The sequence below is a fragment of the Fistularia commersonii genome, chromosome 20, assembly GCF_037954325.1.
Source record: "Fistularia commersonii isolate RoL2024-O1a breed Wild chromosome 20, RoL_Fcom_v1.0, whole genome shotgun sequence".
NCBI classification, from domain to species: domain Eukaryota; kingdom Metazoa; phylum Chordata; class Actinopteri; order Syngnathiformes; family Fistulariidae; genus Fistularia; species Fistularia commersonii.
Window position 1 is genome coordinate 12501 of NC_141303.1, and position 115000 is coordinate 127500.

At 47.7% G+C, this 115000-nt stretch overlaps 6 protein-coding genes and 1 long non-coding RNA gene across 9 annotated transcripts; 4 read left to right on the top strand and 3 right to left on the bottom strand.

The window, feature by feature from the left end:
* Positions 1-9275: 9275 nt before the first annotated feature.
* fam89a (family with sequence similarity 89 member A) lies at positions 9276-15011 on the bottom strand. The gene is made up of 2 exons (XM_086167164.1): positions 14626-15011; positions 9276-11869 (listed from the first exon to the last, which is right to left on the bottom strand). The coding sequence occupies exons 1-2, from the start codon at positions 14869-14871 to the stop codon at positions 11591-11593; spliced, it is 525 nt and encodes a 174-aa protein (XP_086023290.1). The 5' UTR covers positions 14872-15011; the 3' UTR covers positions 9276-11590.
* A 2749-nt stretch (positions 15012-17760) lies between these two features.
* On the top strand, positions 17761-19737 carry LOC147222520 (uncharacterized). Its single transcript, XR_015107702.1, has 2 exons — positions 17761-17938; positions 19640-19737. It is a non-coding gene; the product is annotated as an uncharacterized LOC147222520 (long non-coding RNA).
* sprtn (SprT-like N-terminal domain) lies at positions 19222-23064 on the bottom strand. Its single transcript, XM_086167432.1, has 5 exons — positions 22505-23064; positions 21819-21918; positions 21594-21722; positions 21222-21501; positions 19222-21090 (listed from the first exon to the last, which is right to left on the bottom strand). The coding sequence occupies exons 1-5, from the start codon at positions 22816-22818 to the stop codon at positions 20345-20347; spliced, it is 1569 nt and encodes a 522-aa protein (XP_086023558.1). The 5' UTR covers positions 22819-23064; the 3' UTR covers positions 19222-20344.
* A 345-nt stretch (positions 23065-23409) lies between these two features.
* On the top strand, positions 23410-29533 carry exoc8 (exocyst complex component 8). Its single transcript, XM_086167564.1, has 4 exons — positions 23410-24779; positions 26004-26257; positions 27646-27894; positions 28191-29533. Exons 1-4 carry the CDS (start codon positions 23630-23632, stop codon positions 28596-28598), a joined length of 2061 nt encoding a protein of 686 aa, XP_086023690.1. The 5' UTR covers positions 23410-23629; the 3' UTR covers positions 28599-29533.
* A 2078-nt stretch (positions 29534-31611) lies between these two features.
* On the top strand, positions 31612-75804 carry trim67 (tripartite motif containing 67). Of its 3 annotated transcripts, XM_086167561.1 has the most exons (12): positions 31612-31677; positions 32080-32915; positions 52405-52500; positions 54051-54173; positions 56571-56681; positions 61098-61251; positions 65494-65657; positions 66982-67120; positions 67307-67431; positions 67513-67691; positions 70350-70512; positions 71735-75804. In XM_086167561.1, the coding sequence occupies exons 1-12, from the start codon at positions 31674-31676 to the stop codon at positions 71780-71782; spliced, it is 2142 nt and encodes a 713-aa protein (XP_086023687.1). In that variant the 5' UTR covers positions 31612-31673; the 3' UTR covers positions 71783-75804. The 3 variants fall into 3 exon arrangements, with proteins under 3 accessions (XP_086023687.1, XP_086023688.1, XP_086023689.1); XM_086167562.1 differs by lacking the exons at positions 70350-70512; positions 71735-75804 and adding an exon at positions 68604-69366; XM_086167563.1 differs by lacking the exons at positions 70350-70512; positions 71735-75804 and adding an exon at positions 68608-68731.
* A 185-nt stretch (positions 75805-75989) lies between these two features.
* On the bottom strand, positions 75990-79573 carry fsaf1 (40S small subunit processome assembly factor 1). Its single transcript, XM_086167567.1, has 8 exons — positions 79378-79573; positions 78325-78462; positions 77746-77858; positions 77588-77644; positions 77382-77477; positions 77210-77296; positions 77084-77121; positions 75990-76475 (listed from the first exon to the last, which is right to left on the bottom strand). The coding sequence occupies exons 1-8, from the start codon at positions 79445-79447 to the stop codon at positions 76352-76354; spliced, it is 723 nt and encodes a 240-aa protein (XP_086023693.1). The 5' UTR covers positions 79448-79573; the 3' UTR covers positions 75990-76351.
* Positions 79574-79623: 50 nt separating this feature from the next.
* gnpat (glyceronephosphate O-acyltransferase) lies at positions 79624-93925 on the top strand. Its single transcript, XM_086167566.1, has 17 exons — positions 79624-79778; positions 82482-82673; positions 85153-85329; positions 85399-85528; positions 86391-86518; positions 87720-87795; positions 87894-88045; positions 88225-88355; positions 88438-88682; positions 90154-90258; positions 91161-91325; positions 91399-91478; positions 91548-91688; positions 92384-92480; positions 92626-92719; positions 93273-93331; positions 93409-93925. The coding sequence occupies exons 1-17, from the start codon at positions 79755-79757 to the stop codon at positions 93450-93452; spliced, it is 2040 nt and encodes a 679-aa protein (XP_086023692.1). The 5' UTR covers positions 79624-79754; the 3' UTR covers positions 93453-93925.
* The last annotated feature ends 21075 nt before the right edge of the window (positions 93926-115000 follow it).

Consider the following 115000-nt stretch of genomic DNA (forward strand, 5'->3'; position numbering starts at 1 on the left):
TGTTCGCGGTGACGGCTCTTTTCTTCAGTACACAGGGTGTTTGCTATATATTTGAGTGTTTTCATCTATTAAACCTGGTACACATTAGAGGACTCAAGCCGTAATGACAGATTGAGTCTGTTTCTGTCCGATGAAAAGCAAGCACCAAATTCCACCGCACACTTGGATAATCCCATTTCTCGTGAGTTTATCTGGAGTGAAAACTAAATTTCAGTCAAAACCCCATTTCCAACACTGACTCAAACAGCCACAGAGAGGCAGTGTGTAAATTTCGCAGTGAACACCTGAACAGCAATTGCTGTTAAAGTTGCAGCTGAAACGACAGAAAAAGCATAATGTGCAAGGTTCACTGCAAAGACTGAAGTGAACCTTGCAGTTTTATTATCTTAGATGAGGCTGGTGTTGACTCCTTCCAGGAGATAAGTCCTCCACTTGGTAGTGCTATCATTCATTTTAATTTTCAAAATCAAAAATTCCCTTCACATCTTAAAATCTACTTTGTAAGTGTACAAAAAGTACAAATTCAGTTTCCCTTTTCAAAACAGGCTTGCTACGGTGAATACATTCTGAGTTTTAAGTTCATCATAAAACCTTACTTTGTGGCAGGAAGCGGTTTGCTGGACATCTGACTGCAGCATGGAACATTTGTCCCCTCCCTATTGCATCAAGTGTCATTTCAAAAACACTGTAGACATGATGCACGTCATTTGACAAAATATCTCCCCTCCGATCTGCCACCTCTCGGCAACCGTCCACCCCATCACTCTGAGCCCCCGGCTGCCGATCGAACTCTTCTCGGCTCTTCTTGGCCTTGGCTCCTCAGTGGTGGAATGAACTCCCAGAAAAGGTCAGAACAGCGGGGTCACTGCCCATCTTCTGCCGTGAGCTGAAAACGTACCTCTTCACCAAGCACTACCTCAATAATCGCACTTAGCCCCCCCCCCCAAAAAAACAAACAAAAAAAAAACAAAGAAATTAATGTATGTATCTATATGGTTTTGAGATGGCTCTTAGGTAGACTGCTGAATAACGACTACTGCTACTTTGGATCTTCGGTTGTTGAATTGCAAGTATTGTGAGTCGCTTTGGATAAAAGCGTTTGCTAAATGACTGTAATGTAATGTAATGTCGTAGGCTAGATTTTTCACCTAGATCACATATGTTAAAGTCAAGGCCCGCAGGCCGGATCTGGCCCGTGAACAAAGTATCTCTAGCCCCTGGGATGAAATTTAATTATTATTAGAACCGGCCCGCAGGCCGCAGCCACCTGCTGGTGTTTTGGCCACACCAATACTACATTCCCCACAATGCAACGGTACCGTGCAAACTCACAGCAGCACAGCTAGTGGGCTTTGGTTTCATTCTTCATCAGCAGTCAGAGCAGATGTCAAATTTCAGCTTCCTCCTCCCCAAAAAATGGTTTGAGGAAAGGTGGACACTGAAAACAGGGGTTTTCAAGGCAGGCGGGACGCAGAGTACATGTAAAAAGCAAACCTGTGTGTCTTTTATGTGGAGAAAGTTTGGCTGCAGATGCGGATAGAAAACTTGAGCCCCTTCCCAGCTGCCAGACCATAGAAGAGAAGCTCTCTCCCGCTGTGTTCCCGAGTGCACAGTTTGTCGATATAATCAACATACTTGCAGCCGACATCCAACGCCGATTTGCTAACTTTGAAGCCCAAAAAAGCAGGTTTGCACTGCTCTGTAATCCCATTGCAGTTGACGTGGAAAGCGCACCACCAAACCTACAAATGGAGTTGATTGAGCTCCAGTGCAATGGCACACAGAAGGAAAAACATGACAGTGGGTGCTGCTGAGTTTGCACATTTCAGCCCCGACACAAATGCTCCAGCTGCGCATCCAAGCTGCTGGGACGCTCTCTATGTTTTCCAGCACATACCTGTGTGAACAACTGTTCTCTTTGGTGAAGCTACACATAACATCGCACAGCAGCCGTCTTAATAATAGGCACCATCACGCAATCCTGAGGATTTCCTCATGTCGGAGCCAGACCCCGAACATTGATGAACTTGTACAAAAGATGAGACACCACCGAGTATCAGGCTTAGCCTCAGACAAGTGATCATCACAGAGCATGAACATATTTTTAGTTTTTTATTCAGTTGAATTTTTACATTTTTTTTCTACAAGACATGTGATTTTTCTATGAAGAAAGTATTGTTTGGTCTATGTGCCATAGATTTTTGTATTTTAATTTATGGTATTCTATTTATTGATATTTATTTTTCAGTGAATGGATATATTGTTCAGTTAATGGACTGATTGCAGATAGGAGCCATCAGAAAGAATACAACTGATTTGATTTATTTATTTTTATTTTCTCATTTTACTATTTGGAAGCAGTAATTGATATGATCATCATAGAGCAGATATTGCATTTTCAGTTTATATTGCATGCAATTTCATTTATGTAGGCAGGTCTTGGCTCGATAGGCTATGCTCAGTCAGTTCAATATGTTTTAATAAACACTGAATTAGTCCGGCCCTTGGCTTGTAACAAATTGTTTTTTTGGCCCTCAGTGTATTTGACTTTGACACCCCTGACCTAGATCTTAAAACTCTAGAATACATTGTTTTGGCACTGTCTGAGCCCGATCATATCTGTAACCTACAGGTTCCATATTGGAGACAAATCACTGTATATTTTACATACTAAATAAATAATTGATGCACTTAGATGGGAATAATATGCTAAACTGCACATTCTAAAAGACATGTTTTGACAAGAATTGTAACTTAGGCTACGGTGGGCAGAGGTAAGTTTCGTGCAGAAATGTAGTAGGAGAGTATGTTGACTTTCCTGTCCATTTACAGTCATGAGTCTTTCAACAAGTGTAACAACTTCACCTCAACATTTACTCTCAAGCTTCCACTCTACTGCCATATATTGCATACATCATTCTACACTCCGAAATTCACTTTCGAAGCAAAACTTCATTAGGGAATATTTTTGTCAAAACGGCATAAATCAACATCAGTTCTGAAACTCATGTTTAATAAAACTGTGAGATTGCAAAGACTAGACATCCCCCTCCCTTTTTTTGATATTTTATTTTTTTTTATTTCCTGAGTTAGCAACTTGCTCCTTTCCTCTCACTCACTGTTCGTAAGTATGTAGTACCAGATTCCACCACAGGATGGCGTGAAACCAACTATGATTGGTTTGCCGAGACGCAGTCACAGCATTAGTTCAGTGCTGTGTCGGCGGCAAAGAGGTTGGACGCCAGTAATGTGGCTAATGTCTGTGTTACAGGAAAAGATTTATAACGACACGTAAATAGGCATAAACGAGCGAAAGAGTCCCGTTGAAGTGAGTGAATGACCGTTTAACTTGTATGGTTGAGGTCAACAGTAGCTTGGGTAATGCTAATAGCATGCGATCGCTAGCCGCTAGCTAACTATAGCTTCGTGGTGGGACTACTGTGTATTTGTACACGTACATTTACACATATTCCAATCCGACATCGGGTCAGAGGGGAAATGGGAGCAATTGCTATACTGGTTTTGTAAATAAGAATAACTGATTAGTTTGCCGAGACGCGGTCACAGCACTAGTTCAGTGCTGTGTCCGCGGCAAAGAGGTTGGACGCCAGCAATGTGGCTAATGTCTGTGTTACAGCTGACAATAAAACCCGCAAAACCTACACACTGGATCATCATCATTCACGTGTGCAACAAATCATTAAGTTTGATCATTAGAATGTCAACATTCCACTTGAATTAAGGCTAACATCTACCCGTCAAATGAGTTAGCTTAACAGTTAGCATGATATTAACGTGAGCTAGCCCAAATTTTACTACTAAATCCAGCCAAAATGTGACATCAGCTTTTGCTCTACTGTTTGAAATCGAGCCGGAGTTTTTTGTCACTGACAATGAGCCGCTATTTTAACAGCGGTCATTAACTCGTAATCGTTTGCTCCAAATGCAATGAGTTTAGCTCACCTCCCGCTTCGGTGTCGGCCTGGTCTGACACGGTCCTTCCTCTGACTGGAGTTCTCTGTCAAGGTCATAGAAAGCCTCAGATAATTACAGAAATGATTAAGTGACATTGTTAGTTTGGATGACATGAATCGTATTGTGTTAGGGTTAGGGAAACATGGCAAACATCCATGTTTCACTTTGCAAATGAAACGTGTATTTCTCAAGGGTGTATGTTCAGTGGAAGCAGAGCCTTACCGATTACAAATGAACACTGTTAGCTAGCACGCCGCGGGTCCGCCATCAGTCCGAAACGTTCCCGGCAGCCAATCGTGGAGCCCGACAGTCGCTGACAGTCGCTATTTGTTCCCACAACATGACTCGTGCAGTAGGAATGTGTTTGAGAACCGCGTCGGATGATGCTGGTCCTTCGCCTGTCCTGCTTATCTGCTCTAATCGCTCCTCTCGCCAGGTTAGCGGGCGCCAGCTAGCGATAGCAAGCGAACGTCGCTTGGCCTCGCGCGCCCTACGTCATCATTCCCACCCAATGAGAAAGCCGGAGGGACGCGGCAGCGCCGAACAGCTGGAAAAACCCGGAAGACATTTGGCGCTACAAAGCAGGGAACGCGCTTGTTTGCTGTCCTGCGGAATCCTGCGGCAGATGAGCTAGCTGTTATTTGACTTGGTTTGATTTGTTGTTGTATTTTTTGACATTTTGAGTCGTAATTCAGCGGAATTTTCATGCCACACTTGCCAGAAAAGGAAATAAAAGAAAAGAGAAGTGGATACAGCTCTTGCTTCTGTATTTCTTACCTTATTATTATTCATGAATGAGTGAGTAATTGTATGTGTAATTAACAACAATAATAAAATAAATATCATTATTAATATTGTTATTAATACTATGACAAATTATTATTATATTGTTAATTACACGCACAATTATTCACGCATTCATTCACACGTCTGGGCAATTTTAGGGTCTCCAGTGAACCTTCTGCATCTGTTTGGACCCCACATAGACACGAGAGAGAACATGGAGACTCCACACAGAAAGGCCGGACCAGGAAATCCAACCAGGGACCTTATAGCTGTGAGGTGGAAGGGCTGACCACGGCACCACCATGCCGCCTCATTATTATTACAATAAGATATACTTTATTGATCCCTAAAGGGGAAATTCTTTTGCCACAGCAGCGCAACAATGACAGTATCAAGTAATACAAATAGAGGGACAATTAAAAGATAGCAAGAGACATCCACAAATAATGAGACAGCATTTTCAACAACAAGGAAAAGAATATATTACTATTAATAATATTATCAATGCAATTATCATCATTATTATAGATTCTTGTTGGAATTAGTTGTGATGATTGAGTTTCGTGTGTGTGTGTCCTTTGCCCACACAAGTATGGCTGCGTGTTCTCGCAGGCCTGTGAATAGCTGAGGAGACGACACACCAAGGTGGAATGTTGAGTTAAGGCGACCTCACCCTCATGGAGCTGGACCTAAACACAGTTGTCATTCTCGCTCTGGGTATTTACTGCACTGAAACATTTTAAGAGTAAATGTCCGGGAGAGAGAAATAATCGCGGTTGAAAACCAAAGATTCAAACACTCAGGTGTCTTGCTGTTGTCTTCTGTCATTTGTTGATAGGTTAGCATTAAACTAATAATAAGGAAGTCTCTCTTCTATTTAAAAATATGTTTCCATTCTTTTCCAACACAATCATTTTCAATGATTGCTTTCCCATGTAGGTTTTTCCATCTCCTGGGACGTGAGGACCTGCATCATGATTATGTCACAGTCTGACAAAACATTTGTGAACCTCGTTTCAAAATGTTGGATTCTGGAGAGCGTTGGTAAATCGCTGTGGCAGGCAGCAATTTAATCTGCGTCAGACTAATCAGATTACTGGAGCAGCGCTCCCCTCCCAGCCTCTTACCGGGTCTGAGCCAGAGAACTGGAGGGATCCGGGCACACTGGCTGCCTTTTACAACGTGGACGTCAGAGATGGTGGGCCAATATTTCTTCTTCTCCTCCTCTTGGCTGCTCCCTCCAAGGGAGCCTCCATCCAACCCAGGGCTGTTAGGAGTACTGCCATTCACCTGACGTGTCATATAGAGACCTACAATCTCTCACAAGACCTCCAGAGAAGAAGTTTATATTTTCCAAAATGCAACCCTACAGCCGTAGAGTAAGGCCCGGGCACAGCCGACTGTGTGTGTTTACGATAAACCGGCGAACTGTGTAGCTGCAGTCCGGGCCCTCCCCGCGGAGAGAGTGATGCGCACCTTGGATTTGCTCTCTCAATCAAGATTATGTTAATCTGCTCTAATCTTCCGACAGACTCTCGGAGTCTCGGCACGGGACCAGAGGGTTAGGGTTAGGGTCAGGGACGACACGGGTTGCAGGATTCCCTGAGAATGTAATATCAAGCCCACAAAGAAATTACCTTATGATACAAATTTAATTGATTCCAGAAGTGTTTTTTGTTTTTGTTTTTTTATCTTGAATTAATTTCCCCCATTTAAACAGACAATAAATACATTTGTTTCAACTGTCCCCCAAACACACATCACACATACACCATGTCATGCTTTGCAATCATTTTGTGTTTAATGTCCATTGAAAGCATCTTCTTTCTATGATCAACGCTTGCTTTCTTAAGGCCTGTTATGATTATAAAAAAAATACCAAAATAAACAGAGATATAAGATTATGCCACACGACACGAGATATTGTGGCAAGCTGGGGCTTAGCATGGTAACAATCAGTGTCAAGGATAACTTGCTCTCAGGATTATGCTCTTTAAACTTCCTCCTGTGCAAGCTTTCTGGTAGTATCCCCGGTGTTAACGGGTCGGTTTCGACCCGTGTCTTAAATCAGCTTTAAAATAAACTAAAAATAAAAACTTAAATCCTAATTCTTTTTCTCATCTCTTGGTTACCTTGTTAGGCTTCCTTATCCATGAAAATATTGGGTTTAAAAATTTTTGTTGTGGTTCTCTGGGCCTTTTTATTATTAGTATACCTCTCGATTTCAATAAAAAACAGAAAAATTAACCTCAAGAGAATAATATAAATACGTGTCTGATGTGTCTGGACATACTCATTTTTGTTTTTTTTGCAGCAATCCTGGACAAATGAGCATCCCAAATCAGCTCACATGAGTGGGGGAGGAGTTGGTTGTCGTTGTGTTCGCTGACAATGCATTTAAGATTTAAATTGTGGCTCTAATTATTGCTTTGTAATCTAATTTTTATACCCCGGTTGAAATTGACCCTAACACGACAAAGGACATAATTTCAACTGGAGCATTTTATAATGCTGTGAAAAAAAAATGTTTTTGTTGAATTTTGTTGAAATCAAGGTTCCTGACAAAGTCAAGAAGCCTTGATGCAATAAAAAAAATTAAGTGATTATTTTATGCATTTAAAAACTAAAACAGGTCGGTGGCGACCCTAACACAAGAGGAAGGTTAAGAGATGGTTTTAATTTGACAGTCCGCAAACAGTGGGAACCTAAGTGGGCGTGTTTTCTCTCTGCGCTAACAGTTAGACTGAGGATGCACGCCTATCGTCACAACTAACAGTGCAGGTTAGTGTCACACATCAACCACAACATTTTACAGCTATTCAACAATGGAGTTCTCTAAAACAGAATCACGAGACGCTCACTAGTCATCATCAATCGCAAAGGATTCTGGGGTTCCGCCGGCCGGTCTCCCCACAACACACTACAATATGCGAAATGTACCAACTACCTACACCAAGTGGCTCAGGGATGCTAGAAACTGCGAAGCCTTCTTCGAGGTCAGAGCAGAGAGCGGCGCCAATTCAGAAGATGCGGCGGCATCATGAAGCGTATTGGAGTTTGGCTACCCTAACCCTAACCCAGTGAGTTTTACTTGTAACTATACATGTTTATTGAAGGTTCAGGTGAATGGTTGCACCTCTTTGTGGCCCTGAGATGGATCCAGGGAGAACTTGCCTCTCGCCCACTGGCAGCTGGGATAGGCTCCAACCCTTTAATCTGACAGCAGGATAAGTGGCATAGATAATGAATAAATGAACATATGAATGAGTCTTGAATGCTGGACTGTCATGCATGCTAAAGATAAAAAACAGCACAAGACAGCGGAGAATGCAGCTGGTGACACAAACCAGCAGAAAGCAGCAGTCAAGATGGAGCAAATAAGTGACCCACTTCTGCGGGCTCTCCGGGAGATTCCCGAGATTTCAAACACACTTCCTTCCTGCAAGGGGAAAACATTAATCGGTGCCTTCACTGCGGATTCCTCTGAAGTTCCCAGCGTGAGGCGCCATCGTTCAGAGGCGTCACACTGAGCGGCACAGCAAACCATCAGAGTAGCGGCAGTGGCAGAACACAATGCAGAACGCCGCATTTGAATGCAGGTCAGACGGAGACGCATTCAGGAGGGGGAAAGAAGCAGGGCAGCTCCACAGAGAGGAGCTGCACCATCAGCTGAGGAATTGCTACACACAAGCTTGAAAACAAACTAAAATTTGCTGCTAATCACCGACAAAAGCAAGGAATGCTGTGACAGTTGGGCAAACATACCTGATTAACGATCACGAAAAGCTTTGTACGACACTTAACCAGCACACTTGCGTGACGCGAAGATAAAAATCAATGGCACGAGACACCCTAAATGTAACTATCAGGTGATTCAAAGTGGTCGAGCAGCAATGAACCTCCTGAGAACGTCCATGGGCTCTTCACATTCTCAACGACCACATTGAACTTTCTGAGCCCTGCACAATAATCAAAAAACTGGTATCCGGTCCTATCCACATTGTTCACATTTCCTTTAAATGCATCCATTCATTCTCTATATCGCTCATCTTGCAGTCAGGGTCCAACAAAACCAGCGAAGGAATGTCTGTGACATTGTGTCACATTTTAGAACCCATTTCAGCCCGTGGGTCAAAAAGTTTGCCTGCCAATGATTTGGATGTTACAAGATCGCCACAATCTTCAAATTTAAAATTACATTTTAATTAAATACTTCATTATTTTCAAAAGCCACAGGGAGTCGCATCAGAGGAGTCAAAAGAGCCGCAGGTTGCCAACCCCTGATCTAGACATACAACCATTTACTCATTCACGCGTCATATCGACAAAAAAAACTTTGCTTGTTAACTCATAACTCGCTTGTTATAAAACTGTTCACCCTCTCATTCACATGTTCATTCGCACTCACATGATGTATTGATACGACCATGTTCTCGCTCATTCCTTTCAATATAAACAGAGCACCATACTGTCCCCCTTTGCCTCTGCAAGAAAGAAAAGCGGCATCAGAGCTTCATGAGTAGATATGGAATCACTTTATTCAGTTGTGATCGGTTTAACTATGACAGCAGAAGGTGACGAGGAACGGCAGGTCGTCCACGAAGAGAGGAGTCCAGGCGGGGAATAAAACCACTTTCAGGAGACCTCCTCCTCCTCCGCCTCCTCCCAACTGCCGCTCCAAACATGATAACAATGGATGATATGCAGTATTTATACACAAAGTTAAGACTACTTGTTTTTTTGTTTTTAAAATGGTCCCAGTGGCGGTGGTGATAATAACCAGGAAAAGGGTTTTATCCCGCAGCACACTGGGTTTCGCTTCCGGATCGCATTTTCTCCGAGGAAACGCAGGATTCCTGTTTCCGGGAGCAAGGATCCGACGGGGTTGGACGTGCGTTTCATTCATGAAAGAATACATGGGACCGACATTCTGGAGTTGAATCGTTATTTCACACATGGGATGCAGTGACGTTGGACTGACGCTTCTGTGCAAAACACCCGGAGCGCTACCTCCATCAATCGTACCGATATTAAGATATCGATGAAGCCAGGAGAGCTGGGACTGGCGGAGGTTCAGGCACCGTCCCGGATTTGCTGCCACTTTGCAGACTGAAATACCCTGAGACCCGGAAGCAGAAGGTACAAGACCTTCTTCCCCTGATGGCCGTCCAGAACAAGATGTTCTCTGGAGCTGATTAGAGAAGACGGGGAGATGGCCGTGTTTCGAGTGTTTTTGTGATTCTAATTCAAACTAATTTCCTGCTTCACATTCCCCTGGCAGCTTCTGGGCCCGGGGGTTCAAGAAGGCACTAACTGCGAAACATCTCGTAAGTTTCCGCGAGGTGTGTCCGAGCACCGCCGTCGGCGTGCCAACTTTTAAAACGCAAATTTGGGGAAACACCAGCAGAGGACCTCCGGCAGTCCCCAGCAGAAATGAACAGGGTGGCACAAGAAGCAGAGATGGTACAGTCCAACCCCCCCACATCGCATGCTTTTTTAAGAGAAATTCTCCAGAAACATTGAGTGAAAAGCACGGGAACGGATACATTACACGTGGAGAGCGGCGAGATCTTTGGCTTGCGTGGCGGCGGCGGCGGTGTTCGAGCGACAGGATGTTTTTGCAGAGCTACAAAAGAGGGAGCGGTTTCAAAGCCGAGGTCTCGACCTGATTGGCTGCTGCTGGCATTGTTGACTAATGGGGTCATAGAAAGAAAACCTGGTGTTCGGAGTGACAGGCGAAACCCACACCTGTCACCTCCCTGCACTTTCAAATTCATGCTAATGTCCATGCTAAAGGTCAGCTGTAACCTACGATCTGTGAAACCCCTGGTTCTGCAAGGATTCTCTCCAAACATAAGGCTGCAGAGTCTCCAGCTTTCAAAAAGCTGTCTGGTTGGTGGGATTTTTTTTTTTTTTAAATAAGGCAAGGTTTTCAGTTTTCGAATGAAAACCCGGCCGCTGCTACAATCGCGTTCGTAGCCGGAGGTTCTACGAGCTTCTACGATGGCGTCACAGAACCCCGACGTGACTGGAACATCCATTCCTTGGAGAGGACATGCGGGTTTCTGTGAAAATAGAATAGAAAATACCCTGTTGATAGCCGACAGCTGCTGCCAGCGTTTACATTCAAGAGTTTGGAGCTCCTTTTCAGGACAGTCCAGTCCCTCCTCAATGATCTCCACCGTGTGTGTGTGTGTGTGTTTAGAAGAATGGAAGTCCTAATACTGATGGAGGCCGAGAAACCAGCTATCCGTTTGAGGGTGTTGCTACTGAGCTGCTGCTGATGTGTGGAGAGATCTTCATCACACACAAAGAAAAGACTGGAAATCATCAACACCGCCGTCCAGTATTCCCATCGTTTTCCAAGTTTCCATGACAACAAAATTCCTGGCCTTCCCCTCTGCTTCTGGTGGCCGGTAAAGGTTGACATACAAAAACCAGCAACTATCAGATTATTTTAAAGAGAATAAATAATAAAATTTTTCATATATTTCATGTCTTAGAAAAAAGAAGAAAAAAAAGCCCAGTCTGAAGTGTGAATGGCTGCAAAAAACACTTGATATAGAAGCAGCAACAGGGCAGTTTATAAAAACAGCTATATATATTTATATATATTTATATTGCTAAATCTGGAGTATATGAAGTCTTTGCTGACAGTCCGTCTCCACTGACGGTCTGATGAAGCTCCTGGTCGTGCTGCTAAAAGTAACGATGAAAACAAAAACCCAGGTTCTGCAGCCCGAGCAGGCGTGGGTGCAGGCAGGAAAAAAAAATCCCCTACCCTCCAAGAAAATCTGTAAATATCCGCACGTGGAGGAGCGCAGAGGGCTCAGATGGTGACGTGGAAGGAGTCCCAGCTGTCCTCTTTGCCCACGCCGCCATTCTTGGCCGCCGCGCCGTCCCCGACCTCGTCATCGGGCCGCTCGCCGGTGGGGGTGGCGCCGGGCTCCGGGTAGAACTCGTCATCCTCATCAAAGTAGCCGTTCTCCATCATGCTGAGGCTGGAGGCGGCACTCAGGTCCTGGCAGCTGTCCTTGTACTCCTGGATGGACTCGCGCAGCGACCACAGCTGGCACAGCAGGGACATGTCCTGCTGCCGCAGCCCCACCTGCAGGGGGCGGCATGGAGCGCAATGTCAACACAAAACCCACATAGAATCGACAGACACATTAACAGAAATGCAATTATCACAAGCACCGCCTCGAGGTCGGGACGTATCGGCACACGAGGAAGTACTTCTCGGACTAGCGTTCTGAGTTAGCCTGGTTTGCGTTCCCATGGAAACAAGCACCCAAGCAGATCTGAGCTTGATCTACCGCAGCGTTTCACCAGGCGTCCGTTTTAGCTTTTATGATATAAAAAAAAAAAGCTGTTAGTCCAATTTCAACACAAAATCCTCAGAGAATAAACGGCCACATTTACAAAAATACAATATTCAAATCTGAAATCCATTCTTCTGTAACTTGCACAAGACAAGCGCCACCTGGTGGCCGAGAGGTACCGCCACACGAAGCAGTGCTTTCATTTCAGGACTAGCATTAAGAATTAGCCTGGTTGGGTTCCCGCGGAAACGAACACCCAAGCAGATCTACTGCAGCATCTCATCAGGCATCCACCGTTGTTCTAGATTTGATGGATGCCAAGGCTATCGGTGCATCGTTTCAGCTGTCAGCACATAACTGTTAGCACTACAGGTATTAACATCAATAGATCATCTCCATCCTTCCTCGCCCCATATCTTTCTTCTCAGCCAGTCGAGGCAGAAGGCCAACCGCTTTGAGGTTTCTTCACCAGGAAAAGGCAGCGCTTCCTCCAGGGGGTACGTTGGGGTTGTGTAGATCATCTGCAAGCATTAGGTCCAGACCTGCTCAACACGGAACGTGTCATCAGATGAGTGCGTTGGGATTAGCTGCCATAAAATAAAACCCGACTTGAGGTTCCCGAAAGGCCACACGTGCAGCATAAAATATGTCCAAAATTACTCCCAGCAGTTAATCTCCGGATAAGAAAACCCCGACAGTATCCAGAAAGTACTTTCAAAATGGAGCTTGTGATTCTTTCATCTGGAAATTCCACACCATCATATGATACTCAACAGCTGCTTTCCAGCAGAGGAGTTCTAAGAAGTGTCCAGCTCGAGTTTGGTTCCAGGAAGTAGCCTCCTACAGGGGAACCTTTTAGTTTAGCATTCCCAAAGACAGTGAGGGACCGGTGTGACATCAAAAACAAACCTCCCAAGAAGAAGACAACATGGAAGCTGCCATCATAACCATGGATTATCAGATGGTCAAAGTGTTTTTGTCTTCTACCTGTACTGCTTTGCCGTGTGAAGAACCCTGTTAGCCGTTAGCTAACTCCGCGATTACTCTGGTCCAAAGTGCGAGCCCTGGAAACCCCTTTGAGGTGTATCTGAGCAGTGACCAAGGCAGGTTTCAAAATCACTGCGAAAAAGTATCTGGTATGTGCGGCAGACCCTGCCGTGGAGAAGAACATGAGAAGGTCCAGGGTTCCTCGTTCCAGTGCACCAGGAGACGGCCTTGCTCCTGGAAAGGTTCTCGGCGCTGCCAAAAGTTCCTCCGGTGCGAATGGGGCCCCAAAGCAAACCCCGGTCCGTCGATCGCATTGCTAACAGAAGCGCTTGCAGCTCCGCTGGCTCCTTTCCGCCCCCCACGCCACATTTTTTGCTGTTTTTATGGATCCGAGGGGCGACCCTGAGCGCTTCCTGCCGCCTTGCCTAACACAACGGTCTGGACAATTCAGGGCCAGGAACAGACCCCGGGGAGGGCTTTTCTCCTGCATACCACTCAGCTGACAATGCAGTATGAATGAAGTTGGGGGGGGGGGTCGTTGCATTGTCTGCCAGACAAACAACAGCGGGCCGACACGCAGACCAGTCCAAACAGCTGGGACCGAGAGCGAAAAAAAACCAAAACAAAAACGGGTGGGGGCCCTCAAATATAGGACACATCGGTGCGATCTGAAAAGGAGAGTCATAGTAACATATTAACAGCAGGGAGAGAAAGAAGCCTGGGCGCGGAAGCAGAAATAGGATTTAGAAAAGCCTGGAACAAAAAAAAGGGGGGGGATTGTGTTTCAGCAACAGCCTTGACGTTTTCATGTAAAAACACTGGGCCCTTGTGGAAACTACATTGCTATGCATTGACAAAGAATCACTGAGTGTGACTTCCCATGAAATCTGCCCTTTATCTTAAAAGAACTGGGAGTAATGAGAGGAGCAGTGTGTTTGTTCTGTGAACTGATCTGGAAAATCACTGCTGTTTATTTAATTCAATGCAAAGACAAGCTTCTTTCCCCCACCCCTCGCATATGGTGGATTTCAGTGCAGATTCCCGTTCGGGTTTCTACTTTTCAGTCATTTCCATTCGCGAAATTCCACGTTATACACCAGAGAGGTGGTGAGGCGCTTCTGCTCTGACAAAATGGAAGTCTTGGGAGAAAATCGGCAGCGGATATACTCAGATAAGACCTCGATTACGGATTGACTTTGAGTACTTGGTCATGCAGTTTCTTCTAGTTTACGTTCTTCCCTTGCTTGCAGTGGGCTGTTGAGGTTGAGAGAAAAACGCCAGAAAGTTGGCGTTTCCTTTATATAAAATCAATTCGAGACCCGCCGAATTGAACGCAAGACGCCAATTTGGCAGAAAAAGTTGCAAAAAGTTCTCCAGCGGCAGGACAATTCGCCCGAAAAGCAAGGTGGAGCACACCCTCGGCGATTTGCAATGGGAGTCTGGCCGCGGAGGGTCGGGGCTTCTCACCGCGCCGCCTCGAAACCCTCCGCGGTGTTTCTCTTCGGGATACAAGAAAAACTCGAAAATCAATAGAAAACGGGGGGCGAAACGTTACCATCTCTTTGCGCAGGAGAGCCAAGCGGGCGTCGAGGTTGGCCGGCTTGCTGGTCAGCAGGCTGTCGGTGTTTCTTCCGCGGCTCAGGTCGTCCTGGATCATGGTCTTCTTCACGTACATCCGCTCCATTTCCCTCCAGGAGCCGCCGCTCGAGTTCAGCAAACCGCTCAGGCTCTTCGGCAGCGGCGGCAGACCCTCGATGCACGCCATCCCCCCCGCCGTGCCGTTCGCGGATTTACCGTTCATCCTCGCACCCCGGACGATTCGGTCCTGTTTTCTTCCCCCGGGTGCGCACAAAGACCGGAGCCGCCGAGGGCACAACCGAGCAACAGCCGCCGCGCTCCTCCGTGCAGACAGGCGACCGGCGACGCCGCGTCAAGTCAGCCGAATTGCACCGGCTTCACTTCCGGGAGCCCCTTCACAATAAGATTCAAGCGTCAACGTGAAATTGTCACATAGACATGCGGGCTACGATGAAATTCCTGCTTTGCTGCCCACGGTGTATTTGGAATTGTAATGACAATGAACAGGTATTGTAAACATTATTATAAATATGAACGGTGTTGGCAGTGCCAGTAAAACATCGAGTGCTGTTTAGTGTGCAACTCACACAGTGCAGGTGCAACGGTGAGTTGTAGAGCCCCTTATAATGAATAAAATCAATAAAAATGAACACGTTCTTACACCTGACTGAGTTTTAGACAATTTTCAATAAAATGCTGGCTTGTTTTCACCCGGTTTAATCTCTTTTCAGGAATACGCAATGAAAACCTCATCACAAATGCATTGAATAGAAGTGAATATTAATAGTGGGGAAATTTCAGTCCACACAGCAGAAAGTGCAGAAGATGTGGTTAATATTGTGCAGGTAGTGAGAAAAAAAAAATCAAACATAAATAAGAACAAACAATATAAACATGTGCAAAACCAGAAACGAACAGCGTAAAACAGGTGCGTGTAATGTCGCGATGACTCAACACCATGGCATTTGTGTCAAAAGACGGCGTGACTTTCCTCTCCTTTTCTAATGTTAGGATGCAGTGATAAAGCAAACACGGACGTTTACTAGCAAAGAGAGAATGGAGAAAATGCTACTCAACAAGTTCTCCGGGATCAGTCGTTCACAGGGGACACGACAAATATCCACCTTCTCATATCTACAGAAAATTAAGAGTGTACTAAAGTACCGCATGGTTGCAAACTACCAAAAAATAAGCCAGGGAACCCGCAAGAGCCAAAATAGAGATTGGGAGAAGAGCAAAGCATGGTCGGCCTCTGGAGCCTCCACGCTGTGACGGATAACCCTGCATTATCTTTGCAACCCTGACTGTAATCATATAGAATTAAATAAAAGCTGTTTTTATTCTCTTTGTCACGACGACCTTCAAGGTATTGGTAATCTTAATCTCATCCTTTTAAATCCAGTCATAGTAGCCGAATTGTTTTTTTGTTTTTTTTTAACGACTGGTTTTACTTTGATTTTCACTTCCGGTTTAGCACCGATCGAATCCCCTTCCTGTCCTTTTAACGCGGAGGCTGCTGGGCGTCTCCCCGCGCCGGAGAGCCGACCTGACCTCCGCGCTCCACAAACGTCTTAAAATTTTGTGGGAAAAAAAAAAAAAAAACGAAAACAATTTTCAAATACAAAAAGCATTTGGTTTGTCTTTTTTGTTTTAATCAGGAAAATCCCCATATTTACAGTGGCACAAAATGGGATTATATGTTCACAGAGACTACGTTTTAATGAATTGAAAATAAAATAAAATAATTAAGAAACAGTTTTATTTATTTTTATAAATGAAAGCAAAGTGTGTTCCCTTGAACTCTGACAAATGATTTCTCCTGATGATGACAGCGTGTCTGTTTGACAGATGTGTGTGTGTGTGTGTGTGTGTGTGTGTGTGTGTGTGTGTGTGTGTGTGTGTGTGTGTGTGTGTGTGTGTGTGTCTGCATACAGGACAAAAGTGCGACTACCACGGACAGATGGTGAGCTTCACTTCCCACCAAGCCTGCAGGTCCATCTCAACAATGACACTACATTAATATTGAAGGCAGTGAACAAAGCATCACACACACACACACACACACACACACACACACACACACACACACGCACATACACACACGCACACACACACACACACACACACACACGCCCACACGCTGTCAGACGGATAGAGGACGCCTGAAGCCATGACTTCCTCATTGCTGTAGAAGTTAATTCCCTCTGACAGCTTGGACATAAAGACTTCTTAAAACATTAAAAGTTCAAAACCATTTGTCGAATTTGGCTCTTCGTCCAAACGACAGCTTTCTCACATGACAATATTTTATTATCTTTACAATTTTCACCCTGGACGTTCCCTGGCAGGATTCCTTTCTGTGTGGCGTCTCCATGTTCTCCCCCGTGCCTGTGTGGGGTTATTCAGCGTCCTCTATGTTCCTCCTGCAGTCCAAACTCGTGCAGGAGGTTCATGGAGACCCCTACATTGTGCAGATGAGTGAATGAATGAGTGAATGGTGGTATGTCAAATAGGACCTCAAGATTCTGAAACATTTGCATTATTGGTTGATTAATGTTAGTTACAGACACTCTGGTTCCATTTTGACTTTATGTAGTTATTACTGAAAAGAGAGGATAAAAAATGCATGACCATCAGAATACCTAAGATTAATAAAAGGAAATGGGCCAAAAGTCAGCAAAGAATGATTCAGGGAATTAAGAGGGAGCTGTCTGATTTGCAATAAATATCAATTAATAAATAAATAAAGTCTCTCACTATTTTCTAATTGTCTTCTAATGGTCTCTCTATTTATATTCATATTCATATTTACTGGCACTTATAACTGTTACGCTGTTGTGACAAAAGAATTTCTTCTTTGAAGGATCAATAAAGCTTTTGTTAAGATGGCAAGACATCCACAAATAAATAGACAGCAAAGTGAACAACTCTGGATTGTCATCCAGCCCCCTGAACAATGACCCTCCAGCTGGGCGTCCACAGCTGGACGCTCTAAAGGGACCATCAGGGACAATCTGTCGTCCTGGGGTGGGGACAGGAAGACCCCCTTCATATACTTTCATCACCACCATTGCTGTCTGGGATTCTCACGACAGCTGCAGGATAAGGACGTTTTCTTTCCTATGAAGACGGCACCAAGGAAAAGGACTTCATTTGTACAATTCACTTTGCTTTGAAAATTTCACATTCATAAAATGAAATGGACTAACAGCAAACTGAACTTCACGGTCTTTCTACAGGAAATGGATCAATACAGCAGCGCTATAGATGGACTTCAAAACTCCAAGGCAGTAAGAAAGAACTTTATTTTGGAAAAGTGTATTTAATATTTTTGTGTACGTGTATATATACGTGGAAAGCAAGTATTTTAGTTGCACTCTTTATACGGCCTTTTGATTGTTGGATATATGTTTATTTTTGTGTTTCCCCTGGCGAAACACATTTATTGTGTATATATATTTGTTGATAAAAACCCCAATGCTGTCTGGTTGTAAGGGGGTTGTCGTGCCGGGGACCCCCCGGCGCGGGGCTGTAAATCCGTCTGCGTGAAAAGCACAGCCAGTTAGCATTGGGGGCTAATAATGAGGAGAATACCAGCTTAGGCCCCAGCTGGAGGCCGTGTCTGCTTAAAGGCCTGGACGTAAACACACCGGGAGGGGGGTGGGATTCTCATTTATCTTTGTATAAGAACCAGAATAGTTAAAGGCACTCTTCTGCAGCCTGTTTCCACAGAATGTCCCCATTTGCCGCCCAGACGACCCCCTGAATGTCTCGCCGTCACGCAGTCAAAAGGCCAGAGAGGAAGTGGGGAAGTGTGTGTGTGTGTGAACTGAGGAGGTGGGGTTCCCGTGCTGGACAGAAACTTCCTACCAAAGCTAAACAACGGAGAGGAACTTTGTTAAAAACCAGCCAAGTGGGAGCTGACGGATGGGGAAATATAAAAGCCTGACCTGAATTTTTATGTCAGGGTCCACATTTTTACCGTGTTGTTCGTATTTCTTGTGATTTATGGCGTCTCTCAACGGGACGGTCCAGGGTTCAAGTCCGTTGGGGCTTCTCGGCGTGGGGCTCCTCACTCCGCCGGCTCAAATTGGCAGGAATGTAACCCCCCCCCCCCCCCCCCCGGCGAGTCAAAAAAAAAAGAATCTTGTCATGTTCTTGCGGGTGGGCTGATCAACAGCCGCTGCCGCCGCCGTGATCCGACCCCTGACCCCTGACCCCACCACCACCATCCCGCTGCTCTGACAGGAGCGGCCCTGAATCAACACGGCAGCTTTCGACCACGAAAGGCATGAAATGTATCAATCCGGTGAAGAGCCCTCTTTTGCTGTGTGATTAAGTCTGATAACATTTTTAATTAAGTGTCAGGAGTTTGGCGTTAACCTAATTTCTAATTGTTTTCGAGACAGTGATCCAGCCATACTTTTAAACCAAGGAAAAACAATCCACCGCATTTTCCGGACTATTGAGCGCACCTGAATATAAACCACACCAGCTAAAATAAGTTAACACATATATTGGCCGCACTTGTCTGTAAGCCGCAGGTGTCCGCGCGATAACATATTCACATAAACAGTTTTCGTAACTTTTAATTAAATACAGACCAGTATCATCCACAAATACGTACCGAAAATGTTTTTTTCCGAGCAGTGTCTGTCACAAGGCTGACGAAAAAGATGAATAATAAATAAGACAGGGAAAAGGCCATCCGTGCATCCACTTTCTCTGTCCTCCTCCAGCTGGTGGCTATCTCGGTTTTCTTCCACCGTGAAATTCTTCTTCTTCGCTGTCGGAAGGGAACTGCCTCAGAATATCACTCATGTCAGGGGTCCAATGTGACGAGGATAAATGTTTTGGCGTTGTGAAGCCCGTTGGCCCAAAAAATCATTTAAAAATTTTCTGTTATCACTGTGTATAAAAGAAAAAAAACCTTTCATGTTATTCTTTCCTGTGACACATTTTGACATATGTCTTCTGTACCTTCCTGTTAGAGAGTGAACGGTTGCCTGTCTCTATATGAGGCCCTGTGATTGGCCCATGCTGAGCCCGCCTGTCATCCAACGACAGCCGGGATAGGCTCCCCACCCCCTGCGACCCTGACGGTAGGATAAGCAGCAGATAATGAATGATTGTTTATCTTTCAGCAAACCTTTAAACTGGGTCAATGTGACCTGAACGTAGAGATTAGAGATTATTATCTCACTCACCACTTCAATGAACGTTTAATAGAAAACCTTTTATTTGGCGATAAGATCTGAATATTTATCTGTTTAAAACAAAGAGCATCCAAAAAAGTCCTATTTTAGCAATTCTTCTGTTTTTTGTTTCACCAGTAAAAGCTTATAAAAGTCCAATAAAAACATAAATGTGTGAGTGTGGCGGTGACGTTGGGCTGCACTGCCTCACCTCTACGCTGCCGCAGGGTGAACCTGCAGGAATGAAACCGCCGGCGGAGCGGAAACCTGACCCCTGCACTCGGACAGGGTCTCCCTCGGGACACGTCGGTGCACCCAAACCTGCAGCGATGGAAAGAATCTGAAGAAACCTGATCGGCTTCATCTGTTGAACCTCGTCTTAGGTTTTTAACCCTGAGCGTGGGGATTATTAAGGCAGGAAAAGTAGGTTGCAGCCCTTCCTTTTTCCAGGTGAGCCGGAGGGTTCAGATTTGGAACAAAGTCAAACGACCCGCTTCTCCTTCAGGAGAGGCAGGAGTCAAGATGTTCATTGATCTTTGACTCCTGCACCTTTGCTTGGCAAACGGGACAGCTGACTGTTATCGGAAAGGAGGAGGTAGTCGTGCTGGGAAGCTGTGCAGAGGTTGCAGAGGAGGAGGCCGCAGGTGATTTGGTCTTTGCGGCTGGGTCACCGCGCAAGGTGTTTTGGAAGAAGTCGAAGACGTTGGCCGAGTTGCGGTTGTCCCACGGCCTCTTCCTGGATGGAGCTGTCGTGCTGCTGCTGCTGGGGACCGGGAAGTCGTTGGGTTGCGTCGGATTGGGCCGGGTGTCTCCACCACACGTGTTTGGGACAAAGGTGGACGACGGCCTTTTGAGCGGGCCGGCCGTCTGTGCTCTGGCGTCCGAGCCCAGGACAGAGGACTGACGCGGACCGAAAAGGTCCTCGATGGACGTCTGCTTTACTTTATTCGCTCCCTGGCTCCCGCTGCCAAGTCTGAAGATGCTCACCGGGGAGCCGTTGATGTTGACAAACGCCCTGATGTTGGCGACCGACCTCTTGGTGGGCGGCTGCGGTCCGGCCGGGGCCGCCGGCCTTGTGGAAGGGAGAGGAGGGAACGCTGAGAATGGGCGTGGAGGGGTGAGGAGTTTGGAGGGGGGGGTTTGCGGGGGTCTGACTGAGGCGCCAGGAGACGTGGGGGACTTCCCGCCCAGCAGGACGCCTTTCCCACTGAACGGGATGATGTTTCTTATGTCCTGGGATCCAGAACCTGAGAGGAAACACAAAAAATACAGAAGTTCTTTAATCGGGGGTGTACGGGCAGGACTCAGATGTTTTTATGAAGTAATTTTATGAAGTTTTTATGTATTAATCCAAAGCTGTGGGTCAGGAAACGGTCACCTGTGGTTTTACCCGAAGGCACCTTTGTCTCTGGATTCTTCCCATCTTTTTTACCCTCTTTCTTTCCTTTCTTGCCATATCCTTCTGGCTCCTTCACCTTGGTGAACGTCCCGCCACAGGTCCTCTGGTGGTCGCCCCACCAGGGGTCCAGAGCGGACGGGGCTCTGTTCATGGCCCTCTTCACAAAGCCGAGGAAGGGTTTGCGGTTCTGGCAGGGCCCGTCACATCTCCACCAGTGCTGCCGGTACACGTCCACCTCATCGTGGAAACTGTGGTACACCTGATCGGGAGGAAAGACGGGCGGTGATGGAATCACAGCAGACCTGTGGACGGACGACGGTCCTCCAGGCTGCAAGAAAACAACGGACTCACGGTGATGTTGGTCCCGCTGGCCTTGTTGATCCGGTTCATGTGTTTACAGAACTCGGGCCCGTGGCCGTCGCGGTCTCGATTGTTCTGGGTCACGAACAGCAGCGCGTGAATCATCTCGTGGAGCAGAGTCTGCGATTACAGAGGGACCAGAATTATTCATTTGTTCGCTTAATCCTGCACAAGGGGCACTGGGCTGCACAGAGACATCACGGAGCTCCGGCCCACCTCTACCAGGTCCTTCCTCGGTCTCAGCTTCAGCAGAGGCTCGCTGAGTCTGATGGAACACAGCCCGCCGCGGCCCTCGTAGGAACACACTCCTGCACAACTGGACACACACATGCAACAAGGCGGGAGATGAGACGCACAAAAATAAAATACTCAAACATACAGCACGTTGTTGCATTTTGAGTGTGGAGGCTGCACAGACCGATCATGATGATATTTACGTTTGATGATCAGGATGTAGCCCTGTACCCCCTTTAATGAGCCCTAAGATTTCAGTTAAATGATATAGATGTTATGTAACAGTGACTGACAAACACAGTGCGAGGCAGAGCTGGAGGTTGCAGAGATGAAGGGCTCCCTTTGGGAGTGACCAGGATGGAGAGGATCAGGAATGAGACCATCAGAGGTACGGCACATGTTAGATGTTTTGGAGCGAAGGTCAGAGAAGCCAGGCTGAGATGGTTGGGTCATGTGCAGAGGAGGGACAGTGAATATATTGGGAGATGGAGGCTGGAATTGGAGGTCTAGAAGACCAAAGAGAAGAAAGATGGATCTAGTGAGAGGAATACGAGGTAGTTGGAGGGAGAGAGTATAGGGTTAGATGCAGAAGGTGGATTCACTGTGGAGACCCCGAAAGGGAAAAGCTGAAAGAAAGCGAAGAAGATAATAAATGTTAAATGACTTACAGGGTCATCCTTTGGCTCCACTTCACCTCCACCCCGCATAGTTTCCCCCAGAAGAACGTGTCGTTGAACTCCAGGAACATGGCCCTGACATCGGGGCTGGGGTCCAGCATCTCCCAAGACTGGTCCACGATGGACAGCGGCCTCTTGGACTGCGGGGTCGGCTTCCAGTAGGGGCTAACGTCGCCGCCTCCGGGTTCCCCCACCTTCCGCTTCTTGGAGTCTTGTTCAAAGCCATTCGACGGGAGCGACGACGCTTCGTACTCGCTGTCGAACTGCTCCTGGAGCCTGACGGCCAGCAGGAAGTCCTCATCCATGTCGGGCAGATGTTTGCGAAGCAAGCTAGGCTAACCTATTAGCTTTGACTGATACGTTGCTAATGCTAACTAGCCAACGTATCTTTAGACTGCGTCGTCGAACTCGAAACAAAACGTTGTCTGATCTGCTCGCGAACGTTGTACGGATTTATTAATGTCATGATTTGATTAAAATATAAATTAATGTGCAGTTGGCAGGCTGGCTGCCCCCACCAGCGAAACCGCCATCATCTGTTAGCTAATGATTGCGTCGTATAGAAACCTCCGGTACGGATTTCAAAGTAAAATTGGTGAATTTGTAACAGCAGTTATATGATTGTCAGGAGGTGAGCGGCGATGTTTACTTGTACATTTTCTTTGCTTTCGATGTCTAGTATACATAAATAATAACGGCATTCATGTTTGGCAACTGCATCAAAACGTAGTCGTTCTAATCTATCTCGATTTGCTCTTATTATGACACTGCGGTACCCAGTTTCTGCCATTGAAACTACATCTCCCAGAAGGCAGTTGTCCGAGCTAAAATCGCCGTAGGTCGTTGTCCAAATTGGGAACGTTAGAACGGAAACACGAAACGGATAATCGGCGATTACGTAAACATTAAAACATGTTAAATGTAAAATTATTAAGCCAAATGTATGAATTTTCTGTGGTTTCAAACGAATTATTAGCAAACCCCGCCCTTCTTCATCACCCAGCCCACTACTTCCTGTTTTTGGTCGCTATCGGCTCTGAGCCCGACGAGGTGAACGCTTCTTTTCGATATTTGCGCTTCTTTCCGTCTAAATCCAGATTTAACACACGATAAAGAATGTCGGAAACGGGAAACCGCCTGCGGAAGCTACTCGAATCGCCTAATTTCGACCCGCAGAACTACGTGAAGCAGCTCTCGCAGCAGTCCGATGGCGACAGGGATTTGCAGGAGCACCGGCAGAAGATCCAGAACCTGGCGGACGAGACGGCCCAGAACCTGAAGAAGAACGTCTACAAGAACTACAGGCAGTTCATTGAGACGGCGAAGGAAATATCCTACCTGGAGAGCGAGATGTACCAGCTGAGTCACATCCTGACGGAGCAGAAGAGCATCATGGAGAGCATCACCCAGGCCCTGCTGTCCACGGACAAGGACGAGACCTCCAAGGAGATGCAGGCCGCCTTCCCCAAGGAAACGGAGGAACTGAAGCAGAGGACGCTCACCTCGCTGCTGGAGAAGGTGGAAGGGGGTAAAAACATCATGGACACCCCAGGGCGACACTTGGTTTACAACGGCGACTTGGTCGAGTTCGACGTGGACAACATGTCCCCCATTCAGAAGGTCCACGCGTTCCTCATGAACGACTGCCTGCTGATCGCCACTTGGCTCCCGAACCGCCGCGGCACGGTCAAGTACAAATACAATGCCCTGTACGACCTGGAGAGCTTCGCCGTGGTCAATGTGAAGGACAACTCTCCCATGAAGGACATGTTCAAGATCCTCATGTTCCCAGACAGTCGCATCTTCCAGGCGGAGAACAGCAAGATCAAGAAGGAGTGGCTGGAGATCCTGGACGAAACCAAGAAGAATAAAGTCAACAAGGACAGACACAAGAAGGAGGAAGAGGCCCCCACTTCCCCCGCGAGGGCCGAGGTGTCCACCAACCCCTTTGACGTGGACGACGAGGAGGAGGCCGACGCGGAGGAGAGCGTGGACCTTTGCTTGGAGTGGATCCAGGAGCTGCCCGAGGACCTGGACGTCTGCATCGCCCAGAGGGACTTCGAGGGCGCGGTGGATCTTCTGGACAAGCTCAACGAGTACCTGAAGGAGCAATCCGTCACGCAGAAGGTCAAAGAGCTCAGGCTGAAGGTGGACGAGCGCGTGAGGCAGCTGACGGAGGTCCTGGTGTTCGAGTTGTCCCCCGACCGCTCCCTCCGCGGCGGGCCCAAGGCCACCCGCCGCGCCGTCTCCCAGCTCATCAGACTAGGTCGGTTCCAGGCGTCGTAGCCTCACATCTCTGGATTCCGGTCATCTCAGAATCAGAATACTTTAACAATCCCACAGGGGGAAATTGCTTTTTGTTGAAAGCAGCTCCTGCTACAGAGTCAAGTGGGGAAGATTCAAAACAGAACTGTATATAAAGATAAAGAATAAAAATAGTGAAAAATAAAATAAAAAGAACAGTAAAGATTAAAATAAATAGATAAAAACAAAGTTAATAGCATGAAATGTAAAACAAGGTGTGGTGAGACCAGCGATGCTGTATGGACGAGCAGCAGTAACAATGACCAAAAGACAGGAATCAGAGCTGGAGGTGGCAGGAATGAAAAGATGCTGAGGTTCTCTTTGGGAGTGACTAGGATGGAGAGGATCAGGAATGAGTCCATCAGAGAAAGCGCACGTGTTAGATGTTTTGGAGAGAAGGTCAGAGAAGCGGGACTGAGATGGTTGGGTCGTGGACAGAGGAGGGAGAGTGAATATATTGGTAGACGGATGCCTGAATTGGAGGTCAAGAGGAAGAACCGAAGAGAGGATGGATGGACGTCGTGAGAGAGGATAGTAGGTAGTTGGTGTGAGAGAGGAGGATCTGGAGAATAGGGTTAGATGGAGAAGGTGGAGTCACTGTGGAGACCCTGAAGGAGAGAACAATTTGTAACAGGGGTGCAGGACGTATATGACTGAGACAAAGTGATGACTGGGATGGTTTGGACATGAACACTCCTCTGTTCATGTCCAAACCATGGTGAAGATCTGGGTAGAAGGTTGCTGAAGGTGGAGCTGCCAGGCCTTGGCCGGGTCTAGAGGAAGACCAGAGAGAAGGTGTATGGACGTGGTGAGAGGGGATATGAAGGTAGTTGGTTTGAGAGAGGAGGGTCCAGAGAATAGGCTTAGACGGAGGAGGTTGAGTCGCTGTGGAGACCCTGAAGTTAAAAGCCCAAAGGAGAAGAAGAAGCCTGGTGTGTTAAATATGACCATGTTCATTGCTCCATTTTTCATCCGCACCTCGTGCCTCGGAGTGACACTGCTCAAAAATACCCGACCTTTCCAACACACTCTCACTCAGATTTGTTTTCACAAAGGAAAAATAATAAATGTGTGATGTTGAGTGAATCATTTAAACTGTATTACAGATAAGTAATTTCATCCTTTTTTTGGGGATATAGCAAATAGTTGATGCTTCCAATAGTTTTTTCCATCAATGTTTGTGCAGGTCAGTCCACCAAGGCATGCGAGCTATTCCTGAAGAACCGGGCCGCCGCCGTCCAGACGGACATCCGGCAGCTCCGCATCGAGGGGGCCACGCTGCTCTACATCCACAAGCTGTGCAACATCTTCTTCACCAGCCTGTTGGAAACTGCCAAGGAGTTCGAGATGGACTTCGCCGGGAACACGGGCTGCTACTCGGCCTTCGTGGTCTGGTCCCGCTCGGCCATGAGGATGTTCGTGGACGCCTTCAGCAAGCAGGTGGGTGAGAGGGTGAGGGGAGCGCAGAAAGTCGGGAAGCAGGGCTGAACTGGAGTCAGAAGCAAAATGTATTGAGTAGATGTGACCAATCAGAAAGGGACTTCACGGTTGTAGATCAATTACAGTGAATATCTGTGTGTGCCGTGTGGATGGTATCTGAATGAGTGAGGGAATTTTTGTATGTCTACATGACTGATGAATGACAGGGTGAATGGTTGTGTTTTTGTGTGTCTTTTGAAGGGAGTGAATATTTTTTTTCTATATTGCCGTAATTTCCGTACTATTGAGCACACCTGAATATAAGCCGCACCGGCTAAAAATGAACAAATAAATTTATGCGCGCATATATAGGCCGTGCTTGTCTACAAGCCGCACGTGTCCATGTTGTAACGTGACATATTTAAACTTTTAATTAAATACATTCCGGTAACATCCACAAATACGCACTGGTAATGCTTTTTTAACAGTGGCTGTAACGGCTGGTGAAAAAGATGAATAATAAATAAGGAAAGGAAAAGTACATCCAGTTATCTGTTTTCTATCCGCACTTCGTCCTACTATTTCCTTCCATTTTCTTCTTTGACAGTCAGGTCCATCAGATGCATTTCTTGGTGAGTTTTCCATGCCGAAGGTGTGTGCACGAAGCCCAAAGGACTGATCTAGTAGTGCGAGTGCATTCGATTGGTCCACAAGGCCAAATGTTTTGGCGGCATGAAGCTCATTAACCCCAAAAAAATCCATCGATTAGCCGCATCGTTGCTAGAGCCGCGGTGTGAAAAAAGTAGCAGTTTATAGTTCGGAAATTACGGTACGCGAGGGGGTGAATTTATGTATGTCTCTATGGGACGTCTGCATGAATGAGTGAATGGTTTTATATCTCTGATATCCTTTAGGGGGTGTCAATGAGAGGGTGAATTTATTTCTATAGGCCATTTGAATGAGAGTGAATGGTTGTATTTTGCAAGATGTGTATGTGTCTGCGTGACGTGTGAATGGCAGGGTGAATGGTCGTATGTTTTAGTGTGAAATGTGTCCGTATGAGAGACGAAAGAGTGAGGGGTCGTATTTTGCGACATGAGAGAAGGAGTGAGGGAATTTCTGTACATGTCTATGTGATGCGTGAACGAGAGGGTGAATGCGCGAATGCTATTGGACGTCTGCATGAATGAGTGAATGGTTGTATGTCTGTGTATCAAGTGTGAATGACAGGATGAATGTTTGTATGTTTGAATATGACCTGTGAATATTTCTTTCTGTATGTATATGATGTGGGCAGGAATGAGTGAATGTCTCTGTGTGACGTGTGGTGAGAGGGTGAACGGTTGTGTGTGTGTGTGTGAATGTTGCAGCTCCTGCGTTCAGAGGTCACATGTCCTCCTCCTCCTCAGGTGTTCGACAGCAAGGAGAGCCTCTCCACCGCAGCCGAGTGCGTGAAGGTGGCGAAGGAGCACTGCCAGCAGCTGACGGAGATCGGCCTGGACCTGACCTTCACCCTGCAGTCGCTGCTGGTCAAGGACGTCAAGGCGGCGCTGCAGAGCTACAAGGACATCATCATCGAGGCCACCAAGCACCGCAACTCGGAGGAGATGTGGAGGAGGATGAACCTGATGACCCCCGAGACCCTGGCCAAACTCAAGGTGCTCCAAGTCTGCTTCTCACAGCACGTCAGAAGGAAGGGTTTGCTTCGCCCCGTCTCCTGCTCTTAGCTCCACCCCCACGAGACGGGGAATCATCTCGCACCCTCTTGAATAATGTGTGTCTTGATTATTTAGAGGATTCCGGGTCGTTTCCAGTCATTTTCAGCTAACATCTCGATGCCGCCTCCCTGTCAGTTAGCCGATGCCTGGCAGGGTTTTTCCTCTACAGAGATACAAGAACGCTTGTCTCTGCGAGACACTGAATCCAAAGCAATGTCTGGGCTTCTTCTTGGCAGGAGGAGATGCGCGGCTGCGGGATAGGCTCCTTCGAGCAGTACACTGGAGACGACTGCTGGGTGAACCTGAGCTACACCGTGGTGGCCTTCACCAAGCAGATGATGAGCTTCCTGGAGGAGGGCCTGAAGCTCTACATCCCCGAGCTGCACATGGTGCTGCTGGAGAGCCTGCGGGAGATCATCCTGGTGGCCGTGCAGCACGTGGACTACAGCCTGCGCTGCGAGCAGGACGCCGACAAGAAGGCTTTCATCCTGCTCAACGCCACCTTCCTTCACGACAAGGTGCTGCCGGTGGTGGAGCGCAGGTTCGAGGAGGGCGTGGGAAAGCCGGCCAAGCAACTGCAGGACCTGAGGAAGAGCACCAGGCCCGTCCGGGTAAACCCAGAGAGCACCACCTCCCTGGTCTGACCGCAGATCCGCCGCCGGCGCTCTGACCCGCTCGCCTCCTGTTTCGGGAGCCGCCGTTTGACGAGACGATCCGACCCGAGACCTTCCCGGTGAGCTCCTCAGAGAGCTCCTGGAGATACAAACATGGACTCCGTTGGCTGTTCTCAAGAGGCACTGTTTCAATTTGACCACTAAATTGGATTAAAGGCAGTTTGTTTTTTTCCGAATCTTCTTCCCAGGGTCCTGCTGGGGAGCCTTGAGGAGCACTAGCGCCACCTACAGGTGACGGCCTCCTGAACGCTCTAGGAGCTGGTGTAGTCTAGAAGAAGTCACACTGTGACAGACAGAAGTTCTCAAGCCTAAGAAATCCTCCAAAATATCACCTTTTGTTGGGCGATTGGTTATTGGCTGCCTAATCAATACATCGGCCATTATTGATCTTGCGATTGGCCCCAAGCCATTATTTATTGGCGATTGGTTTTCTGTCGGCCTCTAACAAGAAAGTAAGTCGTGTTGTAACGTTACGCCGTGCAAATCATTTCAACCCGTCTTTGTAATATCGCCTGATTTTGCAGACACCAGGTCGACTAGGTGCGAACATCCTTGCATTTTGGTTTAAAAGAAAAATTGAAATGGTCGTTATTGCAATTTATATATATATATATATATATATATATATATATATGTAGCCTTTTCTTTTTTAAAACCCGTGGATCATTGCATCCTTCCATGTGATTTACGACACACTGCACTGAACGTCCAGGTTTTCATCATCCAGATCGGAAACCAGTCTGATCTCCAGACCCTGGGACTTTTACTGCTCCGACGGCAGGGAGGGGCACAATGAAAAGGGAAGACTGAAAAGAAAATGCACTTGTGAAAGTTTAATGAGCAGAAACATAAGCAGATTTGCATTGAACACAAACGTCTCCGTGAATAAATTTCTTGTTGCATCAGCGCTGCTTTTTGCCTCCTTTTCATGCCCAGTGATCTGAGTTTTTTTAAGCCGCTTCAGTAGGAAACAACCAGGTAGCTGTAATTTCGTATATTGAACATATAACACACCAAACGGCATTCATTTGAAAAATATTCCTGCCAAAAACATAACATTTTCCTATGCGTCAAAAAGTCCTGATGAAGAACCACATTGATTCTTTGCTATACAAGGTGCAAAAAGCCATAATAAAATTACTGAATTTCTGTGTTTGTCTAGTTGTCCTCTGGACATTATATTAAAAATCAGTATTGCAATGTCATTATTTTTTTGAACAACTGTTTGGATGCCAAAACAATCGTTTATTTTTCAACGTCAGTTCGGGGTTTGGCGCCCTCTTATGGTCACTCAGAGTAGGACCACATTCAGGCCTTTTTATCAAGTAATTCTTTTTTTATGATTTCTCTCACCAATATCACGTTGTTTTGCATTTTCATGAAATGTTTTATAGAATTTTATCAATCATGACACATGGAGGGAAATTCTCTCTTACACATTAAATGGTGGCTGAATTACAAAAGGAAGCTGAATATGGATTTTTATCAGTGCCAGAAATAGACATAATCCGTCACAGTAGAATAAGAGAATAAGGTGAAGAATGTCATAAAAAGAAAAAAATGTGAATATTTTCATTTCATCATTGTCTCCGTGTGCCTCCGTAGTGAAATGGAGATGGCAGTAATTGGGACGGTTTAGCTTATGCTTCTTCCTGCAGCAAAACCAATTTGGCTCGCAGGATGGAAAACACCGACACAAACCGCCTCCCCCTGCAGAGACGGGAGGCAGCGTTCCTCGACGGCGGATATTTTTAGAAATCCAATTCAAGGTTTTGCGTCTGATTGTTTTCCTCATCTGGTGAAAAACCCTGGAGCCGCTGTCAGCCCCTGCTGCCGGGGTCTCATACATGTGTTCAGACTGTCGGAACCCCGAGGAATCCCACGGGGGGAACGTGGAGGGTCCACCCACAGAGGAACCCCGTGGGAACCCAACCAGGGACCTTCAGGCTGTTTGGATGTCCAAATGTTTTTTTTTCCGCTCAAACGTGTGACTCGGACATGAAGTTCCTCTTTGGGTCTGAGGAGGACAGTTGATATTAGATGTTCCCGAAGATAGTCACTCCAAGATGGTTTGGACCCGGACAGAGGAGGGATGGAGAAGATCTGGGTTGAAGGATTCTGAAGCTGGAGCTGCCAGAGAAGGAGGTTTATGGATGCAGCGAAGGAAGACGTGAAGTTAGTTGGGGTGAGAGGAGAGGGTCTGATGGAGGCATAAGATCTGCCGTGGTGACCCCTGAAGGAAGCGGCCCAGAGGTGAAGGAGAAGAGTAAGCGTTGAATGTAATTCAATCACAGTGACCTGAGTGGAACTGAGCTGCAGGTGAGGAGAGCGAGGCTGCAAAGTGGGATTAACTGCCCGCTGTGAGATTATTAAATGTCTAGTCAGGCGCAGGATTAATGTCCGACGCCGCAAAGGTCAGCGGATCGAAGGGACTCGAGATACTGCGGCTCCTCCTTTCCTTTCCGGTGCCGAACCTCTTCTCGTCTGTGGAGCTCATCATCCTCCCCCACATCCTCACCGTCATCGTCATCCTTACCTTCATCGGTGGTATGTCTACCTTTCAGTTCTTCCCAAAACGGCCTTTTGGGGGAGTGGAAGAACGGCTCACACAAGCATTCACTCACTCATTCGCACAGCGGTTCGCGCTTCGGCCTCACAGCGCGAAGGACTCTGGTCGGATTCTGACAAGGGGACCTTCCTGTGTGGAGTTTGCGTGTTCTCCCGTGTCTGCGTGGGGTTCCTTCGGGTTCTCCGGTTTCCTTCAGCATTCCAAAAACATCCATCGGGTTAACGGGAAAAAATTGCGAAAATTGCCCCGAATGAGTGCGTGAGCAAGTGAGTGAATGTTGTCTTGTCTTTGTATACGGATTGACTGGCGAGCATTCCGGGGTGAACCCCGCCTCTCGCCCGATGACCGCTGGGATAGGCTCCAGCATCTCTCGCAACCCTGAGTGCAGGATAAGCAGCAGAAGATGGATGGAGCAAAAACCATTTCAACAACTGGTTAAAATGATGCCTTAAAGTCATCCACTAAGAAACAGATAAATGAGTGAGTTGTCGTCGTAGCTCTGACCTATCAAACATGTTGCATTTCTTGATCTTATTGGATGTGCTTTTAACTCTTTCATTTTTATTCTTTTATTTCATCTTCCTGTCATCGTCGAGTATGTTTACGTCCTTAACATCCGGGTTCCGTGCGTTGACTCACACCCGCTCATTAAGCCGATCAGTCAAGACGCCGAAGCCCCGCCCCCTCCTTAGAGTCACGCATGCGCAGCGCGGCTATTCCGTCGCCGTGAGTCGGTGCAGCACCAAGCCCCGCCCCTTCTCGAATGACGCATGCGCAGCTCGGCGCCCGGCCGCCGTGCGTCTGTCAGTCGGTGCAGGAGAGTCTCCGCGGCGGCCGCCTGCGTCCTTCTTCCTCCGCCTCACCACCTCATCCGCCCCGCAGCACCGAGACCCGCGGCGATGGAGGAAGAGCTGAAATGCCCGGTGTGCGGTTCCCTCTTCCGGGAGCCGGTGCTGCTGCCGTGCTCGCACAACGTGTGCCTGGGCTGCGCCCGCAGCATCACCGTGCAGACGCCGGACGGGGAGACGCCGGCGCAGAGCCGCGCCTCCGGCAGCTCCGACTACGACTATCTGGACATGGACAAGATGAGCCTGTACAGCGAGACGGACAGCGGCTACGGCTCGTACACGCCGTGCCAGCTCAAGTCTCCGAACGGCGTGCGAGTGTTCCCCCCGGCGGCGGCGGCGGCGGCGGCGCACCGGCACTGCTCGCTCACCTGCCCGCTGTGCCACCGGAGCGTCTCCCTGGATGAGCGCGGGCTGCGCGGCTTCCCCCGGAACCGCCTGCTGGAGGCCATCGTTGCGCGGTACCTGCAGACCCGCGGCGCCTCCTGCTCCTCCGCCGCCTCCTCTTCATCCTCCGGCGCGGTGAAGTGCCAGCTGTGCGACCGCAACCCGGTGGACGCGGCGGTGATGTGCGAGCAGTGCGACGTCTTCTACTGCTCCGCCTGCCAGCAGCGGTGCCACCCGGCCCGCGGTCCGCTCGCCAAGCACCGCCTGGTCCCGCCGCCGAGCCGCGGAGGCACCGGCGGGACCGGACCGCAGCCGCAGCCGCCCGCCACCGCACGCAAACCGGCGACGTGCGTGGACCACGAGGCGGAGAACTTCAGCGTGTACTGCTGCAGCTGCAGGGCGCCGGTGTGCGCCCGGTGCCTGGAGGAGGGCAAGCACGGAAAACACGACGTGAAGCCGCTGGGTGTCATGTGGAAGCAGCACAAGGTGGGTCGGAAACAGAAATTGGCTGAAAATGAAGAAGCCTCGGGGTCCTGGACCTCGAATTCTTGTCTTGGCAACTCGACTTGAATGTCTTCACTTGAAGACGCTGCCAGCTGCCGAGACAAGAAGACTTCAAAAAGAATTCACCATGACCCGGATGACCGAGAACCTCCACAGTCCTGGACACTGGATACTTCAAGGTTGAGTCCATATTTACGTGTTCTTTCTATAGATTTGAAGTATTTCTCTACTCGTTTTGATAGCGCGAGTAGCACGGCGGCATAGCGGTTAGCGCTTCCATCTCAGAGCCAGAAGGCCCTTGGTCGGATACCTGCCGGAGGCCTTTCTGCGTGGAGTCTCCACGTTCTTCTCGGGGTTCCTCCAACTGTCCAAACACACGCGGGGGGTTCATGGAGACCCCGATTTGTTCAGGCGTGTGACTGAGCGGGCGAATGATTGGATGTCGTGGCTCCCCGATTGGTCCGCCAATCGCAGCTGGGTTCAGCCCCTCCACCCCTGATTTATGGATAATGAATCAATGAATGAATGGATGAATATTCATAGAGCGCTTCCCACCAAACCGCTGTGCAAATGAGACGCGATAAGAGGCAGATATCGTCCGTCTCATATTGCAATATTGGAATATTGCAGAAATGATCTGTCATCGCCATGGTAACGCAATAAAACCGAGGCTTTCACGCTCGGCAACAGACGGGCTCACCTGGTGAAGAACATCTGCTCTGCCGGAGGTGGAATCGGGATAAAGTAATAGAAAAATTGGAATAGAATTGTGTCGTCGTGGCGATGCTTGAGGATATCTGAAGTCACGCGTGAAGGAGCGGCCTTCCTCCGGCCCGCAGCTGCCGAGTCTCTTAAAAATAATTACCGTGGGTGTAAAAACCTCCAGAGAGAACACCGACGTTCGAGCAAGCGTGAGTCATTACGAGAGTAGGTCAGGCGGCGCCGGCGTCGACGTCGTGCCGCCATTGGCCCACTTCTAGACGTGTGCATGTACATGCACATATGTGGTAATGTTTGCCCCTGAAGGGACGCCAGAAATGGCGTTTCTTCCGCTGGTTGTGTGCGGCGTCCTGTGTGCCCAAGTGTCCCGGGGATGTAGAAGCCGCTCCTAGCGGCCTGGTTGCCGCCTCGCGTGATGGATCTTGACGGCAGGTTCTGGACTTTGCAGAGACGGGAGCTTCACTCGTCAGTTCTTTCCGTGTTGCGTTGATTCCAGGCTGGGGTTTGCGTGAGTTGAGGTTAATGCTTGTTGTTCTGAAATGTGTAAATAAGGGAGGAGAACTGGATGCTGAACCCCATTTCTGCCAATGTGTGGATAGAACGAGTAGCACGGCGGCGTAGCGGTTAGCGCTTCCATATCCCAGCCAGAAGCTCGCTGGTTGGATACCGACAGGAGGCCTTTCTGCGTGGAGTCTCCACGTTCTCTACGTGTCTGCTTGGGCTTCCTCAGGGTTCATCCAACAGTCCAAACACATGCAGGAAGTTCACTGGAGACCCTGCATTGCGCAGACATGTGAATTAGAAGATGGATGGTTGTATGTCTCTACATGTGAATGAGTGAATGTCTGTATGTCTCTATGTGGCGCCAAAGTGAGGGGGTGAATTGTTGCGTACGTGACATGTGAGGTATGTGAACGATGGCTGACTGTCTACATGCTGTGTGAATGAATGATTTGAAGTCTGTATGTCTATATGGTGTTTGGATGACAGGATGAATGCTCTCTACTTCTTCTTTGGTCTTTTCCCTTCAGGGTCTTCACAGTGAATCCACCTTCTCCATCCTACCCTATTCTCTCGATCCTCCGCTCCTTCATATCCTCTCTCACAACGTCCTTAAATCTTCTCTTTGGTCTTCCTCTAGACCTCCAACCCCAGCATCCGTCTCCCAATATATTCTCTATCCCTCCTCTGTCCATGACCCAACCATCTCAGTCTGGCTTCTCTAACCTTCTCTCCAAAATATCTACCATGAGAGAATGCTCGTATGTCTTTACCACTAAAATTCATTTTCTAATTTCTCCAAAACCCAATAATCACCGGGCTTTGATGAGCTGACGGTGGTATTTTGTTTTTTCAAGTCAATATATTGATTAATGTGATCGTATTATTGTCTTAATGTGGATCCAAATCAACGCGTTCTGCCTGTCATTTCTGCGCGTCTTTGTCATGGGTGTTGATTATCTCCGGCGGACCCCTGCCTGCCGTGCACAGCGACTTGCACAATTACGCCGCAGCGCGATGGTAATTCATTTACTTTGAACCCAACTGAATGATTGCATCATTTCCACACACACACAAACACACACGTGGCCAAAATCGCCTGCCTTCTTCATTAAGTGATGAAAGTGATTTATGGTTTAATTCATGGCTTAATAAGTGTTTCATTCATTTGGATGATGAGCGCACATAGGGGTCGGCTCAAGTTCACGCCTCTTTGCTAACAAGCACAACCAGCTTTGTGATTAGCGCTGGAGACGTCGCTTTCTTTGTTTCCCTGTCTTAAACCGCTGACCTTTTTTTTTGTGGATGGAAAAGCATGAGGCTAAACGTTAGCTGCTGGCTTAGCGGCCCCCTACTGGGAAATGTTGCTCACATCTCTGGAAACAGGGGTTAAAGTTAGCTGCTGGGCTCAGTCTTATGCAGCATCTCTAACCTCGACACTGGATCATAGTCAACCATACACACACACACACACACACACACACACACACACACACACACACACACACACACACACACACACACACACACACACACACACACACACACACACACACACACCGTCATCTCCAGAATATTGAGTGCACCTTAATATAAGCCTCACGGGCAAAAAATAACATAAGTAACTAAATCTATGCTTACATATACAGGCTGCACTTGTCTATCAGGTGTAAGTGTCCACGTTATAACATGAGATATTTACACAAACAATTTTTTAACATTCAACTAAATCCATAGCGGTAACATCCACACATACATATTGGAAATGCTTTTTTCCAAAAATTGCCTGTAACACGGCTGATGAAACAGATGAATAATGAATAAGATCCACATTATTGATCCCCATAGGGGAAATTCTTTTGTCACAGCACCGCAACAATGACGGTATCAATAAATCTGAGTATAAGTATAATTGGAGAGACAATTAAAAGATAGCAAGACATCCACAAACAGACAGTGGAGAGAACAACAAGGATAAGAATTGACGACAGGATGGAAAAAAAAAACAAAACAAACAAAAACAAAAAAATACAGCAAGGGTGAGAATAGCCAACCAAAACGAGAACAACATGGATAAGCACAGAAATAGAATGACAATAACCATTACAAAAATGAACATGATGCGAGTGGAATGACACTGACAAGGATTAAAAAAAGAAAAAAATAGACAATGGAGTTAGGGCATGACACGTGCGAATGAATGAGGTGGTGAGGTTGTGGTCGCAGAAACATATTTTTTGGACTAATGCTCTTGCGCTGTGTGACCTTTATGCCCCGGCTGTTGCTTGCCGTGGAACGCCTCCTCTGTCCGTCTCCCGCTAACCGGGTCGACGGGTCGTAATCCGTGCCTCTGTTTCCGTCCCATTGGAGGCCTCCAGTCAGGCATCCATCATTTAGCAGCCGCTCGTCCTCTTTCTCTTTTTCCACTCACCCCTCCTCCTTCCCATGAATGTTCCCCGTCAGCGAGAGGACGTCGATAAGCGACGGCCGGCGTGCGGATACGAGACCGTCGCCGTTCATTGGATGCGTCACCCTTCATGCGGAGGGAGCTCTCTGATTGGCTGGCCGCCTCTCAGGTCAGGAAGCGAGCGCCGTTCTTTGCCGCAGAGCAGAATGGAGATATTTTTTTTGAAGTGCCATTCAAAGAGATCAATACTGAGTCGGTGGATCTCTGCTTCTCTTCCTCCTCCTCCGTTGCTGCCGCTGCTGTCAGTACGGAACACAAAACGCTCCTCGGACGGATCAATGATATATCGACGGGGCCGAACATCCGGCTCTGCAAGGTTTCCGACCGACGGCTCAGCAGATTCAGATGAAAGAGAGGCTTCCCGGGGGAGGCTGCTTTCAGTCAGAACTTTGTTGAAACGGTTTATCTTGTCGAGGCTCGCTTGGTTCCCCATCTCCAGCAACTGTGAGGATCATCGAAAGGTTCCAGGAGACGTGACGTTTCAGAGGAGGCCCCGGGTCGCATCTTGTTTCTTGTTTTGCTGTTTGAAAAGTGATTTGAAAAGTGTGGGAGATGAGTGGGGTGGCCGGAAGGCTGTCTGTTCAATGCTCGATTCCCAGTTCATCGTGGCAAATCAGCTGCCAACTAACCTCCGGTCGCGCCGTCTGCATCCAGGCTCGGTAACCTAGCAACCAGATGACGCCTTTAGTTTGTTAGAATCCAAAGTGAAGCTCTGAGGTGGACGGTTGATCAACCAGGCTTCGACGCTTTGCTGGACCTCGACTACTTCCGCTCGCCGTGTTGTTCACATCTAGGAATGAAAGCAGTCTCTCCGAACGACCGGCGTCCTGCGAGCTCACCGAGGAATTCTGCACCAAAACAGAAGAAGAAGAAGAATAGCGGGTTTCATGTTGACGCCCGCGAACTATGATTAGACATTGATAAGCGGGACATAAAACCGGGGCTACAGCGACACGAAGCCTGCAGAGATATAGAACTCGGTTTATTGCATTTGGGAGTAATACGGTTGATTGAAGAGCGTTGTGTAACCCAGTTGTGATATACTATGTGTGTGTGTGTTTGTGTGTCTGTGTGTACATATATATGTATATATTTATATGTGTGTGTGTTTGTGTGTGTATTTATTGACTTGGGGAGGGGGATTCTGAATAATATGATATGAATTAGTTCCCTCTCATTGCCTTTGTGACTTTAAACCAGACCTGTGTGTGTGTGTGTGTGTGTGTGTGTGTGTGTGTGTGTGTGTGTGTGTGTGTGTGTGTGTGTGTGTGTGTGTGTGTGTGTGTTTTTTTCCCCTGTGCATGTGTGTCAGTGGGAAGCTCATCCCCAGGGCTCTATGATGTACTCCGTGTTTGACTTATTGCAAATACAATCAAGATCCCAATATCTTCCCTTGATATCTCATTGCATTAATGACTTTCCCGTCACAAGAACATACCACACACACACACACACATACACACACACTCAAAGATACACACAGAGCACACATATGCATAAATGAAGCAGATGAAGTTCACTGTGGCAATGCAGCAGAAGACACACTGATCCACTTTCCCCGGAGCAGTGAAGCCGAAAACACACTGTCTATTAAAAGCACGCGCGCGCGTGCGTGCGTGCGTGCGTGCGTGCGTGCGTGCGTGCGTGCGTGCGTGCGTGCGTGCGTGCGTGCGTGCGTGCGTGCGTGTGTGTGTGTGAGAGCTGGCACTGTCCAGCAGAGTGCTGTTAGCTGTGGGAGTGCTCATCGTTAAATATTAAGGAGCAGAAATGCAGGGTATCTGCCTCTGCTGCTGTTTGCACTCCACTTTCTGCATCGTCATCTACATTCACGTGATGGTTGAGCCTCCTTCTCTGGGGGTCTAGACTCGTATGCTTTGCCGTGCCACTGTAAAAAAAACGAATCACTTCCTTTAGTAATTGTCTTGAGGAACCTCCAATTTTAGATTTGAGTCGCTAAATCATCTATTGGCTACCAGCGCTGCTAGCAATGCGGGCTCTATGAAAATCATACGTATTCATATGGGCGCTGTGGAAATTAAAATGTTTATTCAGATTAATCAATTAGGATTAAAAGGTTAAGATGATTCACTCATACAGGGAGGAGTTTTCCTTGTACTGAAACACTTCCTGCTTAAAGTACTGCGTCAATGGTAAGCATCCATATGTTGGGGATTCCTCTACAACGCCTGGCTTGGAGAAACCCTCAGGGAATGTCAGAAGTACCAGGAACACTGTAGTACACAAGCCACGCCAGGAGAGACACTTTCCGTCTGGGCACTGGAGCAAGCGTGGGAACCACGACGAGTGGAAACATCAACAATGGCAAGCAGTGGAGTGTTTGTGTGGCCTGGCGAGGAGGCGGAGTCACTTCTCTGAGACACTGAACTACAAGGAGAGGCACTTCCAAGGGGAGGTAGACTGGGAGCCACGGTAGTACAAGTACTCTGGAGTCCACCATTGTTGTCATGGTCTACCCGCCCGCACATAACCATTGACTGCCACCTCGGCGATGCTCTTATCCCGTCTCCATGGAGACAGGGAAAGTGAGACTCCGGATCTTTTTTCCGTTTGGTTTTCAGGCGCCAAGCCCGATGTCCGCGGGCTGGTTTCCTCTCGGTGCCTCATATCCGTCTTTGTGCAGAGTGACTTCACTGCTGGTGTGTTTGCCTCCCTCAGCTTAAAGCCAAGCATTAACCTTTTCTGGCCCTGATTTAAAATGTGTGTGGAAAAAAAACGTAATTTAAACCGGGCCGCCGCTCATTAAGCTCCTGAAGACGCGATAATCGTCTCCGAGTCTGCTCTCCGGCTGCAGAGATCAGTAGCCCTGTTTTTAACTGGAACTGTAGAATTAGGCAGGACGTGGGGAGAAATGACCAAGTAATACCAGCGTTAATACCTGCTCCATGCCGGAATATCCCTGTTGCACGAATGTGTTTCCCTTCACGATTCAGTAAGAGGTAAACTTCTGTTAATCCCCCTTTCTTAGACGTCAGGTTTGTACCTCAAGCTGCGACGTTCGGCAGAAGCATTTCTTCCATCTGGCTTCCAAATAAACATCAGGAAGAGAAGAAATTCCATGCACTTGAGGGGGAAGTAGGGCGTTGGGATGGTGCATCACAATGTCTAACCTGAATCTCATCAGAATTGGCAAGGACTGTGAGAAGAGCTGCAACATGACCACCCAAAAGTGGGTTAAAAGAAGAGGTGCAACGTGACCGCCCATAAACGGGTTCAAAACCGCTCACGTTCGGGCCCCGTTTCCATGACGATGCACCATTTCATTCTCAACTGCCGTTTTCAAAGAGCTCCAGCTTTTGGGTGGGGCTTAGCACGATCTCTGTGTACGGCGGATTGCCGGGAATACCAGAGAAGCTGTAGCACACATTGCAGGCCAGTAGTTGGCGCTGTGATTTTGTGATTTAATAAGACACGCTTGTGTGTAGGGAGACTCCCTGTCAAGTGTAAACGTCAACAGTGGCGAGCAGTTGGGTATTTGTATGGACCGACAAGGAGGCGGAGTCACTGCTGGAGACCCTGAGCAAACAAGGAGGGCCGACTCCAAAAGGAGGTAGACTGGGAGCCATGGTAGTCCAAGTACTCTAGAGTACGTCACGATCCTCTGGAGTCCACCATTGTTGTTATGGTCTGCCCACCTGCACAGACCATTGACTGCAACCTTGGCGAAGCATCAAAATGAGACTCTGGATCCTTTTTCCATTTGATTTTCAGGCGCAGGGTTCAAGGTCTGCGGGCTGGTTGATAGCCATGGTAGTACAAGTACTCTGGAGTACCAGAGTACACCGGAGAATGCTGTAGTACCATGGCTCCCAGCCTACTCTCCCAGTACTCCGGAGTCCGTTGTTGCGGTAGTGGACCTACTCAAGTATGGCAATTGACTGCACCTTTTGTGCCAATATCCCCGTTTTCAAAGTGTTGGGTTTTCATCTCCATGCGGACGGAGGCGTCCTCAGATCTTTCCAGCTTGCAGCAATATTTTCCATCTCGTTATGTATTCCTGCGTCGCAAAACGCTCTTTTTGTACTGAGGAAAAGCCAAGAGAGCAACGAAACCTTTGCGTTTTACGCCCCAAAACTGAGTTGCCGCCTTCACGGCCAAAACTCCTTCAAGGAACAGACTCTGCTCCACGGAAGTGTTTACACTTCCTGTAAAGGAAGAAGACGGGATTTGATGGTGTGAAGAAGATCTCCTTGGGGTCGTTTGCGGCTCCTGTGGGAGGGAGACCGCTTCACAGCGGCCTTTGAAGGAAACAACAACAGCCAGGTAACATGGAGCCCCGATCAGACGGCGAGCGGAAATGGCGAGGTTGGATTCTCAACGGGGAAACGTCGGCTCACGTCCACAGGAAATACTTCATGCTCGTCCTCCTCCCCCTGCCGGAACTCTGACAAAACATTTTGACAGGCGTCTCTAGCGTGCGCGTGTGTGTGTGTGTGTGTGTGTGTGTGTGTGTGTGTGTGTGTGTGTGTGTGTGTGTGTGTGTGTGTGTGTGTGTGTGTGTGTGTGTGTGTGTGTGTGTGTGTGTGTGAGTGAGAGAGCTCAGAATCTGCAGAGCCGAGGTTGTGAGCTGGACATACATCCAGTAATGACCGTCGAGGTCACGTCTGAATCGTTGGAACTTCAGCTAGCGAGGTTGTGAGACACTGTTACCTTGGCAACGGCGGCTGAAGTTCCAGGCCTGACTAATCGCCCCCCCGGTTCCAGATGGCACGACCGTGACGGGTCAGCCTGATTCGCCTCTCACCCTCGGCCGTGAGACGCTGACTGCTTCACACACACTCACACACACACACCCACACACACGCGGCTGTCGATGTGAGCATGTTACACGGAGACGTTGAGACGGGACCACAGATGCTTCTGCACAAAGGAGCGTCCAACCCCGACGGTATCTCACTGTCAGCGAGTACCTGTCTCTCTTTGAACGCCTCGCCCGCTCGCTTTGGTCTTGGAGGTGTTTTCCATCCGACGGAAGCGGGAACAGCGGCCATCTTTCTTTCTTGATGGAGATCTGGGATGCGTGAAGGTAGCCAGACAGTTGGGTGGAGACCTATGTGAAGTGCCCATCTTGTGGTGTGAACACGGTTCCAACACGGAGGTTGGTTTTGGACATGAGTGTCTCCCATAGCAACCGTGACTTTTTGTTTTTTTCCAGTTTCCTATATATATATATATATATATATATACACGTATACACACACGTATATATATATATTTATATATATACGTATATATACACGTATATATATGTATATGTGTGTTTGTGTGTGTGTGTGTGGTGTGTGAGTGAGTGTATGTGTGTATGTTTGTATGTTTGTATATATTTATGTAGATGTATACGTGTGTGTATATGTATATATACGTACATGTGCATACATATGTGTATATGTGTGTGTGTGCTTCCAAATGTCCAAATCAAATATTTAGCCTGAAATTAATAGTTATGCGAGATGAACCCCAAACTTTGTAACTTCCCTTACAGTCTCACACACACACACACACACACACACACACACACACACACACACACACACACACACACACACACACACACAGAAACGTAATTATATACACACAACTCAAGGCTGTGCTGCCAGACGTGAGTGTTGAATGTAGGTTAATGCACACTTTATTACACTTCCTCTCCTCTGGCCAGGAAACACTCATCGTGTGTTCATCTGTGTGTGCGTGTGTCTGTGTGTATGTGTATGTGTATGTGTGTATGTGTGTGTGCCTCTGCAAACTTGCTGACAGCCCAATATAGTACAGTGTGCGTGCACAAGCGTGCCAGTATTTGTGATTTATTTTTGGGAACAAAGTGATGCCAGACCTCTGCGGAGTACGGCCATCCCATAGCAGAACAATGAGCCGTGTAACCATGGTTACAAGCTGCTGCTCCTTCTAATTCATCAAGAACACCAGCGAATTAGGCAGCAGATTATGTGTGTGTTGCTGTGGCCGATGAATGGGTTCGTTGTGAACACGGATCCCGCAGTAGAACCTCCCGTCGTCCCCCGACAACGCTATTTGTCCACGTTCTCCGACGTCCTCGCCCGTCCACCTCCCCTCTGTGTGGATGAACACAAAACTTCTGATCCATTATTGATAAGACGGCCCATTCTTTGCTCTGCGTCGCTGCCGTTGCCTCTATCTTCAGAAGCAAAAACCCCCAGACGGAGGATAAACCACAGCTCCCCGTCTTCATTCTCCACCTCCGTTCCTCTGGAGCCTTCAGGCAGGGAATCTGGGGAGCGACTGTACATCCCTTAGACTTGTATGCTTCTCTCTGACAGGGTCGTGCACACTTTTTGACTCCTGGTCCGAAAGGGGGCCGATGCTAAGATAGCATCAGATAATACTTTATTGATCCCCAGGGGGGAGATTCGTTTGTCACAGCGACGCAACAATAACAATACCAATAAATATTAATATAAATATAAATAGAAGAGACAAAAGGATGGAGACAATAGCAGAGATAGATGCAGATAGCAGAATGACAACAAGGATAAAAATAAACAGGATAAATAAGGAATGACAACAACAGGGATAAAAATGAGGTCATTTTTGTGAACTAATATATATGACACATAGAATGGAATAGAAGTACATGTAAAAACCAGAGTCAAAAGATTTGGACATTTTTCCAGAGTTAGTTTTGTTGTGGCTCTTCTCAGGATGGATTTGTGGATGTTGGTCGGATAAATTGAATCTGTGACGGGCTTTGTTGGTATTTGTAGGTCGGACCAAACACCGTCAGCTTCTTACATGCTGGCCTCCGGAGGTTTACAAACATGGCTAAATCGCTAATTTGAAGGCCAGCATAAAACTTGCTTCGGCACTCGACTCTTTAATCGCGGCAATAAATCTTTTCAGTTTGTACATCAGCCGCCAATCTCTGTGCTCCTTCCTTCTGGAGCTGCTTCGTTACTGAGCCGTGGCCGCCCGTTCTTGAGTTGACTGCTCACTAGCGTAGTTAGCATGCTTCCTGGCAAAGTGACGGCTGATACTGTTTTCTTTGAAAACCGCTGTAGTTTCTTGCCGTTGATCGGACTAAAGCGAAAAAATATTTTGTCATCCAGTCCTTATTAAACCCTCGGCACTCCCACTGTCCACATTCATTTTTACAGAAGAATTCAAAGGGCAAAGCCAAAAAGTGACATAAAGAGTAACACTTCACACTCCAAAACATATCAGTGTGTATGAGGTATGCACTTCACAGAAAAGGTAAAATAAATTTGATTCAATTCTATAAAATTTCACGTTCGGTGGGCTGGATTAAAAGGTCCGACTTCGGCCTGCTCTATGAGGTGTGAATGAGAGGGTGAATTGACTAATGGCTGCAAAAGCATGGAGGCGAGGAAACATCCATGCAAGCCCAAGTGCAGATTTGCATTTTCTCTCTCTCCACCTGAGTGTGTTTGACCACTCGTCTCCACGTATCTCTAACACACACCTTATCACGCCATGAATATTGATGATTTACAAATAGACCACTGAAGGCTCTGGAGACGGCGTTTCATGCCTGGAGCTTCTTCCTCCTCTTGCTTCTGCAGATGATTCCCTCCCGCACTCTGGAAGCTATCGGCAAACATCTGAGCATGTGTAATTAAAAGAAAATAATAGGTCTTCGATAATGCCCTGAGGTACACCATAATTGACGCTGGAGAAGGTCAACAAGTGGATAGACAATTGGCATAAATGTTTTCAGCCATGGGAGGCAGAGAAGGTCCCTGGTTGGATTCCCACAGGAGGCCTTTGTGTGGAGTCTCTGTGTTCCCCCTGTGTCTGCACAGGGTTCCTCCCAGTTCTCCGGTTCTCCAGGTTCTTCCCACAGTCAAAAAACATGCAGGAAGCTCCCAGCTCTCGCCCATTCCCAGCTGGAATGAATGAATGAATGAATGAATATTGAGCCGTACTTTTATTGTCACTGATAACCTGATGGGTTTTTGTGGATCCACCATCTTGGAGATGTTCATGTGTTGACAGTAATTGAACAGCTTTATATTTTTATTTATATTAAAAAAAATCTATATAAATATAACATTTTATATAATATGAAATTTGAGATAATGTATATCAGTTTATATAAAAATCTCATAAAATATTTATATAAAAAGGATATAAGCTATTCATTTATTTTTATTTGTATTTTATTTTAAAAAATATTAGTCATTATTTTCGGAAAATGTTATTTTATTTTTTTATTTATCTTTTTTGATGTTCACAATTTGATGTTGCAAATGGCCTTTTGGGAACAAACTTTTTTTTTTTCTTCAGATTCTGATTCTGACATCTGGCTGGAAGAGGTTTTGACCTCCAAGATACGACACCCTGCTAGTGCGTTTTAGCTGTGTTGCTAAAGTAATGCGCACCATGTGACATTTTCATGTTGCCATTTCAGCGGTTTCAAGTCAAACCTTTGGTTTTTGTTTCAACATTTATTTTCTTTTACGATGATGATGTCATTCTGTGACGGCTGCATCTGGTCTTCTGCCACGTTTAAACGCAGCTCAATTGTTAATTTCATTAAGAATGGAACTTTGGAACCATTTGGTGCCGGATATTAGCAGTTAAAAGTCCATTAGCGAGCAGGAGTCTGTTAATGAATGTGCGTTATTAGCATAAACATTAGCAGTCTTCTTCCACCGTTAGGCGACCACCTCAACAATGGCACTAAATCATTGTCAACCTTTAGCGTCTTAGCATTCACACATTAGCACGGCGCTCCCATCGCTGACCAATCGTCGTTTTGTTTTGTGCTGGCTGATGTGCAACGTGTTTTTTAATTTATTTTACATTTTAATTTGTATTTGCTTGGTGGTGCAGGTCAGTGTAAAGTGTCGCAAAGTGTGTGTGTGTGTGTGTGTGTGTGTGTGTGTGTGTGTGTGTGTGTGTGTGTGTGTGTGTGTGTGTGTGGCTGAGGATGAAGAGATGGGGCGGGATTAGAGGATGAAGGGGAAGAAAGATTGATGTCGACATCCGCCAGATGTGAGCGGCTAATACTGTAATACAACCGGCCGATTAGTCTGAGGAGGTGAAGGACTTACTGTCACTGCAACACAGCTAATACTGTAATACTGTGTGTGTGTGTGTGTGTGTGGGGGGGGGGGGGGGGGGTTCTGACACCAGAAAGTGTTGGATCAAATTATTTGCGCTAATTAATCTAGATTAACACATTCATTTGGTTTATTTGTGTACGTACACAAATGTATTTTGTGTAGTAAATGTATGTAATGTGACTAAAATGTACTTGGGATTAATTCCACTCCAACGCTATCTGGTGTCAGAAGCAAACTCCGCCAAGATGGCCGACTCTAAACACATCGCCCTTTGACGGAGTGACAGGAAGTAGTTCTTGTGTTATTCAAAGGACTTCCTGCCTCATCAAAGCTAAGCTTACATTAGTCAGAAGCCACCACAACACCCGGCTCGGACAAACCTTCAGGGAACGTCAACAAGTGAGCAGCTGGATGTTGCTGTTGATTCTGGAAAGACAAATTGTCCATTGTCCCGCAGAAGCCGCGCTCCTCTTCCTACAGACTGGAAGCAGAGGATTCTTCTTGGGACAGCAGAGGCTTAGAAATGCAAATCAGGGGAAATTAGTTGAGGAGGGAGGTGGAATAAGAGGGTGCCGCCCCTCCTCCGGCTTCACCTCCCCCTTGGGTATCGTTCCGGCAAGGTCAACGCCGCCATCCGACATTTGTCGGCTGCCGGCCAAACATCTAGGCTCGGTCTATTGTTCCACCATGGCTCCGACACTCCAAGACTAGGGAAGGTCTCCAGATGGAGCAGAAGTTTGGCTGATCATGAGAATCTAAAGCGTTTTAGAACCATTTTATATACATACACACACACACACACACACACACACACACACACACACACACACACACACACACATACATATATATGTATATGTGTGTGTGTGTGTGTGTATGTTTGTATGTATGTATGTATGTATGTATGTATGTAGAGGGAAGCAGTCGTTGGCCGAGAGGCGGGATCCCTCTGATGTGGCTTTTGAAAATAATGGGTTAGTATTATTCTATTGAATGAAAATGTATTTTATTTGACTTTGTTCATTTTAGATTTGAAAATCATGGCGATCTTTTCACATCTCAATAAAAGGTGTTAAAGTATTTTTGTTGCACCGCTAAAAGGAGCACAGAGTTCCAAATGTTTTGTTGCATGCAGAAATGTTATTTCATTTTTTCTGCAGTTAGTCATTGATTTAAAAAAATGCAACACATATTTTGTTTATACATAGCATAAAGGCAAAAATTAGGTTAAATGCTGTCTTGATTCATTTTAAATGTAAACATGTTTTGTAGCTCCCGGTGTTTTCTTTACTGTGAAGAAACGGGTCCAAATGGCCCTTTTGAATGGTAAAGGTTGCAGACCCCTGCCCTGCAAACACGAAACAAAAAAAACAAAAAAAACCAAACCAAAACAAAAAAAAATATATATGTGTGTGTGCGTGTGTGTGTGTGCGTGTGTGCGTGTGTGCGTGTGTGCGTGTGTGCGTGTGTGTGTGTGTGTGTGTGTGTGTGTGTGTGTGTGTGTGTATAAATATGTATGTATGTATGCTTATGGATGTACTCATGGTACTGCCTTGTTATTCGTATAGAAAAGAAAACCAAGGTACAGCTAGCGTGAAATGGTGTTTTCTTCCTCTGCCTCGTCGGCTCCTCCAGGACGCCGCCTTGAAGTGTGTCAGAAGCTTCGAATGGCCGCCCTCGTGTTTCCCCGCTGTCCTCACCCCGTCACCCTCCACATATCCCGCCGTCGCACACGGCCTCTACCAAACTGAAATATTCAAGCGTATTAGCAATAATTCCATCTGTTCTTCGGCCGGTTCTTCTTGAAGATCAGCACCAGCCTGGCTCTCCTGCGACGCTCGGGGAAACTCATCTTCCGCTCGCGGCGTTTGCCTCTTCCTCTTCTTCCGCTTCTCCCTCCTCTAGTTCCTCTTCCACCCCCCGTTCAAGCGGCTATTTGCGCGAGCCGAAGTGCCGTGAATGTCAGCGCTCCCCGAATGTCAGACGGGGTAAAAGGCGTCCGGCTGAGAAGATAATGAGATGATGGTCTTGGAGGAGAGGAGGGCCGAGGGTCGGCCAGGCGGGGAAATGACACTCCTGTTTGGAGGAGAGGGGGAGGAGAACAAAAGAAACAAAGGAGCGGAGATATTAGGTTTTACACTCCTTCTCGTGTGTGTGTGTGTGTGTGTGTGTGTGTGTGTGTGTGTGTGTGTGTGTGTGTGTGTGTGTGTGTGTGTGTGTGTGTGTGTGTGTGTGTGTGTGTGTGTGTGTGTGTGTGTGTGTGTGTGTTGCGTCTGAGGTATTTTATGTCTTGCTGTTAAATTATCCAAAGGTGATTACTTGCATTTCTTTAAGTGTTCATTCATTCATTCATTCATTCATTCATTCATTCACTCATTCATTCATTCACTGCTTGACCTCCAGTCGGGGTCAAAGGGTCATTGGCTGAGAGACGGGGTTCATCCATTTGGAGACATCCAGCCATTCACCCTCGCATTCACACATCATGTAGAGAACACAGTTCACCCCTTCGTCACAAGTCATGTAGAGACATCCAGCCATTCACCCGTTCATTAAGACGTCAAATGGAAACAACAATTCACTCTCTCACCCTCCTGAGGGCAGGGTAAGAGGTAAAAATATTTATTTATGTAGAAATATATATAATCTTTTTTTTTTTCTTTTAATTTTTTTTATTCTTGATGTTCACAATTTTGATACTGCTACCTCATGTCCCCCTCCAAAACATATAAAGGTTTTGTGATATGAATGAATGAATGAATGAATGAATGATGCTTTCAGAATGATCTGAAATAGACGATGAAGCCAAGTTTGGCTCTGCAGGCTGCGACATCCCTCTTCAGTGCCGCTCATATTTTGTGTTTTCGAGTCAAACACACACACACACACACACACACACCCTCAGGGGCATCCTGTCACATCCCAACTCTTTACACACTTCCACCGAAGCCAAATTTAGACCTGGATGTTGTGTCCAAACAGCAACTGATATAAGAAAAGGGATATTTTACTTTTTGTTTTTTCTCCAGGAACAGTTTTATATAACATATATTATACCAAGTTAATATCGTTTCTCTCTGGATGATGTTTAATTCATGCCGAAGCAGGACAACAATGGAGGTTCAGCCGTGACCTTTGACCCCCACTGCCTAATGAGATGGAGTCGGAAGGAGAGAGTTAGCGGGTCAAAACAATCGAATGAAGGGGTGTGAAGGGAGGCGGAGACGGACGGTAGGCGGAGGAGAGGGCCGGGAGACACCCTCGTATGGCATCCATCATCGCCTCGTTAGCATCTTGGCAAGGAAACACACACACACACACACACACACACACACACACACACACACACACACACACACACACACACACACACTCATGCGCATGCACAGCTTGCTGGGACAGATGGCCTCTTGGTGAGGACGAGTGAAAAGGCTCAGTTTGATTTGTGTACCATGAACTCATCCGTCCCCCCCGACTCCGGACAGCACGTGCACGAACAGAGATAAGATCTGCGTATGTGTGTGTGTGTGTGTGTGTGTGTGTGTGTGTGTGTGTGTGTGTGTGTGTGTGTGCAAAGCGGTGTTCATCGTGTAGATGTTGAGAGTGGATTATCTGCACAATGTTTTTTTTCATGCCACAAATGATTTTATTCCGTGCATAAGAAGAGCCGCCAGACTCAACCCTTTTACTGTTTGTTTTTCGATAAATTAAAGTGTGTGTGTGTGCTAGCGTGCGTGCGTGTGTGATCGAGCAGGTGGGGAATTGGGGCGTGGCGACAGTCGAACAGATTCATCACAGACTGCTTGGCATGTGTGTTCCCTTTGTCCTGTCTTTTCTTATTTACCAAGCGACACACACACACGCACACACACGCACACACACGCACACACACGCACACACACACACACACACTGCTCCTTTATATCCCAATTGTAACAGGCGATAACACACAGCCAAACGTTTCATATTCCCGAGCTGCAGTTACACCTCCAAACCACCAGATGGCAGTGAGACGTCCAGGACACGTTTTCGATGTGTGTATGAGAGGGTGAACCCCTCCTCTCGTCCAATCACGGTTGAGATAGGCCCCATTATAACCGTTGATGGGTAATGAATGAATGAATGAATGAATAATTTCACTTTGTAACACTCAGGGATTCACCAAGTTGAGTCCAGATATCCAGGTGGAAAGAGCTGGAGAAGTTCGCGCATGAACCAATCAGGAAGAAGTCATCTCAGCGAGGTTCATCCATTCATTCTGCTCGCTGTGTTCGAACCACTAGCTGCGGCAGCGGGATATCAGCGCATCAATTGAGGGAGGTGACCTGGATTTTGGCAGCGCAGATCTTTGGGGGCGTGAAGACGGAAAGCTGCTGAGACCTCCAGGGGTTCAGTTCCCTCTCATTTGTTTCTGATCTGCTCAAAGATCAGTTCCTCTTCCTTCTGCTGGTTGAGGCCAACCTCGTCCAGAGGGATTCTGTTTTTAGGGGTTTCACATCTAATGGTCTCTGGTCGGATTCTCGCACATCTCCATGTCCTCAACGTGTCTGCGTGGGGTTCTTCAGGGTTCCTCAGGGTTCTCCAGGTTCCTCACGCAGTCCAAACACATGCAGGAGCTTTATGGAGACCCTGCATGGCCCACACGGGCGAATGCTTGTTTACGTTTATATCATGGATAAATGCGTGAATGTTTGCATGACTCTATTCACTGTGAACGAGAGGGTGAATGTTTGTTTACGTCCAAGTGATGAATGAATGAGTCAATTGTTGCATATCTATGGGACATGTGAATGAGAGGGTGAATGTTTGTTTGCATCAATATAATGGATGAATGAGTTAATGTTTGTGAATGAGAGGGTGAATCATCATTTGTCTCTGCTGGATGAATGAGTGAATATTTGCCTGTCTATGTAACATGTGAATGAAGGAATAAATATATGTTTGTAAATGACGCGTGAATGCTTGCAGTCCATACGTGGCCAGCACCTGCAACCCCGACTGCATAATACGTAGCATAGAGGATGAATGAATGAGTGAATGAATGAATGAATGAGTGAGTGAGTGAACGAATGGATGAATGAGTGAATGAATGAAAGGAATGAGTGATAGAATGAATGAGTGAATGAATGAAAGGAATGAGTGAATGAGTGATAGAAGGAATGAGTGAATGAATGAATGAATGAATGTAAAGGCTAACCATTCCTCAGTGAACTCACTGAATCTGATTTGAACGCAACCTCGGGGCTGAAACCGGCCTCAGAGCCGAGTGTCCGCGGAGCGCCGGGGTTATATAACTGCCGGGCAGCCGTTGGCTCCTTGTCGTTGTCGTGGCGACGTCAGGCCTCTTCTTCTTCACCATTTCAATGGCTTTTTTTTCAACCCTTCATGCTCTTCTCAAAAGCATCTGACGTGTAAACCACGGTTTCAGATTATCAACATTCTAAACTTCACGTTTGTTCGTTATCAACACCTTTATCTGCGGCCGTGGAAGGATTGAGCCCATCCTGGATGTCGTTGTACGAGAGGCGGGTCCAGCCTGGACTGGTGGATCTCGTGGACTCCTATAGAGACATGCAACCATTCACCCACCTGGACAATTCAGGGTCTCCATGAAGCTCCTGTGTGTGTTTGCACTTTGGAAGGAACCTGGAAAACCGTGAGGAACCCCACGCAGACACGGGAGAACATGGAGAGTCCACGAAGAAAGGAACCCTGTGGGAATTAAAGCAGGGACCTTCTGGCTGCTTGTCGATCGTCATTCCCTTTTTCTCCAGTGTCTCCATATCTGGTTAGATCATCTCTAGAATGGATGTTTCCCAAACCAAATGTTCCTCCATGAAGTAACCAGCACTTAATCCACATTCTCAGCGACCCTCCTCATAAATCCATAAATAAATCCGTATACCATATGTTTCCTTCAGTGATTAGAACATGGAGACTCCACACAGGGAGGAACCCTGTGTGAACCCAACCAGGGACCTTCTGGCTGTGAGGAGGAGGAGCTAAACCACCGCTGGTTTAAGTATTTTCATGTGTTCTTTAGCATGTCCGGTCTATGGAGGTTCTCAATCATCAGGTTATGGTAAGTTCTTGTCGTGGCACCTGGACTTGATTTCCACCACTCATCTGAGAGGCTTCTTCGGTACTTCTCGGAAGAGAGGCTTCTTCAGAATCCTCTGGGATGAGGGCTGCAACATCTTCAAGTGAAGAAAATCAAGTCCAGCTATCACGACAAGAACATTCTGACAAGAATTCATGTGTTCATCCATCATCTTTCCAACAACTGAAGGTTCAATCATCTCCTCCTGATCCTGATTCTTCAAGACTGCCTTGTACTCCAGAAACCAGCATGAAGTCCTCGGTGTCGGGTTGTCCTTCAGAGCAGACAGCTTTTTCTCCAAAGATGATGTTTAGTTTGATACCCATCAGTTCTGGATAGCAAAGTGTGCACCAGGCGGGAGCTCAGATCTTCTGAAGTTTCTCTCTAAATGCTGGTCGAGATATCTGAGTGTTGGCTGGGATGGAGCCCCGAGGTCTCCTCTGATAGGATCATTCTCCTTTGAAGGCATCTCACTAGGCCTTCCCTCCCAAACGTTGAAGTAATATTCACATGTTGATGCAGGGTGGAGATGTTTGCCCTGGTCTTCTTTGAGCACTCACGTGTGTGTGTGTGTGTGTGTGTGTGTGTGTGTGTGTGTGTGCGCAGTGCCAGCTCTCCCAGGCCCTGAACGGCGTCTCCGACAAAGCTAAGGATGCCAAGGAGTTCCTGGTGCAGCTGAAGAACATGCTCCAGCAGATCCAGGTGAGCCCGACCCGTCAACTCCATCACGAGATGGAGACCCACAATAAAAGCTGATGTTCTTCTTTTTTTCCAGCCGAAAGCCTCATTTGATAAGAACAATCATTTCTAAGCTCCATGTCCATCCTTCAATCCCTCGTCTGCCTCGACGAACTCTGGGGGAAACAACCTCCGCGGAGGTCCAGGCGTCCACCTGTCCACCTGGTTCGGGTCCCTCAGGGGGACCCTGGAGGAGCTGTTCCAGAGACATGGTCCCTCCAGCGTGTACTGCTGGGATGTTTCTGGAACACCTCACCAAGGGGACCTCCAGGAAGCTCCTCAACCGGCTCCTCTGGATGCTGGAGGAGCAGCAGCTCTTGTCTGAGCTCCTCCTGGTGGACCAAATGTCTCACCCTATGCAAGGGAGGGTCTGGACCTTCTGGGGAGGAAACTGAGCTGCTTCAATCCACGATCTCCTCCTTTGGGTCACAACTGGTGATACCGGTTCAGCAAAGGAACCTCAAGAGGAACTTGGTTTCATTTTGGGGTTGGTGGACTTCATGGAGAGCTCCTGAACCACCGGTGTGAAGGTTCAGGAGCTCTTCTCAGCAACCCAGAAACAAGCCTGGTTGGAAGACGTTTCTGCAGATGTACCTCCATTTATCTCCTTCTGAGCAGCTGGAGAAGAAAACCCAGGGCTTTGGTCTCTGTCTCGTCCTCAAACAGAACCAGATCAGCCAAATTTGTGCGTGTGTGTGTGTGTGTGTGTGTGTGTGTGTGTGTGTGTGTGTGTGTGTGTGTGTGTGTGTGTGTGTGTGTGTGATTTCCCAATGGATAGTGATGACGGGCAGCTGATCTCCGCCAAGAGCATCTGCCAGTCAATCACACACACACACACACACACACACACCACATCTTGTCAGCCACAGCATCAATATTAAGAGCTTTAGTTCAAAACGGAGAGGATTTTGGTTTGAAGTAAACCCTGACTCAACTTCCATCCCTGGTTTTAACGCGAGGGATGATGGAGCGATGGAAGCAACGGAGGTAAAGAGGAGCATCTTCATCCTCTTGGGGGTGTGAGCTGGGAAATCAGAGGGACGGTCCTGTGTGAAACCCCTGTTCGAAGAGCCCAGAAGGTCCCTGGTTGGAGGGCTTATTGTGTGGAGTCTCCATGTTCTCCTCAGGGTTCTCCGGGTTCCTCCCACATGCAGGAGGTTCCAGTTTCTCACCGGATCACAGCGAGAATGCACAGTTTGTTGGATCCACCTCCCATGCAGGAGTTTCACTGGAGACCCTACGTTGTCCAGATGGGAAGGTGAATGCTGCGTGTCTATATGCGGCCCTCTGATTGGTCCAGGGTAAACCCCGCCTCCCGTCCAATGAGAGCTGTGATAGGCTCCGCCCCCGTGACACTGACCTTATTTGAGAATGAAGGAGTGTGGGGATTGTAGCAAAAAAAAAAAGACTGACGGTTTAGCAAAACATCTAAGCTTCGATCTCCTCCAGCTTCACGTCACGCCTCGCAGGAGATACGCGTGAAACCGACATCTCACCGCCGCTTTTTGCCGCAGGAGAACGGCGTGGAGTTCGAGGCTTGCCTGGTGGCCCAGTGCGACTCGCTGATCGAAGCCCTGACCAGGCAGAAGGCCAAGCTCCTCACCAGGGTCACCAAGGAGAAGGAGTACAAGCTCAAGGTGGGGGGGTTTCCTAATCCGTGTCCTTCTCAGGTCGCGGTTTTGTGATTATGATGAATATATGCTGCGTCCCATCTGTCGTCTGACACTTTTCACTGTAAATCCACCGGCGAGGGTTTCCTAAGTCCCAGTGTATCACATGGACGCCTGCCCGGGCTCAACGTGCCCGCCGACCGACCGACTGACCGTCTGTCTGGATGGTGTGAGTGTATGCGTGCGTGCGTGCGTGCGTGCGTGTGCACGTGTGAGGCAAGGGGTTTGGACGGAAGCCCCGGCGGACAGCTGTTGTCATTATCTGCCTGCAGAGATTTAGCCTGAGGTCAAAGAGCCGGAAGGCGCCGACCAAGAAGAAAATCCGCGTGTAGCTCCTGCGTCCGCGAGAAGTAGCCAATAGTTGTCCATCAGCACTCGGGAGCTGCAGGCTTCGATCCTTCCTCATCCAAGAGAAGTCCTCCGCCGTCTAGGCTTGACATTGGAGTTACAAAATGCCAAGATGGTGACTGATTTAGAAAAAGCATCCTTGGAGTTTGAGTTCATGGATCACGGTTCTGTTGAGCTACCGGCATGTCAATGCTAATGCTTGTGGAGTATTCCTGCTCCGCATCTGAATGCAAGCAGAACCCCCAGGACACTTCCTTCTTCTGGCACAGACCACCCTTCTCTACGTTTCTCCCAGCCGAGGACTCTTGTCAAAGTCTTTTTTTGGCAACAGGACTTGAATTTCTCCACTTGAAGACTTTTCAGCCCTCATCCCAGAGGCTTGTTCAGTTCTAATGACCTGTGGGTAGTTTCCAAATGTAATTGGCAGGTTTTCAGACTTCTCTAGGTTATGCGAGTCCTGTGGCTTGTTGTGTAAATGGAAGAGTTGATCTGCAGAAGCCAGGTTTCAGGGGTTTGTTATGCTAATTGAGGTGTCGTTCATTGGAACAAAAGAGCAACTTTTGTGGGTTGACCTGGATTGGAGTGTGAATGGGTGAAGCTCAACGAAGGAGTGAAACCTGTTGGATCTCATGGACTGAGGCTCAGGTGGACGTTACCGGTGGCAGCTTCTGTTGGAGGCCTTTCCTGGTTGTTTGGAGGGTGCAGAAGTTCCTGATCCGTGTGTGCAAATCCGTCCTGGTGTTGCTTCCAGTACAGCATTATACGTCTGTGAAAGGTCTGAGGCCCCTCCTCTGTTAAGGTATGCTTTTTCTGCTTTAACAAAGATGGATTCTTTGACCCCTCTCTCCAACCATCTGTCTTCTCTGGACAGAAAAAAAATCAGACATTGCTGTGTTCGAACGAATGGCTCTTGTTCTTCAGGTGTAGGTGAACATCGATGTAGACGTAGCAGTCCAATTGTGGATCGGTAGTTGTAGTTGCTCCTGGTGTCATCCATGCTCTTGATGCCCGCCTTGGCGGCAAGCCTCCATTAGCTTGCGGCTGCAGCTTCCAAGGCGGCTGAGTTGATGCTGCCTGCCTTGAAGGTATTCTTTGGTGGGCAGGTCCTTTTGTGAAGAGGTTACTGAAGAGCACGTTTTTCGGTATGCTTCCATCCTGAAATGGCCAACCCAATGTAGATGCCTTTTGGCATTTGAGGCAGACATGCTTGGGGTTCCCGCTCCTGTCAGGTCATCTTTTGTCATGGATGTGGTCTTACCAGGTGATGCCAAAGATTCTCCCAGATGGAAGGTGTTGAGTCTGTGCCTGAACGTGGGCTAAAGGGACCAGCGTAGCTCAGTCACTGCCACCGTCTGTGATGAGATCGGTCTATTTCCTGTCACTCAATATCACTGCCAAGTCAAAACAACGAAACAGAGTTTTCCACCGACGCATCACTTTACAGAGGATCATCATGGGATTCTCTGTCAGTCGGTTCACCCTTTCACCCTTTCAGTTTGGGAACTAGAAGCACTAACAAGTCCTTTAATCAGCTTTTGCGTTACGCAAAAAAACTAATCTAAATACCTACTGGGAGGCAGATGTTTGGAAAGTTATCTGAGTCCAATCCTTTAAAAGCTGCGTGTTTATTTATCTATTTTTCTTTCACTTCACCTCGCCGCTTCCTTCTTGTTTTTATAATCGCCAGCAGGGGGCGCCGCCGTCCTGTGACTGAACTCGTGGCTCAAACAACGAGCTGAGATACGTCGCCGAGGCAACATATCGGGCCCTGAGTCCGAACTCAGAGGTCCTCCTGACCCGGCGCCGTTAATCAAAGCGCCAGCAAATGGCGCGCCTGAAGCTATTGGGCTGTAATTCGAAGCAGTCGAGGCAATTAGTTCCCTCATTAGCTTTACGCTTAATGAGATCACGGTTAATTATCCGTCCGTCGACTCACGTCTCCTGGTTCAATGTGAAAAGTGCGAGGGCGGCAAAACGAATCATCGACGCCTTCGACGGCGCCGCTGTCTCCGTCAGGTGGTGCGGGACCAGATCACCCACTGCACCATGAAGCTGCGGCAGACCACCGGCATGATGGAGTTCTGCCTGGAGGTGCTCAAGGAGAACGACCCCAGCGGCTTCCTGCAGGTACATCACACCCTTTTGGATTGTGTGTGTGTGTGTGTGTGTGTCTGTGTGTGTCTGTGTGTGTGTGTGATGTTAGAATAGAGTTAGTTTGCACAGCACATCCCCTGACATGTTAAAACCATACACCATTCATTCACTCATCATCAACACCAACCTTTTTCGTGCCTCAGACCTGTTTAATGTGGGTTAGGGTTAGGCCTTTACATAAATACAACAAAATAAAATGATACAATCAATAATGTCATATTCAAGGATTCAAGATTTTTTAGTGTCGTTACAAAGAGTACAACGAAATTGAGGGAGAGCCGCTGTCAGGGCCACAAACCAACCTTATAAGGCAGGACACGACCCAACAATACATCAACAACAGCAGCATCTCTGGGTTCCAGATATAAGACAGAGAAAAAAATAAATAAAAAATAACATTTGGAAGAACAAAAAATAAATGTGTAGGAAGAGAAAAGTAAATGTATGTGAGCTTCAGGGTTCAGGATTCAGGGTTGTGCCCAATTAAGTGCGATGAGCGCTCTGGGATAGAAACTGTTTCTCAATCTGTTTGTTTTTGCCTTGATTGTCCGAAGGCGCCTCCTTGAGGGCAGCAGTTGGAGCAGGTGGTGGATCTCTGAGGAGGCTGTAGGAGTCCTCGAGTGATGGATAGGATGACCCATCCTTTTTGGGGCGGTGTTTAAGGTCCTTTCTGCTACTGTGCTGCTGGCGAACCGCAGCTTTGTACATTTTCAGCTCACGGCAGAAGATGGGCAGCGACCCCGCTGTTCTGACCTTTTCCGGGAGTTTGTTCCACCACTGAGGAGCCGAAACCAAGAAGAGCCGAGACCGGTTGGATCGGCAGACGGGGGCTCGGAGTGATGGGGTGAACGGTTGCAGAGAGGTGGCAGATCGGAGGGGATAGACGGGTGGCTCGACCATATCCTGAAAATATGACGAAGATATGAGTGAAGGGACATCAGAAGGAGAGTTGTGTGGGAGAATTTGGGACGGTTGAACACCAGGCGGGCTGCCGCTTTCTGAAGAAGCTCCAGAGGCCTGATGGTCACTGCTGAGGCGCCGGCAGGGAGGGAGGTGCAGTCGTCCAGACCAGAGATGACTTGAGCCTGGATGAGCATCTGCACCGTATCCTCCGTGAGGAATCTGTCAATCTTCCTGATGTTGTGAAGGAAGAATCTGCAGGAAGGTGCAACCGCTGCGACGTTTGCTGAGAACGACAGTTGGTTGTCCAGGACCACACCCAGGTTTCTCGCAGTTGTGGTTGGCCTTACCTAGGTGTTGTTGATGGTGACGGCCAGGTCTCTATGTGGACAACCTTTCCCCAGGAGAAAGCAGCTCAGTCTTGTCTAGGTTTTTTTTTTTCAAAATCCACCAAAGACTCGTTCATGTAATGCAGGGTGCTTGGTCTCCAAGTGGCGAGGCAGGATTGAAGGCTTCTCTGCCTCGTCGGAGAGCCGGTCGCTGCATATTATGCAGAGCGGGCTCGGTGCGTGGAAACCACCACATTTGAAGTAGGTCCCCTGGTGTCGTCTGCTAAATGCAGCTTTCCTTTTCTTGGTGGTCACAGGCTCTTCTTCTCTCTCCTCACTGGGCCTTTTCTCTTTGCAAAGAAGCTTTACAGACGTCTGTCTTTTACTCACTTTGCTAGCTTGTGGGTTTAATATTAGCGTTCATGTATCATATGGCCGAGACGGGCGTCTTGACATGCGTCAAGGGTGAGTCAAAGACCGATGGAACGGAGAGAATTCGCTCATTTTTCAAAACACAAGGTTGTTCAGACTCAGATGATAAATAGAACGGAAATAAACTTATCTCCCTTTGGTCTTTTCCCTTCAGGGTCTCCACAGTGACTCCACCTTCTCCATCTCACCCTCTTCTCTGGATCCTCCTCTCTCACACCAACTACCTTCATATCCTCTCTCACCACATCCATCCATCTTGTCTTTGGTCTTCCTCTAGACCTCCAATTCCAGCATCCGTCTACCAATGGAGTCCCTCTCCCTCCTCTGTCCATGACCCAACCATGACCCAACCATCTCTGACCTTCTCTCCAAAACCATATGCCGTCCCTCTAATGGACTCATTCCTGACCCTCTCCATCCTGGTCACTCCCAAAGAGAACCTCAGCATCTTAAATAAAACAGAAATAATGTAAGTTATTTATTCTTTCTGTGCGGCCTGGCACTAAACGACCGTGGGCATGGGGGCCGCTGATCGACACCACCTTCCAGGGCGAGAGGCGGGTTCATCCTGGACATACAAGCATTCACCCTCCCATTCATGTCATATAGAGACACACATCCATTAGCTCCTCCACACGTCTGGATGATTTACCGTCATCCGGACTATAAGCCGCTCCTTTTTCCACAGGCTTTGAACACTGCACAACCATGCGGTTAATTTATGGATTTTTTTGGGGGGGCTAACTAGCTTCACGCCACCAAAGCATTCAGCCTCGTCACATCGGCCCGTGAAACTCTGAGACCGTTCACTTCCGACAGCAAAGAAGATGACTTTGTCCAGGAGGAAGACCAAGATAGCGATCGGCTGCAGTAGCACAAAGCCGGTGTGGTTTATATTCGGATGTGCTCAATAGTCTGAAAAATTACAGCAGTTTCTCTAAATGAACACACTTCCTGTTTTGGACTCCTCAGGCAAATGAATGAATGACAGGTTTGTCTATTCAAATTTATTTGTTGATTTCTAAGTGCTAACGGAGAGCTCTTATGTCAGGAAAAACTGGTAAATCTGGCCCTGCGCACACCGCCGTGTGGATCATCCTATCAGCTGCCCCAAACCTGCAGCTCCTCGGTTTGCGATCCACAATACGATTACAATACAATATAGTCATTTGACAGATGTTTTAACCAAAGTGGCTTACCGCGGAGGTGCCGGGGATTGAACCCAAACCTCATACATGCGAAGCGTGCGCGCTGCTCTGAGCTACATACGACAAGGTGGGCCTTCGGTGGGGTCGGAGCCCAATCCATAATCGTCGATTACCGCAGGTCGGCCGAGAGGTCAGAGGACCGTGGGGTCGGTCCTCCTCAGCATACATGTGTCCTCATAAAAAAAGCGAGGTAGACATTTTTCCTGGTACCTTCACCTCTCTTGTCTCGGCGGAGGAAGGCGCTTCCTGATATAGAGATCCAAGGTGCTCCAGCGCGATTGGCATCCTCTCGCCTCCATCCCGTCTGAATATTTCAAGGCATATTGATGGCACGCTTCTTTGAGTGTTACGTTGACGTCACGCTAACCGGAGGCTCTCGAAGGAGCGGCCGATATGGACTGCTTTTGTGTCGGAAAACAAAAAGAAAGAAAGCTTCTCAAAACCTCAAATTGTCCAGTATATTCCGCTGTGCGATGATTTCCTGCCGTTTGACAGTGGTGAAACAGTTTGTCATGCTAATACTGGCTTAGCTTGCTGCGCTAATATTAGAAGCACATGCTAACCACCAAGCCACCGCAGAGGTACCACTTTGGTATTGCTGCAACAATGAATGTGGTGATTTTCTCTCTGACAAATGGGAAAGGATGAAGATCAGCACTTCCAAATCCAAGGCTGTGATCCTCAGCTGGGGACGAAGGAGGAGAGCTCCTCTGCGGCTCGGGGAGGGGAGGAAGTATCTCTGAGGTCTTGTCTGGAAGTGAGGGGAGAATGCTGTGAGGGGGACAACGTCGCAGTGAAGAAGGTTGGATATACTGCAGGAAAAAACGTTCCCAACCTCGCCGGTGGTCTCCAGCTGTGGGCGGTGACCCAGAGAACATCATGGATGATGAGTCTCCTCCTCAGGGTGTCCTGGTTAGAGAGAGGGTGAGGGATCGTATGTATGGATTCGCTGCAGAAGATGGATGGATGGTTATGGACCTGCTTCCCCTATGATACCATGGAGAACGTGGCCACGCAAACCTGTTTCACCGCTTCTTCTCCGGCGCTGGTCTTGCGAGATCCCCATTCCAGCGCACAGCGTCTCGAGCTTTATTTGCAAAGGGATCAATCAAACCCTCGAGGAACCAGCGATCGATGCGAGGGGCTGTTAAGCGGCCTTCGTTTAACCAGAGCGGATAATCACAGTTAAGTGAAAATCAAAGCGGCGTCGCTGCGCCAGGAGCCCGAATGCATTCGCTCTGGAGGGAAAGGAGCTTTTAGCCGTAGACGAGAGGGTATTTCCTTTCCTAAATATTTGAACTGCTCTAATGTTTGCCTCATTTCACTTGTCAGACACAATGTATTGAGAGCCGGCTCATGGAAAGGAGGGAAGGGGAGGGCGGCCGATCTGTATGCAGGCAGGATGTCACCACCTGCCAAGTGTGTTTAACGTGCAAATAGGAGAGAAGCGCTCTCATTTCCTGTGTGTGTGTGTGTGTGTGTGCGTGTGTGTGTGTGTGTGTGTGTGTTTGCGCTCGTAGCTCTCGGACGCCCTGATCAAACGGGTGACCTCGTCCCAGGACCAGTGGGTGAAGGGCGCCTTGGAGCCCAAGGTCGGCCCCGAGTTCGACCTCACGCTCAACACCGACTCGCTGCTCCAGACCATCCTGCTGCTGGACTTCTGCCAGGGCAAAGGTAGACAACGCGCCTCTTCTTCTGATACGCACAACAAAGTAATACTGGCTAACAGTAGCAGCACATCATGCGGTTATCCTTGAAAACTCTCCACGTCCGTGAAAGCAACGGAGGTTCTGGTGGACGATCACAGCTCCTCCTGAAGCTCCTCCTGTTCCACATAAATTGAATTTCAAAGGCAAAATGGGCCAAGCACCCTTTTTTTTAGTTGGTTCTATAAATTAAAAAAAAAGCAAAGGGCTTGCTGCAAAAACCTCCCTTGACAATATATTATAAACAGCGCATACTGTGGTAATTAGCTATTCACTGGGCGGATGTTACCCGGCAACACGTTGCCGTGCATGGACGGGGGGCCGCCTCTACTTTCATGCCATGATAATCCCGGAGATTACCCGTGGGGACGCAAATTGTATATTACATATATGATCAACCTCGTGCATAATTTATTTCTGTGCTGCTCTGCTGAGAAAGCAAAGGTGAAGCGCTTTCATTTGTAGATGTGAATTCAATGTCCATTAATTAATTATCACTTTACTCGTGCACATAATGCTTTGTATACTAATCACTTGAACTGGAGGGTGCATTAGCATAAAGCCATATATCCCCCAGATGCTAGGTACATTACACTCAGATTAGCGTGGCGTGATTAATTATTAATAGTCTTACATGCACCGTAATCTTTACGCTCTGTACATGACACTTTAATGCAGGTTTTCTTTTGGCGTATAACTGGGCGCAGTTTGTCACCGACATTTATGTTTTTGTCTGACGATTTCGGGCTGGGTACTCACAGATACCCAATCTCTTGGAGATTAGCATGGGGTTGTCTGCTAATACATGATAATACTAGTTGAATGCACTGATGTGCTAACATGCATGGTGATTTTCATGCATAAATTATGCCGCACATCGCTCAAACCGACACGAAACCCCGTGTAATACCTTTTGGTGACGATAAAATGCTTGTAAGGAGTTGGACAGCCTGCATTTCACGTTACAAAAAAACAACTCATAATTACAAAAAAAAATTTAAGAAGGTGATAATTCAATGTTTTCATCATTAGCAAACAGTTTGCAATGAAAAATAAACCATTTGCTTGAGGCATCGCTCACTGCTTCCTTGTTCTAAGAGTAAAAACAACCAATTGTGCTGCCGAAGCATTACTTGAAGTCCTAAAAACTACTTATCTCATTATATGCAGATGATGCTACATTTTACATCACCAAAAACTTGTGCCACATTCATACTGTCTGGCTAAACCGCACCTATGTGAGATAGATATTTGATGTCACAACACTTTTTTTGAAGTGTATTGCATACCATAGATTGTAATATTTGCGTATAAATTGACATTTCATCGCTTGGCTTTTCATTTGCACCGTTGGATGCATCAGATGTGCTTTAAGTAAATCATGAGCCTTTGCAGTTCCATTCTGAAGTTTACTTTATCTCCTCCTCTGCTTTCCCCCTTCTCCTCACCAAAAGGCGCAAAATGTTCCACCTCTCACTTCAGTTTTCTTTAATTTGTCCAGATATGTCATGTGACCTGGGAGAATACGTGTTTTTGGTTTTAATTGTTGCTTTTTGAACCGTCCTCTCTCCATGTTCTCTTGTACTGAAACTCCCGAACCCACGTCGTATTTCCAGATGTGCAGGAGAAACCCTTATTGAAACAAAAGCAGGCTTCAGGCAGTGGTGAGGCAGAGATGGAGACAGAGGGCCCAGGAGGTATTTCAGAGAAATAAACAAACCTTTTCACAGTTTTCCTCCCTTGGACTGATTCCTTCACTCCTCCACCTTCCCGTCCTGATCATAAAACCCCTCCCGGGTGGACGCTCGTCGGTCTTGTTAATGCTGTCTTTTGTTTCGATTTACTTTCTACGCATGTTTCATGTTTTTTTTTTCCCCGAGCTCCTCCCCGATAAACGCTTCCTCAGAAAAACCCTCCCTTCAACTTCCCGGAAACACAGCTCCGTCCTGATTTATCGCCTGAAGAAGTTGCTTGTTTTCACTGTAGAAACTTCATTCATTGGCAGAGGCCAACTAAGATAAGATAATACTTCATTGATCCCCACAGGGGAAATTCATTTGTCACAGCAGCACAACTATAACAATATCAATAAAGATGAATATAAATATAAATAAAGAGACAAGTTGCAAAACCCAGAGGAGAAGGGCAACCTTTGTCCCCAGAGCCGTCTAACAGCCCAAACCCCCGCGATTGTACTGCCGCTCATGATATACTGTGTCTACTATATAAATGCAGAGCGAGCGTACTTACAACTTGCACAGTTCTTTACAATAATTTATTTAGACATATATATTTTATTTTATTTTAGTTTTTCATCTTAATTTTTTTTCTTTGACGTTCACAATTTGATGGTGCTACCCCATCTGCCTCCCAGTTGCCCCTCAGGGACAAACGGAGTTTTTTTCTGATGCTGATTCTCAACAACCACAGCAAGGATAAAAATAGATAGCAGAATGACAACAACAAGGACAAAAATAGATAACCAAAATGACAGCAACAAGGATAAAAAGCGGTGGGTCGTCTTGTAACCGAGCGTTCCCAAACTCCTCCTTGCCTGTGGAAGTGTTGCTGAGCCAGACGCTGAACCCCCACCGGCGTCCAGGTGGTCCATCCATGATGAGCCTGTATCCTTACATGTGTAATGACCATAAAGTTGAATCCAATTTGATCTAATCTGACGATGGGTTAAACCGTTGCTTCTCAAAGAGCGCTTGGCTTCACTGTGGCCACGGCGGGAGACGAGGAAAGGCCGGCGTGTTTGCTGTGAGCCAAGAGTTGCAGTGTCACGCTTCAAACCCCGCTTTGAAAAGCCGTGCACTGCAAAACCAGCTCGTTGTAGCCATTAATTCTGACTTTAAAATTAGTAAATGAAAAAAAATCAGCACAAATTTTTTTATTCATTTTTATTGTGTAGGTTAAAGTGTTTAAACATTGTCCTCCAGAGTTAATCAATTTGAATTGATATTATTACATATTGATTATATTCAATATCATTTTTCAATATCGAATCGTTCAGTGGGTCAAAAAATTTTTACCATTTAAATAAGGATTTAATTTTTCTAAATTTCAGGCAAATTGATGCACTTTAATATCTTCTGTAAAAAACAATTTTAATAACATTTTTCTTGCATGTTGATCCATATTTTTTATTGTTAATATATTAATATTCAACATTTATGTATTTAGATATTTATTTCACTTCATATTTTAATTAATATTTAATATTTAGCTCATTTTTAATTTTAATAAGGATACAATGTTAAAGACAGAAATTTCAGAAAATAATGGAGAAGCACCGGGTTGAACGCAGAGGTCGCTCTTCGCTGCTGATGTTGTGCTTTTCCCAAAACTGAATGTGACTGAACGAAAAGCCCTCGCTTCTTCCTCTCGCCGCATGGCATCGCTGCTCCTCCACAGCTCGACGTAGCCAGACTTATAACGTGGTGGAATCAAAGAACTACTTCGGCGATAAAGGCTGTGCTTGCTTGAAGTGTGAATGCCGAGACTCCGTGCCTCCTGCCTTCCTCCCTCCTGCCCCCCCTTCGTGACCCTGAGCAAACACACACTTTGCCGTCCCTTCACTTGTGTTGTTTTTGTATCAAAAGATCAGCAAAGCCCGCCATCAGTGATAAAGCGGTTTGCGACAGTTCTTTGTCCGGGCTGAGAAGTAAGGTCACCCCGCTGGACATCGGCAGGATGTCGGATGATCGATTAAAGAAAATAATAAAATACCCGATATCCGGCTGGCGTTAGACACTAAATTTTGATCAGAAAAACCATCCGAAACAAAACGTCCTCGCACGGCGCCGGCCAGCTGGGTGGCCCCTGGGAGGCGGGAACGCCGCCTCCCTTTGTCCGGTGGATGTTGTGATCCGTGTGTTTGTGTGGACGTGGGACTCGATGTTTAGGTAAACCGGTCATATTCCTTGAATCTCAGGCGTGTGCGCTTTTACCGACGCTTGATCATATTGATTTCCAGGACGGCCTCGTGCTAAATGCGCTGTCCTTTGGACGGGACGTCTGTTGAGCTGTATTTGGACGGATGTCTGAAGACCCGCAGCTGCTCTCCCTACACTTTAACTGTTTCACTCTTAAACTGGATCCACACCGAAGCTGCTCTGTCCCTTCCCTCACTCATAGAGACGATATCCCCTCTTTCATTTCTGGGACAACATCTGGTTGACTTCTTGACATTCATCTCCCCGCACAGTGGAGTCCGGCCCGGCTGTACCCTCAGCGCCGCTCCTGCAGCTGGAGAAATGCTGCACCAGGAACAACAGCGCCACCCTGGCCTGGAGGGTGACCGCGCCTCAGGGCAACCCCATCGAGGGCTACATTTTGGAGCTCGACGACGGCAACGGGGGACAGTACAGGGTGGGTGCCACGCAGATTCTGAACGCTTCTGCTCGTCGCCGCTCGACGTTACGTCCACTTAAGGACGCAGCGTTGAGCGGTTTGCTCGAGCGCGACCAGCGAAAAGTCAACAGTGCCCTCAAGTGGGTGTATTGTTGAACAACCGGCAGGCATGGGAAGTGTGCGGGCGGTGATGTTTGACCACGTTTGAAACGTACATGACGTTGACATAAACCAGCCCGAAGAACGTTATTTAGGAGTTGCTGTTTTTAGGGTCAGAAAGTAATGCAGGATCAGTCGAGGTACCCGTGAAGTGTCAAAGATGGATGTGTCTTGGCTGCCAATCAATAAGCCTGAAACTAAACCGCAGCTTCAGGACCTGGAGACAGTGAAGTACTAGCTACGAGGAAAGTTCCAGCTCTGCAAATATACTTTTAATATAAGAGGATCTGAAGCTGGTGACTCTGTTTCACAACTGGCTCCATATTTTGCAGAGCATAAGGCGCACCGCATTAAAATATCAATGAACGTGTGTATTTTCATACATAAGCACGGCGTTATAAGGCACATGATGAAGCACAGATTATAGAAAGCCAAAAAAAACAGTCAGTTTAGTCCTGCTTTATTCGTCTCGTTCGTCTCCCTTTGTTCCCTGGAAACTCTGTCTGGTCTTCTTCTCTCGGCCCAGTTCGTCCGCTTGCTTCCTCCACCTCGTCCATGTAGAATTCTTGGGCGGCCGCTCGATTCCCATCATCCACTGCGTGACCGATAGACTTCAGTTTGATTTCTGCTTCTTAACAGGTGCCATTTTTGGGGCTCCTCAGTAACATGGTGAGGAAGCTCAGGACGCACCGCTGGTACTCAAAGCGTCAGAGGTCAGCGTACGTCATACTGGCCTCTGATTGGTTCATGGTTGCCAGCGATGGCGGACACCTGAAGTCGGCCTGAGGTTGGAACAACGTTGTATTCCAGCACGACATCGTCGGATATCTGGCGCGGTCTGACGTCGCAACCCATACTATTCGACCGAGGAGCCACTTCAATACGACGTCCCCGTGTCGGGTGGGAACTATCAATGGAGCGCAGCGGCTCGGGCGCTTTACCAAGGCGCACCAAGACATTTTGGCAGATGTTTAAGCGCAGTTGACCACATAGAGTTGGTCGGAGGTCAAATAAGAATTCATACATTAGGCACCGATTATAAGGCGCTTGGACCATTTTTGAGGAAATCTAGGTGTGCCTTATAGTGCGAAAAATATGGTTGTCTTAATGGTCTCCCCTGGAGACGTCCTATATGTCTGCGGAGAAGAGGTTAGTTTATACCTGCATGACTTCATGTCTCCAGGAGGTTTACGTGGGGAAGGAGACGGTGTGCACAGTGGACGGACTCCATTTCAACAGCTCCTACAACGCCAGAGTGAAAGCCTACAATGGCGTCGGCGTGGGGCCGTACAGCAAGACAGTCGTCCTCAAGACCTCCGACGGTGAGGCCCTTCGAAAGACCATTGAAGATCTCGCCGCCTCTTTTTGGCGTCATTCGAAGGCCATCAGAAGGAGGCCTTCCATGCATCCGTGTACTTGTGAGTACTTTGTGACCAACCGGAGGCGGGGTCTCCCCGTTTTTGTGTGTGTGTGTGTGTGTGTGTGTGTGTGTGTGTGTGTGTCCACAGTGGCCTGGTTCACCTTTGATCCCACTTCTGCTCACCGGGACATCGTCCTGTCCAATGAGAACCAGACCGTGTCCTGCAACAGCTACGACGACCGCGTGGTGCTCGGGACCGCCGCCTTCTCCAAGGTGAGGGGGCGACGTTTTGGCCGCACGGTACGCGAGGGCGCCGCGCGCCCCGACAAGTTTGACCTTGTTCTTGGAACTCAGGGCATCCACTACTGGGAGGTCAGCATCGATCGCTATGACAACCACCCGGATCCGGCGTTCGGCATCGCAAGGATCAACACTATGAAGGACATGATGCTGGGGAAGGACGACAAGGCGTGGGCCATGTACGTGGACAACAACCGCTCCTGGTTCATGCACAACAACTCGCACACCAACAGGTACGTCCGGGAGCTACGGATAGAACTGGGATTACTGTAGAAGATGATGAATCTGATCAAACATCAGAGAGCTCCTCTCTCCAGGAGTCACCACAGCCAATCATGTGCCACTATCTGACATCCTCCTCCACTCCACGTCCATAAACTACCTCCCTGGTCTTCCTCTGGACCAGGGGTGTCAAACGTACGGCCCGCGGGCTGTGTCATCTAGGCGTGCAGTGTTTCAGTCCGTGTTCTCCACACGCCACAGGACTATGTGACTCACAACTCCCGCCAGATGGCGGTGACGCGGCTTCCGGGTCCGTCAATTGCATTTTTACGTCTTGTTAGAAACGGAGCCGTTTTCCCGTCGACCCCGACGCCCTCATGGGCGAGACCTGGTGGTCAGAAAAGAGAAAAGCGGAGGCGGAGCCTCGGGTTTCCACTTCCGATGTGTCGGCGGAGGTTGGTAAGAAAGCCGTCCGCTCGGCGTGGACGCCGCCAGTTTGGGTGCCAGGATGAAAAATACAAGAAAAGGAACGGAGAAGACAGAAGTGAGGCAGGTGTTGTTGAACTTTCACTTAGCTCTCTCAGGTTGTTGGTCATGAAGTTTCAAAGGAACGCTTTGTTACATAGAAGGAATTTTATCATTGACTGTTCTCACTAAAACACAGGAAACATTTGGACTGAGTTTCACTTCTAGGTAATCCCGCTCCGATTTCACTGATCCGGCCCCCGTGCACGTGGTCCCCGGACCGGTACGAGTTTGACACTCCTGGTGTAGACCTTCTCCAACCTCAGCATCCTTCTCCCCAGATCTTCTCTGTCCGTATCCAAACCATCTCAGTGTTATTTTATCTCCAGAACATCTGTGTTGTCTGATCCTCCTCCACATCTCCATCTCTGCTTCCTCCTGTCTTCTCCTTCTCCAAGCCAGACACCACGGCTGCTCTTCACCTCCGTCTCCTCCGCCTCCGCCGCTTTTCGCCTGACAACGTTGTTGTGGAAACGTAGGGGGCGGGGCCTCATCTCCAGACGCGTGGAAGCGAACAACCGCTTTTGTCATTTTAATAAAACCAATTAGTTCGGCTCTTTAATCGAGATAGTCGGACACACACACTCACATACACACACACGACAGCGGGGGATGGAGACGCCCCGGGCCGAAGAAGGGAACGAGTGTGAGACATCAAACCGCGGCGGCGTCCTTCCTCCTCGTGTCACCGGAAGCCGTCACACTCTCATTAAACATTTATTCTCTGTCACGTCTCCGCTTTCCCACCAGATAAAAGGGGAAACTTCACAGCGAAAAAGCCCAAATCCACCCCCGCCTTTGTTTGCTCGTTGCAGAGCAGGTGTGTGTGTGTGTGTGTGTGCGTGCGTGTGTGTGTGTGAATCACATCTGTCCCCTTGCAGAGCAGAGGAACCAAGAAGGCTCAGCAAGAAGGAGGCCTTCCTGTGTGGAGTTCCTCAGGTTCCTCAGGGTTCTCCGGGTTCCTCTCACAGTCCAAACACTTGCGGGAGGTTCAGTGGAGTCCAAATTGGCCGGATGTGTGAATGAGAGGGTGAAAGGTTGAACGTCCCTGAGTCGATCCGGGGTGAACCTCGCCAGTGGCGAGCGGTCAGGGGAGGCAGGAGAGGCCGTGCCTCACTTGGCAAGCTGGGAGAGAAAAAAAATGTCATCTGAAAAAAAAAAGAATGAAATAGTTCCGGTTATCGAGAATGATCCTGGAACTTCACCAGTTTTAGATTTTCTCATTTACCGTTGAAATACTGAGAAGAGACGTGCGTTGCCCTGCAGCTTGCAGGTGATGAATGGATGCATGAAAGGATGAAGAGATGGATGGAAGAAAAGGGATCAGCTGAAAGAAAATTGACAAACAGTGGAGAATTCATCCTAAACGAATCAAAACCTCTGTGCAGATTGTTCGAAAAACCCTTGAATCCATCAACTATTACAGCAAAGGATAGTTAAATCATGAAATCCTAAAAAGTGAACATCCAGCGAGCAGGAAGTCCACCGTCCAGCTCACGTTAAGCGTCTCACTCCACGCCGACGACACCCTGCTGTCGCTGCATGGCTGCCTTCTCTGTCGGAGTTCCACGGTGCCCAGCGCTGCAGCGAGCGGGACCTTTAGGACCTCCAGGAGCTCTGCATATGTCAGGGCCTTGTTCTCACAGCTGTGGGAGGACCATACTCTGGCCTCTCATGGAGGACGTTGCCCAATAATGACATAGAATGTACCTTCATACAGCAAGAGGACACATCAGAATGTTAGAATAAGCCAAATTATTCCAGAAAAATAAGAAGTTGGGTCAAAATGGCAAAGAATCACAGGAATGTATCCAGAAATTGCGTGTGTGTGTGTGTGTGTGTGTGTTTGTGTGTGTGTGTGTGTGTGTGTGTGTGTGTAGCCCCTGAAGATAGCGCTGTGTTTTTGGTGCTTTGTTTTTGCCTCCAGGAACAGCCGCACCTTCATCTAAATTTTATCTACACCAAATTCTCCTGCTGCTGCTGCTCACAAGCAAACTTTCATTATCTGTCTTGTGTGTGTGTGTGTGTGTGTGTGTGTGTGTGTGTGTGTGTGTGTGTGTGTGTGTGTGCGCGTGTGTGTGTGTGTGTGTGCGTGTGCGTGTGCTTGCGCGCGTGTGTGTGTGTGTGTTTGTGCCGGTGCACAGGGCTGAAGGAGGCATCACCAAGGGCTCGACGGTGGGCATCCTCCTGGACCTCAGCAAGCACACACTCACCTTCTACATCAACAAGGAGCAGCACGGGCCGATGGCCTTCGAGAACTTGGAGGGGGTGTTTATGCCCGCAGTCAGCCTCAACAGGAACGTACAGGTGCGTGTGTGTGTGTGTGTGTGTGTTTTATGGAAAGAATCAGAATACTTTATTGATTCCCTGTGGGAAATGTTTCTTTGTTGAAAGAAGCTCCCGCTACAGAGTCAATTGGGGGAAGTTATCAAAATAGAACTTTGTTTCAAAAAAAAAGAATGAAATAGTGAAATATACAAAGAACAGTAAAGATCCAACTAAATAAATAAATAGAAATAAAGTTAAAGGTATGTAAAAATATATGTAACATATACTGCTCAAAAAAATAAAGGGAACACTTGAACAACACAATGTAACTCCAAGTCAATCCCACTTGTGTGAAATCATAGTGTCCACTCAGGAAGCAACACAGATTCATTTTGACTTGTTTTAAGGACATTACATCAAAGTTGGATCAGCCTGGAGTTTGTTTTTACACTTTAATTTTGAGTGTGATTCTTATCCAGACCTCCATGGGTTGATACAATTGATTTCCATTGATCATTTTTGTGTGATTTTGTTGTCAGCACATTCAACTGTGTAAAGAGCAAAGTATTTCATAAGAATATTTCATTCATTTAGATCTAGGATGTGTTTTTTAAGTGTTCCCTTTATTTTTTTGAGCAGTGTATATGATTACATGTAGCGCATGTAATTTTGTGTCGAAGTAGGGGTTGTTTATAGCACAGAAGACAACGGAAGTGTTGCTCATCCAGAGAATTATTGACAGTCTGATGGCTGCGTGCGGGACTGATTTCCTCCGATGCGTCGTGTTGGATCAGTCTGGAGCTGAAAGACCTCCTGTACCTGGCCAGCACGCCGTCCAGGTCCAGGACGACCTCTACCTTGCTAAGCGTTCTCCCATCTGACAGCAGCCTCCGAGGGTCCAGCTTCACTCCCGCTGTCCTCGGCCCGCCGCTCAGGGCTCACAGCATAGAAGATAGCACCGGCTAGCGCGGGACTCGTAGGTCCTGCAGATGTTAAAGGACCTCAGTCGTACAAAGCGTCGGCGTTCTTTCCCCACTCCAGTGTGCTGTCAATGGCCGCCCCCAGATACTCCTCCACACTGACCCCCTCGATAAAGACGTAAAGGGTGCTCTTTGCCACACTGAGCTGTAGATGGTCAGGTATCAACTTGTGGAACTGACAGGACTCTGTGCAGAAGCTGATTCGTGGTGTAGAGGGTGAAAACACGGGAGTTTGTGTTTGGTATATCATCAGCGTGTCACTTCCTGCTTTGGCTCGCCAGGTGACCTTGCTGACGGGCTTGGAGGTGCCAAAGAACATCAAACACTAGGAGGCGCCCCGGACCTTCTGACCTTCTCGGACCAAGCCGGACGGGGCTAACGCTCACCTGGGGTGTGAAACCCGCCAGCGTTTACCGGCTGTAAATACTGTGACGTCACAGCAGAGCCGACTGGGTTACTGTGAATTTACTAGCTTCGTCTTATTATTTCTTTTTTAAAACATATATCATTCATATATATCATTTGCTCTCCTTCCCGACTATAATCGCTTAAAAGTAGAATTGTTAGGTGACCTGAGCTGGTTAGCGCGTCTTAGCATATCTGGCACTCAAAGAGGTGCCGTGTTTTGCCTCACGACCCTGCGTTTCGGCTCCGCCCTTTAATTTCGAAAGCCAATGCTAACTTCCTTAGCGTTAGCCAAAGGTGAAACCCTTGAGGGGTTTGTTTACAGCGGAATCTTCCATCTCGCCTCAGGGTCTCTGTAGACTTGGCTTTCGATGAGTGTTTTTTGATGAAAAGAAAAAAACATTGACGGTACGACAGCATTGGCCGGCTGACGTAGGCTAGCTAACGGCCTAGAAGATACCTCGAGAACACGTCTCACCTGAACCCGCCGATTTTTATACCCTGTTAGCTTTTCAAAAATACGAGAAAAAAAAAATGCGTAGAAATTCATCTCCTCGTGTCCCGTCAGCCATCTTTGTCGTAACATATCGAGTTTGACCGACGTGCCGTGCGTAGACGCCCAACTTGGAACAACGACGCGTTGAAGCTCCTCGACCTCCAAACGTAAGCGAAGGATTCTGCGCCGCCGCCTCAGACCCCAACCCTCCCCTTAGACCCCATTTTAGGGTAAGTTGGAGGCAGGTGATTGGCTGCCATAAGGAAAAGAGAAGAACGATAATATTATTTGATTTAAGAAAAAAAAAAAGACATTTTCTTGTAAATTACTGTAGCCCCTCGCTTATTTGCGCATTTTGATCCTTTTTCGTTCTTTTAACTTTTGCTACTCGGGGATCAGAACCTTCTCACTGCCAGGGTGTGACCTTGGTTGGTCGACGTGTGACCTTGGTTCTGGGTCCGGGGGACGACGTGTCAGAACATCTCGCTGGACTGACGTTCTCCGGCTCGTCCGTCCAAAAAGGCAAATGTCCATAAGTGGACCTGAAGGAGACCCGAAGGCCTGGACCACGTTTGTCCTCCAATATGCAACATATCATCAAGTCCTTCTGAAGATCTGTGAGTTCCACCCAGGTTCCCCTGCAGGCACGCTGCAGGAGACGCTTATCATCGGCGCGTTCAGTCGAATATCGTCACCGAATTTCGATATTTTCTATTCCCTGTAATGTGATATGCCATACAAGCTCTGTGTGTGTGTGTTTGTGTTTGTGTGTGTGTGTGTGTGTGTGTGTGTGTGTGTCTGTGTGTGTGTGTGTGTGTGTGTGTGTGTGTGTGTGTGTGTGTGTGTGTGTGTGTGTGTGTGTGTGTGTGTGTGTGTTTTTCCTGTGTGTGTGTGTGTTTTTCCTGTGTGTGTGTGTGTGTGTGTGTGTGTGTGTGCGCGTGTGCCTGGACTGTAAATATCGCGTATAACCACCACAAGCACGGGCTCAATGTCGAACCAGTTTACACACTCCGAGGCTGATAATTGTAAATAGGCTTGGTTGCCATGGCAGCGGAGGCGCCCCCTGCTGGCGGGCCGGGGTAACGCGCCCACAACCTCCTTTCATTTGTGTTTGTTTGTTTCACGCCTTTATCTCTTTGTTTTTCTAACACACTTTATTTACGGAGCCGAGGATTCGGTTCGAGGAATGCTATATTTTCAATACTTGGGCGAGAACGCCAGGAAATCTGTTATTTATTTGAGAGATGTGTGATATTAGAAAAGTAGAAAAACAAAATAAGTCTTATTTATTCAGTATTTCCTACGCGTCGCCTCCTGTTACGGGTTTCTCTTGTTCTAATAGCTGAAGAAAACAAATGTTATCATTTCTACGGATTTATTTACGGATTCATGGGGAGAGTCTCCGAGAATGTGGATTACTTGGTTGTTACTTCGCGGAGCTGCAGCCGGGTTGGAGAACATCCATAGATACCGGAGATCATCGACCCAGACATGGAGACACTGGAGTTAGGAATTAAAGGGAACGATGATCCACGAGCAGCCAGAAGGTTGAATTCCCACCGGAGGTCTTTCTGTGCGGAGGCTCCATGTTCTCCCCGTTTCTGTGTGGAGTTCCTCACACAGTCCAAAGGCTCAGGAGGTTCATGGAGACCCCGAGGTGTGAATGAGAGGGTGAATGTCTTGTAATGTGTCCCTGTGATCGATCCATGGAGAACCTCGCCTCTCGCCAGGGACGGCGAGCTTAGCCTCCCCTTAGCCTCCGATGATGAACGGCGACTGAAGAATTTGTCCTAAACTAATCCACAATTTCAACCACATTGTCAGGAAAAGCCTTTATTTCATCTAAAACCCAAACATTGCCGGTGAAACAACTCTAAAATATGCATCAGATCCTAGAATCTGCACATTCAGAGAGCAGGAAGCTGTAGAGCAGCTGCAGGACGCTGAGCTTCAGATGACGAGGACCACCTCAAGCCTACTTGTTCTGGAGTATTTGTCACCATCCAATCCCGAAATGTTGACCTCCACACATTAATGTGTGTGTGATTGCCCTCAGACTTCCATCCCAGCAGATGATTGACCTTCCCTGTGGTCCACTTTAGTGCTGTGGATGCAGAAGTGAGACATTTCTGTGGCGTCCCAGACCCCAGGGTGTGTGTGTGTGTGTGTGTGTGTGTGTGTGTGTGACCACGCCGGGGGGGGTTCATGATGGACTGTGGCGGGAATTCAGCCTCCGCCAACCTCCAGGAGGTCTGTTTGCCCCTCCATGCAGAAACCAGTGGGCGGCCATGTTGCTGTGTGTGGAACCTCCACGACCTCCATGTCTCTCGTGGGGTTCCTCAGGGTTCCTCCCGGTGCACGAACGTGCAGAAGGTTCACTGGAGAACCTGAATTGCCAACAAGTGAATGGTTGTATGTCTCCATGATGTGTGAAGCTTCTTAAATCAGTGTTTCCCAACCTTTTTAGAGGCACGGCACGTTTTCACGAGAAGTCCCACAGCAGACCACCACAGAAATATGTCACAAATGTTTTAATGAAATAGAATGACACCGTCGTCTCGAGCCATTTCTTTGACGCCAAAGCCGAGCATTTCTTCTACCATGATTTTGCATGCGGGTAGTATTCAGGGCTCTGCCACGGCGCGCTGCTGTTTGGATTTAGCAGATTTCAGCAACTTTGTCACCGGCTTTTAGAGCTTTCTCACTCGTCTTGGTGGTTTTCTTCAACGCGGCTCCGTTTCTCAGTCTATTTACACAGATGCGTAAAATAGTCCATGTTCTCATCTTGACGTGAAGGCTGTTTAGTTTGGAGATGACGTTTAAGTTCGCTTGGAACCAGCTTTTCCTTGCACGCAGCCACAACCGTGTCGGCTCGGTGGGTTCTCAGTGAAAGTGAATCCTAATTTCACTGTACTGTCTTGGGCTGTTTTTTTTACTCTCTACTGACCACGATTCCTACTTGGGCCTCCATCTGGGTCACAATGAAGAACAAATTATTTGTCCACGGCATTTCATGCTGCTGTGTCACGGGAAGCGTCGCTAATTCCTCTGCTGTTTGAGCAGCGGCAGGTTTATTCATGACCTGTTGCTTTCTAGTGGGATAGAATTTGATTGTTGAGCCTGTCACTGCATGCTGCCCTGATAGAGAGACCTACCAGTACACATTCTGTGTGTCGAATAAATCATTTTTGGATTAATCAGGCCCACCTGATGATCCCTCACGGCACGCTGGTCGGGAAACACTGTCTTAGAGAACGAATGAGCAAATGAATTAAACAAGTGCGGCCGCCATATCGCTGACATCGGTATCCATGCACCGCCGGCCCGGCTCTTCTCCGACGTGACGCTTGTACAGACGTCCCCCCCCCCCCCCCGACCCCCCATGAATGTGACATTTCTTTCATTCCTTTCAAAACATGGCAGCGAGGAAGATAAATAAACAAATAAAAGCACACATTGCTGTTGTCTGCTCGTCTCTGCGGAGTGTAAATTTATTTATCTCCTGCTTAAGCCCTCATTTTTCACTGAAAATACACACTGCTGTGTGTGTGTGTGTGTGTGTGTGTGTGTGTGTGTGTGTGTGAGATCTGCGTTGAAGCCCCATGGCCTCAGCACAAACAAACAGAAGAAGAGTGTTTGTAATAAACATCTTTTATAAAAACAAACTAATCCAGCGATGCCAGGATGTGTGTTTTGTGGTGCGTTCAATCTCCCCAGGTGTCCCCCAAAGTCCAACTTCAAGAGCTGAAGGAGAACCCACTTCAGGTTGTCTACCAGGGCTTCCGCGGGGCTGACTCCCCCCGTTACCGTGGTTACACTCCATATCCAGGTCCAAGGCGGGTTTCTTGGTTCCCCTCTTCCTGGAGGCTCCATCAGATTAAGGACTTTCAAGGAACCAGAGGTTCCTTCACCTTCATCGCCTGCCAGAGCGCCGACGTTCAACCCTGACGGGCTGGTCTCCACAGAAGTCCTTCTGGTCGGCCACACACACACCGCTCTACTTGCGTCTCACCGTGTTCTTCATCTTCTGGACCTCTTTGGAGCTCAGGATCAGCATGCCGTTCTTGAAGTGGCCCACTTGACCCAGGGATCCCGGGCCGGCCGGCGCCGCCTTCTTGTCCCTTGAGGAGAGAGGAGACGTGAAGGTTGATTTTTGAAGGTCTGTGTGTCATTTGAATGGTTGCATGTCTCTATATGAAGCCCTGTGATTGGTCCAGGATGTTTGAAAACATCTCCTTGGTTTTCTCACTAAGTTACTTGTTGTTTACAAACGATCGTCTGCTTTCTTGTCCGATAGAAGGCTTAACAATGAGACATTGAGTTGTTGTCTATCTCAATAGAGTTTGAAAAAAAAATCTGTACACCAAAAATGCTCCAAAAAGAATGATTTATTTTAACCTGCAACCCAAAAATGTAGTCTCCCAGGATGTTTTGAGCAAACATCTGAGAAAGAGCCTATGCTTGATCTTTCTTTTTGGTGCGCGGATTTTTTTCTTTTCATCACGTTACAGTTATTTGGCAGACGCTTTTTAACCAAAGCGACTTACAGTGGAGATGGCGGGGATCAAACCCAGCACCTCATACATGCGAAGCGTGCGCTCCACCACTCCACCACATACCACATTTTTCAAACTCTAGTAGACTTTTTGATCCAGCACCCATCCCTAAATGGGCAGCGGTTATGTGTGTATTTTCCTTTTTTAGCTTGTTGTCTATCTCTTATACAAACCTTGGAATCTTCTTCTTTTTCTTCTTATCCTTCAAGTCCTGAAAATAGGAAAGATAAACCCGTTGTCACCTGGAACATGAGGGACGGACAAACCCAGACAGGAAGTCCCTGGTGCTCCTCGCCTACCGGATCCACTTCCTCCTTCGCCTTCATCTTCTTCTCTTTAATCCGCTGCTGCAGCTGCTTGTAGTTCACATACTCCTTTTTCGGAGGCTGTTGGGGAGGGAGAGGAGGTCGGTCACCTGGTGCTTTCAGGGGAGTCGGGAAAATGCACAACCCTTTTCGGTTCCTTCCTCACCCTCGCTCCCAGCATGATGGCTCTTTCCTGCTCAAACTCCCGCTGCTGCTCCTTCTTGTAACCCGTGATGCCGAAGCGATGGACCTCCAGACGAGCCTGACACACACACACACGCACGCACGCACACACACACACACACACACACAGTGAATCCAGGCAGCGTATGCACAACTATCAAAACAAAGGCCCAAGAAGGATCCGCTCACCTTCTCCAAGCTCAGGTCTTCTTGCATGCTCTGCTGCTTCTCTTCTGCCGGTGGCGTCTGAGGAGCGAGAGGAGAACCTAAGAACGGGTCAGCGCTTCGGGCTCGAGGGTCTCCAAGGGACGCCGAGGGATTTTCTGCTGCTGCAGACGCTCACGTACGGGCGCTTCCTTTGGCGCTGCAGATGCTCGCTTGCTCCTCTGCTTCTTCCTGGGGTCCTGGAAGATCACGACCTGGACCCGGCTCTCCGGTCGGACGCTCCCCGCCGCGGCGCCTCGGTAAAAGAGCGGAGGCAAGAGAGACATCGATGAGCCAACCTCGATCAACGGCACCACCGCTGTTATTTTGATCATTTCAGCTATTAGCATGTAGCTGTTTGCACAGCTGTTATTGTTGGCATGAGATCATTATCCCTTCCTGATTCTCAGACCCTCTCTGCCTCTTTCACACCTTCTTTTCACCCCAAGGGGTCGAGGAAGAAGGCCGTCTTTGAGCTATCAAAGGTTTCTGGGCTGGTAAAAAGTTGCAGTTCCTTGCTGGTGTCTCCTAGTGCCTTGCTCATAGGGGGTTCTGTAGACCACCTTAAAGAGTGAGCTCCAGACCTGCTCTACATGGAGAGTGCCAGGACTCTTTCCCGGCCTTGAAACTTGCTTTTGGTTTTCACCTTTTATTTTATTTCTGTTCATCTTCTGTTACATCGCAGAGCGTCTGGAGTGTCCGGGGTTAGGGGTTAGTTCTACCTGTATGACTGGAGGTCTCGCAGGGTGTCTCCGGCTGCGAGACGTTGTCCTCTCTACTGTCACCGTCCGCTGGAGGAGCCTCCTCTTCCTCGCATCTTTTCCTCTTCTTGTGCTTCTTCTTGCCCGCCGCTCCCTTCCCTGCAATGTGGGATGGAATCAGAGATTCCTGGCATTTTCATTTTCACATGGATGCAGGACGCCCCGCGCCTTCACGGCAGTGAAGTGAAAACCCAACTGTTTTCCCTCTAATTTCCCTCAGCTTATTCAACAGCAAACAGTCTCCCTAAAGGTGAGCGGATCAAAACATGCTTCCCCAGGAGAGTACATTTAAAGATTAAGACGTTACATTATATTCCAGTCATTTAGCGATGCTTTTATCCAAAGCAACTTACAAAAATTGCGATCAGTAACCGAAAATCCAAAGTACCAGCAGTCGTTATTCAGAAGTCACCACCCTGGCAACCATCTCAAAACCATATACATAAATACATTCATTTCTTCTGGGTTTTTTTTGGAGGGGGTTGCATACTAAGAGGTATTTACATAAAATACTTTATACATGCAGGACATAGTTATACTAACAAAAAAAGATACATTTAAATCAATGTTGCCTCTACTACACTAATACTATTAGTAATATTACATAGCCACTGAATATAGCTTCATAGCTTTAAATTGCTTTCATATTTGACACTCAGTATTGTGAATCACGACAGTGCTTTGTGTTAGTTCAGAGGGGCAAAACAATCTTCAAAAGCGATATATTTTAAGTATTTTTCCTTCATTTTCTTTCTAGTATGACAAGGAATACACGTTTGGCAGGACAAATACGTAACAGTTAGCTTACATTTGCAGCATGACAAGGAAAAGCGTTGGTTTGTATGAAAATATAAAAGGGTAAAGAGTCGCAAATCGAGAACTTTGAACCTAACCCCAATGGTCGCGATAGATGACACGGACAAAAACAACATCAGTTTTGAAAGAAAGCGTTGCGAAACATATTCGCCTGGGTGCTGTTAGCACGTAAGCTAACTGTGCAGCTTCATCACTTACCGAAGTCGTACAGTTGGTCCAAAACTAGCTCAAGAAAAGCAGAGTCGTCGTCGTCCCCGTTGCGGCTCATCTCAAAGCCAGTTTCAGAAGAAAATGCCAGGTACAAAAAGAGCAAAAATTGAGGTAGAACTGTTTCCTAGCAGCTGCTCGACCTCACAAACATCAACAGAAACCCGGCGAGGACACGTGGGTACGAGCGCCTTTTTGGCCCTTCCGGGCCACCGTAGCTGCAGGTCGGAACGCGGAAGTGCTGCGGCTAACGCCCATGTGAAGCCCACGGCTGGAGAAATCCGTGACTCCACTCCAGCGATTCCACCGAGAATCCGCCACACACGTCCAGCTCCACGTGATTCCGCTTGCGTGAATCGTGATGAAGTATGGCTTCCAGTGCACTTTATTCGGTACGTTTATGTTTGTTTTTCGCGTGTGTTACTCGCAAATGAGCTAAGCTAACTCAGTTGTGACTTTTGACATTTGCTCAGCCGGATGCGCAAGCTGTGATTTAAAACCACCCTGCAGAAAAGCAAACATTTTTAAACTAATCACCCTGTCTTGGTTCGTTTGTTTGGATTTCACGGACGTGTGTAGGAAAATGGCTAATGTTTTGCAACTATGTAATGTTTTCCCTACATATTGTGGCGGTGTGCTTCATGTCACAGCCGTGAGTGGATGGATTGTGTAAGACAGCCTGAGGGGGAAACAACTGCTTTATCATTATTAGTAGTAGTATTATGCCGCCCCTACATTATTATTATGCCTCCCCTATATTTCCCCAACGTGGCTCTCGACCACCTTTTACCGTTATCCAAACCAAGCTGTTCTAGGTTGATGCTCCATGTTTAGCTCCAAATGTGGAGGGTTAGCGTCTGCTTATTCTCTCCTTCTTGACAATGAAGACCTTCTCACCAGGTTTGCTCCCAGAACTGTTTCACTGGAGCTTCACTTGAGCTCACGCTGAATGACAGGGTGAATGCTTGTATGTCTCCATATAATGAGTGAATGAGAGGATGAATGGCTGATGTCTATATGACATTTGAATGACAGCGTAAACACATGTATGCTTCTGTAAACATGTAAATAAACAAGTGAACGAAAGGCTGTACACTGCGTGCACAAGTATGAGGCAAGTTGTAATTTTGAGGATTCATTTTGTTATTGAACAACAACAGTGCTCTTGGTTAATCCACAATTTTAACAAATCCTCAAACCTGAATATTAAAGTAGTAAAAGTAAAGTTTTGGCTGTCTAAATAGAAAATCTAGATATACACCATTGTTAGGCAACTATTAGGGTGCTGAATTATTGTGCAACTAAATGAGAAAGAAAGATTTTCCCGTCTCACTTGTATTCTCACCTGTTAAAGTAAGAATAATAAACACATTTACAAATAAACATTTCTTTATTCTTAATAAATATTCTTAATAAATTCTTAATAAATAAAAAAACGACCATGTGACCAAAATAGCCACCTGTCTTTCCGATAACAGTCTTCAGCCTTCCGTTTACAGAGTCAGTCGGTTTCTTGATCTGGTTGCGATCAACTTTTAATGCAGCCGCAACCACAGTCTCCCTGACACCGATCAGAGGTGAACTTTTTATTTTCACCGGAAATGTCCTGCTTAAGAAGGGCCCGAAAGTTCGCATGGGGTTAAAGTCAGGTGAAGAATGCGGCCAGGTCAGTTTTTCATCTTTAAGGTCTTTGCTGGCCTTCAAGCCACGCCGTGGACGACTTCGATGCATTTGAAGGAGCGTCGGCTTGCAGAACAATCAAAGATGTAGAATTTTTTCCCTGTAACACTGCTTGAAGAAAATGTCTTCTAAAAATTGGCTGTGAGTCCATTTTCAACCCGGAAAGGTCCAACTGGCTGATCTTTAATAATACCCTACCCCAAATCCACCTTGCTGGCGGAGCTCGGTGTCCGTTACTGATCCAACCACAGGCCCGTCCGTCTGCTACGTCAACAGTCACTCATCAGTCCGCAAAACCTTTGAAACATGTGTCTTCAGATATTTCTTGGCCCGTTCTTGATGGTTCAACCTGTGTGTCTTGTTCAGAGGCTCTGTTACCTCGGCCATGTCTGTGAGAACCAAACGTCTGCTACTTGCGGACACTCCAGGTAGGTTGCGCTTGTGGAATACGGCAGCGCTGGAGAACAGCTTCCTGGTAGCTTCATCTTTGATTCCTCTCAAATCTTGGGCCGTTTATTTGCGCCTTTTCTTCTCAACACGTTTCTTTCGACCCTGTTGACTATTTGCAACAAAATGTTTGGTTGTTCTGTGATCACGCGCCAATATCTTAGTTAGGGAATCCCTTTTTAAAGTTTTTGACTTTTCAGAGTCACTTATAGTTTCCTGGCCCATTTTCCTGAGAAGAATTTTCCTAATAATCATGCACACTTTGATGTTGTGCGTTGATCTCCTGAGGCCACACCCTCCCTTGTTATACAAATACACATCACCTCATGTGTGTTCAGTCCAATAAGCATTCAAGTTTCTAAAGTATACAGTTGGAAATTATGGATGAAATGATATGGTCAGAATAATCACTTACCCAATAATTGTGCACACAGTATTTCTCTATGACATGAATGAGAGAATTGTATTTCTTGATGACATGAATGAGTGAGTGAATTGTTCTTTTAATGAGTGAATGAGTGAAATATTATATTTCTCTATTTCTCCATGTTTCCTCCATGATGTGAATGAGTGACTGGTTGTATTTCTCTGACACGAATACATGAGTTTATGCTTCTATGTTTCTATTACAAGAATGAATGAGTGAATGGTAGTATTTCTCTGACACGAGTAAAAATGTCTCCATGATGTGAGTGAGTGAATGGTCGTATGTTTCGATGACATGAATGAATGAGTGAATGGTTTTATTTCTCTATGAGATGAGTGAGTTAGTGAATGGTTGTGGGTCTCCATGATGTGAATGAGTGGATGGTGGTATGTTTCTATGACATGAATGACTGGTTTAATGTTTCTATGACATAAATGAATAAGTGACTGGTTGTATGTCTCTCAGTGCTGGTGACCTTTAGAGATCAGTATGTTCTCCCAGATCAGCGGTTCCTGCAGTGAGTGCTTTGTCTCCCATCCAGCATAGAGATCCAGCTCTGAAGAAAAGAGATGATTTTGAGGACATCTTGGAGGAGAGGCGGAATTCCAGCGACCTCCGATACGCCCTCCGGTGCTACACGCCGATGCTCTACAAGGGGGCCGGGCCCTGCACGAGCGACCTGCTGCGGGTTCTGGTGCTCCAGTCCGACCAGCTGCGTCACGTCATCAAGCAGGTGGGTCAGGGCTTCCGCCTCACAGCGAGAAGGTCTCCGGTTGGGCAGGAGGTTCATAGGCGACCATATATTATCCAGATATTTGAATGAGAGGCTGAATGTTGGACAGCGAACACCTGCGAATTGGCGTACAAATACAGTTATCGATCCAATTTTCTATGGACCGGCGTGCAAGGCTCGGTGCACGAACGCACAAAGAAACTCACAGGATTTCCACATTGTTTACATCGTTCATCCTTGTGTTCATGCTGCTTTTTTTCCGTAAGACTGCTACTAATAGCGGTGTTAAGAATGACAGTGGATCCAAAGAAGGAAATAACAGCTAAAGGTGAGAGCAGTGTTGGTGTTACAGACCTGGCCAAGCATCATGACACTTAATTCATTCATTAAGAGGTCCGTACCTCTTAACCTGGGTTCCGTTCAACCCCCGGGCTTTGGTGAGTCGGTCTCAGGGGTTCGGCGGAGGTCGAGTCACACGGCCGACTCATAGAATCAGTGATGACGCTCCCCGCTCGGCCATCATCGGCTGCAGGTGATCACGCTACGTAGCTCGGCCGATCTGTGACGCGGGGAGTCCCGGTGCGCCCGGCTGTCTGTGACTGTCGTGACGCTATGCTGTGCGTTTTCTTTCTAAATATATGAATCCCTTCATATTAATTATATAAAAAAAGAAAGGCCGGACAAATACGAGCAATTTGGATTCACATGTATGACGGAACGTGATGGCTGTCGGCGTCCTACAGGCATGATTTGCAATGCCGAGTCGAGCGATTCTAACGAAGGGAACACGTCCCTACGCTGTATTGAGACGGGGAATTCAAGAACGGAGCGCTTGCTGAATTCAAGGAGGAGAGAGCCAGACTCGATGAAAAGGCTCCTCCTTCGTACCGTCAACAAACCCATCCTAACAACATCATGCCGCTGCTTCGTTCCAAGTTCGCAAAGCAGGGCAGACCGCACACCTCTGGTCAAACACTCCTACAACCAGCTGCCTTGAAGATGACGAATACCGTGCGTGGAAAAGCAGCTGAACTTAAGCTATCCCAAATTCAATGGTAAATAACTCGACAAAATCATTGAAATTTTGCAGAACCGGGTTCACCGGCAGCTCTTTGACGACGCTCTCGATGTTTTGGTTTCAACAAATGGTAACGTACTGTAGATGGTGCTCCAGATTCTCATACCGTTTGTTTCACGATGTATCTTTGTGAGCGATCCTTTTCGAGGGCGCTGGACAAAAAAACACAGATCAGACTTTGTTGCGAAAATGACACGAGAGTGGCACTCGCTAAGGTGAAGCTGTGCATTTCTGAGCTGGTCTTTAGTCACACGGATTTGTTTTTATGTGAAAATCATGCTTTGCTGGTTTTGTTCTTTGAACACAGTGATGTTGATGCTCACAATGTTCTGTGCACCAGTAAAACATACCTGACATATAAACGTCTTGGAGTTGAAAAAATCCAATTTCATTTTTCCAATAAAGAAGGGTTCGGTGAATGTGTGTATGAAACTGGTGGAGGTCAGGACCGGCAACCCCCATAGGGGAAATTCTTTTGTCACAGCAGCGTAACAGTTATAGTATTGATAAATATGAATATAAATATAGAGAGACAATTAGAAGATAGCAAAAGACATCCACAATTAAATAGACAGCAGTGAACAACATCATCAAGGATAAAAATGGACAACAGAATGGGGGAAAAACAGCAAGAGTTTAAATAGACAACCAAAACAACAACAAGGATAGGAATATAAACAGAGTGACAGTAGCAATGACAAAAATAAACAAAAAACAAGCGGGACAGAAATGGACTGAGACCAACTGAGACGATGGCGTTAGAGCATGACACTTGTGGCTGGGTGAAGAAGTGAGGGGGGGTTAGCACAGCTGTACGCTGTTCTCCAGTCTGATGGCCGTGGGCACAAAGGAGCGTCTAAAGATGGCTAAAGGGGCGTCTACCTTAACAAAGGAAAGTTATTGTTAGCTTGGATTAATGAAAGACAGCTTGCTGGAGATCGTGTCGGCGTCAGCTGGGGTCTCGTATGCCAAAAGGATTTACTTTTGCTGAATCAGGGAAGGAAACGGCAAGTACAAGTGCTGGCAGGAAGAGAAAGAGCAGCAGAAATACAGCAATAACTAAGATTATTTCGTGTTTTTGACACACATAGACCCATAAAAAGGTTTCAAAGGAGTTCAGTGTGTTTCCATCGATTCCAACAGCTAAATTGATTCGTATCACGAAAACTTTGTTTCACGTACCGAGTCAAGAAAGGAATGAAATCCTCTTGAAATGCTGCGTGAATGACAGAGCGAATGGTTGGCGACCTCGAGAAGCGACCCGGTGATGTAGCCTTCTTCTGAACGAAGGCTAGACGTGGTCGGTCGTTAGAAGCTCCAGGTTGCTCCTCCAGCCGCTCTCCTCAGATGTTCAGGGTTTGATCGTCCGGCTGTGACTCACCCATCCTCCGATCCCATCAGGTGTCCGCAGACACGGGCAAAGCTGCAGAGGAGGTCCAGGATGAGGCCTCGGCCATCTTGGAGGAAATGGCACATCGCCTGCAGCTCAGCACCGTCCGCTTCTTCGCCTTCACCCTCAGCAAAGTCTTCAAAACCTTGTTCCGCAGCGTCTGCGTGAACGAGGAGGGCATCCAGAGGGTGAGTGTGAGCCCGGCGGGTCTCCCTCTCCCTCTGGCGTTCTGTCTTAACGCCCGCTGACGTTCTTAGCTGCAGCAGGCCATCCAGGACCACCCGGTGGTGCTCCTGCCCAGCCACCGAAGCTACATGGACTTCCTGCTGATGTCCTACATCCTGTACACCTATGACCTAGCGCTGCCGGTCATCGCCGCCGGCATGGGTGAGCGTGAACGCGCCGATGTGCTTCTTGTGACGCCTGATGTTCAGAGCAAAGTTATAAACTAGGGTATCAGAAGAAGATCAAGACAAAATTAAACTTATCCATAATTGTGTCTTTTCGGATTTGTAGTTCCAACATTTTTTCTTCTTAAAAAGGTGAATGTCCTCATGAGTTGTCTGTGAAGGTTCTCAGTCCTGCTCCTGGTCTACCACTGTCCAAACCTACTGTGGTAACCCCACTTAGTTTTTCTTCTTGGAGATGTTCTACCTCTCATCCGTGATGCTCCTTCGGTTCTGCAAAGTGCTGGAGCTGCATTCTACCCCATGTAGACCTAGCACAATCACCTGACACGTTGCCGAGAAGAGGAGCTATAATTGAAGGAAGAGGTCTGGAGTGGCACAGGACATGTATGACATCTGTAGGACAGTGGTGAGGTGTGACATAGAAGTTCCAGGTGGAGGCGGACATACATGGGGATCTTCTCTGAGGTCCTTCTTGTTTGCTGTGGTGATGGACAGGCTGTGGGATGAGGTTGGACAGGAACCTCCAGGAACTGAGATTGTTTGCAGATGACATAATGATCTGAAATGAGAGTTGGTTAGAAAATCTGGGAAGAAGGATGCTGAGGCTGGAACTGCCAGGCAGGAGGTTTATGGAGGTTTATGGAGGGAGAGGAACTAAGTCTGTGTGAGCAAAGAGAAGGCAGAGGAGAGAGTAGGATGGAGGTGATTGGCTGCGGTGACCCCTGGAGGGAGTGGCCTAAAGGAGAAGAAGATCAAGTATGAAAATAGTTGGCAACTTCTCCATTACTTGTGTGTGTGTGTGTGTGTGTGTGTGTGTGTGTGTGTGTGTGTCCACACAGACTTCATGGGGATGAAGATTGTCGGTGAGATGCTGCGTATGTCTGGTGCCTTCTTCATCCGGCGCTCCTTCGGAGGAGACAAGCTCTACTGGGCCGTTTTCTCAGAATATGTGAAGACCATGTTGAAGGTGAGGTTCACGGTCAGAAGTCACCTGTCCATGAGTTAGCATGGTGGCTCTGCGGTTAGCGCTTCCTCCTCGCACTAAGAAGATCCAAGGTTGGATTCCTACAGAAGGTCCTCCCCGTATCTGCGTGGGGTTCCTCTGGGTTCTTCCCGCTGTCCAAACAGATCCAGGAAGTTCACTGGAGATCCCAAGTTATCCAGACGTGTAAACGAGAGGGTGAACGGTTAGACGTCTATCAGGTTTTATAGGGTCACATGGAGCGGTAACAGTATAAACGTGATTAAATGTAACCATTGTAAAGTCAAATAAATGTAGCTACTCCTTAATGTTTAAATAAATAATAATAATTATAAATTATGAAAAAATCCAAATCCAAAAGACTCACAAAAGACAAACCACTTACTCTCCTGGAAGCACAAGCATGTATTGGCCTTCCCATCTTTCTTGAAGCAGCTTTCCATCTGCATCATCTCTTCCCTTCCTAGACATTTAGGGAACATTTGTATTTCTGAAAGTGTCATTGAGGTGGAGGCACCGCGAGCTAATGGCGGGACGCCCTCACTTGGCGGGTAACATGATCCGCGTGAATAGTGGAAAATGTAGTTCGTGTCAATGAACACGTTTGACTTCCTTATTTGAAGACAATCAGACCTTTTAAGATGTTCTCCTGTGGGCCTTGAGTTTGACACATGTGGTCTACAGGCATGAATATTTAAATATTGATGATGGGAAAAATGATTCACTTTGATTTGACTCCATAAACATTTCATGATTTGGATGTGAATAGTGTGATGATTGACAAGTGGAACCCTTTAATTGCCTATTGCGTTCTGACGGTGTAGTTACAACCCCAGAGTTGGAGCAAAAATGAAACAAACTAATCAATATGCACTAATAATCATACACCAAGTTAAATCCATGTGATTCTTCAGTTCTGTTTTCTCTCAGAAGGTCATATGCTCACCTCTGCTATTGTGTCAGATCCATTCCAGATGTAAATAGTCGACAATAATATATATATACACGTATCTGCAGTTGGACATTGGAATTAAATTTGTTTAAAGTGGCTTTAAAAAGGCATTAAATTAGATTATTCATTACTCCTCTATGTAAAGAGCTTTGGAACCACCAGGCAGGGAAAGATCTACCTACGTGATGCTGTCACTAAAGTAATTCATATCTCTGTATTTTTAACTCGCTCCAGAATGGATTTGCACCCATTGAGTTTTTCCTGGAGGGAACAAGAAGTAGAACTTCTAAATCTCTGACTCCAAAGCTGGGTGAGTCACGAGACGATGGCAGCAGGAGAGGACATGGACCTCGGACGTGTCCGTGAGAGCTTCTGGCCTGTCCTCCATCCACGTGTCTCCTCTACCAGGTCTGCTGAACATCGTGATGGAGCCTTTCCTGAAAGGCGAGGTGTTCGACGTCTGCCTGGTTCCCGTCAGCATCAGCTACGAGAGGATCCTGGAGGAGACGCTCTACGCCCGGGAGCTGCTGGGTGTTCCAAAACCCAAAGAGTCCACCTCAGTGAGTTTCTGCAGCTCCAAACCCTGACTAGAGCTGGACTCTGGTGTCCACCGGGAAACCCCTCCAACACAGGATGTAAATTAGATTTGTTGCGAAGGACCAGAGGGCCACGGTTTCCCGGTACGGACGCGGAGACTTGTTGTACTTGTCTCAGCTTCGTCCCGGTGTCTCTTTCTCAGGGTCTGTTCAAAGCCAGGAAGATCCTGGGCGAGGACTACGGCAGCATCCACGTTTACTTCGGCCAGCCGGTGTCCGTGAGGAGTTTGGCCGACGGCAGAGTCAACCGCTGCCAGTTCAACCTGACGCCCAGGTAGGGTCCTCAACTTCTGGCCCCGGGTCACGGTGAGGCCCTTTGGTATCAGAGGCGGACTGACCGGGTCGTCCTCCTGCAGACACATCCCCTGCAGGCCCAGCCAGGAGGTGCATGGCTTCGTGAGCGACACTGCTTACCGGCTGCTGAGGGATCAGGAGCAGAACATGGTCCTGAAGCCGTGGGTCCTCCTGGCCTCGCTGCTGCTCCAGAACCACCATCGACACCAGGCGGCAAAGCCGGGCATGACGCCGGACCAGCTGACCCGGGAGGTGCTGTGGCTGCGGGATGTTTGCCGGCAGCACGGAGCCTTCCTGCACTGGCCCGGTATGAATCCGCCTGGCCCCGGAGCTTCTGCCATTCAACACTTTCCTTCGGGATAAATAGAGTTGTTCTTATTCTGATGGTAACACTCCACCGCCCTTACAAGCGGGCTCTTGTGCCCCTGTTGGTGAGGTGGAACAGATAATTAGCCCCTCCAGGGCATCAAGGTTCCGATTGTTCCACAGCTGCAGGGATGATTTAGACCACAGTAGACCCTTTCCAAATGGGAGAACATCTTGCAGGTCCTAGACCGTGGGTGTCCACACTCTGTTGGCCTGCGAGCTACTTCTAAAATGACCAAGTCCAAATGATCTACCAGCTTTGTGTAGGTGTGTGCGTGCACGTGTGCGCCTGACGTCTTGCACTGAATGGACTCCGTCAATTATCGGGTAGCCCAGCCTCTAACACACTTCCAAATCCGTCGGTCATGGTGGAACGGTACTCGTACGGAGATCTGGGATTGGCTGTACTGTATGTCAGTCAAGCATGTCGCTGCCACGGTGGGGATGGATGATAGGCTATTTGTAATGACTCGCGTATTGCACGACTCCCGGTTGAGGTTTTTTTACGTCGTGCGGTCGAGTTTCTTTTGAAAGGCAGGGCTTCGCGATTGACCCGTAGATCGGGATCAACGTGTTGGGCCCCCCCGTCCTCGGCCCTCTGATATCCCCAACAGGGATCAATAAACTACCATCTAACCTTCTCAGGAAGGCCAGTTCCCGCTTCTCTGTGTGTTACTTGCTGTAGACTGGGAGTCAGTTCTGCAGAGTACAATAAATTATTCCAGAGTGATATGGAGCCCAGCTCGAGTCCCTTGTTGACTGTAGATACTTTTTACAGGTCATAGAACCCTCTGAGGAATGAGGCTGTTTTGAATTGCCTGTCACCTGGAGTCATAGTATACAGTCGTTTGACACTTTACGGGCACTTTTATCTAGAGGGACTTACAGTGGAGATACTGGGGATTGGATTGAACCCGGGACCTCAAACATGTGATCCGTGTGCTCTACCATTGAGCTACACGTTCACCGAATCATGGCCAACCCAAGTACTCCACAATACCTGAGATCACTATCAAGTCTGGCTTGAGTCCCTTGCTGAGTGTAGGTACTTTTTGCAAGTTCTCAGAAGCTTTTCAGGGACGAGGCCATTTCTGTCCATTGGGACAGCAGAAGAACCAGGAACCCTGGTTCTCAACTTCCGAGAACCATTTAGCTCGTATTCCAAGGCAGTGTCTTTTTGTATGTTGGTCAAACTATGAAGCTTCGTCCAGATACTTTTTGCAGAGCGGCATTTTTAAAATTTATCCTGGTCAGATGTACTCTTGGGACAAAATGGACGGAGGCAGCCAAAAATGGAGCGACAAAGATGTCCAAGCCAGCTCCGTCACAGAGGGGCTTCCAGGGCTCATAGCGGAACATCTACATTTTGGGCCAAAACAAGTATATAATCATCTGCTTCTCTTCTCCTGCAGACCACAAGCCTCCGTCCGAGGTCGTCTCCTGTAGTCTCTCCCTGCATCGAGGCCTGGTGAGGATCTCCAACGGGCGAGTCCAGCTGGCTGTGGAGCAGGAGCAAGGTCCGGATATTTGTGTTACTATACTAATGTGATCGAGATCAGGGGCGGGCAGATGGGGCGGACCTTCTGTGGATGGGCTGAAAAATGAATGAGGTCCATTTCCATGGTCCTCCTTTGCAACCCTTTCTCCTGTAAGCACATCAGACAGCGTTCAGGTTCCTCCCAGATCTTCACCGTCCATCCTGTCCATGTCCAAACCATCTCAGTGTATCTCCAGAACATCAAACATGCCATTTCCCCACTGATGGACTCCTTCTCTTCTTCCTCATGCCCCCCAGATGAACCTCCACATCTTCATCTCTGCCTCCTGTCTTCTCCTCAGTGTCTCCAAACCGGACACCATGGTTGCTCCTCACCTCCATAATCTCCACCTTCACTTTGATATTTGATATTCCTTGATATTCCTTTATCACTCCTGACACTTGTCTACATCCATTCCAAACTCCTTGCTCCTTGTTCTTCCACCTCTTCTCCATCTTCTGCATTGCTCTGAACCGTTGACCCTTGGCACTTAAGCCCCCACCTTTCTCATCTCCACTCCCTGTAGCCTCACTGTTCCTCTTGGGTTCTTCTCATTCATCCATATATTCTGTCTTGCTGTGGTTACCCTTCATCCCTTTCTTCTCCAGGAGCATACCTCCACCTCCACCTTCACCTCCACCCCCTCTCTGTTCTCACTGCACATCAGTGTCTCTGCAAAACTTCATACCATTGATGTTCCTATCTGATCTTCACTGCCAGCCTGTGCATCAGCACAGCAAACCAGAGGGGGCTCAGAGCAGATCCCTGATGCACCTTCACCTAGAAAACCCCTGTTACACACCTCTGTCCTCAAAGCTGATGAGATGTGAGACGAGTAGGAGAAGACACCAGCGTGAAGGAAACCTCCTCTTCTCAAACAGGAAGTCCGGAAGCAGGGCACTGCACCGTCCTCCCAGAGGAGGAGCTCTTGAGTCGGGCCGTCACCGTCATCTCCTGCGCGTCCTACAGGAATCAGGCGCTGCACGTCTTCCTCCGCCCGGCGCTGCTGGCGTCCGCCATCCACGCCGCCGCCTCCGAGAAGAAACGTAAGCCTCTGTGAAGCCGGTTGACGGGAAGTGAGACTCGAGGGATTGATTGCCTGCTGCTTCTCTCCTCCAGAGGAGGTCTACAACAGCTTCGCCTTCCTGAGGAACATGTTCTCCAACGAGTTCATCCTCTGCCCCGGAGCCGAGGTGCAGGTGAGGAGCGCCGCGACGGACGGGCAAATGAAAAAAAACATCCGCTGACGGCCTTGAATTCCCACGCAGGACTTCGAGGAGGCCGCCTTCCTGCTCGCCAAGACCGGCGTCCTGCAGGTCACGCAGCAGGAGGTCCTGGTGACGGAGCAGGGATGCAGAACCTTGGGTTTCCTCACCGGCATGCTAGAACCCTTCCTACAGGGGTACCAGGTGGAGATGCGTGCGCACACACACACACACACACACACACACACACACACACACACACTAGGGCAGGGATGTCCAACTAATTTCCAGCGAGGGCCACATCAGCAGAAAGGTGGCTCTCAAAGGGCCACAGGATCAACGACACTATCATTGGAACTACATGTAACGTCAAATAAATGGAACGACTCCTTCATGTTAAATAACTCTGGATTTATGAAAAATGCTCTGTTCCAAAGCTAGCTTTCACTGCTGCAGTGTTTTTGGATGCGACTTTGGTAAACGCATGCTGCTGCCCTGATAGTTTGGCTTACAAAACACAAACAGCTTTTTCTTTCTGAAACACAAACATGTATTTTCCTTCCCACCTTCTCCAAACAGCCTTCAATCTGCATCCACTTTTCTCTTCTGGGACATTTAGTGGCCATTTGTATATCTGAAAATGTCATCCATCTGGATTCACTGCGATCTAATGGCGGAACGCCGTCACTTGGCGGGTGACGTGATCGGCGTGAATAGTGTGACATGTAGTTTATGGTCCATGCATACGTTTAACTTCTTTGTTTGAAGACAATCAGACCTTCTGAGACCTCGTGGGCCACATGAAATGAGGTCAAATGTGCATTTAGGGGTTCACGCTGACCATCAGCTGGTCTTCACAGCTATGTGTGTGTGTGTGTGTGTGTGTGTGCGTGCGTTAGGTCATCTGCAGGTTCCTCTGTGAAGACACCACAGCTCTGACAGAGAAGAAGTTCATTCCCACCGTCCGGAAGTTCATCATTAAGGAGCTGCTGGCAGGTCTGTCTCTGTCTGTGTGTGTGCGTGCGTGCGTGCGTGCGCGTGTGCACGTGTGTGTGTGTGTGTGTGTGTGTGTGTGCGCATGCGCGTGTGCCCGGCCACTGCCATGGGCAACGATTGTGTGTGTGTGTGTGTTTTCATGCAGGTCGGCTGAGACACAGCGAGGTCCTGTCATCGGACCTGCAGAAAAACGCCCTGGCTGCTTTGGTTCGCCTGGGAGCCGTGCAGAAGGTCAAAGGGTGCGTCGGGTTTGACACTTTTTATCATATTAATTTTTTGATCTGAGATTTTAGTTTCCCATTTAGATTAATTTTGAAATTTAATTCAATTGGCTGAGATCAATCTTCACTTTGCTGTCACTTGTTAATTAATCTTGGATTAATCATTTTAATCCCTCTTAAAACCAATCTTAGAGTTTAATCTAATTAATCTATTAGATCACAGTTTCTTCAATTTTGGATTTTTATGTCGTTAATTTGGATAAATTCTTGGAATTTAATCTAATTAATTTTGTTTAGTCTGTAATGCACTTCAATTAATTTGGGATTTTAACATCTTGTTTATATTCAATTTTTAATCCCATTTCTTTGGTTGCTGTCCCTCTGGTGTTGCCCCATCGCCTTTTTAAAACGGTCATTAAATTGCAGTCGCGGGTCCAGCTCTCTGACGTACGTTTAATCTGGATTACGTCTTTGTGATAATCTATAATCTGTAACCCATAATCTCCCGGCAGCCGCATCGGTTTCCTTGGATGACAATAAATCTAAAAGCCCTCCTATCTTCTCCGCTCAGAGCCGAGGGCAGCCTGAAGATCAACCGGGTGCTGGCGAGCTCCCTGGAGGACGCTCTGGGTGAGGGAACCTTCCGGATCATACGTGTTCTCCTTCTGGAGAGCGGGAGGAGGCTAACGGTGTTTTCTCCTCGCCAGGAGGAAAGGCGCCCACCCAGAAAGGCGTGGCCGCCCACCTGTGACGCCTCCACGCCTCCACCAGACCAGAAGAGGTGACTCTTAAGACGAGTCGATGAACGTTTTAGGCCTCCGAACTGAGCGGGCGACCTATGACCTCCTTGCCTTGGCGGTCTCAAAGATGGAGGACGGGCGCCGCTCTCCCCTTTTCCCCTTTTAACCCCTCGCTTTCCGGTCTCGTGCACTTTATTACCTCCCGTCCCCCTCGCATTTTCACCCTTTCCCACTCGACGGGCGGATCTTGGCGTGCCGAACCTCGAAGCTGTCGCCACACCAAAGGATGCTTTTTTTTTTGTTACGACCGGAGTTTGTTTTTCTAAAACCTCGGCATCTTTTAATACGGGACGTTTATTTATATCGCAGTCGGTGGGACGTTTTTCTAACGGTGACATAGGAGTGGTAATATCCTTGGAATCAATGTTGTACGGCTTTCTAAAACGCTGATTAGTATTTGTCAATAAAACGTGTTTTTAAATGCTTAACAGACTCTTCATATATTTGGAATAATATTAAAAAAGACCTTGTAAGAATTGATATTCATTGAAATTTGCAGTTAATATAATTATTTTTGTTTTATTTTTTTCAAAATCGACCAGTTAAAGAGTGATAAAGCCTTTATTACCTGTGTACAAACACGCGCTGTTGTAAAGTTTTATCTGCGAGTTAAAGCGGCCAGGGGTTTTAAAGCATTTAATAAATTAAGATTTATTCGTCATTAAATCGGTAATATGCTTTTTTAAGGAAGAAGCTGGGGTAGCGCTGCTGGCGTGCGGAATAACAATAATACTACATCTTATGTAAGGCAGATTACGCCGCTCGAGGACACCGTACTGACAAATTCATAAAGATTTAATGAAATTTTAAAAAACAATTGAGTGGCAAAGTGGTAAATGTATAAACAGCAAACAGATCGATCAATGGGGCGATCGGGAGCAGGAGGTCGAGGCCCCCGATGGCAAAGGGTGTAACATCCATATCTCCTGTGTGTGTGTGTTAATAAATCCCTTCCAAATTGCAGTTAGGATAGCTGCCGTGTCCTGATTGGAGGACGGAGGAGGATCCAGCTTACGATTGGTGTTGGCGACCTCGTGCACAAACACCCACGACGCCACCTGGATGGTCGGTATCCAATAGCAACGCCAACAGCAGGACAACGCTAATGCGTGATTTTGTCGACGTCGTGGCTATTGAGGCGCGGAAACAAATATTCGGGCGTCCTTCAGCCTGGAGCGGCCGGGGGAAACGTTTCCCGCAGGGCTGAGCGCGTTAAAGTGACGAGCTGAAAAGATAATCTGTTGCGACAACAGACTGTGTCTATCAGAAGTATTCACCCCTTGGATGTTTTACCCCTTTAGTCAATAAAATTTGGCTTTTTTAACGCAAAAGTTTATTTGAAAGAAGTCTTTAATGTCAAAGTGAAAACAGATTTCTCCAAAGTAATGTCAATGAAATAAAAATATATAAAGAAATAGAATTGTTTGCATAATGAATCACCCCCTTCCAGTCAGTATTTTGTAGATGCACCTTTGGATGCAACCACAGCAGTGAGTCTGTGTGGATGAGTCTTGATAAGTCTTGTTCATCTGCACACAACAATTTTGCTCCATTCTTCCTTGTAAAACCGGTGATCGATCTGTTTGTTTTTGGTGATGTGCAGTGTTTGGTTTCTGTCAAACGTGACGTCTTGTCTGATGGCCAAAAAGCTCGATTTTGGTCTCATCAGACCAAAGAATCTTCTCCCACTTGACCATGGAGTCTTCCACGTGCTTTTTGGCAAACTAGTCCAGATCTAAAAGACTTTTCTTCAACAGTGGCTTCACCATTGCCTCTCCCATAAAGCTTTGACCGGTGAAGAACCCGGGCAGCAGTTGCTGTTTGCACAGTCTCTCCCATCTCAGCAGCTAAAGCTTGTAACTCCTTCAGAGCAGTCGTAGAGGTCCTGGTTACTTCTCTTACTAGTCTCCTACTTGGACAGAAACAACGGCGGCCTGATCCAAGCAGATTCACACAAGTGCCATATTCCTTCCATTTCTTGATAATGGATTTCACTGAACTCTGGGGCATTTTAAATGCCTTGGAAATGTTTTTGGATCCATCCCCCGAATTGTACATCTCAAACACCCTTTCCCTGAGTTGCTGGAGTGTTCTTCTGTCTTCATGTATTAACTTATAAAGGGGGTGATTCATTATGTAAACAATTATATTTCTTTATATATTTTTATTTCATTGACATTACTTTGGAGAAATCTGTTTTCACTTTGACATTAAAGAGTGCTTTCCAATACATTTCTATGTTAAAAAAGCCAAATTTTATTGACCGTGATTGATTTATGAAAGAGGGAAAAGGGTAAAACATCCAAGGGGGTGAATACTTATGATAGGCACTGTACATATTGACATATTTTCAAATTGAATTGATTGAAGTGAGGAGCAGCGACACGGTTAGATCTTTGGCCTCCCAGCCAGAAGGTCCCCGGTTGGATTCCCGTAGGAGGTCTGCGTGGGGTTCCTCAGGGTTCTCAGGGCTCCTCTCACAGTCCAAACACATGCAGGACGTTCAGAGGAGACCCTGAATCGGGCGTCCGATAAGAGGGTGAATGCTTCTATCTCTGTGGTGTGAATGGCTGGATGTCTGTATGAGGTGTGCATGAGATGGTGAATGTTCTCCATGGACCGGTCCAGGGTGAACCCCACCTCTCACCCAATCACAGCTAGGAGACGCTCCAGTGACCCTGAGTGTGGGAGAAGTGGTATGAATGAGCGACATCACTGGTGTTTGAGAGGAAGACATCGTCTTCTGTCCATCAGAGGAAACATCGTGATCAAGAATGGAGGAGGAGCATCTCAGGGAGGACGGATGATCTGCGACCGTTCTCCTGAGATGCACCGCTCGGTCCAATCCACGAATCCAAGACAAATCCACACCGGTAGGAGAGGATGCAATTCACAGAGTGGCCACTAGAGGTCATGCTTGTCTTACGCTTCACACACACACACACACAAAAACACACACACTCCCACAAACGCTCACCCCTCCATGACCACCTCTCACCCCTCCATCAACACCAGCCTCACCCCTTAAGATCATCCATCCATTCATCTGGCTTCATTCACTTGCCAGACATTCATGTGTTCATCCATCCATCCGTGTCCAATCATCAAAGAGTCCTTTCATCAAAGAGTCCTTTCATCAAAGTGTCCTTTCTTCTGTTTATCGTCTGTTTATCCATCCATCCCTCCATCCATCCCTCCATCCATCCCTCCATCCATCCATCCCTCCATCCATCCCTCCATCCATCCATCCATCCATCCCTCCATCCCTCCATCCATCCATCCCTCCATCCCTCCATCCATCCATCCATCCATCTTCCCCCGTAGGAGCTGCAGTCACACAGGCAGCTGGATCAGCACTTCATGCCACATTAATGACAAACAGCATGGGAGGTATGTCTCACACACACACACACACACACACACACACACACACACACACACACATACACGCACACACTACAGGAAGATCCATCCCGATGAGTTGAATTGTGACTGATGGTCGCTGTCGTCCTGTGATCAGAAATGTGTGTGTGTGTGTGTGTGTGTGTGTGTGTGTGTGTGTGTGCTTGTGTACATACAGGGTGATGGACAGTTGACTTTATGACATCAAGAAATATTTATGTAAGTATGCATATATATATGTGTGTGTGTGTGTGTGTGTGTGTACATATATATATATTTATTTAGCCGTCCCTTCATGTGTTCATCCATCCTCAGGAGCTGATGGGAGGCTGTTAGCATAGAAATGACCATAGAGAGAGAAGTGTGTGTGTGTGTTCTGGGTCAGAGGTCAATTGGATGGAAAACACCTGGGCCCTGGTGTGTCACATTTCAGGGGGAATTCAGCTGCGCTCACACACACACACTCACACACACACACATTGATTCCCGGCCCTCACTGGTAGTTAGAAGATATCGTTGATATTGTTTGATCGGTTAATGTTCTCCACTTCCTGTGTGTGTGTGTGTGTGTGTGTGTGTGTGTGTGTGTGTGTGTGTGTGTGTGTGTGTGTGTGTCCGGCCTTGGAGGTCAAATCCCCTCTCAGATCGCTGATCAGTGCCGAGTGGGAAAGAAAAAAAGAAACATTTGCATATTTAATTGTATTTGCATAATGCAGACATGCATGGACTCTAATGCCTGCAATTACACACACACACACACACACTCACACACACACGGAAAGCCCTCCCTATCAGGATACAACGGCGCCTCTTGACAGAACGATAAATAATAATCCGTTGATGGATGCTGCTGTGAAGGGAGAGCTGAAGGAAGATCTCACACCGTCCAACGAATTTAATTGAAATGAGAAGATGTGTGTGTGTGTGTGTGTGTGTGTGTGTGTGTGTGTGTGTGTGTGTGTGTGTGTGTGTATGTGTGTGAGAGAGAGCCCCAGACCAAAGTGTGTATGTTTGTTTGTGTAGCCTGATGTTGTTTAGTTAGCAGCAAACACTGCGTGGCGCTAGCACCCCTGGTGTCAGCAGCAGCGCCTCCCAAACCCTGTCCAGAATCAGGGTTCGGCCCTGGATCTGCTCCTCGGCGGTTCCCGTCCCGTTCTTTGGATTGCGTGAACTTCTCGTCTCCACGACGGCGGCATCTCCGTCTGCGACCGGCCGAACACGATGAGGTGTGGGGGGACTGACGCCGCCATCGTGTCTGGTTTCTCATCTCCAAGGGAGACTGACAGCGGTCGTCGCGGCGACGTTTGATTTGGGCTCGGCATCAGAACGCCGTGCGGTCGCCAGGGAGACCGTCGAGGTCATCGGCCAACTGGGGAACGGCCGGGTTCACATTTGTGATCGATTTGTGGCAAGTTATTCTCGATGCTTAGCTAGGCTAAGCTGTAGTACAAATCTGTACTTGTAGGCTAGAACTGATCTCCTTTTGATCCCTCTCACACACACACACACACACACTGTCCCGTCCTGTGCTCTGATTGGCTACGGGGTCCCGGCGGGGAGGACGGGGGGGATCGAGCTCGGCCTCATCAACGGCGCGGCGTGATCTCTCGGCGAGCGGCGTGGCTCTCCGTCACTTGGCGCTTTCGTCCGGCTGCTGTCAGACTCCCGCCGCCAGACGCCGCCGTCCTCCGGACTTCATCAGGGTGCTGGTCCTCTGCTCAGCACTTCAAATCACACTCCTTCTTTTAGCTTTTATACCATTTTCTCAAATCGAATTTCTGTCCGCGATGTCTTTTTAAATCAAAATGTGTCCTTTTTTTATTTCTTTGAGTTTAAAATATCCCATTTATATTCAAAACCTAAAAAAAGCAAAAGATCAAATTGTGGCGTGCAGGAAATCACACACAAAAAAGGAAAATAGCATTTCAAAATAAAATGTTTTGGCAGAGAACTCCGGCTACCTGTGAGGATTGACGGGCCGGTCCGTGCATCAACCAGGGAATTCAACCATATATCGACTAAAACATGCATTTCGTCAATATATACACTAAAATGAGAATTCATCCATTCATTGACTAAAACATAAAATTCATCTGTATTTTGACTAAAACAGTAATCCGTTCGTTCATCGATTATAACATAAATTCATCCAGATTTGTCACATATCCATCCTTTTCGTGGTTAAAACATGAATTCATCCAGTCATCGGCTACAACATGGGCTTCCGGCTGATGGGCAGCGCGAGCCGCTCGAGCCTCCCTCCGGTGTGCGGCCCGGAGGATGGGGCGGGTCGGATGCTAACGCAGCGCTAATGCGAGCGCACGGATGCTGATACATTTGAAAAAAAAAAGGCCAAAAGGGAAGCGAAAGCAAACCGCGAGCAGGGAAAGGAAAAGGGAAAGAAGAAGGGAAGGAGCGAAGGGGCCTCGGTCGAAGCTTTGTCAGAGCCACGGCGAGTTGTCAGATGGGCTAATGCTGCCGCGGTTCAAGTCCCTCTTAAAGACGTCAGATCACACAAGCAGATTGCCTGTGGAGGATTTGAGGCAGGGACCCGCTGGGGGTTGCAGGGAAGAAGGAGAAGAAGAAGAGAAGGAGGAGGAGGAGGAGGAGGCCGGGAAATTGCATTTGCCGTCTGCTACAAGATCCCGATAAGAGCAGATTTGTTGTAAGAATGCAATGACAGGGCAAGGTTATCGCAAAGCCGCCCGCGCTCGCCTCTGCAGACCGGAGGCTTCCTAACCTTGGCGGAACCCTCAGAGAGAGGAAGCTGGAAGGAGAGTGGGAGGGAGTGAAGATACCGCTCGTCAGGCTTTGAGGAGCATGAGGGGAAGCGTTCGCTCTGCGTGGAGAAACTCTTTGGCCGCTTTAGGGGGGAAAAGTTCCACCAAGTATTTGGCCGGACTTTGGTTCCAGGAAGCAGCCTTGTACCGGCAGAATTACTGATTCTGCGTTCCTGCCGGTGGTGAACTGCATTCGTTCTGATCCAAAATCCTGATGTTCCTCTACGAACCCCAGAAAACCCCTCTGAGGTCTGCTTCAACCTCTTGGTCGCTCCACCTCCACCTGCTCCTGTCCATTTTGTCCCAGGACAAGATCTGAGCAGAAGACGTATCTGGTGATGGGCGCGGCTGACGAGCTCCATCAATCAGCTTCGTCACATGACTTGAGTACAAAGAAGCCTCCTCAGAGAAGAACTTAAGAAGGTTCCCGGACTCCTTCCTGAGAAGGTTGTAGGAGCTGCTCCAATGGTGGGAAAGGGATTCATGTTGGACTCCAGAATACTCCAGAGTACTCCAGTGTTCTCTGGAGTATTCCGGCGTACTCTAGAGTACTCTGGAGTATTCTATAGTATACTCTAGAGTACTCTGGAGTATTCCGGTATACTCTAGAGTACTCTAGAGTACTCTAGAGTACTCTGGAGTATTCTATAGTAGCTGCACTGCTGAACTCCAGGGGTCAGCAGAGACACGGCGTCCAAATTTAGACTAAAGCAGCTCTTGCGCCTTCATAGCAGGCGATGTGCACACGTCTGTGTGTGTGTGTGTGTGTGTGTGTGTGTGTGTGTGCGCGTGATGTCACAAAAGTACCAATTATATTGAGTTCTGAGCAGCGGGACGTCGCACCGCATCAGCGATGACTCAAAATAACATGGACGTCAGCCTCCCGTGATTTGTCTGGAAGGTCCTACACACACACACACACACACACACACACACACACACTCACACACACACACTCACTCTCACACACACACACACACTCTCACACACACACACACACTCTCTCACACACACACACACACACACACACACACACACACACACACACACTTGGTGGAAGCAACATGACGAGGGCCATCAAATCAGATCCAAATTCAGGGATCCTGTCCAAATTAAAACCAAAATGGCGCAGCTGTATTTGGACTTCTTTGGGAGATTGTCAGACGTGTGTGTGTGTTTTTTTATTTTTTGTTGTGTGTGTGTGTGTGTGTGTGTGTGGGGGGGGGTTCCCTGCTGAAAGCCAGACCCGCCTCCCCCTCCCCCCGCCGCTCCTGCAAACGACCGTATGATTTACTATCAACCACAATGGCTTTTCATTTCAGTTTGCTTTAGGGAATTTCCCCCCTTTTTCTTTCTTTTTTTCTTTCCTCTCCTGTGATGCATTTTATGGCCCCTGCAGCCACCAGCCACCCTGTGTGTGTGTGTGTGTGTGTGTGTGAGTATGTGGTCATAATGTACACATTATTGTATGTATAACAATGGAGTTTAAGAGTTGAGGATCCCCCGGAGACGGTGCCGTCACACAGGCTGCCACCTTCCACCGCGCGGCTGTAAAACACATTTTCCTGATGAATATTAACTACCGGTACATCAGCGATTGGGAACCTATGGCTCGCGAGCCATATATGGCTCTTTGGTGAGGGCGTACGGCTCCCTGACAATTTTGAGTTGAAAAAAAAAAATCAGTTTGGAACTGATTTTAAAATACTTGTGATATTTCTTCATAATACTGTGTCATTTTAAAGTAAACAGAAATTAGTTTTGAAGATAAATTTCACGGTTTGGGAACCGATGGCTTCCGATCAGTCCGGGTCGTTGTAAAGGTGAAGAAATCAGTTTTATCAGAAAGCCAACTAGTTTATCCGCGTCAACCCTCGTAACGGAGAAGACGGTGAAAAGAAAAAAAAGACGAAGATACGGTGCATTCCAGGTTGTGTGGACGGAGGGATCTGCATTTGGATCTGCAGTATGTCTGACATGCTATGATAAAATTGCATGGATGAAACGGTCAAATATAAAGCGGCGCTTCAAACAAATCCATGCGGCACCAGAGGTCCCATTAAAAGTAAGACATATTTAATTTATTATAAGTTAAAAATACTATATGGCTCTCAATGACATATATTTAGAAATGTTTGTGTTTTATGGCTCTCCCAGTCCAAATTTTCCATGCTGATACATGCTGCGTCAGAAAAACACGTACGAATGGTCAAATTTGATTTTTGAATATATTTAATCCACAGTTACAAACAAATAACACATTGAATTCGATTAATCGTACCAGATTAATAACTATGCTAGACAGGTGCAGGACATGTATGCTAGCGGTGAAACTGTGATGGGGTGTGCTGTAGGGGTAACAGAGAAGTTCGAGGTGGAGGTGGGACTCCATCAGGGATCAGCTCTGAGCCCCTTCTGACAGATGAGGTTAGACAGGAATCTCCATGGACCATGATGTTTGCAGATGACATTGTGATCTGGAGTGAGAGCAGAGAACAGGCAGAGGAACATCTAGAGAGGTGGAGGTATGCTCTGGAAAGGAGAGGAATGAAAGTTAGTCGCAGCAAGACAGAATATATGTGTGTGTGAATGAGAGGAACTCGGGTGGAGCGGTGAGGCTACAGGGAGTGGAGATCAAGAAGATGGAGGATTTCAGGTACTTGGTGTCAACAGTCCAACCCTTTAAAAATGAGGTCATTTTTAAAGGGTTGTGATCATGTGACTCTTCACGCCTGCTGTCCATCAACCAAGTAAACACAAGAACCTTGAGTAGGTATGTAGGTTCTTACCTCGGGAACAGCAGTTATAAAAGGCACCTCTTCTTCAGTATGTATTTTTATATAACCTCATCTTCATCTTATTCTGAGAAAGGAGCTAAAATAAAACAGATACTCTGAATATTTTTACTGGGATGGAACTGAACATTACTGATCAGATGATTTGAACAAGAAATATATTTACAGAGGAGGAACTAGACAAACAGAACATGGTAAGGACAACAAAATAGACAAAAACATCTCTAGAAAGGGTCTAATATCGAAATCCTCATTATGTGGTCGGTGTTCCAGTGTGTAGGTCCAAAACAGTTCACGTTTTAAAAGGATAGAGTTCAGATCCCCCTTTTATCCATCCATCCATCTTCTACGGCTTATTCCAAGTCTGGTTGCCGGGGCAGCGGGCGGAGCAGGGAGGTCCAGACTTCCAGAGCTCCCCTCCGTCCGACCCTCCCACCCTATCTCTGAGGGAGGGCCCGGCCAACCCCCGGAAAGCTCATTTGGCCCGCTCAGATCCACGATCCTGTTCTTTTGGTCGCTCGTGAGCGGAGGTGAGGGTGGGAACGAAGATCCGCCGATAAATTAAGAGCTTCGTCTTTTGGCTCGGCTCGCTCTTCACCACAGCAGAGCAACGATCCGCCTGTCCATCTCCTGCTCCATCTTCTCCTCACCCGTTAACAAGAGGCGCTCCGGTGAGCCTAGTTTTTATACATTTCCAAAACTAGATTTCACTCGCCCGTCCGGACCCCCAAAACCTCGGGTCCGGTGTGTTCAGGGTCCTCGCTGCCCGGACACCCGGGTGGAGACAACAGCAGAGGAGGAAGATCAATACAGCTTAGCATTAGTCACTGGATGTGATCATCCGAGCGCGTCCCTCAGGAGGACGCTAACCCCCCCTCCATCTTTGCAGGACGGTGATGTCAGAAGCAGGCGGGCGGACGAAGACGTGTGGAGAAGGTCAAAGGACACCGGAGGCTTTTAGGTGAAAATTTGAAGCCCGGCGGCGTCTCCCCCTGCAGAACGATCAGCGGGGGTTCCTTTCCCCTCCGCCTGGACCTGCGTCGGGAGTCCGGAACTTTTCTCCAGCCTAAGAGGAAGCGAAGGCCCCGTTTCCACCGCGACGTCGCCCCTGCAGATGGTGTGGAAATGAAACGGAGCGCCGCAGTACACATGCCGGGCCAGTAGGTGGAGCTGTAAGTGTGTTTGTGAACCAAAACACATGAACAAGCGGTCGCTTCTTTGAGAAGCTCATGGTTTGCGTTGTGTGTTATCTGGGTCTTTGTCAGCATCTACATGAGGTTGATTCAGAAGGTTGGCGGTTTGAAACCCGACTCCTCCTGTCTGCTTGGGAACCCCCCCCCCCCCCCCCCGTTTCATTGAAAATGGCCGACTTTATAATCCCAGATAATGCAAATGTAATGCAAATTATTATTATCATTTCCATCGCTCCCATTTGCACGTCGTTCCCAAGATTCGGATCTTATCTGATTTTTCCGGGTGTACGCCGAGGACCGCGCGGCTGCGAAACCAGGTTAAAGCTCCTCCTCTCCTCATGAATACAAGCTTTCCATCTTTTTTGGATCCCAGAAGACGCATCCCGGACCTCCGGGCTGAGCTGGGATGGTTTCCCCCCGGGGAGATGATTTCCTACACTTGTCTCGCTCCGCTGGAGATAATAGAATGACTACATTTCAAGGACGGAGGTCTCGCTTTTTAGGGTTTGAGAGCCTCGGGGGTCCCCGAAGCCTGGAGGCGCAGGATCATCTCAACCATCCCGTCTTCTACCGGGTCGACGTCTGAATCGGGCAGGAAGACCCGGCAGGTTCTGGCCTTCTGACGTGGTGCGGTGAAACCTCCAAAGTCCAGCTTTGTTTTCATTTCACGACACTTCCTTTTTGGACTTTGATGGACGACACACCGATGCCTTTGTCTGTGGAGGTTCTCACTCGTCCAGGTCGTGGCGAATTCTTGTCACATCTTCTTGTCGTGGCAACTGGACTTGAATTTCTTCACTTGGAGATGTTTCAGCGCACATCCCAGAGGCTTCTTCACTTCTAACGACCTGTGGGGAGTTTCCAAATATACCTGTCGGAGTTGTGGGCGGGTCAAGGTTAAGGTGGCTCGTCATTTCAATGTAGGAGTTGATGGTCAGAAGCTAGGTCTAATGTCTCAGAAGCAAGGTCTAAGGAGTCAGAAGCTAGGTCTAAGGAGTCAGAAGCAAGGTCTAAGGAGTTAGAAGCTAGGTCTAAGGGGTCAGAAGCTAGGTCTCAGGAGTTAGAAGCTAGGTCTAAGGTCTAAGGGGTCAGAAGCTAGGTCTAAGGTCTCAGAAGCAAGGTCTAAGGAGTTAGAAGCTAGGTCTAAGGTCTAAGGGGTCAGAAGCTAGGTCTCAGGAGTTAGAAGCTAGGTCTAAGGTCTAAGGGGTCAGAAGCTAGGTCTAAGGTCTCAGAAGCAAGGTCTAAGGAGTTAGAAGCTAGGTTTAAGGTCTAAGGTCTCAGAGGCTTGGTCTAAGGTGTTAGAAGCTAGGTCTAAGGTCTAAGGAGTTAGAAGCTAGGTCTAAGGTCTCAGAAGCAAGGTCTAAGGAGTTAGAAGCTAGGTTTAAGGTCTAAGGTCTCAGAAAGCTTGGCCTAAGGGGGTTGTTATGTTGATGGAGGAGCTGTTTGTCGGAACAAAAGAGCAACATTTGTGGATTGCTGGATTGGAAAATAAAAAGGCGAAGCTAAACAAAGGAGTGAAACCTGTTGGATCTCATGGACTGCGGCTGAGGTGGAAGTTAGTTAACTTCTACTGGCGTTATACATCTGTGAAAGGTGTGTCTGAGGCCCCTCCTCTGTTCAGAGAGGTTCTCTCTGTTTGGACAAAGATGGCTAGCTTGACTCCTGTGGAACCATCTGTCTTCTCTGAACATTGCTGTCTTGAAAGGAGCGTCGCTTGTCCCTCAGGTGCAGGTGGACCGCGGAGTCCTGAAGTGGAAGCTCGAGTTGGATCTTGGGGTCTCAATCGGTCCGGACGGCCTCCACCCTTCTCTCGCCCCCTTTCATCTCCCGCTCGTTCTTTCTTTATTTTATTTTTTCTGGAGGAGTCAGCATCCATCTCATTCGTTACGGCCCTATTATGCGGCGCCGCCTCGATAAAATAACAAACCCATGAATAAATCATCGCCGGCCCCAATCGCTCTGATTCAAGGAGTCGGGGATAATTATTTCGTTTTTGAGGGAGAAAGAAAGAAAGAAAGAAAGAAAGAAAGAGAGAGGGATGGAGGGATGAAGGAGGGAGGGGGATCATTGATTCGCCATGAACCTCCACAGTTTCCAAGGTTATGAAATGGGGAAATTGATCCGTGGTGAGTGATGATGGAGGGGGAATATCCAAATATTTAAATCTGCCTCTCTCTCTTCTCTAAAAAAATCCATGACCAAATGGACTTATAATTGCAAGTCGGCCGTGTGTGTGTGTGTGTGTGTGTGTGTGTGTGTGTGTGTGTGTGTGTGTGCAGAAACACTCCTCACCTTCTCTCTGAGTCATGGAGATATTAGTTCTGGTGAGTTACAGGGTTGATATGAGCACATGGGGAGAAGACGAGCGGAGAGGAAAAGTCATTAGAGGAGGCTCGTCGCTATTATTGTACGCTTTCTCATCCCTTTTTTTTCCCCTTTTTCTTTTTCTTCACTTTCTCACACAAACACACACACACACACACACACACACACTTTCCCGACATCCATCTTTTCCCTCTCCTCCAACCATGTTTCTCATTACAGCCTGTCACCTCACATTTGTCATATCGGGTCCTCACCCGTGATGATATCATAGGGCAGCGGGGCGCCCCTTGTGTGTGTGTGTGTGTGTGTGTGTGTGTGTGTGTGTGTGTGTGTGTGTGTGTGTATTCCACCAGTGACTTTTTTTTTTCCATCCCTGCAACTCGTTGCACTCATATGTCCGCAGTCCGCAGGAGAGTGTGAAGAAAAAGGTCCTATTTATCACAGGCTTCTTACTTCCTGCAGGGTGTGTGTGTGTGTGTGTGTGTGTGGGTGTGTGTGGGTGTGTGTGTAGAGCCCCCCCCTCCCTTGTTTGCCTTGAATGCAACATGTTGCCGTATGTATGAATCCCATTACGAAGGGGGTTGAAAAGAGGGAGGGAAAGAAATGAAAGATGGATTTTAAACCGGAGCGGCGGCGGCGGCGCGGGGAAGTGAGCGCACGGCTACTGGCCGTCCTGATCAGGGATCAAATCAGTGTGTGTGTGTGTGTGTGTGTGTGTATGTGTGTGTATGTGCGTGTGTGTGTGGTGTGTGAATGGGTGTAAAGCTATGTACGAATGGAGACCGCTGACCATTTCTTCTTACCTCTGCCGTATGATGGTTGCCATGGTTTCCACTGATGTGGTGCTTTTAGCGGTTTCACAAAGGATCACATTCAACCATTCACACACACACTTCACTTTTACCACTTTTATTGTCTCTTTTAAAAGTGTGTGTGAACATGTGTGTGCGCCGTCCTTGAGTGGCTGAGATAGTTTGGAGAAGTTACTGTTATTATCATTCAAGGCACTCCGAAGACCATTGGTGTGTTTGTGTGTGTGTGTGAAAGGGTGGAGGTCAGCAGGCCTCCGTGGTCGATGACATCACATGGCCCCTGGGAAGGGCTCATGAGGACGCCGCGGGTGACCCCGGGACTGAGGAAGACTCTCTCACACGGATGTCCAGTCTCCCGGACGGATGATTTGCTTTTCTTCAACGGGTGATGGACCGAACCATCTGCAGTCGCCCCTTTCGGCTCGGCGGATGGTTCGTCCTGTGGAGGAGCTGGCGGAGAAGGTCCAGGGAGGGACGAGCTGTTTTCAGGACGCCTGTTAGGTCTTTTTGGAGGTCCGTGTCTCCTCGTGTGGGACACGTGAGGCCATGAAACCCCGACTGCCGTCACTGACGGAACCCTGAGGAGCGTCAGGAGAAACATACCTGCTAGACAACCACTCACCCTCATGCACTCTGGGCACACACACACACACACACACACACACACACACACACCATTACAGAAGAAAATGTTGATTGCTGCTTTTTAATGACATGTAATCACGTTACCGTGGCAACGGACAGGGGCACTAGTGTGCACAGATTTTATTTTCACGTCTTTGACCTCCCAGCGATTGTAAAATGGGATGCGACTCGGAACCCGCCGTTGCTTGTGGAGCTTTACACAACTCACACACACACATCCACACATGCAGTCATAAAAGGGAAAAGGATTGGCGTGTCAAAATGATAATATTTTACATCGATGCTCTGGGAGTGTGTCCGCTGTGCAGGAACGCCGTGCTAGAAATGGATGGCGGCGGCGGCGGCAGGGAAACCCCGGCAGGGCGGATGATGATGTATGAAGGAGAATTATCCCTCCGGAGACGCGTCGTCTGCCATTTCTGCGGCGCTCCATCTCTGAGACGGGAGGGGAATGCGGAGCGCCGAGGCCACGTCGGACTGGAGGTGAGCGTCGGCGGCGAGGGTCGGGTGACCCGGTCGCTGTAGGCTTTAATTCCGTCACCGTTTCCGTGGTGACAGAGAAGGCGTCCTGGAGAATGGCGGCATTGGTGGGAACAAAAAAGAACAAAAACAAGGCGAAGTCTTTGTTACGCCATGTTAGCATTAGTAACGTCCTTCTAAGTTGCTCTGTCCTTGCAGCCTTTCCTGCATGGGTTGGGTTCTGCAGGTTCTCCAGGTTCTCCAGGCTCTGCAGGTTCTCCATGTTCTGCAGGTTCTCCAGGTTCTGCAGGTTCAGACAAAGAGATGCAGGATGCAAGAAGTTTACTGGAGTCCCTACAAGGTCCAGAAGATTGAATGACAGGGTGAATGAATGGGTGAATGCTGCATCTCTGTAGGATGTGAATGAAAGGGTGAATGTTGCCTGTTGCTATGAGAGGCCTCGCTGTGAATGGTCCTCTTGTGAGGTCAAAGGTCAGATAAAGGTATTGTCCTCCAGAAATGGCCGCCTCGTCCTTCTTCAAAGTGGATCTGAGCCTCTTGCAGACCCTCCTCAACCCCCCTCAACCTCCAACCTCCCCTCAACCCCTGACGGACTTTGTGTTGCTGCTCTCTCTCTCTCTCTCTCTCTCTCTCTCTCTCTCTCTCTCTCTCTCTCTCTCTCTCTCTCTCTCTCTCTCTCTCTCTCTCTCTCTCTCTCTCTCTCTCTCTCTCCCTCTTCAGGGCGAACGACACCCAGGCAATTACAAAGTGTGTGAAGTCACACTCCCTCCGCGCACAAACACACTCCTGTTTTAATCACCTCGGAGGACATTACATTTCCTGAAGACGCTAATAATTACTTTCCTCGCCCGGCGCGTCTGACTCTAACCCCGCCTTAAACTTCCCCTTAATTTCCCTCCAAATTGAATCGTTTTCACTCTTTATTTATTTATATTATCTGATTTGGTTTCCGCGGGGACAGGCGGGGCCCCGTGCGTCGCCGTGGCGATGCGGAGGCCCCGCCTCGGTAAACACGTCGACACGAGAGGGGCCAGATTGCCTCGGCGGTGTTGATTTGTTTTTTCTTATTTTTAGAATTCAACTTCCTCCTCGCTCTCCGATCCCCGTCTCATTTCCCCGCCGCTCGGCCCGCCGGGAGATCGGCGGCGTCCGCCCGCGTGTGTGTGTGTGTGTGTGCGTTTGTGTGCGTGTCTGTGTGTGTGTGTGTGTGTGTGTGTGTGTCTGTGTGTGTGCGCGCGCATCTGCGTATGTGTGTGAGTGTGTTCGGTGTGTGTGTATGTGTGTGTGTTCGGTGTGTGTGTGTGTGTGTGTGTGTGTGTATGTGTGTGTGTGTGTGTGTGTGTGTGTGTGTGTGTGTGTGTGCGCGTCTGCGTGTGTCTGTGTGTGTGTGTGGTTCAGACAAGGCGACTGACGGCCGATAGAAGAACAGACGGGTCGAGCTCTTGAGTAAAGTTTGCTTGGAAAAAACTTTTAGTCAAAGATCATCACTATGTAAAAGAGGAAGGAAAGGATGTGATTTGCAGTCGTTCATTCGTTCATTCATTCGTTCATGCATTCATCACTCAGCTTCATGGTACAACCCAGGGTACCAGCTGTCATTCACCACGGACCAATCGCAGGGCCACATATAGAGACATTCACTCGTTCATTTTCATGTCATATTGAGACATGTGACAGTTCACTCACTCGTTCACACGTCATAGAGACATGCAAACATTCACCCTTTGTCATGTCATTCAGACACACAACAATTCACTCATTCATTCACACAAGTCATAGAAAATACTCACGCTCACCCTCTCACTGCCATGTCCTAGAGGCCTACAAGATATTCACATTTCATAAAGATTTACAAATATTCACCCTCTCATTCATGTCATTCAGACACTCAACCATTCACTCATTCATTCGCAGACACCTCATATAGAAACATACCACCGTTCACCCTCTCAGTCACATAGAGGCATACAAATATTCACTCGCTCATTCATTCACACGTTACATAGAGGCAAAGAAAAATTCACCCTCTCATTCAAATGTCACAGAGGCATAGAAATGTTCATTCATTCATTCACATTGACCCTCTCACTGACAGGAAGGATAGAGAAATATTCATGTGTTCACAGGTCATATGCAGACACACAGACAATTATAATGATAATAAAGTGCCAGTTGTTTGTGGCGGCTCCACAGAAAGGGACCTTCTGGCTGTGAGGACTTGTGGACCAACCTTGCTGCTCCTCACGTCCTCAGCGACAGCAAAGGGTGGCGGGGAACCAATCACGGCGTGCGCTCCGCACGTGCTCGGAGCGAATTCTCCTCTTCCTCAAAAACTGATCTCCGAACGTCACACGATAGAGTTTCCCCGCACTGAAATGGCGTCGGACCGTTAGCCGTAGCGTTAGCATGGAGAGGCTTCGTCTGCGGCGCCGATTGGACGTCCGGACGAAGAGCCGCAGGGGGAAACGGGACCGCCGTGCAAATTGAAAAGGATTGGACTGTCGTTGGTTTAATTTTCTTTTTCAAGGTGTGTGTGTGTGTGTGTGTGTGTTCCACTGGAAGGTCATTTGTTTACATTATTCAGAGTATGACAGTCAGGCCGCCGCCATATCTGATTGTAATTATTTAACAGCTATAAAACTCCTGGCCCTTTAATTATTTATTATTATTATTGTTATTATTGTTATTCCTGTTTTGTTTTTTTATTTTATTATTTACTGCCTTCCAACTGTTTCAGACAGAAGTGAATATGAATAATAGTTTTTTTTTTTAATTTAAAGATGTTTAATAAAATATCGTTTTAAAAAAGCAGAAAAACATTTGAATAACAATTAACCCCTTGGATGCCGGCGTGTCTGTCGACCTTCTACTCAACATCTCCAAGACCAAGGATGTGGTGGTGGACTTTAGGAGGAATCGGAGGAAACAGGAACCATCACCGTCCAGGGTGAGGAGGTGGAGATCGTGGATCCGACAAGTACCTCGGGGTCGACGTCAACAACAAACTGCACTGGACAAACAACAGTGATGCTCCACAGGAAGGGTCAGAGCAGGATGTTCTTCCTGAGGAGACTGAGGTGGTTTGGTGTCCGTAGCTCCTCAAGACCTTCTAGCGGTCCATGGTAGCCGCCGCGCTCTTCTTGGGTACACGGGACCGCTGAGGTCGACGGGCTCGACAAGATAGCGAGGAAAGTCTGCTCAGCGGCGGGACTGAACCTGGACCGTCTTCAATGGGTGGAGGTGTGGAGGGTGAAGGACTACCACACACACACACACACACACACACACACACACACACACCAGCTGCGGCTGATGTGCGGCTCCTTCGGCCAACGGCTCATCAGAACCGATGCTTCGGACGCTCCCTTGTGTCTACGGACATCACGCTGGAGAACACACAACTCTGAGCGGCCAGAGGAGCATCTGGTCCTTCACCACCTCACCCGTTCATGTCGTGCACGAACTCCGTCCTCTATTTTCTCCTTGTTGGTCTCGGCCCGCTCGTATCCAGACTATTTTTCTTTATTTATTCTTGTGATTGTTACCGTCGCTGTTTATGTTGTTGTTTAGTTTTGGTCGTCTATATTCGCCCTTACTGTCTCCCATTCTGTTGTCCATTCTTATCCTTCACGCTGATGTTCTCTCTACTGTCTGTTTATTTGTGGATGTCTTGCAATCTTCTCATTGTCTCTATTTATATTTACATTCATATTTATTGACATTTATAACTGCCACACTGCTGGGACTAAAGAATTTACCCTTTGGGGATCAATAAGTTTATCTTATCTTATCTTCTCAGTCCTGGTCCCGGTTGCAGAAGAAGCCCGTTCACCTGGGCCTCTACAGGTGAGTTCCAGAATGCAGATGGACCTGCGTGTGTGTGTGCGTGTGTGTGTGTGTGTGTGTGTGTGTGTGTGTGTGTTAGTCGTATGAGGGATCTCAGGCTCGGCGATCCAAACCAGGCCCAGGCTCCTCCTGAGGGAACCTTTTTGTACGTTTCCTCAGCAACCCAGTTCGACCCTGTTGCTGCACGTCGACTCAGTCCTTCACACCTTTGTTTTTGGACCAGGACCTGCCGGGATCCACCTGAGGAACCCCTGGGAGGAAGAGGAGGAACATCCTCCCGCAGAGAGCTGCCCCCATAAGATCTGCCTCTTCTTCTTCTGCTCTGGACGCAGCAGCCAATCATCTGCCTCCATCTAACCTCCTGCACAGAGGAGGATTAGATGTCCTGGTCCAGGAGGCACCTCCATTCCCGCTGCAGGGAGGGGGGGTGGCGCCTGGAAATAGAAGAATGTCCAGGTAAACCCTTAAGCTCCACACACACACACACACACACACATCATTTTTGTTCTGCATGCTAGACACGATTGAAGACCAGTCACCTTGTGGCCTCCAGTCAGTTAGCGACACACACACACACACACACACACACACACACACACACACACACACACACACACCATGGAAACAATAGCATTTTAGGGACAGACACCCCCCTCTTTTTTGGGGGGTTAATCACACTGCATGTAGTCTGGAAATGGGGTGACATTTTCCCATAATGAGAGCGTGTGTTAGTGGGCCGCGTTCTCGGGGTCGCCCGTCGCCGAAGATTGACATTTCCCATTACAGAGTCACGGCGTGCACGTGCCGAGCGTCCAATCCCGGGCCTGAGAGCGTTCGTGCACGCGTGCCTTTTTTTATTTTATTTTTTTCAAGGTGTGTTTTTGGGGCGGCCGATGGCGAGGAGGTCATCCATCTTCTGACAGCCATATCCAAAAGTCTAGCTGTGTGCGTGTGTGTATTATTCGTGGCGTGGTGTTTTTGTGCATGTACGTGCCCCCAACCGTGTGTGTGTGTGTGTGTGTGTGTGTGTGTGTGCATGCGTGGTCAGGAAAAGAGTGATTTATGGCGGGGAGTGGCGCTGGAAGGCTCCGGGTACAGCGACGCCTGTAAATCCTGATAAAAAACCTGGATAGAAGCAATTTAATGCCATCAATCTCAGCCAGGGGCCGTGATATATTGGCAGGTGGTGTGTGTGTGTGTGTTTGTGTGTGTGTGTGTGTGTGTGTGTGTGTGTGTGTGTGTTTTAAAGAAATCCAAGGTAAACCAGACTGGGTCCATTAACAGCCATTACTTGGAGACGCAGTCCTTCATCTGGGACAGAAACTTCTTTTTAATCTGACCTGTTTAGTTACTTTTCAGATTACAGAGTAAAAACCCCTCAGTTCTTAACTTTAAAGCTCCTTTCTTTTAATTTGTTGCATTTTATTGACACATATTTAAAAAAAAAAATCAGAAAATAAAAATAAACGACCTATAAAGAACTTAAATCAGTCATTTTATTTCAACCACTGGACTGAATTTATTCATATTGAATGTTTTTTTTTACATTTTTGGAGGCACTTTTAACTTTCCTTTTAACCCTCTCCAGGCAGATGTTGCAGATTTGCGACAGCTAAATGCTACTTAGCTAATTACGCCACAACTTAATTTGAGCCTGAGAGGGTTAAGATATTATTGTAATTATTGTTTAGTTTCCTATGCTACAGTTTTCATTCAAAAACATATTTTGAAGTTACCGTCTCACTTTTACTTATTTATTTTGTGAGTTATTTTTTACTTTATTTATTATTGAACTCCTTGATATGTGCATTTACTGATTGATCGATTGAATGATTTGTATGCGTATTTATTTATTCGGTCATTTATTTTTTTGTTTATTATTTTTTTCAACATAAATTTTGACCCCACCTGAGAAACAGCTCCTCGATAAACTACTGCATAGCATTTTTTATACAATCATAAATTTTGTACATATCTGTTATTACTTTCCTGTCCCTTTATGACGCCCCGAGTCAAACACACGGGCGGGAAATATTCGCATGTGATTCATTTTATGAATGTTTTGTTTCCTGGGGCTGGATCCCTGCTGGCAGGGGAAGGAGGAGCACCGCGGTCCCTCATCAATAAAGGATAATCAAAAAAAACATTTGGATGCAAATCCCAGGTAAAGGATGGAAGCTTGTATTTACACGTGAGCAAACATGGCGGCGTCTCGGCGCCGTAAATTTGCCCGTTAAAGGGCGGGGGGGCGCTGGCCTTTCCTCCCCGGCGCCGCGGGTTAATAAGAGTATGATTTATGGCGAGCCGGCGTTCTATCTATGTCTCCACGGTTGCCGTGTGGCTGCTGTTTTCTCTGCTGGAAACCCCCGGCCCTGGGGCGGCGTCCCGAGCGTTGCCATGGAGATGCCTGGGCGTCCCCGGGCCGAGCGGCGAGCTTTTATCGTCCGCCATCAGGTCAGCCGTCCGGATAATCGGCAAATTCACTCCCTCATAATAATTTGATTGGTCTTGCGATGGTGCGGCGTGTGGTGAATGTTGATGAGGAGGGAATTTCTATTATCGCCGCGTAAACTTTGATTTTTTTTGTTTTTTTCCCAAAGCAGGATTCCGCCGGCGGGGCCGAGTCTAAACACGGCTTAATCCTGACGTGCTGGAGAAACGAGCCCCCCGAGGCAGATACGAAGGGAATCCGAGGATCCTCCGCCATCTGAGGACGTCCCTCCATCTCCAGATACTTGAACAATCGAGGAGTTTAACGCGGCTGGCGTCGCCATGGCGATGAGCAGTTTCGGAGAAGTTCGCGTGGTGACTTCTCATTGACTTTTAGAGGTTTTTGGGTTTTCACCCCTTCAGGCTGCAATAAAGGAGTCCTAGTACAGTCGTCACCTGGTATAGGGTAACTTTTGGTACAGTATAGTTTAGTAGTAACCTAGTATGGTAGTATCTTAATGGCATCCGTCCACCAATATATTCACAATAATGACCCAACCACCTCAGTCTGGCTTCTCTGACCTCTCCAGAACATCTAGCATGTGTCGTCCCTCTGATGGACTCCTTCCTGATCCTCTCCATCCTGGTCGCTCCCAAAGAGAACCTCAACATCTTCATCTCTGCACCTCCAGCTCTGCCTCCTGTCTTTTGGTCATTGTCAGTGTTTGTGGATCATCTCACCAGTGTCTTGTCCAGATAAGAGGAGGAGCAGAAGAAATCCCTTTATTTAA

Coding starts and splice junctions, on each gene's coding strand:
- fsaf1 (XM_086167567.1), bottom strand. CDS start 79,447: ATGAGCCGCAACGGGGACGACGACGACTCTGCTTTTCTTGAGCTAGTT. Junction 78,463..79,377: donor GGACCAACTGTACGACTTCG/GTAAGTGATGAA, acceptor CCCACATTGCAG/GGAAGGGAGCGGCGGGCAAG. Junction 77,645..77,745: donor CAGCGCCAAAGGAAGCGCCC/GTACGTGAGCGT, acceptor CTCGCTCCTCAG/ACGCCACCGGCAGAAGAGAA.
- sprtn (XM_086167432.1), bottom strand. CDS start 22,818: ATGGATGAGGACTTCCTGCTGGCCGTCAGGCTCCAGGAGCAGTTCGAC. Junction 21,919..22,504: donor TGGAGCCAAAGGATGACCCT/GTAAGTCATTTA, acceptor GTGTGTGTCCAG/TTGTGCAGGAGTGTGTTCCT. Junction 21,723..21,818: donor CGAGGAAGGACCTGGTAGAG/GTGGGCCGGAGC, acceptor CTGTAATCGCAG/ACTCTGCTCCACGAGATGAT.
- fam89a (XM_086167164.1), bottom strand. CDS start 14,871: ATGAACGGTAAATCCGCGAACGGCACGGCGGGGGGGATGGCGTGCATC. Junction 11,870..14,625: donor CTCTCCTGCGCAAAGAGATG/GTAACGTTTCGC, acceptor CGCCCCCTGCAG/GTGGGGCTGCGGCAGCAGGA.
- exoc8 (XM_086167564.1), top strand. CDS start 23,630: ATGTCGGAAACGGGAAACCGCCTGCGGAAGCTACTCGAATCGCCTAAT. Junction 24,780..26,003: donor CTCCCAGCTCATCAGACTAG/GTCGGTTCCAGG, acceptor ATGTTTGTGCAG/GTCAGTCCACCAAGGCATGC. Junction 27,895..28,190: donor AGACCCTGGCCAAACTCAAG/GTGCTCCAAGTC, acceptor TCTTCTTGGCAG/GAGGAGATGCGCGGCTGCGG.
- trim67 (XM_086167561.1), top strand. Junction 32,916..52,404: donor TCATGTGGAAGCAGCACAAG/GTGGGTCGGAAA, acceptor GTGTGTGCGCAG/TGCCAGCTCTCCCAGGCCCT. Junction 54,174..56,570: donor AGAAGGAGTACAAGCTCAAG/GTGGGGGGGTTT, acceptor TGTCTCCGTCAG/GTGGTGCGGGACCAGATCAC.
- gnpat (XM_086167566.1), top strand. CDS start 79,755: ATGGCTTCCAGTGCACTTTATTCG. Junction 85,330..85,398: donor ACGAGGAGGGCATCCAGAGG/GTGAGTGTGAGC, acceptor TGACGTTCTTAG/CTGCAGCAGGCCATCCAGGA. Junction 88,356..88,437: donor CAGTTCAACCTGACGCCCAG/GTAGGGTCCTCA, acceptor GTCCTCCTGCAG/ACACATCCCCTGCAGGCCCA.